General features: G+C 37.5%; 13 protein-coding genes and 2 long non-coding RNA genes across 21 annotated transcripts; 12 read left to right on the top strand and 3 right to left on the bottom strand.

The window, feature by feature from the left end:
* Positions 1-1,824: 1,824 nt before the first annotated feature.
* Positions 1,825-4,575, bottom strand: evx2 (even-skipped homeobox 2). The gene is made up of 3 exons (XM_043694570.2): positions 4,033-4,575; positions 2,744-2,991; positions 1,825-2,424 (listed from the first exon to the last, which is right to left on the bottom strand). The coding sequence occupies exons 1-3, from the start codon at positions 4,454-4,456 to the stop codon at positions 1,825-1,827; spliced, it is 1,272 nt and encodes a 423-aa protein (XP_043550505.1). The 5' UTR covers positions 4,457-4,575.
* Positions 4,576-8,686: 4,111 nt separating this feature from the next.
* On the top strand, positions 8,687-10,616 carry LOC122551528 (homeobox protein Hox-A13a-like). Its single transcript, XM_043693548.2, has 3 exons — positions 8,687-9,212; positions 9,985-10,166; positions 10,316-10,616. The coding sequence occupies exons 1-3, from the start codon at positions 8,687-8,689 to the stop codon at positions 10,406-10,408; spliced, it is 801 nt and encodes a 266-aa protein (XP_043549483.2). The 3' UTR covers positions 10,409-10,616.
* A 7,798-nt stretch (positions 10,617-18,414) lies between these two features.
* Positions 18,415-19,645, top strand: LOC122551526 (homeobox protein Hox-D13). The gene is made up of 2 exons (XM_043693543.2): positions 18,415-19,102; positions 19,395-19,645. The coding sequence occupies exons 1-2, from the start codon at positions 18,415-18,417 to the stop codon at positions 19,643-19,645; spliced, it is 939 nt and encodes a 312-aa protein (XP_043549478.1).
* A 5,447-nt stretch (positions 19,646-25,092) lies between these two features.
* On the top strand, positions 25,093-27,664 carry hoxd12a (homeobox D12a). Its single transcript, XM_043693550.2, has 2 exons — positions 25,093-25,672; positions 26,409-27,664. The coding sequence occupies exons 1-2, from the start codon at positions 25,093-25,095 to the stop codon at positions 26,645-26,647; spliced, it is 819 nt and encodes a 272-aa protein (XP_043549485.1). The 3' UTR covers positions 26,648-27,664.
* A 5,261-nt stretch (positions 27,665-32,925) lies between these two features.
* Positions 32,926-42,536, top strand: hoxd11a (homeobox D11a). Its single transcript, XM_087988998.1, has 3 exons — positions 32,926-33,756; positions 34,331-36,938; positions 42,489-42,536. Exons 1-2 carry the CDS (start codon positions 33,099-33,101, stop codon positions 34,561-34,563), a joined length of 891 nt encoding a protein of 296 aa, XP_087845124.1. The 5' UTR covers positions 32,926-33,098; the 3' UTR covers positions 34,564-36,938; positions 42,489-42,536.
* A 205-nt stretch (positions 42,537-42,741) lies between these two features.
* On the top strand, positions 42,742-45,682 carry hoxd10a (homeobox D10a). Its single transcript, XM_043693540.2, has 2 exons — positions 42,742-43,600; positions 44,803-45,682. Exons 1-2 carry the CDS (start codon positions 42,862-42,864, stop codon positions 45,072-45,074), a joined length of 1,011 nt encoding a protein of 336 aa, XP_043549475.2. The 5' UTR covers positions 42,742-42,861; the 3' UTR covers positions 45,075-45,682.
* A 3,471-nt stretch (positions 45,683-49,153) lies between these two features.
* hoxd9a (homeobox D9a) lies at positions 49,154-51,657 on the top strand. Its single transcript, XM_043693552.2, has 2 exons — positions 49,154-50,475; positions 51,027-51,657. Exons 1-2 carry the CDS (start codon positions 49,908-49,910, stop codon positions 51,266-51,268), a joined length of 810 nt encoding a protein of 269 aa, XP_043549487.1. The 5' UTR covers positions 49,154-49,907; the 3' UTR covers positions 51,269-51,657.
* Positions 51,658-57,427: 5,770 nt separating this feature from the next.
* On the top strand, positions 57,428-59,336 carry LOC122551532 (homeobox protein Hox-D8). Of its 2 annotated transcripts, none has more exons than XM_043693556.2 (2): positions 57,428-58,149; positions 58,380-59,336. In XM_043693556.2, exons 1-2 carry the CDS (start codon positions 57,723-57,725, stop codon positions 58,670-58,672), a joined length of 720 nt encoding a protein of 239 aa, XP_043549491.1. In that variant the 5' UTR covers positions 57,428-57,722; the 3' UTR covers positions 58,673-59,336. The 2 variants fall into 2 exon arrangements, with proteins under 2 accessions (XP_043549491.1, XP_043549490.1); XM_043693555.2 differs by having other exon boundaries at positions 57,456-58,149; positions 58,377-59,336.
* A 3,188-nt stretch (positions 59,337-62,524) lies between these two features.
* On the top strand, positions 62,525-99,432 carry hoxd3a (homeobox D3a). Of its 2 annotated transcripts, none has more exons than XM_043693537.2 (4): positions 62,525-62,661; positions 90,611-90,690; positions 95,406-95,942; positions 97,867-99,405. In XM_043693537.2, the coding sequence occupies exons 3-4, from the start codon at positions 95,459-95,461 to the stop codon at positions 98,613-98,615; spliced, it is 1,233 nt and encodes a 410-aa protein (XP_043549472.1). In that variant the 5' UTR covers positions 62,525-62,661; positions 90,611-90,690; positions 95,406-95,458; the 3' UTR covers positions 98,616-99,405. The 2 variants fall into 2 exon arrangements, with proteins under 2 accessions (XP_043549472.1, XP_087845123.1); XM_087988997.1 differs by lacking the exon at positions 62,525-62,661 and adding an exon at positions 83,606-83,628 and having other exon boundaries at positions 97,867-99,432.
* Positions 62,583-82,556, top strand: hoxd4a (homeobox D4a). 3 transcript variants are annotated; one of them, XM_043693558.2, is made up of 4 exons: positions 62,583-62,661; positions 72,824-72,850; positions 77,106-78,084; positions 78,503-82,556. In XM_043693558.2, exons 3-4 carry the CDS (start codon positions 77,673-77,675, stop codon positions 78,808-78,810), a joined length of 720 nt encoding a protein of 239 aa, XP_043549493.1. In that variant the 5' UTR covers positions 62,583-62,661; positions 72,824-72,850; positions 77,106-77,672; the 3' UTR covers positions 78,811-82,556. The 3 variants fall into 3 exon arrangements, with proteins under 3 accessions (XP_043549493.1, XP_043549492.1, XP_043549494.1); XM_043693557.2 differs by lacking the exon at positions 62,583-62,661 and adding an exon at positions 70,766-70,873; XM_043693559.2 differs by lacking the exons at positions 62,583-62,661; positions 72,824-72,850 and adding an exon at positions 74,487-74,849.
* On the bottom strand, positions 65,036-70,755 carry LOC122551534 (uncharacterized). Of its 3 annotated transcripts, none has more exons than XR_015757666.1 (4): positions 70,426-70,755; positions 67,971-68,174; positions 66,211-66,350; positions 65,036-65,237 (listed from the first exon to the last, which is right to left on the bottom strand). It is a non-coding gene; the product is annotated as an uncharacterized LOC122551534 (long non-coding RNA). The 3 variants fall into 3 exon arrangements; XR_015757667.1 differs by having other exon boundaries at positions 67,971-68,141; positions 70,426-70,752; XR_006312126.2 differs by lacking the exon at positions 67,971-68,174 and having other exon boundaries at positions 70,426-70,715.
* Positions 66,357-69,724, top strand: LOC122551531 (homeobox protein Hox-D5). Its single transcript, XM_043693553.2, has 2 exons — positions 66,357-68,466; positions 68,831-69,724. The coding sequence occupies exons 1-2, from the start codon at positions 67,959-67,961 to the stop codon at positions 69,079-69,081; spliced, it is 759 nt and encodes a 252-aa protein (XP_043549488.1). The 5' UTR covers positions 66,357-67,958; the 3' UTR covers positions 69,082-69,724.
* Positions 90,328-100,815, bottom strand: LOC122551536 (uncharacterized). Its single transcript, XR_015757668.1, has 3 exons — positions 100,038-100,815; positions 92,630-92,671; positions 90,328-90,538 (listed from the first exon to the last, which is right to left on the bottom strand). It is a non-coding gene; the product is annotated as an uncharacterized LOC122551536 (long non-coding RNA).
* A 699-nt stretch (positions 100,816-101,514) lies between these two features.
* Positions 101,515-103,216, top strand: LOC122551522 (homeobox protein Hox-A2-like). Its single transcript, XM_043693539.2, has 2 exons — positions 101,515-102,069; positions 102,466-103,216. The coding sequence occupies exons 1-2, from the start codon at positions 101,727-101,729 to the stop codon at positions 103,212-103,214; spliced, it is 1,092 nt and encodes a 363-aa protein (XP_043549474.1). The 5' UTR covers positions 101,515-101,726; the 3' UTR covers positions 103,215-103,216.
* Positions 103,217-109,996: 6,780 nt separating this feature from the next.
* Positions 109,997-112,290, top strand: LOC122551525 (homeobox protein Hox-A1-like). The gene is made up of 2 exons (XM_043693541.2): positions 109,997-110,754; positions 111,116-112,290. The coding sequence occupies exons 1-2, from the start codon at positions 110,118-110,120 to the stop codon at positions 111,487-111,489; spliced, it is 1,011 nt and encodes a 336-aa protein (XP_043549476.1). The 5' UTR covers positions 109,997-110,117; the 3' UTR covers positions 111,490-112,290.
* The last annotated feature ends 8,770 nt before the right edge of the window (positions 112,291-121,060 follow it).

The following is a 121,060-nucleotide window of genomic DNA, read 5'->3' as shown; positions in this document are numbered from 1 at the left end:
ACAGTAAAACATTTAGTTCCATTTTATTTAAAAACCTACATCCATATCAGTAGTTTTTTTAATATAAAGATCGAGAGATTTTGTCCATCCTTTCCTTTTGGAACGGGTTCTCTTAATGGGCGGCTCAGCGCGTTTTATTTCAATAAGCAACAGTACAAGGTTTCAGCAATCGCCAAAAATCTAACAGTCACAAGAATAAGTGTGGTAGTCAGCAATGCTGACGTGATTTTGGCGTGTTAATTCGTAGTTCTGCATTGCAAAACAAAAGGAAAACAGGACAATGATATTTTTAAATGATAATACAGGGATATGTTCCGTCTCTTTTAAGGTCACAATCAACACTTGTTTTCTGTGGGGTTTTTTTGCATTTTAACTGTGAAACCGTCAGATTGAGCGCCTTTACTTTCAATTGCAATCTGGTCCTGATTTAACATTTAATGCAGTCCAGTGTAAACAGTCACCAACATCCAGCACGCCTGCCACCCACAACTTGAATGCTACTTATACTACCCGCTTTAACCCGTTTTGGACACAGCAGCGTAACCTCCCCTGAATGACTATTGTACAACAATCACTGAAAGGGGGAACTAAAATGTTACATAATTTTATGAGTTAATTTGCAAGAAATTGACAAAAGACCCTGTGGGAAGTATGCACCATGAAAAAGAATGAGTTACTTTTTTTTCCTGAAGAATCCCATTAAGTGAAGAGTGAAGTGGCTCTATGGGGCGTATTATGGAAATTTCTAGGTTGATTTAATGAGGCTGTTCACATCAGTACCATACTGGTTACAAGGGAAAGTGGACGCAGAATGTCTACAATATAGGTTTCCAAAATTAAAATTGGCAGTGGGACAAAGAGGACGTAGGGTTTCTGCAAAATCACTTCAGATAACGAATACCACATTAAATCCAGTACATTCTATGCACCATGAACAATGTTTTATGTATCAAGTCTCTTATCTATCTCTTCTAATGACTTCCCTTAGCGGGTTGTTAGTATTTGACAGCAGGTCTCAGTGCAGGGAACTTTTTTCCAATTCTACATTCAAAGGAGGTCCATCAAGGTACATGATTGGCAATTTTCGTCATAATCTGCACATTATTAGCATCGGAATTGACATGGCAATAACATTGGCGGTGTCTGATGTGTCTTCCTCGAACTTTACCAAGTCCTCGAGGAGTTGTTTCTGGCAGCGAACAATTGTCAGATACCCGGTGGTGGCACTCCTGGGCCAAAACAGTAGGCATGACCGTACCCAATTTCACAGAAAAGGGTCTTCTTATAAAGAAGGCGAATAGAATAAATGGAATTGCGTGCTTCCCAAAGTGACCTTCATTTGTCAGCTTTAAAGAGACAGTAACCCGTTGTAGTTGGTATTTGTTCTTGGTGAAAATTGCTTTAAAGCAGTATTACATTTCTTGAATTTAGCCTCAACTGTCTTATCAAATGTTAATATCCCCAGCAATATCAGCTGAAAAGGCGATAATGCTTTGAAAGTTCACAGTTTTTTTTGTAGATTCTAGTACAATTAAAAAGACAATTAAAATAACTTTTCAAGAATCCACGGGGATCTTTTCAAACTATTACAACTGGATTAAATGAATTCTGGAAAAGGTGATCATCAATGAAACTGGGTCGTGTCGTCCATGCTAAAAGATAGCATACCTCTTTAAAACGGGCGTTGATGGAACATTGTCCATGTTTGCGCCAAAGCAGTGATTACAAAGGGGTGCAACCTTTGACAAAGTAAAAAGCAATGCGTCTTAGCCATTTGCCATTTAGGTTTTGGTTGGCCTTGGTGAGAACCACCGCCAGGGTAAGTTATCTGGTCAGAGAGGACTCCTCCCGCTGGTCAGGCGGCGATACCGCCGCTGATTTGCTGAGCACTGCGGCTGAGTATGGGAGAAAGCTGCTCTCCGACCTCTGCGCAGTCGCGGTGCACGTGAAGTCGGAACTCGCGCTCCTGGGCCCCAGCGCGCCGCTCTGGTTGCTGTGGCAACTCAGGCAAGAGCACGGAGCGGCGCCCGCCGGCGTCGAGGCGGCTGCAGCCGCTGCGGCCGCCGCTGCTGTGGCTGCACTACTGTTCAGGCCGTGGGGGGACTGGTAAAGGCCCGGGTGGCGGAAACTGCAGAGCAGTTCGGGCCGCGAGTAAGGGTGGGAGAGGGCACGGAAGGTGTCGAGCGGGCGGATGGAGGTGGGGAAGGGCGTGGCACCTGTGGCGGCAGCGGCGGCTGCAGCGGCTGTGACGCCAACGTGAGGGTAGTAGTGCAGGGGAACGTGAGAGTGGAAAGGGTAAGGCAAGCTTCCAGTGGCCGCTGCGTGGGTCATCATGTAGGTGTAAAAACTTGGGTCAGCCGGGTGGGGCCATGACATGGCTAGTCGCTGCCTTTTATCTTTCATCCGCCGGTTCTGAAACCAAACCTGGATTAAGAAAGAAAATGTACAGCGTCAATACATACACCGAACCACATTTTTTCTATTTCTTTCTCAGTGTGTTGTACACTCCAATTAAAAATAAATGGTTTGCAAATAACATTGCTAGTGTAATTAAAACAATAGTCTATATTCTGTGAAATGCTAAACAATTCTCCAATCTGCATCAATGTAACATATTTACACCAATTAATCGGAATAGTAATGAATCCGAACGTAGTAATTTTAACACCAATATACGTACATTAAATCAAAATAAACGATATATATGCAAGAGTGAATATAAGACACGAGTTGATCAATGCACCTTGATAGTAGTTTCGGGTAGATTTAAGGCTGCCGCCAGCTCACATCGTCTGGGTCTGGATACATAGTTTTCTCTGTAAAACTCCTTCTCTAATCTACCGATTTGTTCTCGGGTGAACGCTGTTCGATACCGTCTCACCTGGTCAGGACCAGAACCCGAGTTGCCTATTGAACCGGAGTTGCCGTTCAAATTCGTAATATTAGACCCATTCGATGAAGTATTGGTTGAACTACCATTGTCAGAATACACTAGGAAGAAAAGAAACAAAAACGTTTAAGATCGGTAAACCATGAGTGCAAATTAATAAGGCAACTTTGATGCCACATAATTAATGCTGGCTGTCATTATTACAAATGGGAACAGTTATTAGAGTCAATAAAGTTCTATGAATCCCTACATAGCCAAATATATGTACTTAATTTGTGTAAGTTTCGTAATTAAATATAGATAAAGATTCTGAGCTATACATCCATTAGGCATCTGAACTAACACTGAATGAATAACCTCCAAGCACTTCTTATTCATTTTGCTTTATCCATAGAGCCGTTTTTGAATACTTAACAATATTTTGAACCCTAAGCTAAGCGCACGACTGAACTGGGAAGTTTTGTTTAGTACGCTCTTTTTCAGCACAAGCTGAAAGCTCCTTTTGAATGTTCTCTGAAATTCTGTAGCTTTCAGTACAAAACAAAGTCTAATGCAATTGTATTCATTGTCTATTTAGTAGTTCAGCTTTGATTTTCACAATGCACAATTTCGATGAATGGTAGAAACGAATAGTCTCAGCATATTGTCGTGTAAATCATATTAAATTCAGAGATGCGTACCTTAACAAAGGAAACGTAGATGATGTAAAAATAAAGGTTTTGCACAATTTGGAGATAGGACTTTTTCACAGTTATTTATTTAAGTAAAATACTATTTTCCTAGCGCCTTTTATATTAATGTTATTGTTATTGTTTCAGTGCAAATGTATCTCAGAATACAACTTTCAAAGGCAAATGTATGTTTTGCTGGGCTGTGGTACTTTATTGGAAAATGTAATACTTATCAGTAATAAAAAGGGTTATTCGGAAATTTGCACTTTTGTTTTTATTTTCAGTTTATGTACATTCAATGCATCAGCTTTGTTTTCTGTATTGTCAAAGCATCAGTGAAATGCATTCCGAATCTTTGATGAATCACAACAGAACCCTCTTCAAAATGACTTTTTATCTGCACATGCATTATACCTTTGTGAGATGAAAGCTGTTTAATTTTCGAGAAACGTTTAACAAATAAATATTTACCTTTGTTTGTATTTTCTTTCAGCTGCGTTGTACTGACGCCGGCTGGAGAGCGGAGTGTCGAACAGCCCACATCAACATCACTGTTCATATCTGCTTCTTTCTCCCGACTAGCAAGTTCTGAGTAAAGGGAGAATTTTTTCCTTGTTTCCGAGGACGAAATTTCAGACGAGGACGTGCTATCACTTGAATGTTGATGATGGAATAAATGGTCTATCTCAAATTTGCCGTTTGTTGTGGTGTCCCCAATAGTGTTGTGAAGGGAGGCGGAAGTGGGTCTGGGGCTGAGCCGACCACTGTGATGAGAATTTTCAAGGGCCTCCTCCACTGCATTTCCAGCTGAGTCTGACAAATTCGAAACCTTTTTGCCAGCAGGACTATGCAGCCCCCGTTCCATCAGAATTATTTCTTTCCTTATTCTTTCCATCCCGAAGCTGAGAGCAGGTTGCAGGCTGATACTACACTAATGATGATCTTGCAGCTGTGGCCAATTCACATCCAGCCCGCAAGTGTCTCGAAATTTATCTTTTTGGTGCAAAGAAAAAGTGTTATGTCAATGCGAGGGAACGACTGGTCAAAATGACCCGTGCTTCCTTTCTCCCGATGTGTCATTCATCAAACTAGTGCTCGTCATTAAGGTACGAATGACGCTGTTCGAATAATCATTTATTGTAACAGGTTTATAAGCAAATAAATACAAGCGTCTGTCAGTGGATGATGAAGGCGGCCTAGCGACAGGCGAATACATCCAGGTAGAGAAGAATCAGAGGACAGCCCCTGTCCTCCGCCGATGATCGTATGCCCGGATGCACTGGGCTTTGGCCTCTGGGGTGAAATTGACAGTCTGATTAATAAAATGAACATTACAGCATTTCCCTGTACATTTAGTCAGATCATTATGTTCTGATTTTGCTTTGCTGTTCTTATCGGGTTCTGATAATAGCATCTTTTTCATCACACTTTTGGGTGAACGTGAGCGAGCCTTGTAGGTAAATAGAAGTACTAAGTTTAATGTTTTGTATCTTCAGTCAGATAATTACATTTGGTGTATTTAGTTAGTTTGGGATAGAAATGCCATGATGTGTTTTCTTAACAATGTGAAGGTAGATTTTTTTTTGCAATCGCACTGTAATATTCTGACTTTTCCGGTTCTTATTCGTGTTTTCTCTTTATTAGCTACCTTCTCCCTCAGCTTCTCGCCTTATCATTGCTTATTTTATCTCGCTTTCCATACACCGATACAGACAACTGGCCGTGTCTTATTCAGTGGTTGTTTTAATCTATCTTTCACGTATATAAAATCTGCACAATTTTCGAGTAACTTGTATGGGGTTTCTTTGGTATACCACTCTTCAGTTTATTTTAGTGAATATTTCAGATGTTTAAACACCGAAATGAATCCTGATAACGTGCATCATAAGAACTCGAGCAAAGGACAATGACGTCCTCGCTGAAATGCGTTGTATACCTGAATAAAGTTTTAGTTGCTTTTAAACAAAATGTCGAAACTTTTTTCACCCATTGAGTGATAGCCTTTATGGGATCGTACTTCATTTTAGGGAAAAAGGACTTGCTATGATTTTGAGATAGCTCTCCCTCTTGTCCAAGTCTGGCACACATTTATACGATCGATTTAATTTCACGTGAAGTATCATATTTATATTTATGTTATGCGAGATATTAGAGCAAGTTGCTTCAATCAGAAAATTTGGAAACGTTCCCTTCGTGGTATTTTCCTTGAAAACCAAACTACTGTCATGTATTTCTCAAATTAATTGCTGAGATTATTTTAACTTCAATCCGAACTCTGCACAACAAGCATTTCGCTCAAAAAAGAGATTGCTGAAGGTGAATCCGTTACCTGTAGCTATTAGTAATTCACCCTAAGTCCATGGTCAGATATAACGGAGCCTAAGCAACATTTGAGGCTGGAAATTTAATATCCAAAGAGGGTTTGAAAGATGGAGAATCTGTGTGGACCAGCTACTCTCGGTGTTAATAGTAGTAGTAATGATGACGCTGATAGCGATGATGATAATGATGATGAATTTGTTGTTGTTGTCATCATCGCCGTCGTTACTTTGGTTTTCGAAATCAATGTTTACCGACAAGAAGCGAAAGCTATTATCTAAGTTGCGAAATGCACGCTTGAAATGTTAAATTAAAGATTAACTGATCTTCAGTGTGAATGTCACAGAACAGTTTCTATCGAGAACCCCTTATGGGAAATGACAATGTAGCAAAAGCGCTCGAGATGCATAATTAATATTAAATAATGCATAAACGGAAACTATATCATTGCTGCTAAATGTTTTAATTAGTACTGTGTCCCATATGCCATAGAAATAACGTCCTGTCATATATATGCATATGCTGGTAAATACATTTCCTTGTATTTTACGCCAGTTAATAATCTGCAATAAATATTGATATTCACGCCCTTGTAATTCGCATGTACGCTAATTTCTGCATTTAGGCGATACACAAATGAGAATAAACGTCGAAATCAACGGCAGTGGAAAAAATATTGTTACGATTTAAGGGAAACATAAGTGACAAATGTTAATTATGGTGAATAAATTGCATTAAAAGACTATATTAAAAGTTACGTTGTGAAAATTATATATTCTTCCAAAGGATCTCGTACAACAACAGAGGGTTCTGGAAAGTGCTGGGGGCCACTATTTTCACGTTAGCGTTTTCTGACGTTAGAAAATACAAATAGAAAGCTACCGTAAATAGCTCGTTAAAATTGTTGGCGAAGGGTTCAAAGACTTTTCCACTGTTTAAAATAGTATGACATTGCAAGTTAGCAAATATGCTGTATAGTTAGCAAGCATAAAACAAATTTGGTTTCTTTACACAGCTCAGATGTTCGGACCATTTTTTTTTTGAGGAAACGCTCGTATAGATTTACAGAATACAGTACACTATGCCTGAGAAGAAAGATTTTTGAGATTGATGTTATTTCTTATTCATACTTCAGTTTGAGTCTTGTTTAATAATATTATCCGTAATCTACCAATCAAAGTGAATGAATGTTACAATAAATTAATTGTGAAGCGGTATTCTTTGAGTGGAGTTGAGATAAACAAGGATGAATGGACTCGGAATGAAATGCGTTCTCTCGAAATATCTGTCCTCTGGCGCCCTCATCCGTTTTCTTTGATTTTCACAGCCAGATGACTGCCACGATGGTTCAGTAAGTTAGTTTCTCTGAGATTTTGAAAATTCTGTACAGTAGATACCAACTAAAATTGAAACTTTATTATTTATGAGTTAGCTTTTGTATTAATCAGTTATTTTGTACAAACGTCACATGCAGATACTTCAAGAATAATACATTACGAGGTAAGTAAATGTATGTATTGAGATTTTTTTTTAAAATAAAACTAACCTCCGGAATTTTGCATTCCTATTTTATGAGAGAGAGAAGTTAGATACAAAGCTAATATTTTTTTTTTGGGGGGGGGGGGGAACATTGTCAGCCGACGTGTGCATGGGTGTTCTCAAATATTCATTATCAAGAACAAACGCGGAAAAATACTGGAATTTTTTAAACATTTATTTCATAGCTTTCAGTGTGGCGAAATTTCATTTCAATATTGAATTGAACGCAAAATCTGATTAGTGTTTCATTAGCGATAGGTTGGGAAATTGTAGGATTAAAGCAATTCTCGTTAACATTGGCATAATATTGATAAATGAAACTGAGCAAGAGTGTTAAACGTAATGCAAAAAAAAATTGCAATGGCATTCAACTGGAAAATTAGTTTTGTTTTTATCTAAATCCATGATCTACATCATTTATATTTTAATTAGCTTTAATACTTTTGAAGGGAAAGTTTGAAACTGTTCGCAAAGTCACGAAGCTAGTTAAAAGATGATATGTAGACAGATCGGACCACATTTCTGTATAGTTTACTTTACAGAGAGCTCAAGGGAGCTTTACAGCAATGGGCCAAATATTTGTTTGATCGTCTAAAGCAGGTAGAGCTAGGTGTAATTCTATTGCGGTAAGGGTTATAGCAGGCAATAAAATGCACTAAAATGCTTTTTGTCTGACGTAAGTTACAATGCCGTGAAAAAGGTTTTTTCCAGGTTACAGTGCACGGCTTTGCTAAATTGTTGCTCCATTCTGCTGCTTGGGTTCAAAACAAAATGCACGTTTATAAGTCAAGATACATTGCAATCAAATACTGTGAACAAGAATTACCGGGGAAAAGTCAGAGAATGAAAAACTGAAACAATAAGCCGAAACAAAATGATCATTAAACTCCACATTGACCTTGAGTCAAAGTACGATAACTACAGTACAAGTGTGTCATTCTGTAATGCAGCATTGTCCTTGACGTTTGCGCACAAAGTTTAATTTGCAAAGAGTCCACACTGCGTTTTATTTACCAACTGTAGCTGTGTTACAGCAATAAAAAGATCAGGTAGCTTGATCCAGGGTGTAGTTTGTGCACCTAATGGAGAGCTGGGTTTCATTTCTGGGAGGCAGACATCAAAGTGTTTGCTCAGTACTTGTCACGCTATCATTCTCAGCATTTAGAAGGGACAGGAGCTTAAACTTGCAAGTCAGGACAAAAATTTAACAAGAGGATTGTATTTGCAAGTGGCTGGAATGAACCCAATCATTCAGTTTAGTTATAAGATGGATTCGACTTCTCTGCGGTACGAACTGACGCTAGAGACATCTAGTGATAAAACAGGATTAAGGGAAGATGAAGTGCGACCTACAGAAATGGTGCCAGTATTTTCCACAAACTTTGGAACTTCTGCCTTATCCTCATCGCCTTTGAAAACGACTTCAAGTGGAAGACACCAAGATTTGTGTTCCGAAGACATTTCGACTTGTGGATCGCATGGAAGCGCAGGTCAGGAGATTGTCGCTATGTCACCTGGGGCAGTGCAAATCCCTGCAAACCAACTGCAAAATGACTGTCATATGTCTCCGTTTATTAGCTACCGGCACAACTTCTGTACCAGAGGTGAATACCCGACAAACCCCTCACTTTATCAGCATTGGCCACTAGAATATCCCCAAGTTGCACCTGTTCAAACGCAGGCAAATCCCAACAATCAGAGTACGCCTGCCTTTTACCATTCTCAATACTCTGGAACATCATTTGAAGCAGGAACACTCAATAATGCAATGCCCGGTGTCCCAAGGCCTTTAGGTCAGTCTGATAATACATTCTTATGCACGACATATCCATGATTGATTGATTAAGAATTGATTACGATTGATTAGATTGATTAAGAGTTGTAATGCGCTTTCTTTGATATCATGCAACAGGTGAGTTTTCTGGTTGTGTCTTACAGCAATGCCCAGGTGATTTGCATTTTAGTTTCGATATGAGCATGCTGGTTGATCAGTGAATGATGGGCAGTTTCATTTTACGTGCTATTTTAGCAAAAAACATTGTTTGCCATAGTTTGGGAAAGCTAAGATAGTTCGCTTTTCTTGAGGATGGTTATATGTTTTAAACGCATATTTAAAGCGAAAACTGATAATAGTTGGTGATTTTTATGTAATCGCTTCATATGTAGTTTTAATGAAACGTTTTAGAGATCACAATATGTATTTCGTATACAAAATGCATGCAACAAAACATTGCATATTTCAACTTATAAAAGTGAATAACATTTATCATAACATTTGGATTACAAAGAGGAGGGGAGGTGGGAACACACGTTTGTAAACAATTGCAACTAATTGCTATTTTGTCTATCAATTCTCGTCCCTCAACAATGATAATTTCTGAAGGATAAATTAACCAACATCGATTAAAATGAACGACAATCAACGAAACTGACAGCTGTTCAGTTAACACAGCGTTTGCGCAAATATGAACGCAACATAAATATATAAAATGCACATTTCTCGGAATTTCACTGATTGTGTTCCTAATGACTTAACCTACTGATAGGATATTTATGTTCCTTCAGCATTGGGACTAGCATCGCACTGGTCAACATCGCAGAATCCTACACACAGACAAAGAAAGAAGCGAATCCCCTACAGCAAACAACAAATCGCTGAACTGGAAAGGGCTTTTGAAAACAATCGATTCCTCACCCCTGAGGTCCGATTAAACATCTCTTTTAGGTTAGGTTTAACAGAAAGACAGGTAAGAGGCGTTCGTTCCACTTTCTACGCAAGAAAATATTAAGTACCTGTCCCTCTTCATTGTCAACAGGTGGGCTCATTGTATTTCACTAAACATTAAACCAAGTCCGCTTTTATTAGTCACGTATACAAAGAATCTGTATTTTTCAGGTGAAGACATGGTTCCAAAACCAGCGACAGAAAGAGAAAAGACTTCTTCGTGTGCAGCAGCAATTGATAAAGCCAAGTTGTCCTGGACTGTGAAATATAATAACTTTCCTCATTTGGACAATTGCTTTTTAAGAGTCACGAGAACGTGCATACCGATTTACAATAGCAAAGTCGCCTCTCTTTAATTATACAGCCACAGAAGATTATTGGGCCTTTTCGTTTTTAATTATTTTGAAGTTGGAATAGCTCATTAGTCTTTATCTTGCATTACGAGAAGCTCCAATTTGATGTGCTAAACGCAATAAAGAATGTTGATTCCACTAAAGTTGGTGAACAAGAAATATTGATATTAAATGGAATATTTAACTTGATTTTCCAAAAGGCTAAGTACTCGTTTACCATTCATTACATGTGTGAGTAAATATAATTGGACACAAATTAAAGTCTATCTGTGATGTTTAAAGAATAATAACATATTATAGGTTGCAAAATAAATTGTTTCGTGAATAGTATACACAGCTGTTCGGGTTTGAAATGATTGGAACACATAATTATTCAAAGTAAGGGCGTGCTATAGTTGAGGAGAAAGTGAGGTCTGCAGATGCTGGAGATCAAAGTTGAAACTTTATTGTTGGAACAGCACAGCAGGTCAGGCAGCATCCAGGGAACAGGAGATTCGACGTTTCGGGCACAGGCCCTTCTTCAGTGCTATAGTTGAATACATTTCTCAAATGTATGAAGTCTTTACTTGCACAAAATTGAATTCAAATGTGCATTCGCAGTATTTTATTACCTTTCTTCAGAACAAATCGTTATTAATTCGCAAATTTTAGTCAAACAATAGCTGGAAAATGTTAAACTTTATTGATTTGAGACAGTGTTGTGCTGATTTAAAACTTCAAAGCTGTGATATTCAAAATAACTTCTATATTTGCATATAGATCATGCAGTTTCTTCCACACTTCATTGTGTACCTGCTCTGCTCCTCTTGTAGGCGGTTTTAAACATTATTCAGTTCAATAGTTATGCAATTCCCTGGATTTTCTAAAATAAAAACAACACAAGCTGACGTTTCATTGCGGGGTTCAGCTCAGGGCAATGCGGTAGTTTTGCTATGGAAAACGTAGCTCACGAGAATGAAATAGCTCCTGAATGTTGTACATGAAATACTGCAGCAAGTTATAATGGAACAAAATGCATTATGTTTTGTACGGGCAACTAGAACATTGGTCAGCCATGTTGCTCAAGTGCAAAATATAAACATCTGTGGACTCGTTGGGCTGAATGGTCTGTTTCCGCACGGTAGGGATTCTATGGATTCTATATTCTAACATCAAATTTATTCTCAATTGCCTCTGCATATTCATCTGTCCAATATATGTTCATTTAAAAAATATAATTGCTGCTTGTGGTCTTGGAATAAACACTGAAGGAGAAAAGAAACTTGGTTCTCGTTAACTCGTATCCATTGGCACCCACCCGTCTGATACTGTGATTTTATCTAGTTATAAAAGTCATTTGTTAAAGTTACGTTTCTGAAATTGGAAAGTGCGAAATGAAGTGCTAGCTTTTGTCCATTGTCCATATAAGCAACTTAAAGAGACAGTTACAGGTGTCTGAAAGATAAAGAAAGCATCAAACGCAGACCTGAGATTCTCCACGATAGGAAATGAAATCATGTTGCCAGCATATTTCTGGGTAGAAATTCCCCAAATGATTTGGAAAGTTATAAAAAATAAACATATTATCAGTAAATTTCTGTTAAAATTTCTAGGAAGTGTCAAGGATTATATGGCAATATCTGCTCTACATGTCCAAATATCTTCTTTTAAATGTAGCAAACTTCATATAAATTTGAACGATTTTCAGTAAATAATTATTTACAATTAAAGTAGAGGAATAGTCATTTCTTAGATATTAGGTTCTCAAGTGCATGACTGAATGCGAAAAGCCAGGATTAATATAGTGCGATATCAGGTCCTAAAAATTGGTAACATGCAATGAATGTCAACAACAGCTAATTTGGGGATAGCAAGATCCTACAGAATGCAAATAAATAAATGGTCAGCTAATCGATATTTGTGGCTGTTGGTTGAGGAGGGAACGATGACGAGAACACCTAGCGACAAGTACAATAAAGATCCGCAGATGATGGAAATCTGAAACAAAAACAGAATGTCCTACAGAAACTCTGAGGGTCTGTCAATAGCTATGACAAGAACACCACAGTTAACGTTTCGAGCCCAGTGATCCTTTATCAGAACTAAAGGTAGCACTGCGTTTGACTCTTTAGATGCTGCAGGACGTGCTGAGTTTCTCCAGCAACTTCTGTTCTTTGTTCGTGAAATATTTGCTTTATTCAAATAGTACATTATTTTCTTATTTTAAGTCTCTTGATTACAATTATTTGGAGGACCACAATTGAAACAGAAATCGTTCAGTCATTCATCAACAACATATGAGATATAAATTCCCGTAATAAATAATTAATCCCATTATATGCTGCACCACTGTCATACGTGCAGAAACAGACTTTTCGGTCCAACCAGTTTTTGCCGAACATAATCCCAAACTAAAGTAGTCCCACCTGCCTGATCCTGGTCCATATCCCTCTAAGCATTTCTTATTCATGTAGTCGTAATAAATCTCGGAGAAATAACAATTGAAGATTATATATTAAAGATCTTACCTCTGTGGTCTTTTTCTGTCAACTTTTCCGTTATAAATCACAATGTCGACCTCTATAATAGAAAATGCCACTGTAAACTGGCCGTATCGGAATCATTCTTTCCCCAGTTGGACAGAGAGCGCCACCATTGGTAGAAAGTGGAGATGGTAGCGTGACAAATTGATGCCTTTCGTTTACATTACTAACGAATAGATGAGAATTTTAAAATTAGTAACCTTCAAAGGAAAACTGAACACGATGCCTGTCCATGTTATCCGCTGTCCGTTAATGACATTGTTCTTGATGACTTCATTCGTTCTAGACTCCTGCTGTACAACAAGGATTATAACTTTATTCAGAAGTGCATATATTTTTGCTATATTTTGTACACCAGCATTGTTTATTGTGGTAAAATTGCCATTCCAAGTCGTGAATGATTTAACAGATGCAGAAACAGAAAACAAATGTGTTTTCACATTTAGGTAAAGGTTTAAATAAAAAGGACCTCAGAATGGTGACAATTAATTTCACAAGCCAAGCAGTCGAATTCGTTTATTTTCTACATCATCTTGAATGAAGCAGAGCAGTGAGCTGAGAGTCTCATGAATGCCTTCTTTTATATTGCTGTTCAGGTCATGCTGCCTGCTTTTTGCTTGACAAAATTCTGGAATTTGCTGGAATGCATTGTAGTAGCATAATTGCGTAACAGCATTTATTCACTAGCAGACGTGTACATTTTGCATTCGAACTGCATTTGAATCCAAATATTGTATCAGCAAACCGCTCCAGCCATTGATAGATTGTAGCCTTGAAAGTGAACTTCCTCTTATGTGGAATAGACTTGCGTCAATGCAGATAAATTGATTTCATCAAGAATACCAAGGAAATTTGCACCTATTGTCTGTCTCGAATAAATATTTTTTGCATTCTTATCGAAGAGCTGAATCGGAAGCTAGCAAAGTTTTGGAATATTTTTTACGTGTTGAAGTTTACCACTGCTTGTTGCTGTTTGTAATCTCAGTCCTCTTTCCTGGAGACAATGTGACATTCTTTTGCGTTTCTTACTGAAAGGAAAGTAACGCTATTTTAAGAACTGGTATAGCAACTGGTTATGAATGAAATACATGTTTTATTTATAAATATTGTTATGTTCTATTCATTATGAGGGACTGTAAAAATGCTAAAGTATATGTAATGCGTTCACAACAAGTTACCCAGGAACGTGAAATCTCTGTATAGTGTTGCAATGCAGCTTTCAACGCAATAAATTATTCTTAAAGAGTTCCAATTGGAACATAACGCTGAAAAGTGAGGTAGGAGACATTCACAACATCAAGTGATTAATTGGTTGCTAACAATGTCAGATGAAAGTATATTTCGTTCCCCTCTTAACTGCTGACAGGTTAAATCCATGTTACTTGTAGGTGCCTTTTACGTGCAGGGTGGAATAGCTCGGGATATTTGAAATATCACTTGTAAATTTCGATCTAGTTTTTGCAAGTATCTACAATTTATTTTCAAATATGGTAAGTAATGTGTTTGGTTGGAACTTGGACAGATGGGGTTTTACAGCATTTTTTTTCTCCTGGTAACAAAACAATTATAGCGAGCACTGGTTGGCATGTAATCTGCTTTTATTCGTGTAGTGTATTAATATCGGTCATTGTGTTGGAAAAATGTGTAATCAAATGGGGTCATACGAGCTGTAATATAGTCAGTCTCAATACAGTGAATGCTCTCACCTGGATATATATTTAATCAAATGATTTATCTAAAACGAAACACATGCATCTATTGTCAATAACTGTTTTGGTGTACTGATTTGGAGATGCCGGTGTTGGACTGGGGTGTACAAAGTTAAAAATCCACAACATCAGGTTATATAGTCCAACAGCATGAGCTTCCAATTAAACCTGTTGGACTATAACCTAGCGTTGTGTGATTTTTAACTTTGTTTTGGATTAAGTTATTTGAATTAAACAATTCCGAATTGTGAACATACATGTGTAGGAGTTTCATCGGGATGCTTTAGCAGCTTGAGTGGCCGACAAGTCTGCAAATTCATGCTGCAGATTATCCAATACTGGTCGCGTTTTCGAAAAGCTTCTAGTTATAATTAGAAAACAAAATATAATCGAAAATTATTTTGATGCTGTTGTTAAATATTGACGATTGTTAAACTTTGGCAAGTATAAAAATGGATTACGCTTTTAATCGGATAAGGCTTTCAATCGAAATTGCTACGTCTGCTACAGAGTTGCTTGTCACTTTATCAGAGAAACGTCAGAATGTCATCCTACAAATAACCGATGCTATTTTCAATAATTCAGATACCAATTTGAAAATACCAGGCAGAAAGTGCATGAACAAGAGAATTAAGGTCAACTGTAAGAAAGAAAGCAGAATAAAGGATTTTTTTTTAATGTTGCGGGAAATACCCAAATTCAGCAAGCGAATGAGAACTTAATGTTAAACTTCGCTGAGAATAAAGGACAATTGCTGTGAATCAAAATAACAAATAAATCCCTCTTTTTTTCAAAATAGAAATAGTCTAAACTTTCAATTTTATAAGCTAAGTCATATCAGTATATAAAAATAAATAACTTTGAAAAACAACAGCTTTTACTGTTGCCATTTTTAAATAAAGTCCGGCATGTCAATGCTTAAATTTACATTAATTGGGTCCCTGTTTTTGATGTGTTCTGCGGTGTTAGCGACAATGACCAAGTTACATTTCTTGCCCATCTCTCACTGCCTCACAAACTGTTTTGGGGTTTTCTACATTAGCTATAATGAATTTACAATTGCATTTGTAAAGCGGTTTCAGTTAGAAATTTAACAATTCAAATAGAAATTTTCGAAATTCAATTCATTTCTAAATTTAATATTACCACAAGCACTGGTGACATTGAAAAATGATCAACACAATTTAGCAATAGGAAGCGATTTTGCAAAGTTATGTTACAATTCACAGCTAGCTTCAATCTTTGAAATCTTCGCATAAGTCCAACAGAACTATTGAGTTGCTTTAAGCCGCTGTTTACCAGCTTATTTCTCTTCCCCTCCCTCCCTCTCTCTCCACCTTGACCTTGGACTTCATCTACTTCCGGAAAGAACCCCTTTGTCTGCATACCAGTGATGCGACCAACTTGAGACAGCGGCATACTTTTAATTCAGAATCTGTATTTGGTCGGAGTTCTAAATAAAAGTAGTCACTCGAAATATGACGTTAGCACGATTTTTTTCTTTGTCATTAAAAGTAGAAGTAGTTCAATTGTTATTTGTTTTCCTGAGAATATCTAGCATCCGCATGTTCCTAAACGTGCTGTGCTCATTCAACTCATATAGTCGAGTACAAAGATAAGCATTGAATTTGCTGTTTTGAAACACTTTTTTCTTCACGCTATCAATTAAAAAGCCGCTCTAACTGCTTCATTAAATACAGACCAATTTAGTTCAAAATGTACGGGTTCATTAATCTATCCATATTAGGGACGCTCGTAGATAGAATTCGACGTGTCTCTATGAAATAACGCCCAATGTCCCTTTGACGTGCTCAAAAAAATTAAGACAAGATTGAAAATGTCTTATATTAATATAACAACACTGAACTTTATTCGCGCACAGAATGATGTTTTTTTAATTATTTAGCGTTTTCAGTTATTGAGTGTCGAATACATTCTGATAAGTTTCTCCAAGTGTCAATATCGCTAACACATTTACGTATCCGGGAACTGCAAGCTCGGGAAGGTACCGACAATGAAAGAGTAAGATGGAGCTTCATTTTTCCACAATATCCGTCAATGCAAACCAAGTTACAGTATCTAACCACTTTTCATTATCCGTTTAACATTGAAAAATATGACTGCGGTTGTTGTTATCACAGCTAATGGCAGTGTATTACTTATGTCTAAAAAATCTCCCCTAAATGAAATTCTTTCGTTTTAATTAATCGGAAATTGCTATACAATATTTGTAGCGTATTAATTACGAGTTGCTTATTCTAAGGTAAGTTACAAAGTATTGTTTGATTTCTCTCACAAAAGGTGGCTTTACCAAATTTGAGAATGCGGGTATGGAAAATTAATGTTGATGGTTGAAGAAATACCTTTCCACATCATAAGTTATTGCTAAAGTAGACCTGACTGATCAAAATATGCCCTGTTTCCTACAGCGGGATTACATCAGCGAATATTTGTTTTCATATCATCGGGCCCTTTAGTTAATTCAATCATGCATTCTAATTATGCTGGAATTTACCCTCAAAGTACAAAATCTTCATATTTTACATAATTAAAGCAGGGCATAAAGAAAAGAAAAGGGCATTTCCTTTTTGTTGAAGGCGATCCCTTTCCAGAAATTAGATTTGTTTGATCTGTAGACGCGAATACTGCCACAGGTTTGTAGCAATTGAGAATAATGTAAATTGGTTTATGCGAAATGCAAACTACTGGCAATATGTGAACATCTTATGCTGAAGAGGCAATGGGATAACATACAATTAGGTTATTGCATGGAATAAAGTATAAAGCATGGAATATTGCATGAAGTATCAGACATCTGCAATATCCATAGCATGGAAACACATCAGTTGAAATTGAGGAATATCCTAAAGAAAATAGCCTTCATTTTAATAGATCGAATGTCTGAGCAAAAATAAAACATAGATCAGAAATATCTTCCCCGAATTTTCGAAAACTTAGCTAATATAAAATTCAAGGGGAAATCCGTATACGTCTGACCGTTTCATGAATTGGTGAAACAAGTAGTGATTCTTCCAATCTATTTCACAGTTGTGTGTAGAAGAGCGCAAACTGCAGTTTACAACAACGAATGGTTTATATGTTATCCTGAGCGATACATTTTTTACTAAACAGGTTGATGCCGATTTTATTCGTCACAATATGCAAACCTTCAAAAATTTCTACCAGTGTGTTTTTAAAATTAATTTCGTGTCAATGTGAAATTGTTATTTTGTAAAAGAAGTCTAAGCTTTATTTGAAGTGGAATTATTCGAAAAAGAATTCAATGGAATAGAAAAATCTACTCAAAGAGAATAATGTAGGCCGTACGTATGATGTGTTTATCCTACAGACTGTATTGTGCAAGATACCAAGAATATCAATTTCAGTGAAACACATCGTAAGGGTACTGCCGTGGAAAACACCGTCGCGTTTTCTAACTTCAATATTCAGCGGCTCCTGCAGTCAATTATGTTGAATGAATTAAGGAAAAATTAAAGTGTTTGAACATTGGGAAAGAAATGCAATGCCAGTTGAAGCTAGCTTCAGTCGCTGCGTGTCACGTGATCAGTGTCGACCTATCAGATTTCAGTTGGTCAGTGCACACACTAATCAGTGAAAATAAGCACCTCTTCTCACTGCCGAGGCTGCTTCTCTAAAGCAGTACTTAGTTTGCAGTGGGTCGTGATATGACAGCTTCTTTTCTTTCAGCCCCTTGGAGGACTGATACAATCAGGTACCTACACAACAGAAATAACACCACTAACTCGGAAATGGAAGGATTGGGAGGGAACGTCCCTTCTAATCAATGCAGGAATTTTCTGTCTCCCTCTGCATTTGGAGCTCATCATAATTCGTTATCTTCGGGTCCCGCTTACTCCGTCGGAGATCGAACGCATTCTGTCATTTCTGAATCTGCCAAGCAGTGCAGCCCCTGCCCAGCTCCCACAAGCCCTCCCAATCCAGCGATAAGTTACGGCTATCATTTTGGAAGCAGCTACTACAGTTGTCGAAATGTTGGCATTCAGCAAACTGGACTGAAATCCGGTGCCCATGCATCTCTGGCCGGTTATCCAGTGGACAAATACATGGACGTTTCGGGTTTGACTAACACGCCTGTCCCCACTGACGAGGTGTCATCCAGGGCAAAAGAATTTGCATTTTATCAGAGCTACCCCAATCCCTACCAACGGGTCTCTGGTTATTTGGACGTTCCAGTAGTCCCTACAATAAGCGGGCACGGAGAGCCAAGGCATGAAGCCTTAATTTCCATGGAGGGCTACCAGCCTTGGACATTTGCTAATGGCTGGAATGGTCAAGTATATTGTCCGAAAGATCAGACACAGACTCCACATTTCTGGAAATCTCCTCTGCCAGGTATTATGAAATGATTTTCACCGAAAAGAGTTGCTTTTTTTTAATGTATAAAATCACAAATTAACTAGTTGTTTAATTTGCTATATTTCAAAAGCTTAATACCTGAAAACACACACTAACCATGGGTTTGAAAAACGTTGAACTGAATTGACCATATGCCTAAAATTATGCTTAAAAGATGAAAAGATTGCGTGGTAATGCATTTTTTCCCAAAAACGCGTTAAACTGGTGCTGTTTGAAGTTGATGTTCTTATCAATTACATTTCCCCCCCACCCCCCACCCCTTCCCCAGGAGACGTGATGCACAATCAGACTGACATAAACATTTACAGACGAGGGAGGAAGAAAAGGGTTCCTTATACGAAAACTCAGCTCAAAGAACTGGAGCGAGAATACGCCACAAACAAATTCATAACTAAGGAAAAAAGACGAAGGATATCCACTGCCACCAATCTTACCGAAAGACAAGTCACCATCTGGTTTCAGAACAGAAGAGTCAAGGAGAAGAAAGTGGTTTCTAAAGTCAAAGAAAATATACCTTGATACCGCAGATATCAGGAACCGTGCTGGCGTATTGTGAATTACATGTGATGGTCTTCTCTTCAGAAAAGGAAACGAACTGAATGTGGAAGATTTTCGAGCCACAGCTTCGGATTTATAAACAAATCGTAAAATAACAATTTCCACAAAATGTTGTGCAAAACTTGCTAAAATACTTGATCTGACTTCATCACCACTTTCAAAGAAATAAGGCACTCTTCAGTATGTGAAAAGTCCCACATTCGAATACTTGTCTTGTGTTACCGTGCTGGATTATTTTCACGAGTGGCATTGCACATGCTGTCGCAAATAAATGCTTAGTTCAGTCTTAAGTCATATTTTCGAGGGTTCAGCTAAATTGCTGATGTTTGCAACACCCAGATAAAATGGCGACTACAACTGATTATACAATCAAACATAAAAATTGACATTAAGTGAAAAGTATTTATGACTTTCTTAATGCAAAGCATTTTTATTTAACATTTAGGTTTTCAGTCATGCTTTGCAAGGTGGCTGAGTTGCGAGTGGATTCAAATGCTAACAATATATATTAGCAACGAATCCATTCCGTTGTGAATAATTGAAAATATACTGCTAGGATACCATTTTAAATCTGTGCCAGGTAGAAATTGATTATAAATGAGATAGTTACAGATTAACTGCGGTACAATCTCGTAAGATATTTTATCATATTAATCGGCAGCGAACTTACAATCATTTTCATAATAAATTATTTAGCTTAGAAAGAACGTTCTGTTTACTCACTGCAGAAGGTTCTGTAGTAACATGTTGTCCTAAACAAATGTAAGCGTTAATCATAAATTCAATCTCAAACGAAATGCTTGTCAAAGTTAAGATGTCCTTAAAAGTTATGTTAAAGTATGAAAAGCTATGTTTCTGCATATAAGTCTTCTGTTCATTTCAAACTGTTATTTTCGAAAGAAGTGCTAATATATTTGAAAGCCCCATGATAGTTTTGAATGCGGTGCCTTTAATTGAAACTTTTACAGCTGTTTCCTAATTACTAACTTGTTGCGCTGTATACCTAAATTGTAATCACGTTAACTATAGGAGTAACATAGTGGAGAAGTTTGGCATTATTTCTATGTTTTATGTACAATTTTAAGTATTTGCTCATTTTGTCCATCATTTTCTTTATGCAGGACGAGTTAAATATGAACTCGGGAGGTTTTCTTACTTGATTATGCCGTGTAAAATATTAAAACAAATCACACTTTAACTGTCTTCAAGCTTTATATTTCTTGTAAATGGGTTCTTTTTTTTACTTTTCATATCGCCATATTTAGATTCAGCTTATCAGCATTTACACAAATGCTTTTCTAATTTATACATGTGCCTAAGTCACCTTAGTGCCTCCTTATTTTTGGGTGAAAATACAAACTCTTAAACACTAATAATTAAAAGAAAGACGGTGTTAAAATTAATCATTTTATAATATTTTACTAGTACCTTTTTGAACATATTCCCCGGAATTTGCTCGCTGCGTATAAATTAATAAATTCAAACTACGATATACTATAAAGAACTTGGGACATGCGCTGTTTCCAGGATGCAGTGTTTTAACACAAAAAAGGTTAAATTCAAATTTCTGCAGTAAGTCGGTCATGAAATGAGCAAAAGTCTTAATATTATTGGTACCAATAGAATATTAACGTCGGGTTAGAAAGGTCATGGGTTGAAGCCAGTGTCTCATTTTTCCTAGTGTCGGCTAATTCAATATAGGATCGTGCGTATTTCGCACAAATATCCCAATAATTTCAAAGGTTTGCCGCAAATAAACTGCCTGTTGCCAAGTGCCAGTTCGTTATTAGAACGCTCTGTGGAGAGGCACGATAAAATATAGACCATCGTGCATTTTTAAAAATTATTAAATACATTTAAACGTATAAACAATAAACCTAATGGTTTTCCTTTTGCCTTACGCTTAAATTAATCATTTGGCAGGCAACCTTATAATCGCGCCATAGTTTAAAGCAAATGACTATTGTGCCATCGTTGCCGGCGACGATGCATAAATGAAGCAAAACATGCTGATCTGGGTAATGTGTTCGGAACAGAATTAGTGCACTGTGAATTCGTAAGCAAAAGGAAATCATTGCAGAGACGAGGAAGTGAGGAAAGCTATCAGTTCCTATTTTCAACGTAGAAATATTAAGTGATGAAGTTTAGAATTAAGCTGAGTGCCATTGCTTCAATTTATATGAGCATGAACTTAGTAGGTGATAATGCTCCTGACCCTGCCATCTTTATTTACCAGCTGCTAACACTTTCTTTCCAAGTGTATTCCTGTGCATTGCGATAGGTTCTGCCTGTCAGTTTCAGAAGGAAATTGGGAAGAATTATGATCTTTTAAGTCACACTAAAATTCCATATTCTGTCATATTTAATACGCGCACACTGGCTAATTTACTTCCATTAAAATTGTCGGAGCCCGATTATATTAAGGTACATTTTTGGCAGGGCGTTTAGCGCCCTGACGTCAAATTTCTATTTACCATTGACCTTGACTATGGTTATAGTCTTTGACCTTGACTTTATTTAGCATCATGAATAATAAGGACTACCCTGATCGCAGAGCTAGTTCGCCATCTGCTGGGCAACCCTCGGTAAAACATGGGTCAACATTATCTTCCGTGCTATGGTAGCGCGGGCTACAAGATGGTCGTTCTTAATTTACGCTGCAAAGCAACATCTAAAATACAAATTAGGTCAATATTTTCTTCCTTTAAGATCTTTTTGAAAGATTGAATTAGCAAATTAAACAGCTGTATTGTGCGTTTTTTTTCAAGTAAATCGATAGTGTAAGTATTTCAATTCAAGATCTGTAAAGTTTGCGATTGCCGGTGCTCAACTTCTTTATAATCTATAATTTAATAGTTTACAACTTTTAACAATATTGTATTTTATAGAACTTATACATCAAGCTTTAATTCCTATATTAGTTTACTTCGCGTTCACTTTCCGGAAGCCAAGCGCAGCCCGGCTTTGGTTTTATATTGTAAACAAAAGAATATAGGTGAATTAACCTTAATACGAGTTTCTGTGATATATGCAGCATGCGTGTTATTCAATTGTAGCTTTGTTCGGTATACACATCTATACGTTACTGTCGAATTTCATAAGCAGCACAGAAATGAAACTCCTGATCGAATGAGAGTCTTGAGAAAACATCCGGTCCAATAAAGCAGCGTTGCTTATGGTAGGTGTAAAGTGAAGATCTTCATTCACTTTCTTTCTCTAGTCACAGTCTTTCCAATGAAACCCTCACTTGTGTCTGACGTGGTTTAAATTTTCAAACTGAGCTGACTTTCAATTCGAAAGCACATTTTGCACTGAAACGAAGTAAACGTCATTTCTTTTAAAAAATGGCGATTTGATCCTATTCGACATTGACCTTGAACTGAGTCTTTTTTTTAGTTATTTGTCGTTTTTGCAAAAATTGCTAGATGGAGACCCGCCTTGGGATAAAGTAGCCTTGTTTGCAATTACACTCGGATTTTAAAATCTTAAGAAAGAATCAGGCTCGGCATGTTTAGGGTTTCGTGGGATCATAAAAGAGACAGGGGACGAACAGTCGTTTTCCTTTCCGGTGAGGATGTGATGGCGGTATCTGCTTTGATTTTAGTGCACATGATATTTACTGAAAGCCAAATCGTGTCATATTGCGAATATATGAATTGGAAGACAAAGTAAATTGTTACCCTACGGACCAATAATTACCAATAGTATAAACAAAAAGAAAATAGAATATCGCATTTCTGTAGTTGCTACAATGCTAGACATGCATCGTATTGTTTCCTTAGCGGCTACGCATGAATTTTACTTATCGATTGTCGTATTTGGAGTCAGAATTGTTTGCAGAATACAATGAGATAGAATAAATATGTTTAGTACTTAATTCCATTTGACTTGCTGTCAATACACTTTAGCATAATTATTATTTTTGAATGTTAATTTGAAATGTTCGATTTATAACAGCCGTATTCATTTTTAATGATCAAAAAAATTCTATGGACATAACTGCAGATGTTGCTTAATATTTATTTCTAGGAATTCTAACGAGGACAGATATAAAAGAAAAGCGTGGTATTTACTCCAGCAATCTTCATTCAAAATTTTCTTTGACGTGTTCTAAATCGAGGGTTCGCGGTTCAAACGAAACGAGCAGCGTTCTAGGGAAGCCTCAATTTTGTACAGAAATGTAATACATCAAGGGAGATAATCAATAACCTACTGAATATTACTGAAATGTGCCTATTGTAAACACGGACGCGCAACCAAATTTAGCTTCAATATTTCCACTTGCAGAAGCACAAGTTAAGCACAATTCACATGTTAAGCTCGACACTATTCGAAACAAACGTGGAGACATTAAAAGGGGGTGTTTTGATTTCCAGTTCATAATGCGAACATACTTTAATACTTGCTGAAATTTTGTCAATAATGTCTTAAATAATGGAATCGAATAACACGAATTGGAATATCACCATTGCTTAATTTTACAGTAGACCCAACGTTCTTGTTCAGTTTTATAAATGCATTTGTTTTACAAAAATGCGCATTAGTCTTTTTGATGCATTAACAGATCTTTTCGATGTTTCAAACGTCCTGTACTTGGTTAGGTGCAAAATGTATTTTCTAGACGCCCCGGTAGATAGCTTGCACAAAATGCCCACGGTTAAAATTTTGAAACACTGTTACCGCGTACCTTCGTATGCGTCGTTACTTTTTTTGTTAAAATATTTAAAATAAGATAAAATATGCAGCATGTCTGAAATGAACATGGATATCCTTGCCACAGCGGTTGAAAGAAATATTGAATTATAATGAATACTAAAAGTAATCAAGTTAAAATATGAAAAGTAGAAGGTATTTTTAATTAACATTTCCTACTTTTCTTCTGCCTACAAATGTTACATAACACCAATTAAAATGATGCATGTCAGATAATATCGCAGATAATCTCATATCAATTTTATCAATAAATGTTAAGTAATTATGAAATGGACTGGAAAAAATCAAGGAACCGTAGGAGCGTATGAAACTTTATTTAAAGCATTTTATTTCAAGCTCTATGAATTAAAAAGCCACATTTTAATCCCTTCAGGAGTATGTGGGATCCTCGGATATCTATTGCAATGTATGTCATTATAACAAGTTAAAATACTTATTTTCTGAACTGCGTATGCATCCTGTTGAATTAAGCGAGTTATGTCGGGCTAACTGCCGTAGATTAGGGTGAAGGTGCATATGGACGTGTACTTGGACATTTCAGATGTGAGTTGCAGCGGGACGGAGGCGGTTCCAGAAAAAAAAGCTGTTTCCGTTTGTCTTGTGACCGTCAAAGAACCAATCAGCAAGCGTCTTTCGTTTATCTCTGTCTGGAAGCTAAATAGGGCACAGAGAGGATCTGATCGCGCTGCTCGGAAATGTGCGAGCACAATCTGCTAAATTCAGGCTATGTCGGCTCCCTGTTAAATTTTACCAGCCCGGAGCCCTTCTACTTCGCCAATCTGCGTCCGAATGGGACTCAACTAGCAACTCTGTCGCCAGCACTCTCCTATACCCGTCGGGAGGTGTGCTCGCTCCCGTGGACTTCGAGTCCATGCGCATCGCCGCCGCAGAGCCGCGCCTTTAGCGGCTACTCTCAGTCCTACCTCAGCAACTCAGTCTCCATCAGCATCAATAAGCATGGATCAGAGAAGGCAGCAGCCGGCGAAGAGCCGAACAAATACTACTTCCAAGACAGCAGCCGCAAACTGGAAGAGAGATGTAGACACAATCAGTCTTATCCAAGTGATTCCAGCATCCCTTCTTCAGTCAACATCAATGCTTCCAAGTATGAGTACCCAAACGTGGAAACATCTCTACATGGCTCGTCATTACATAACCAAGGCTTTGAATTGAATTCCAACTCTCCCACTGTAAATGATGGTATCAAGCAAAGTGTGAGCCTCAGTATGTCATTACAGTCACCAGTAACGCCAGTATGCAACAGATCCTCCGATGGTATAGTATCAATGCAATATTAAAACGATGATCATTTGAAAATTGAATTCTCCTTCCTTTCCAAAAGAACTACCTGCCACCTTCACGTGAAATTCATGTATTGAGCATCAAGCAGCGGTCCTGGAAACCTTGCTCTTATTACATTTAGAACAGCAGGAAAGTAACCCTGTAATTATAAAAATGACTTTAACGTGATAATAAAGTACTCTGAAACTAAAAACATAGCAGAGACCAATGGATGATAGATCAACTTGTTTAAAATTAAATTAATCACAACATTTAAATTACAATTAAATATTTCAGTGTAAATGCTAGCTAGCACTAACATAATGTAATCGTAATTGTGTACTGGATTTGTTACATTTTATTATCAACTTTCCATAATGTTTTTATTTTGGACTTTGTAATTGCGATTGAATTTTCTACTGAACATTAAGATACTTGAATGCCTAATATGAAGAATGTATCTGGGTCATTGATCTGATCATAGAAAAGTTTACCACGCGTCTGTCGTTATTTCTAAAGAACAGGTATCACAAAAAGTCGAAATTTTTATATTGTTTTGTCGAATTTTGAGCAACATTTCTGTAAACGGCATCAAATGAATCTTGCAACGTTAAAAAAAAAACTATCGTCTGAGATAATGTAACATACTGAAAAATGAAAACGCTTTGGAATGAAAGCTGGTGAAATGTTTCCATTGCTTCAACTTGTTTCTCTCTGTTTCCATCTGCAGGGCTGCCCTGGTGTCCAACCCAAGTGAGGTCAAGACGGAAACGTAAACCGTACACAAAACAGCAAATAGCTGAACTTGAAAATGAATTTCTGGCGAACGAGTTCATCAATCGACAGAAGAGGAAGGAATTGTCCGATAGACTGAATCTGAGCGACCAACAAGTAAAAATCTGGTTTCAAAACCGGCGTATGAAAAAGAAAAGGCTTGTAATGCGCGAACAAACACTCTCACTCTTTTAGGCCAAAGTAAAGTTCATGTGTGAGTTTCAAGGTCGCGATATGAACTTTTAATGCTAACTAAGCTTGCTTACAGAAAGCATGTAGATCAAGAATATCCATTGTTTTAATGGATAGGTGCTCCTTTGACGTGCTGTCATATAAAACAGCAATCTTTCATTACATTGCCACTGCCACTAGTCCAGGGCGTGTTGGTTTAGTTAAACATCAGCAACATACAGGGACTGAGATGCAAACTACGAATACCTCGTGAACATTTGCCATAGCAGGAAATTATCGTAAGGCACAAATTTGACTTGTTGTGGTCTGTACTTTGCTGTTCATGGATAAGGTGCCGGCCTCTTCTCATCGTCATTTTAGTTTCAAAGACATTTGTCATTGTTTTGATTCCTCCATTTGTTTAAATTTTCACATGACTCCGTTCGAGTAAAAAGCAGATATTCTGCATTTGAGAATGTAAGTACAACAGGTCATTAGAATGGAACGTTGGAATATAAATCTTAAATATGTAACTATTATGCATGCACTCTACCTATGTACATTTAGTTCTAATAAAATGAACGACGAAACATTTTTATCATTTGTATATACAGTTCATGTTTTGTAATCTTACTGTGAAGCTGGAGCTGGACAGTGGGTTAATTCTATTCTGATAAATACGCATACCAATAGGAGTGTCATATTTGATTTTCGAAAACTGTATTTCCACACTAGGCGATAACAGTGTGCGATGAATTTAATTAAATGAATCGAAATGTGCTGGTATTATTGATATTTTGTGATTGACCAATACCTTAGCGCCGAGTTGTTTTCAAAGCTCCAGCGACTTCGGTTTCATAATCCGAAGTCATTCTGCTGAAATTGCACATGAATCCTGTCCATAAAATAACATAAATGATCAACTGCGCCAGAAATGACAAATAAGAAATGAAAACACACGGGTGCGGAAACTGTTATGAAATTGTACTTTGCTTGAGTTCTTTAAAGGATCATATTGAACAAAATAAAAATAAAGAAACACACCTTACATTTTTCTGCGATTGATTTATTGCAGTGCATTCATTCCAGTAACACGTTAATTCGCCACCTAATTTGTGAATAAGTGCTAATATTTATATACTAGCGGTGAACGCATTGAAACACACCGTGCTTCGCTTAGAGCATTGGAAATTTAAATTACCATTTAAAAACATTTCAGAGGATGTAGTTTTGTAAGCAATAGCTATAAACGGTCACATCATTATTCAAATAATATTGTCTCAATATCGTGTACCCAACCACTGTTTGTCAATTTTCTATACGAGATATGCAAACTAGCAGTTTGCCGATCTAATTGGAATTTAGCTGTATAAAATCTCGAGTAACTGGAAATTCCAAGCTTGGAGAACAACAACATTTAAGGAGATTATACCTACACGAATTAAGACATTAAGTGCTTTAGGTTATGTTCTGGTATTAAAGCAAGGCCGCTGCAACAATAGAAAGCACACAGTGCAGAGACATCCTGGGGATAGCTATTTTTATTCAGTTGAAGTTTGATTTTGCAGCGTGTTATTTATCGCTAGCTTCAGCCCCGTTACTATTTTCACTTAGGGCTCACGTCTATTTTAATCGACAAGATATGTGCCCCGCCAGTTAAGGCGTTTCTATCAGTTTATAATAATTCAAATTCTTAATCGCCAGAGTGCAAAAGATTTAAGGCAGGCTTTCACAAACGGTTATGAAATGAAATAATCTCTTTGCTGTATTTGAATATGATTCCATACGGGTGCAGGTCGCCATGCATCTATTTCACTTAAAACGAGAATACGACTTCTTTCCTGTCACACAGATTGACTACGATTCAAATTGCGCCTTTTTTTTTCTCTCATGGAACAGTTCGAAACTTTGGCAATAGTGTTTGATTTTTCGAAAACGGAATCAAGGGCTATCAACCCCTTTCCATAAATATTATTACAACATTCCTTTCATGACAAAGCCGTGCTCGGGTCCTCCTAAGTTAATTTATTTTCTAATTTGACGGTTTCAAGTATGGTGAATGTTTAATTAATTCAAAAATCTTAAATTGTGTTTTGATATGAATATGTTCGTTTGTTAAAATGTAGTTTGATGGAGATGCACTTTACATTTGAGCTCGGCAGCTATGAGAAGATGTGACCGACAACGAATGAGTTGCAGTCATTTCGCGTCTCATTCGAGCAACTCAGGACGTGGGTGGGCAGGAACAGCCATTATTTCTAACCCCGCCATTTCTCCGGACTCCTATTAATTAAACATGCACTGTGCGATTTCATGAACCTCTTAAGACATTTTATTGAAATATATCAATGCAAATAAACGTTCTCTGATAAAATGTGGCTAGCTATTCAATTCTGGACGTATTACCAAGTACCTGCTTAGAATTAATCAGCAAAGTTTCATGGCCTTAAATATAACAGTTCATAACATCGGCCATTAGAGTTTGGGCGATGTTATGAAATTTAGAGACTTTTTTCAGGCAAGTTATTATGATGCGCTACAACAATACGCACATATTTTAATTATTGAGTAACATTAATTTGATTCGATTTTGACTTTCAATTATTTTCTAGTTTGAAAGCAACATTTCATCTCCCTTGTCTCTGGGCTTTGCGTTTGTTTCAAGTCAATGAAATGCATGTAAAGACGTGCAACTCAGATGCTTCCAACTATCATTTTTGCATAGTTAGAATTATGGTAACAGGGAGAAATATTACTATGATTGTCGAACCGTTTTACATTTCAAAAAGGCAGGTGCGACGTGAAAACCTTGAAACCAGATAACATTGAAGTGAATGAGCTTCCATTACAATTGGATGTAAAATATGGATTTCAATGATCAAAGGTTCGTTTCAATCGGCTTGTAAACTTTTACATGAGATTGCATGAATCTTTAGCAAAAATGTAAGGAAAAAACGATTGCATGAAGAAGTTTTCAATTTTAGAGAGTTGGATAGAATTAACGTAAATGTGTACTTCCAGCCCATTGAATTTGGGGAGCTTGCGGAGGCACTGCGACCTAATAAAACACTGCGTAGCTCTGCAGTATGGGCTAGTAAGTCTGAAGGAGTTTCTACCAAACACGAGAATGACACCCTCAAGCTCCACGTTAAAAACAATAATGCGAATCAAATGCAGTCATCAATTCGTCTGAAGTCAAGAATGCCCGCCCATTCTTGAGAAGGTCTTATGCATTTTTTGGACATTTGTCAATACGTAAGTTTTATTTCAAAATCTATAATGCCATGCACCCGTTAATATTGAAATTTTAGCGTTATCAGCGCGATTACATTTCTAACTCAGTTGTGAATTTAGAATATGCTGATAATCCAGCGTTTCGGCATTGTCAGTTGCCTTTCAAATTGAATAAGTAACGGACCAAGTTCAGAATCACTCTGTTCTTCCAACGGCTGCTGTTTTATTTTCGGATGATGAAATCTGAGCCTGGTGCTGAATTTCAGTTTTTTTACCCCTTACTAATTTTACGGCGAGTGCAAATAAATGTGGCACATCATTCCAGAGAGATATTTACATTAATTTGTTTGATAATTGTGAGTAAAAGTAATCACTCCAAAATTAAAATGTAACAAAGCGATCGTGTCCGCAGAAGTATGAGCCAGAGCTTTGGAAATTCGTCCGACATTACGTTGAAATCCTTCAGAATCTCTTTTTCATCTCACTTTTATGGGTCAGTCTGCCAGACGGTGTCTGTACATGTTCTCCAGATACTGGGGGCGCCATAACAAAGTTAAGGTCAAGTTAGTGTCTCTTTTTAGATTGCACAAGTCTAACATACCTACTGATCGTGGACTTTGCTTGACTAATGAGTTTTTTTCACATTCGAAATACTTAATGTTGCGTGCAGTTAGACAAAAACACAAAGAAGACGCTAATATTTTGCCTGGAACGTCAACGTGAAACAACAACTCGTCGACTTGAAGAATTGCGTAAGAGAAAAATACGCCTACCAAACTTTCCTCGAACATCGCCTTTTGTTCCATGTAAGAGAGTGACGATACTAATTTATAAACTGTAAACCTCTTAGCTTGGTATGCCAGACTCGCCTCTGGTTCTTTGTCGATGTTAAGCAGCTTGTTAGGTATTTGTCCTCATTTAGTATTCAATACAGGCCGAACTGGTCATCTGAACACGAGATGAGAACAAAGGACACTTTTAATTCCTTTTCTCTTTTACAGCTTTTGCCACAGTACTGAACCGGATCTTTTAACACGTTGACTAATGTTATTTAATTGGCCAGTTCGTACTAGTTTAGAAATGAGTTGGAGACCATTGCCGGCACATTTCATCTTTACAACCATTATATGGAACAATGAAAGTCAAATTATGACCGGAGCATACCTCAGCGAATTCCATGAAAACAACACACAACGATATTATTATTTTTTTGTACAAAGGGAATATACATTCAAGAAGACATTTCTTTAACATGTGTTAATACATAAGCATAGATGAATATATAAACTATGTGTTTCTCATTTCAAATCATTGTGTAGGAATGATACTCGGCAAGCGGCCCTCGTTTCAATGTAACTTCACTGCATGTTGCGGTCTAAGTGATCAGAGGGGACATGATAATCAACTCAGTCTAATTTAATATTAACTACTATCGTTATGTTCCAAGAAGCAAAGACAACAATGTGTTTTTCGACCTCAACGACTGATGCAATACGATTTCATATACTTTATATTAACAGCCACTGGATGTCGCATTTTATAAATGCGGCCGTAAGGTTAAAGCAAGAATAAACGAATCGAAGCTCAATGCATCTGTGGTTTCCAAATTTTAATTTGAATTAAAACTTTAGAAAAAAAATATTCTACTAAGCAATTATTCCGTTTAGAATCAATGATATTTACATTTTCATTGTATTTTCATTTGGGTTTATCCTCAGAGTACTCCAGTTGATTACAACAGAATTTCGAACTAATTGGCAAATAGATATAATATAAACCGTGTATTTGGAACTGACCAAAGGAAAAAGCGATTAGAGACATCCATCCTGCTTGGTCGTGCGCGATAAATGTTATGATAGATAATGACAAGTATTTAACGAGTTAATAAACGTAAATTAGAACATGAGTAGATATTCTCTCTAATTATTTTTCTCTCAGCGCACCTTTCCCTCTTTAAATCAATTCGCATTTAACAGTTACACTTAAGGATTCGCTTCGATGTCCTTCGCTTGACTGGCCTTCACTTAAAAGGACAGAAGACAATTTTCATTTGCAGATTCAAGCACTTTTCTTTCATCCAAGTCAACCTCTTGGTTGGTAGGTTGCATATACTAGGCTCTGTAAATGGGAAAGAATACGGATTAACCACACAAATTGCTAGTTTTAATTCCCGGCCTGCAAAAAGCCATCTCCAGCTTCTGCGTGCAACTTCCATCGGTGGGTTTTAACCACGAATATGATGAGTTGAAATTGCAGTAAAGATTTCACACAATGGTCAAGCCTGATGTTTTAGAAATGATCACAGTGTTGCGGCAAGGAATAATCTTAATATTATGGCGCAACCGTATTCTGAAATAATTATAAAGTGTTGCCGCAGTCCACAAGGCAACAAACTTCAAAATCTGATTCAGTTCACATATTTATGAATCATAGCTAACAAAACTCTAAAGTGATCGGGTCATTGGATGGTCATTTTGTGCGATATAAGCTACAGCATCTATAACCCCTATTCTAAATATCTGATAAATCTAGGCTCAACAGTAGATAACGATTTTATTATTTGTTAAACTCGATTTTACCCATGAAAAACACGCCTTTCGAAATAAAAATGAAAAAATGCCGGTATTGTCTGTCGCTATAATAGACATTTTTCACTTAATCTCTTACCATGAGACAAATGTCGAAAATTCTATTACCACGCCAACCTGATCACGCAGTTGAATTTAAACTGTGTATTGTGCTTTTGTGAACGGCCAAAATCCAGCTTGGAAATCTTCTTAGTTAGTTGTGACAGATTATTGTTTTTGCATTTTAAAAATATCAGAATCTGCATTGGCCCTATTTGGTAGAACGTGACCTCAACAGTTAATGAAACATCGTAGATGTTTTTGAAGTTTCCAAATATAGAAAGGTATCTGTGACAGACTGTGGTGTGTAAATTAAATTATTTTGTTACAGTGTTTGCTTTATCCTTAGTCACAAGGCAAATCTTTGGCACTATGAGTTAAACGAGCTACCTAGCCGACACTGAAAGCCGATAGGTTAATTTCGAGAGTAATACCTTCGAGTTGCAAAGGATGGATCTTAATGACCAAAACTGATCTATGGTAATTCCGACAGTGGATCACATGACTCGTTTGCCCTTAGAATCAATCAGGATGAATTGCACGTCAGCTTGCGTTTCCAATTTTTTTCTTTCGCGGACCCTGTTCGTCGGTTTTTAGCGGAGAATACATGGAGCATGTTTAACATCATCGATCCTGATCATTTGGGCTCGCAACTCCGAAAACAAAATATGACAGAGTTTGAAGACCGTGGTAGCTGCGCCTCCAGCATGTATTTGCCCAGCTGCACGTACTATGTTTCAGCCCCAGATTTCTCGTCAGTATCAACATTTTTACCGCAGAGCACTACTTGCCAAATGACATTTCCTTACTCCTCTAATTTAACACAAGTTCAACCTGTCCGAGAGGTGTCGTTCAGAGATTACGGGTTAGAACATTCAACTAAATGGCATTATAGGAGCAATTATGCCCCTTACTGTTCTGCAGAAGAAATAATGCATAGGGACTATATCCAACCACCGACCAGGACGGGAATGCTGTTTAAAAATGATCCTGTATACAGCCAGCGTGCAGGCTCAAATCCATCTTGCAATTTCTACACGGCGGTGGGGAGGAATGGAATACTTCCTCAAGGCTTTGATCAGTTTTTTGAGACAGCTTATGGGATTTCTGACTGCTCGAACTATGAACAGTTAAGCGAAAAGTCTGGGTCGATGCACAAGACCATCACAGCATCTGACAAATTTTCTTCCGGCCAGGAGAAAGAAAGTACAACCGGAAAAAACACCGTCGAGTCCTCCAGTAACATCGGGGCCGAGAAAAGCAGCCTATCTGGTAGGTGCCGTATGAACGCAGGGTTAGAATACAGGGCCAACACATTTTGTCTCACAGATTTTATGTGAAATTTTATAAGCAGACGAAGGATTTTATATACCCTATAAGATCTGTTTTAAAGTTGTAAAGATTGTTTACGACGGGAAATCGGTTTAGGTGGGCTTCGTGAATATGAAAAATCACCAATTGTCCATTTTACCATTATAAAACGATTTCGGTAATATCATTGCGATTTGACCAAAGAGTTTATTTCGCACTTCAATTGATTACTTGTGCATTTTTGTTCCATATTAACAAGGCGTGGTTGCATTTATGTGTCTCCTCCTGTTATTGCCGTTTTCAATGGAAATATAACGGAAATCAAACTTCAGAAAGTGGAAGCGTAATTAAGTGCATTCATTTAAAATAAATGTATCAGACAATAAATATTGAAATCAGGATATGCTGAATAGATATGCTGAACTATGAGCATTATGTACATCCTTTGGTATCGAATTTAAGTGCAAGAGTTTAAGAGCACGTCTGTTTGGATATGGTCGTTTGTAACGTTATATTTAAAACCTACTTCCATCAGGCCCCCTGCGATGCAGAAAGAAGAGATGCCCTTATACCAAATACCAAATCCGGGAACTTGAACGAGAATTTTTCTTCAACGTTTACATAAACAAAGAAAAACGCTTACAGTTATCGAGAATGTTAAATCTTACCGATCGACAAGTCAAAATTTGGTTCCAGAATCGAAGAATGAAAGAAAAGAAACTCAGCAGAGACCGGCTGCACTTTTTTACTGCCAATCCTTTATTGTGACTGTGATACAATTTACTCTGTGGATTATCTTCCAGCAATTCCCCTTTGCCTTAGTCAATATTTATTTACAGAAGGAGTGTCTGCAAGGATGAGAGGATAATTTTGTTGTTCTTACGCGGAGAAAAAAAAACTGTCCTTACTACGATCGATGTAACTATGGATCTAAGGTGACACGGTTGTGCGGGAACCATGACCGTAACGTGTTGTTAGAGAACATTCTTACCTCAGTATTTGGGTTATTCAGTTCCAACCGAAGAATTTAAACGATAAACCGGGGTAACAGAGGGCTGAAATGGAGCAATCTTTCGTTTTAAGCGATAGGTCAATCAGATAATATAGCATTTTTTATTTGCGTTATAGTCATTGTGCAGCTAGACTAACCATACTCGTTCAAGCTGTGTGTATCCTCATTTAAAAAAATCCATATTTATTAGTTTACTTTTTCCATTGTATTTCTTTAAGTAATTAAACAAAACTATAGCTAGAGATGTCTAACGCTGTTATAATGATAATTTTGTTTTAAGATTACATACTAATTGACATATCATGGTAAATGCATGTGTTAAAATGTGTTTTGTCTCAAATGAATAAAAGCCGTATAAAAAATCTTATCAATAAAGCTTTTTTAATGAATAGATGGCTAGAGTGTGCTAAACAGTCTGACCGTAGGCCTCAAGTTGTCCCAGGAAAAAAAGCAAATATTGTTTATCTCTGAAATGCAGTACAGTACAATTTGTTGCAAAGGCCAAAGTTATGCGGTTGTTGGCAATCTGAAATATACCAGATGGTGCCTGAAATGCTGGGCCTTTCCAGCATTCTTAATTGTTTATTTTGCAAATTAATGTCTGGCTCATAGATTGCGCCTTTCTGCGAATGGTTTTGTTTAAAATGAAAAGCAGAATATTTACTTTGTGTTTTGACTGTAAACATGATAGTTAATTACAAGTTTTGTATCCATAATTGGATTAAATGTGTTTTGGCCTGGGAATGAACTGACAAATTTCATTTTCTTGTACAGAACGTTAACAGCAAAGCATTTTTAAAAAGAAGCTGAATCCTAATTTGAGGTGCATTTAAATTTATAAACACATCAGTGTCTCAGTGACAAAGAAGTGAGCAAGACTTCTCAAAACTTTTACGTTTTCTTTCGAAAAGGACTTGCCAAGTTTCCGTGCCGCATGACATAGCATTGCTGTTTACAAAACCTTGAACTGTCTAGACAACATCGTAAAGTTGACCGCTCTAACCAGCTTAATGGCGACTTATTACACCTTCTACTCACGACATAGCAAACAAAAGAAAAGAAAGAAATCAAAGAAAATAGATTTAAAAAGAAGGAAAACACAAAAGCAATTGAGTTTATAACGTCCATCATATGAAAAAGTTTTTTTTTAAAGTTGGATCTCAGATAAGATCCATCAAACATATTGGTTGGACTTAATTCAGATTCGAATGAAACTGAAAAAGTCGCATCTGCTCGTGGGTATGTTGAAGTATGTTTCGAAAAGAGAATTCGTATAATGTTGCCTTTGAACTTCTATAATGTCAAGGTCGTCACCTTTAACCTTTTGGAAGACAGAGGCGCCTGGTGGCTGTTGGGTTGTTCTTACAGCTTCCCTCCTAAAGACAAAAGCTTCAACATGTTACTAAACCACGTTATACTAAAATGCGCATGCTGAAGGCTACAAAAAGATCAATGTGAAAAATCAGTTTTTCTTATCTCTATTGTAGATGAGTAGTTGTGCTTTCGAAAAGTTACATTCAATAATACACACTTAGGGCTTTTGTGCAACATTATTAAATACGAAGGTTCCTTTGTTCTTCTATGCTTAGCCGTTAAGAGCAGCATCTTTCCATATAGGCTATTCTCATGCAGGCTGAACTGGTCAAAAATCTTCATCATGCGTTTATACATTATACCAATCAGCCACGAGTGTTTCGGTTTCCATGGAAATGTGGGAGAATATAATTTACGTTTCAATAGAATTTCCGCAGCAATCATTGCCATTCTAATTTCTCTGTATCTATATAACACACGGTACTGTTCTAAGCATAATTTTACTATCTGAATATCTTACTTAAATTGCCATAGCATATATAACTTGATTAGGGTCATTAAAAAATGTCAAAACAGCGAGGCTAGTTTGCAATGATTGCCAGGACAGTTAATTCTGCAAATGGCCACACGGCGGCGCGCTGTAGCTCTACGGTTTAGTCCAGACCACCAATATATTGGTAACGGCTTTCGGGGATGAATAGGAAATTAACTGAAATAATGTCAGTATGCCAACTGATTAAGTTATCCTTGTTTCTGTCATATATCTGGAACATCGTGTCGAAGTTTGGGATTAAATGCAAATCGGTTCAGTGCAATCGTAAGTTTGCTTACTGTTGGCGTCAAAAATTAAGGCGTAACTTTTTACATCGTAGTGAGTCCCGAATAAATAAAACCAATTTGCCAATTGCATTATTTGGAAAGATTTATTAACTTTCACTCGGTATATTCGCTTAAGTTTGTTGATCGGAGTTATTGAGCGAAGTTACAATGTAATGGAACAGAGCCAAACGCAAACATGCAACATAAGGAATATATCCGAGTTGATACATTATTCTCTAAAAATCAAACCAACAAAGTGAATGCGGAAAAGAACGGAGAGGATAGAATGCCATTAGGTTGGGAAATTATGCGAAACCATGTAACAATAAGTGAAAATGATAAAATCAAACATCCAACGTTATGAAAATTACTAAATAGTTACGTTTACTTTCTGGCGATGTGGTCGATTTAAATGGCAGCACAGTATCTGAATCATCTCCTTCTCAATACCGCATTCCTCCTTGTAACGTCTGCACAATCCAGACAGTTTTAGCGGGGTTTTGAAATGAATAATGTTGGATAGTCAAGCAATATTTCAGGCAATACATTTCATCTCGATACTGACTTAGGGTTCACCACTGATTTCCAACTCTTAAAATGACAAAGGAATACTGTCTACATTCTTGCTGTCTGTTAAATTGCTACTTTCTTTTGTAGAAGCGAAAAATGGAATCTTTAAGGAGTGTCTACTTCAAGGAAAAAAAATCAATAACGACAGCATTTTCTCAGAGCTGGTAACAAGAAATATCTGGCGACAATTTTCTATGAACAATTAAAGTGGAATAAAAAAAAGTATCATTTCCCAGTCTAATGGTAGTGTATCCTCTCCTTTTGTTCCACATTCACAGTGATAGTTGAGTTGTTACAGAATACGTAATCAGCAGAATATTCATTTCTCTTATGATGAGCATTTTGCAATAATTCTATTGTGCGGCAGGAAATAATGCGTAATGTCCTGTAAAACAGACTGAATGCTTTCTAAATTGTCAAAGTGGTTGATCGCAGTACCCGTGATAGTCACTAATTCCCGTTCCAACGCTTTTAATGCTTGCTTAATCAATAAGTTATTTTGATTTACATGTCCTATTTGTCCAAAAGGAAGTTTCAGAAAAAGAGTTAACTCCCTGATTGTGGAAAGGCTAGTTTATTCACAGTTGGCCACTATATTCTCGTCAGTTCAGTACTTTAGCCAAATTGTGCGAGAAAAAATTGTTTTGCACTTATTTATGTAATGTATTTTTATGACTGAAAAGTGTTTTGAAAAGGAAATATTTACCTGTCCAGTTATTTTACACGATGGTGACATCATGTTAATTCGACTCAGATAAAACGCGTTGAATTTAAAACATGAGCATGCTAATATTCCGAGACGTTGAAATGTTTCTTGATACATATGGTAGTTACTCATAGTAGAAACGCAATAGTTTATTTAATGTGACAAGGAGTGAATTGATTTTAATATGTGGCACTCAGTTGCTAGTCGTTCGCAATTTGTAATCGGACATAATTAATGCGGCAATTGTATTCAATATAATTTAGCTTTCACTCACAATTTAACTGAAAACGCTCGTAACCAAAAATATTTCCGAAGTATTTACAAGTAACATGAGAAGGTTTTTTTAAAAAAATCAACAGTGTTGACAAACTAATATAGGACGAGGTAAGCTTCAGTACGCATTTTAGTTGGATATTTATGAACTATTTCGGCTAAAGAGTATAGCTTATTTCAATCTTTGTTACATTTATCTGTCAACCATAAACAAAAGCTCAAGCTGAAATTAATAGCAGGCGCGTCAAGCTAACAACCTTTCATTTTGAGTTCTGAGCGTGGCAAAACGGTCAAAAGATTCAAGGTGAAAGTGAAGGTACAAACGGCTGGCGGTTTCATGGTCACAAGACCATGCCAGTTTAAGCTAGTGGGAAGCCTGAAAGGAGAAATGTGAGCCTCCATCAAAGTACAGGGCCAACAGCTTGGTTAACGGTACGAGAAAAAACAGAAACAAATCGGTCAATCAAAACACCCGCACTGCAAAGATTTAAAAATTATACAGCCAACTTTTTTCGAACTAAACTGTTCTTTCCATGGTTTTGACAATAAAGTTGTTGTTGGCATGTGTCTGTACGGAAGGGAACTGTTGCTTTCTGCAATGTTGCAAGCAGTGCAAATGCAATAATGCAGCCTTCATGTTCCTGTTTAAATCTAGCATTCAATAAGCTTGCCTTGTACACAGTCCTTCCAGCAAATCACATACCACATTGGCGCTTTAATGCAAGACGAGGTTTTAATTAAGCTCCATCATTAGACTTAATTTAGGGAGGATTGTGTGTAACATTTCTCCCATAAACAGCTTATAACTACGTTATTAAACATTGAAGTATCGTTCGGAGACTAATCAGTCAATTCACTTTCTAGTTGCTATCAATATAATCTTTCCTACACTAAAACCCAGCTCTGCATGAGTTTAGTGTACTCTCATGATAACTGTATTTGATATTGTAATCTTTTCCCCTGCATACCAGGAAACTCTATAGTTCAAAGATTTCATAGCCGTTAATTCCTGCGTGTCTACAGTCGTAATATTTTATGAGTTTTTTTTATCATACTAGGGGTCTTATGATATAGGTTTACAAACTAATCATTTTATTTGAGTACATTGAAATGAACAATTATAGTGTATCATAGAGGACCGCTTGATACAATTAAATTATTTTGTTTACTTGACATGCAATCCTGGCAATTGCTGCAGTGTAATAGTAAGGCTTGGTTCATGATAACCAGCGATAATTGCTTTGCTTTATATAAGAATAGTAACACAACCAACAACAGACTATTGAGAATAAATAATATTGTAAATGTAGACGAAAATGTTAAAGTGGTTTTGCAGATTTAGCAATTTCCTGCTTAGCAATTTGATAAATGGACGCATAAATACAAACGCATTACGGCAAAGGCTTACGAAATAATATTACTAACTAATGTTGCTTTTAACATAGCCGGTATAATGCGACGGCAAATGTAAGGTGCCAATGAATGGACTGCTCAAGTTGCTGACACTGAGCTGAGGATACTGTAGTAAATGAAAAAAAGACTTCCTGGTGAAACACTTTGAGCTATGCGTTGCCCATTCAAATATAACACTATTTTCTGAATGCTATTCAGTTTTGAGATAATAATTTGGATATAAATACCAGTTCTGTATTGTGCAGGCCTCAGGATCCCGAGAATTCTCTCGTTCAAGGCTGCAAGAAATATTTGTCTGCATCGGGCCTTGTCTTTCTTACTTCCTAAGTCACCATCCCTAGATGTTTTACTTTTCGTCGCTTACAAAATCACAATTGGTTTGACTTTGTTCACCATGAATTCGAATCTTATTTATATTATGAGGAGGTGTATTGTAATAAAGGCACACTGTTGGCTCTTGTTCAACAATTCGTTGTATACATAAACAAACCATCCAGCTTAGCCTATTGCTCCCAGCAGTTGTTGAATCATCATATTACTCCAGATACAGTCGCTGTATGCATTATAAATAGTAAAACAATGACTGTGAAATATTATTTTACTTGGAGACAAACTGTATTCACGTTTACACTAATCAGGCGTTATGATTTTCCGTTATGATATTTGACGAGGGTAAATATAATGCCAAAATCAGTGCACCAAGCGTTTTTTTTTTCAGTTTACATATATTCAAGCATGTTACAAAATAATTCTAAAACACCCAAAACAACAACTGGTTTTCCCTTATCCCACTACTCCTGGCCTTGCCTAGAAGGTTAGTTTTGCTTCAATCCATACCAACTCCCATTTTTAATTCAGACGACGAATTAACTAATAAGAGCATTGTTACTGATGTCTCATTGATTCAAATGGATGCATTACCTGCCCTGTCTTATTGCTCGCCTCTTAAGTTATTCTTTCAGTTCTGCTGAATGATTTCATGCAGAAAAAATACAGTTGAAGAACATTCAAAGCCAAGTTGGTTGCCTTTTGCTCACACAAGATTAGGTGTTAAGAACAGGATTGTGATTTATTTGGAATGAATAAGATTCAGATAATTATGTATAACTTGAAATATTAATTGATTGCAATGATTTGTATGTGCGACGCAACATCAAGGCATAGTGTACGAAGTTATGGCTTAGAATCGGTGTTCGCTTCAACTGAGCCTAAAACTTAGCAGTGCACGGGCGCCTGAATGTTAACAGTACAGATTTGGATCACAAAACCTATCAAATCAAAAATACGTTGTACAAATAAAGAGCCACAAATAATCTACGGAAATGGTCTTATATTCTCTTCAGTATGACTTACAAGTCTCGCAGGTATTTATACGTCTTCTTGTTCATTTTGAATATCTGTAGAATTTTTGAAGTTTAATTTAGGCTAACATTCGCAAAATCCGATAACATTTTCAACAGTACATTTACATCCCAAAAGAAGTAAAGAGAGGAACCGTGACAGCCTTGACCCTGACACTGTCCCCTTTCCTGTTCGTCTTGCTGAGAAGAAAATCTCGTCGGCTTTGTGTGTACTTCCCATAGCTGCTCCATAGCTGATGCCCATCGTGGTTTACATTTTCTTGAACTCCAAAGGATTCTCCCAGTGACCGGAAGTAGGTATGTACTGTTAAACGGCAAATTTTCTCCAGTTGGAGCGTTCTGAAAAATAGCTGCAAGCGGTGTTAACACAGTTCTGCAACTCCATCCACAAGAGTGAATCCCGAAAATATCAAGCACTATCACTGCTGGCGCTGGGGAGAAAATACGGTGTGTGTCTTTCCGTTGCTTTTGGCGATGTTTTGGTTGTCGATTGTTGGAACATGTCCAACCTAGTTATCAACAGCTCAACATAAACGTGTGAGAGAATTAGAAAATTAAGATCTATTTTTAGGATAAGCTAGTCGAGACCAAACACCAGAAGCACCGACTAAATTTATATCCCCTAAACTAATAGCAAGGATTGCAAATCGTGTTTTTGCTCAGCCACAGTGTTGGAAGGTGCCTGTGCAAATGTTCAAATGCAATTACATTATTGAAGTGTTTGGCGTCAACATCTGAAAGCCTGCACTCTAGCTACCTTAATGGAAAGTACAGAGCGTAAGATGTTTTACGGAAATTCAAATGTGGACTCTTATCGCCGCTGGTAAAGGTCAATTTTCGGAACTTACATTAGTTTTATTATATATTGAAATGTTTTTCATGTTTTCCACTAATTATAATTGAATGCTATCAAGGAAAAAGTTGGACCAGTGAATGCAGATAAAAAAATACAAAAAAAAACAATTCTTACACTGATTTCACCAAATGTTTGGTTCACATCAGAGCAATGTGCACGGTCTCGAGGTTTATATACATCTAAAAGCCGTGTTATGCACTATGCAAGCAATTGATGCACCGCCGGCATCGCTGAAACTGCAAAAACAATCAGATCAGAAACCTGCTCTGTACACGTTTCATTTCGCCGACATTTTCAAACAAGGACTATGTTTTAATTTCCAAAGTCCAGAAATTACAGCGATTTTTTTCTTCTATCCTTTTCTTTCAGCTTATCGAAAACGAAATGATTGGATTTTAGCAGCACGATCATCACTGTTGTTTGAGGTAAGATTATACAGTATGAGGAATGGCTTTGATGAAATGTTTGAGTCCTGGTCGGTGTGGGGATTAAATGAGCTGGAGTGGGTGCCGCTTTTGAAATGCTGTTGTAGGTGTCGCTGTTGTCCACAGTTAAGCTCAAATTCAACCGGTTGTGGATCATGTGATGTACGGGGAGGTAGTGCTTCAAGGCCATTTTCAAATTCCATTGGCCCAGTAGTCATGTGATTCTACCGAGGCATCCACAATTACACAGGGAATGTTTTGTTAGAGATGTCAGCTTACAAAGGACATCATCTGCCTCCTTCAAATTACTCTTCAAAATGTCCTGCCCCAATAGCTCTCCCGCTACGAACTCGTTTTTAGTAGATTCCCTGATTAGTGCGTGTCGGGGTGACGGTTTCTATTCAAGCAGCTCTATGTACATGCCATCGAGCACGGATATGGGAACTTACGGAATGCAGACCTGTGGACTGCTCCCGACCATGACTAAACGAGGAGAGGTTAGCCATCAAAATATGAGCATCAGCGTTCATCCGTATATATCTCAGGTAGATGGCTGGCCTGACCATTCTAGACCATGCCGAATTGAACAACCTGTTACTCCACAGATGCCCACGTGCTCCTTCCCTGCTAGCATAAAGGAGGAAAGCACTTGCTGCATGTATAATTCAGATAAACGGGCGAAACTCAATCCGACCGCAATCTCTACCTATCCCAGACTGGTGTCCGAAAACTGTTCGATTGAAAATCCTGAGATTCCCATCCCGGGATATTTCAGACTCTGTCAGGCTTATCCATTGGAGAAAAGCCTGGATTATAGTCCAGCTGGGGAGATCCGTTCAAATGTAATGCCGCAGTCAAATCTAGGGCTTATCAGTAAACTCCAGGTATCCAACCAGTCACCAATGGAAGGGAAAATAAACGAGAAGCCAAATGCGCAGGAATCCATTAAGGGGATTTATGTGGAAACTCCTGAACCAAAGCCGAATTTAGTGGAGGCCAGTGTACCCGCTGAGGAAGCCGAATCTGGCTCGGAACTGTCGGATAACGAGACTAAAGGTGAGCATTTAAAACATTGAATGTGAACATGGTAACATCGTACAGCCGATCCAAAAGCTTACATAGTCACTGCAATGCATAACTTTGTTAGAGCAGTATATTTGACTGGTTTATGTGTATTTCTGATCACCCATAATTACAAACGAGAAACAAAGTCTGATAAATGTCGTATAAAAGGATAGCTTTATTTTATGACATGTTGGAAAATATGCTCCGTAATACTATTACATTGTTAATGACGTAGCAAAAGCCAACAAATCATTTACAGATGTCAGTCTAACCTTGATAATTTCATTTTAGTGTTGCCATGCGTCTCCTAATCCACTCCTAAGGTTTAACCCGAAAGTTTTAGCAATCATGAACTACAAATATTAAGAATACCTATTTCTATATTTAGGGCCACAGTGCAAGCTCTGTCTTACTCACTCTATTGTGAAAAGTAAGCTACTTCCACCATTTGCTGACTTGGAAAGATTCGATTGGAAAGTGCTAGTCGCAGTTAGAACGGTCGTTTTCCCTGGTATAGTTTATGTTGGATATGTAACATATCACAATGAACTATGATAGAAGTTTCATACTAAGAACGTGAAATATTGCTAGCACGTACAATCATAAATTCCAATTAACCTGTTCGATAAGTGGCAGCGATAGTATGTTTAATAGCCTAAGATTTACCTCAGGAATTATTGTCATAGCGACATAGGTTTGTACTGTCAGGATTTTGCAATCATTAAATTTACGTTATGAAGTTGAAAAACGACTTTTTGGTGAAAAGCCTGTCGGTGCAACTAACCTACGTCTTTACATTCCATTCACAAGTAATAGTATTGCCTACTAATCATACATCGTATCTGACGAATTGTCTGATTTCCGTGCATCTTTAATGCTCTGGAATATATTTTACAATTCGCAAAGAAAGCTACCCAAAAACCTGCGATATAATAGTCTTTGTCAATATCTAAAGTATTTTTAAGAAAGTTTCCTTGCGTTAATAAGAGATTCGATCTTTGGATTACCCCAAATTGTGTGTTTATTTGTTTTGACTATTTGGCAACAAGCGAAGAACGTGCAGAGGTTTGCTGCGCTGTGTATAACTTAAGATGTCAGGATTATGTTCAACCGTATTGTCTGGGTTTTGCTTGAATTATTATGTTAAAGACATGTTTGCTAAAATCTCATTTCTTATTTCTTACTTCTGCTAGAAGAGATCAAAACTCCAATAAGCAACTGGCTAACAGCAAAGAGTGGAAGGAAGAAGAGATGTCCTTATACAAAATATCAGACACTGGAATTAGAAAAAGAGTTTTTATTTAATATGTATCTGACTCGTGAGCGCCGTCTAGAGATAAGTAAGAGCGTGAATCTGACCGACAGACAAGTCAAGATCTGGTTTCAAAATCGCAGAATGAAGCTGAAGAAAATGAACCGGGAAACTCGAATTCGAGAACTGACCACGAATCTAACCTTCTCTTGAGTGTGAAATACGATTCCACTGCGATCCCAAACATTTAATATTGTAATGGTTTACTGGAGACTGGAATCCTTCTCTTTCTCCACTCTGGGATATTGTCAACTATTCTGATTTGACCATTTTAGTGTTATGGTTGTTTGAAAGTACAATAGCACGTTTACTTAACAAGAATATTTTCTAAGAAATTATTCTGTCTAACATGGGGCAAACTACTTACTTTGTTTAGTAAGTAGAACTTAAGTTATTTGACATGCTACAATTATTCGTGTAATTTGGAGAAAGTGTACTGTACATCAGAACATCACAGTTTACAAAATTAGGAAATACAGAAAAATGACATTTATTTAGTAATTACAAATCAGATGTGACAATATCGTGAAAAGTCGTATCAGACACAGACGATTGGAATTGTTTATTTTGAGGTTACTCTTAAGCAGTGGTCCCACAAAATACTGTGTTAAATTCATGAGGTCTCTGGAAGAAATTCTTAAATCCTTTTTTGGAGTATGTGATGGAGTCGTGATACAAATTTTCATGTCTATTTATATGCATGTGTCTGTTGCACGTATATATGTATATATATAAATATAAACAATAAATGCTAAATTAGATTTCAATTTCTTCAATCTATTTCACAACTTGAGAAACCTTTGTCCATGGCCTAGGCGAAATTGTTAAATTATTCTAGGATACTTCAACAAAATGATTTAACAACGTCAAGCATAGTGTTTCTTACAACAGGTAAAGGTTTAGTAAATGCAACGACGTGGTACAAATATTAATGGAGATGTTGATATAAGTGCCAATGCAGATATTAATTAATTACTATTTCCCAACACTACAGAGCATCACTTTACGTTTTCGTAATTAGTAGGAGACGCACCCTGAATTGCTAGATTCTAAATTAAACAACAAATTTACACTCTGCAGTGCGTCTAGTGTGGGACAAACCACAAAGCCTGCACGTGTAGATACCAATTTATCAAAACATGGTTTTATTCTGTCCTTATACGTCTATTTTAGTTTTATAAAAAATAATACACTGTAATTAGGAACTGGCCCAAAAAAAGGCAGACATTTATTTCATGAAAGGCTAAATACTGGGAATTTGAAATAAAACAGAAAATGCCAGAAAATGACTGAAACTTCAGCTCGATTACCCTCCGCGGATGCTGTCTGACCTGCTGAATATTTCTAATTTTTTCAGCATTTGTGTTTTGGTTACATATTTATTCATACTTTGTCTCTTGGGAGATATGTGTGTCAATAATAACCCATTCATTTCCTTTTATATGTTTGCAGCTAAATCTACGGTTGCGGCAGGAATAAGTGGTGTCTAACTTAATTTGAATCAATAACATTCACTGTTAAGGTTTTCTGAGGAAATATTTACGGGGAATAGTAACCCGCTTTATTCACAAATGCAAATCTGCTTGATCATTGATTTGAGTTGTACCTTAACCATCAGATCAAAACTATATTTTTTTAAGGCTGCTACCTTGGTATTAATAAATAGACACCTTGGACTAGTGATTCCCACGTGTTCCATGCAAACGATCATTTTCGTGCTGAAGGGTTATTTTATTCGGTACGAAATACTGAAGATATTTGGTTGCAGTAGGGGGGTCAAGCATTATGAATTCAATGTTCGGTCCTTCTAGGAAGCGCAGCTGTATCTTGTAACTGTCACCCGCGGCAATAAAAAAAAACTTTAGTAACATGGTTGGATCCTCGATATTTTTAGCGCGCAACGTGACGAGTTTCGCATACTTTCGTGACATTTCTTCAACGCCATTCTTTAATCCAAATTTCATAAATACAGAAACAAATCTAAGCGTTAGGAGAGGAGAGTAGACTGAATACAACGGCCAGTCAAAGTTTTAATTCGATACACTTATTTATAGAAAAGGCTCCATCCAATTAATAAAGAGCGTCAAAACTCAAGATAAATCTCCATTTACGCATGCACTTCTTTTCAAAGCCTACGGAAGTCCGACCCTTTATCAATAATTGTACATGACTATCTTTTAAGAAGAAGATAAAAAGGCACGAATATAATAGTAACAAGTACTCCACCCTTACTGTTATCTCAAAATGACAAGAAACTTCGATAACGTCATAAACATTATAACGTCGTTAAAGAAAATATATATTCCGTGTGTCTGTCGCAAATTCTTTTACACCGAAGGAACATCGTGACACATTTGGAATCGCAGAGTGTACAGGGGCATTAAGAAGACAGGTCAAACCGAATTAAGCATAACCATCAGCTCAATCAAGTCCAAGTTTGAAATAATGCATAGTTTTTACACAATCAAGAACACAAGCATTGCAGAAATCGTTTAGCATAATATTTGTTTTTAGCTATAGCCCCACGAATGCTTTTCTCTCTCTCTCTAATTCTGTAGATTAGTCTACAGGGGAAAACAGCTTGCCCGATTCATTTGAACAACGGTCTGTGTACTTGCAAAGCGAATTAACATGAGTGAGTCAATTTAAAGCTATAACTGATGAAAATATTTACTTCTCATTGAAAACAATTAAAAATAGAAAAAATCTTTCCCAATTGGATTTTAGTGGCATCCCGATCCATGCAAATGCTCATATTATTTAAACGCGACATTTTGGTTTTGTCTTCTGCATCACATGACAGGAAACTTATAAGAAAAGTAATCCTTTATCACTGGCGTACTATTCATCTGACCTTTCACTTGCAAAGAGTTCTCTCAACGCGAGTTAATTTGTGAAGGTGGGCGAATAGTTGATAATGCACCTTAACCACATTAACTCTGTAAAAGACAAAGTTTTAGTTGACTTGCTGTAAAATGGCAATCAACGAAAGGAGGTGCTTTCTGACGACATTCCTTATAAATCAGTCAACTTCATAAACAAAAGGTTGTAGAAATTTGAGTTTATTTATGCTTTACCGAAATAACCTTATCTGTAATAATATAAACCATGCTGTTGTGTCGGCCTAACAATCACAGCACCTAACTGCAGCCTGGATTTCTTCCATTATTCTTAATTTCCAGCGTGAAAGAAACTAACCGCTATATTTGTGAATGAAGTAAATCAATTGCCGTCAATGTGCTCCTGTCGCTTCAATTTCACAAAAACTGGCAACTTGCGAAATAAAAACCCGATCAGTAGGAAAGTGCTAACTAAAGCCAGCAAGATTGTTATTTATTTAACCTTAAATCTGATTTGGCAAATAAACTTGAAAATTAGGTCTTCAAAGATTGCAGATTGTTTAAAGAAAGTGACTTGAGTGCATTAAGGTAATGTGTAACAGTTCATATCAGAGCGAGGTTGAGTTGAACGGTTCATATTGTGCGTTATGTTTCAGCTATCCTAATCTCCCCGTTTTGACCATTCACTATGATCGGTCAAGTATGTTTTCTTCTTGTTCACCTTGAAGAAAATACAAATAATAACGTATCTGCCCATAAACAAGAAAGTAAACTGAAGTGATAAAAATAAAGTTTGTTTTAATAGGATGGAGTTTGTGAGTCGTCCGTGAGATGGACACAATTAATGACTATAATCTCGTCATGGTGAATGTCAAGATTACTGCGCAATTACTGACCATTTCTTAAGAAAAATATTCGATATGATCAAGAAAGATCAGTCTAAATGTATCTATACGAAAAACAACAAAATTTAAACTTTATTCCCTTTCTCACAAAGAAAGTTTGCCTGATTTGTATCAGGGTCGACGGTCAGTGAATGTGCTTTCTGAAGAAGAACGACATTTCTCTGTAGCTGGTTCGTGGGCATCATATTCTAAAACTCGGAAGCAATTCAAACTTCTCGACCTTTTCTTTCAAACTCAGTGAAGTTCTCTATTGTATGGACCAGCATTGAAACACCGCACTGGGGCTGGGATGCATTTAAGTCCCCAACTGTGGGTACATTCGCCTCTTTGGAATACCATGGTGCAGTGGTCTGCTGTAAACAGACCATGTACGGCAAACATATTTATAGACGGGAATACTCGCACCTTGTGGGAACATTTTGGCGTCCAGTTTTGGTTAAGTGTGCTTTACTCTGCCAAAAGAGGCTTGTTTTATTAAAGACACATTAATGTATAATCAAATGCACCTCATAAAATTTTTATTGATAGACATAAAAGCATTTATGATGGCTTCTGAGTACAGACTATAAAGGGGCGAGGAACCGTTTACTTCAAATGCAATGATGTTTAAAACAAAATAAAATACTAGCTAAAGAAAATTCGAAGTGAGGAAAATAAACTCAGCAATACTCCAGATTTTAAAACAAGCAGCTCAAATCCTTCATTTTACAACATGTCGTTTACTCCTTTTATGGGATAAAGCAATCAATGGTCTGTACAAGCTCTTTTCTAAATAGGGATACACAATATAGAAGCACCAACGTACCTCGAAGGTGTTTTCTTGCCGCTTTATTGCACTAAGCTAACAGATATCTGCTCTTGACATAGATCATGGACTACGCATTGCTGATTATAAAATGAGTGACAGACATTAATTAGCTGACGGGAAAGTAGTCCCCCTGTTTCTCCAGAGCTGGTTTAACTGCATTTGGAGAGGTTGCTCCTTTGGATCCAGCAGAATATTTTCAACAATCCTGATCAAGTGGTTTTGTTTTGTCCATTCATAGTGCATGGTTTTCAATTTGGTATAAAGCTGGACTAGGCCCCGTTGCGGTCAGGCTGATGGGCGGATTGATTTACTCTCTCTATTAGTAAATATAATCACGTGAGTCCCGCAACCAATAGCTGCAACTGTAGTCGGCAAAATACTATGATTGTTCTGAGTGAAGGTATCAGATACACTTTCCAGTGTAACCTTTTCTATGAAAGCGAGAGAGTCTAAAATGTCGACCGGTGGCACTATACACAATTATTATGTTGATTCTTTAATAGGGCAGGAGACAGAGGACTTATACGCGACTAGATATGCCCAAGGCACAGCTTCAAGGCCATCAGGTGTAGCAGACACTTCAGATTTCTCTTCCTGCAGTTTTACCCCCAAGTCAACCGCATTTTCAAATCCCTGGTCTCCCGTTCACCCTCAATCCTCTGCCGCCGTTGCAGGAATCTATCATCCTTACATGCATCAATCGCATCTTGCAGCTGGAGACAGCAGATATGTACGCTCGTGGTTAGAACCGATTTCCACTTCAGTCTCCTTCCCCGGATTCCATCCTAATGGCCGGCATTACGGGATCAAACCAGAAACTTTGTCAACCAAGAGGACTGAGTGCTCTTCCTATGAGCTGCAAACCCTCAGCCTACCGGACTTCACTTGCGGCTCTTACCCAGAGTGCAGGGAGAAGCTTCCCAAGGAGCTTGGCTGCACCAGCTCCGAGACTACGAGCAACAGTGAGCACAAGGAGGAGAAACAACAGCAACTTGACCCAAGTAAGTGCAAAAATTGCAGCTTGATTTACAACCCCAACCTGTAGACCCGAGTATGCAAAGCTGATGGTTTTACAAACCTATAAAAATGTCTAGACGCTTACCCAAGTCTGAAAAGCCACAGCCACAGTAAAGAGTTTATATTGTTTACAGGGAATTTTTACACACAAATTTGAGTCTGACATGACTTTAAAACGATCATGCATTCCTTCTCGTTGCACTTTACAGGGCAATTTGAAAGTCGAAAGTAGATTTTTTCCCCCAATTAAACTTTTGTAACTGTATTTTTCCATTATTTTCATCCAATATTATTTTCTGTTAAACAACAATCCATTTCAACACGACCCGAAATACGTTGAAATCAATGTCTCAACTTCTCAGTATATTAAATCTCACTGAACTTGTCAAGCACCCAGTGGGGGACAGTACTGCAGATTTAATCAACATTATTGTGATTGTGGGCATTCTTTAAGCTGTCTAAAATTCCGTTGAAAATATTCAGGAGATGTTCATGCTTAAGTTCTTGCTTCTTTTTCACCTCCCATTCCTTACAGATCATCCTGCAATAAATTGGATCCACGCGCGCTCTACCAGGAAGAAGCGTTGTCCTTACACCAAGTACCAGACGCTTGAGTTAGAAAAAGAGTTTTTATTTAATATGTATCTCACCAGAGACCGGCGTTATGAAGTTGCTAGAATTTTAAATCTTACTGAGAGGCAAGTAAAGATCTGGTTTCAGAACAGAAGGATGAAAATGAAAAAGATGAACAAGGTGAAAAATAACGAAGAGTCTTGAACGATCAGCTGCTTCTTAATTATAAGTCTGAAAATCCTACAGACGGTGTAAAAAGCGTTTTGTCTATCTAGTGGTGCCTAATCGAAGCACGGTTTATCTTTCCCAGTGTTGTCCTGCTCCAGAGCAACCTTGTATTTAAACAACTGACATTCACCCAGAGACTGTTCCTGATTTGCTGCTATTGGGATACATTAAACGGAACTTAAACTGAAGTCAGCACATTGCCTGTCGTATTTTAAAAACTTTGACATGATTACAATATACATGTTTTATATAAAAATAAAATATGCATATTTGAATATTTGTTTTGGTTGTGCAACTTGTAAAATGTATTTCCGTTGTACAGTTAGTGTATCATTTCGATATAAATATTAAAAAAGCAAACTCTTTGTCTTTCTGTTCCATTTTTTAAAATTCAAATACTTGGTCAAATATGATACAAATGTCACTGAGCACCATTCAGTTAGTTTCAAGTACAGTGACATAACCACGCTGTTGATAAAGTGTCGAGCCGATGTACTATTTATTTTAAATATTTCAAATGAAATTAACAGGCCATCACGGTCATGATGGGAAGGCACATTTTTCGAATAACCCTGAAGTGTCATTAATCTAGAGGCACTTTGACTAAGGAACACAAATAAATTGAAAGGTGTTTAAATGTTGTTTTAATTTTAAAATGGCATAGACATCTTTCTGTGCGTTTGGGACAATCTGAAGCAAGCTTATTTTAATAGCAAGTGAACATGATCTGCTTTAATTCTGTGTGTATTGCGTCACCTTCAGTAAAGATGTGCTTACTTGGATAAAATGCAATGTATTTAATGTAATGAAGATGTAAGAAAATATAGTAACACAGTAGCTTTTCGCTTACTCCCAGATCCTTTGCAGTATTCATTAGCTAACACTAGATGTGATAACAGATCTGATGCTGCACTGCAAACGTCAAAAGGCTAAGCAGAAAGTTCCATCCATGTCCATTGGTTTGTACCTCACGTTTTCTCGTCATGATAACAATAAAAAATTACAAAGATTTCAATTTTGCTGACTGTTTCAAAAGTCATTTATGATTCGATAAACTCTTTTGACTGTAAGCTCTTGGTCATTTAAACGCAGACTGCAAGGTCATATATTCCATCAGAAGCGCATTCTAATGCCCCCACTTCTGTCCGAAAAGCCGTATTGCTAAATGGATGTTGAGATTATGATGACCCAAAGGGGATTTTGCTTAAATGAGCTGATCAACAGTCTAGTATTGACCTCGTGAAGGAAGAAGACTCCTGGTTGGTATAAATTGTAAAAACAATTCCGGAATCCTGAATTTTAATAACTACCAATTATCATCCAAACGCATACTGTCACATGTAGTCCAATAGCAAATGCAACTCAAAAGTATTTTGTAAAATTAAGACATTTTTAATCAATAGACTTCGATTATTTTCTTAGTATGTGAGTTGGTATTTGCTCGAAGGAAGTTACTTTCGATCGGTTGTGTCGCAAAATGTCGATAGTTTATCGTCTGTTGTAGGAACAATAAGTTATTTATATTATTGTCGCGGTATCCGACACATAGCACGTTGGAATGATTCATAGTTGCAAATACACTAGGTGCTTTAGTTAAAGATATAAAAATAAACAACTAAGCACACATTGCTGGCAAAACCCTAGTGCGGGTTTATAATCATTATACACCTAAGTGGTCACAGAACACTTTATTTCATGCCACTATCTCATTAATGATTCAGACTGAAAACAATTGCGGGTCCTTGTAAAACTAGACCTTCATTCTTTTTGGAGAATCTTCTGAAAACTTTAGTGCTCAGAAGGTGTTGAATTACAACGCCATCTATTGCCACAATTCTACATACAGTACTTTAGAACCGGAAGGAACGGGGTACTATAAACCCCACAACTGGCTAGACGTCTGACCTAATGACTTTATAGTTTTCTTCATGTAATTGCAGACTTCTTTGAAATCAACCAATTCAGATGTTTTTGGCTGTTAATAACAAACAAAAACGCAGATACTGGTCAAAGGAGCGAAGACAATCAATTCGTCTTTGTTTCTTGAGTTTGGACAAACTTATCTATTCCCAAACATACATATAGGTAGTGCAGTGAAGTACACTTCACCATAAGGCAAACTTATATATCGATTAATCCGCATATCTAGTTCAATAACAATATCATCGACGGGGAAACCTATTGGCTTAGGTCATCAACTGAAAAAGAAAGCGACAGAAAAAAATGTACATGTTCCAAGCATTTTCTTGAAAGATACAAATGATTTATACGCTTATATGTATGTCCGGTTGTTAAATGACAGTGGAAGCTAAAGTGAACACCACGCCCGTTAATGAACTTATTAATTTTGTACGTCCAAATTAATGTTTCTGACCCTGCACACATGTGCATGTAAATTTATTCACAAATTTAAACAAAATCAATAGCATCACGTACAACATCCAAACGATATTTTCTCGGCCTTTGGGAAACAAATTTGAATCTTTCCAAATATTTAATATTAGTTAATAGTGTGGCCTCTGTTTATTTCTTTGTCTCTGTACACACGTGGAGTCACACATCTCTCTCACCACACTACCACCATCCCCAACCCCCAGTCACGGAGTTTCTTTTCTGATTATAAAATCTAATATATATTTTTCCACTTTAATATATCTGCAATCAATTTGATATAACTTACATTTGTTTTCGGAAACATTTCCAAAGAAATAAAATAGAATTGACCAACTGTTTTCTGTTCAATAGCAAAAGTGTAAAGTTTCAAACTATCATCTAACCTTTAAACGTGTAGATTCACTGGGAGAGCCATGGACGCTGAGATTTTTTTTACAAAGTGCACTACACATCAAGCAAACTTCAGTGACAGTACTGAATAATTATATGTAAAGCAACCTTTAGCATTTATTGAGATCTCACTGGAACTCCTTTTTGTGTTTCGTTTCTTTACAAGCATGTCAACTAGTTCTTGAATGATTCCGTGAAAAACCAAAGAAGTCTCAACGCGTTTTCACGTGTACTTCATTGGATGGTCCACTAGGCGGTGCTGTCGCTCCACTGTAACAATGTAAAAAACTGTAAATGAGAACAGATTCGCTGTAAATCGGTTATAAGAAAAGTCATAAGTTTTCATAGCCAGATCACATTTTGAAAACGTGAATAATAGTACTATCTGTAGCCTGACTTTTTGGACTAATTTCAAAGTACAAGCTTAACAATTATAATCTTAAATTTAAAAAAAACGCTCTAAATCAAACGGATGTAAGCATTTAATCAATTCAAAATAAACGATTCCATATAACATTTTAGAAATTTATTACAAAATAGAGGCAAAGTGGAACTTTCGACTTTAAACGACTTGCGTGAAGAATGTGAACGATTTTCTATTAAAATTCACATCGATTGCAACTATAACTTTCACAAGCACACACCATTTTGGCATCTGCATTCTCCTTTGTTGCAGTGATGCCCATTTCTCTAATCTGTAAAATATGATGTTTGGGCAATAGATTGATGTTGAATGCTACTATCATAGTCATCTACGTTTTGGAGTGGGGTTCCAGAAGAAGGATTTCAGAGTTTTTTTCTTTTTCATTGGTTAATACAAATCACTATTCGGTAACGAAAAGTGAAATTGTACAAGCGACTACAGAAATATCACTTCAAATGGATTGCATTCCCAGCTAATTTTACGAAAGCGTATAATTCTCGACCTTAACGGCGTAAGTTTCGATTCATTTTCTCGTGCATCCCAGTTTCAAAACAGCAACGAAAAGGGGATTCGGCCTACGTTTAAAAAAAACGCTGGCCATCAGTTTTACCAGTTTCCCCTTGCAACATTTCTTTTAAAATTATGTTCGAATCATTTTAATAAATTATGAGTAATTTGTACTATTTGCAATAGCTACAGATTTGAAACTACAATAAAATGATTTACACAGTACCCATTGTTAAACAATCTCCCGTATGTGTCCCGGAGTAAATTGGCTACATTTTAAAAAATATTTCACAGAGAAAGAAATGAGGAGGGTTGGCGCAAAGGCTAAATTTGTATCTAAGCAATGATGTATCTCCTCAACAAGAGAATATTTCCAGGATTTCGGTAAAAAAAACCTTGCTACCTTTTTTTGTTAACACGTGTACTTAGCTATTTTATATTAGGCTTGAACTCCGCTCTCCATTGCACTATTGCGAATAATGCTGTACGCATTCATTTGTCGTTGATGACTGTGGAATTATTTAGTTAACTCAACGTGGCGAACTCAGTTTTCGGATTTCTGAGGCATTTGTTGCAATTAGACAAGGCGTTTTGTAATCCCTTCAGATAAGCAAAAAGGATGTAACCTAAAGCTTAAAAAACACACACACTGAAATTAGCGATTGGTATATGTGGACATTCCAATTTATGTTTCAGAATCTTGTTCAACATGTAAATTAATTTGCATGCTTTCTACAAAAAAAAGGATAGTAAGGCGAGAGATTCTGCTCGTAACATTTATCCTTCCTGGTAAATGCGCTTAAATGAGGTGAGCATTTCGACAAGAAGGATGTGGCCGAAGAGTAAATTTCCATGTATAAGTACGTACACAATAACGTTAATATCCAATATATTTATCGCGTTACCGATTAATGAGAATATTCCGTTCATTAAAAAGTGCGGGTTTGTCGGAGATTTTAGTGATAAATACGATCAGAATCTGTAATTATCATGCAATTATAATAGGAAAACCTGAAGCTTTTAGTTGCAATTCACGGATAAATTCGTCAAATTAAATTGAAATTGTACAAATTGTGACTTTTTAGTTGGCTTTTTGATTTCAACAAATAAATGAAGAGCTGCTGGGAGGAATACAACTGCTACACGTTTTGGGCTCATTTTGAACGAACGTATTCTGAATTAATGGCAGTGCAAGGAGAATTTTTCTGTGCAGCAGCCAATAAGGATATTTCTGGTGCTATTTCCTGAAGCATTCTGGCGAGTTGAGACAGCCATCGATGCGTGAGGAACAAAGTTCACCGGTGAATACAAGTTTAGCAGATCAAGGACTCTTTTCGTTTAAACTTTAAACACAGTCGTTTAAAAGGGGAAAATGGAATTCTCTTTATTCATGAGCCATCAACAACTGAAGCTAACCAGTTCGGGCACTGCACGCCTAGAATCTCAGACTTGCTCTTCCTCCCGATGCTTAAGTTCTTGATCAACTATCAACCTCACACTGCAAACTTTGTATTTGCCTGGAGAACTAAGCTACTTTTCCTCGGCAATGACGTATGCCAGGGCTGAAATGATGGAAACTGTATTCATAGGCATGATTTTCATTAACCAGTAATTAACCTCGAAGTTTAAGTTAAGTGAACCCATATCTCTGAGGCAAGGGTAACTATTTCTCCACGTTCTTCGGAGAAGGGAGACTTCATAATCTGTATCAATGGCGCGAACATTTTTTAATAGCAAGGAACGCTTTGTTCAGCTGCTCCCAAATACCCCCATTAACATAAAGAATTATAGAAGGGTGATAACCGTTCATACGGAAATTACAGACACATCTGCTTTGCCAAGTATAAAGATATATCTATTGGCATAAAGGGATAACTGCATAAATGTAGGGATATATATAAGGATAAATATATATAGGTATGAATATAAATCTGCAAGTATAAATATGTATAAGTATGAATGTATATCTGTAAGTAGAAATATAAGTACAAATAAACATCTAAAAGTACAAGCCGGAGAGGGACAGATTGACAGATTGGTGTAGATCCAACAAGATTTACAGAAACAGCCAATAAAAATAATCCCTGATCTTAATTCTAACTTTAGCCTTTTAGCCCTCTGGCTTCCCCCGCCAAACCCCCGCCCACACATACCCCAAACACCAAGCCCCCAAACCACCTCCACCCCCTCATTTTTGACTATGTTTTGACCTTGAGACCAGTCTCACCTTGTTGTGCTCTAAAATCTAATTGCTGTGCTGTAACCAGGCCAGCTTCATTTCTCTTCAGTTGAGTGGCGCACGTATTTCATGTTTTCTGTGATGCGGCCCGCCTAATTGTAATGAGAGTGTGCTCAGTATATTAATCCGCATGTTATCTTTTTTTTCCGATCTCTATGCCCTCTACATTTTTTTGAGAAAAAATATCATTTCCCAGCACAGAGGTATTGCCCGCGAAAGCGGCAACTGTAAACGGCAGTCAACGATCTTCCCAGTTGGCTTAGAACTGATCTGCGGTTTCAAAGTGAAGCAGCCAAAGCAGTGAGGCAGTTGTGTACCTACAGTATTAGCGAGTATGTTCCACGGGGCATCAGTGCATACAGGACCTGCATTGCCATCATGAGCACTGTGTAGATCGGGGAACCCAATAACATCACTTCAGTATTGTTTAACATTTATTTTGTTGATATCCATTGGCCATTCTAGAGTCTGCACAGATGAGTTCATATTTTGTTAATCCATTCTACTCCAAGTACAAACCAGGAGAAGCTCTGAGTCCCACTTACTACGACTGCCGGTTTCCACAAGACGTGACCAGCAGACACGCTGTCGTCTATGGTCCCAGCAGCGGCGCAAGCTTCCAGCACCCAGCTCAAGTTCAAGATTTTTACCATCATGGGACATCTGCACTTCCTAATGCTGGCTTTCAACAGAATCCTTGTGGAATTACGTGTCATGGTGACCCCTCTAAATTTTACGGATACGATAACTTACAAAGACAGCAAATTTTTACGACACAGCAAGAGGCCGATCTGGTACAATATCCTGACTGTAAATCGTCTAGCAGTAATATTGGCGAAGAACCAGAACACTTAAATCAGAACTCGTCTCCTACTCAAATGTTTCCCTGGATGAGACCTCAAGGTTGGATATATTAGAATTAGCTTCCATCTCACGTTTTACTGCACAGTTATATCGCCAACGTGTTTTAACGCGGTCTGTAATAGTCTGTCTGCTTTTATAGCAACACTTTCTTTGTATGGCATTACCGTTCAAAACCAGGCTTGTTGTTCTTGTTGCTAGTCTGTAATGATTTGCTTGTGTGCAATTTTCCAATATTTACTGTCTCCTGTGATTCTCGTGTTGTTTAGCAGCGCCCGGCAGACGCAGAGGAAGACAAACTTACAGCCGATTCCAAACCCTGGAGCTGGAAAAGGAATTTCTGTTCAATCCGTATCTGACACGAAAGCGAAGGATCGAGGTTTCACATGCTCTGGGACTGACAGAGAGGCAGGTGAAGATTTGGTTTCAAAATAGGAGAATGAAGTGGAAAAAGGAAAACAACAAGGACAAATTTCCAAGCTCTCGGAACGACGACGAGGAGGAAGAGGTCAAAAAAGAACAGGAAGAGCCTGAGCAGGAGACAACAGAAAAAGAGACCAAGTAACTTTACCCCCTTTGGCCTCTAAGCAAAACGTCATTCAGTTTGCCCAAACTGCACTGTTAAACAGTGATGAACAGAATGAATCTCCGGCACATTGATGGCTAGGTTAATGTAAACTGTCCACCTGTTTTTTTTAAGTTCTTTAGAGCCTTAATTCGACATTATATCTCATGAATTCTCTGTGCATCATTTTAACCTTTTCAATCACACCTTGACAGATCAGCCATCATATAGAAATTTGCGGCTCCCCTTATTATAAGTGGCAAGTGGCAAAATCACAGAAGAAATCGCCATTTTGAATAAAGATTTTATTGCTTTTTAATACGTCGATAATATGAGATGGTATCGTGATTGATTTAGTTTGTTGATTTTATTTAGCATTTTGTGATTATACCCAACAACATGAACTGCCTAATAGAATGAATAATTCGGAATGTATTGCGAACACACTTAATGATAGAAAAAAATGTGCACTTACGATGTGTCTTAATTACTGTGCGTGTGAAATAATTGGTGGTGTATTGCGGCTGGAAATTCTCAACCATTACCTATCTCTGATACGCATATTATAAACACAAGCAAAAAAAATGTCAAGGTATTCCGCAGCAATAGTCACTTTTTAAGATGCTCGAATGTGATTAAATTAATAAATGTTGATTAAATTTAATTGTGTACTTGTTTCATTTTCCGCGAGTATTCCAAATGAACAAAAATGCTGTAAAGGAAAATCAATCTGGTCATTTCGAGACCATCAGCTGAGATCACTGGTTTACCCTCTTGCCAGTTTTCTGCGGCTGCTTCTAGGCTGCTACTTTCCAGAGAAATCAGATGCACTTTATTTTTGTTTCTGTGTCTCTGTAGCCACAAGGTTTAGGCCTGTCATACAGCCGCGCGGCTGTTACATGGACGGAAAAGCCTGAAGATGGCGTAATTCTTTATATGTAGTTATAAAAGTTAATGATATCGTCGATGATTAGAATATTAGTTTATTTATGCCCCAAGTTAAAAGTCTTTCCAGTGACTATTGGTTAATGAGATCACATGCCTGGCTTATGTGTGGCTAAGCCGACGCTGTAAAAGTTAGTGTTGGTGTTAAACTGCGGTCTACTGTACGCGTATATCAGCAAATCTCGTAAAACCGACAATAAAAGTTCTAACACTACAAATCACTCAACAAACTGTGGACTTCTGGCTCCATTTTATTTTTCTCTGGTTTGAAGGCTGGGGAAGAAAGCAACATCTTTGGTTGCCGAATAACCTTCCAACTTTTCTCGAATTCTTTTCTTTATCAGCGATTACGCCAATTTAAATTTTAATTACATCAGTGGGCACGTTGTTTATAAACTTCAACCATAAGAATCTGGAATTTCGAATCTTCACCTTTGCACAGGGAGAAGAACAGCATGGCCAATCTGAAACAATAAAGACAAATTGATAAGAACAAACAGGAAACAATTAGAGGGGAAAATGCAAACGTTGTGTTTCAAACGTGAACAAACAATTAAAAGACGTTGTTTATTTTTAAAACTAAAAATAGCACTCTGCATTTTGTGGCGAGTTCGAGAATCCACTGAGATAATACAAACATCTCTGATTTTCGAAACAACCTCAGCCTTGTAATTGAATGAAATTCTCTGTGTTAATAACTCAGAGTCATACGACCGCAATATCAGGTATAGTCAGATATGAAGCAACAATTAATTAATTGAAGATAGAGATTTGAGCAGTTGGGGAATCCCAGTTTTGGAGCTGTATATTGGTAATTTTAAACATTTTAATGTTAATTGCATTATGTTTTATTTTAACGCAAATAAAATTTGTATACTATTTTAAATAGCAAACTAGCTATCCGATTGCAATATAGAAATAATTTTACAGAATAAATCGACTCTAAATAAATTGGAACAGAATTATTTTTAATTGCATTTTCGAACAGGAGAGGGTCATATTTGTCCAAAATTAAGTATTTCATGACTGTCTTTCACATATTACCAGGATTATTTTAAATGTATGTATGATTGTTCTGCGATGTTCAATTTCATTTTAAAAAAACTTTTGAAGTTGAACAAATTAGTGTGAAACAGGATATATATGCATATTTTTAAATGCTATTCTGCATTTGCTCCCAATTGCAAATTGAATGATCAAATCCCCATACCAGCGATCAGGAAGGGATTGTACAATGACGGTAGAACGGGCCTTATCAAGTATTCAGATTAGCTAGGAAGAATCGCAAGTTTTCACTGAACGAATTGTGCACACAATGGCGACGTTTATGGGTGGAATTAATACTTTGAAACGGGCATTGCTTCTGAATTGTTGCATACAATTCCCAATCAATTTGGGTCTCGAATAAAATCGCTATCGAAATTCCTCCCCCATCCAGTCTCCAAGCCCAGAAATTTTTTTCCAGTTATCCTGTTGAAAGTTTTATTAATAATGCATGTTATTTTGATGTAACCTTGATAATAGTCTTATCATTTTCATAAATTAAAAATGAGAACTCGTCCCGATTCTGGTGATACCGTTTTGGATTTTCACGGTAAGATCTCTTCAAAACACCGCAGCAAAGACAGCCTAGTGCTAGCCCTTCTCTAGAGTTAAATCAGCGGTAAGTATGGGATAATGGAGAAACTTGGAAAGCAAATATCCAGCAGACATACTTCCCTCCTAATGCTCGAAGTTCCCATGCATGCAACACGGTGAAACCTAATTACCGAACCCGCTCACGGACATTGAAGGAAAAATACACCGAACCGACGAATTCAAATGCTTGCATTCACGCCTAATCTGTTAACGCAGCGCCGAAGCTGTTTTAGCCGATTAAGCCAAATCTTATGAAGCACTAGAATTTGTAATGCCCATTTTCTCCCGACAGTGGACACACGAGAACTTTAATGCCGTGCTCCATGTCATTCGGCACCTACATGTGCATATATTTACTGTTCTGTTTCTGACCTGTGCAAAATGTATCGTACAAAGCTTCGAATAAGATACAACTTTCCTTGAGATTTTGATTGTTATTGGAAGGAAGGACGGAAGGCGCCGCAGTTTTGTTGCGTATTTTGCAGACGCTTTTGCTTAGTTTATTTTGCTTTCTACTTTTAATTAGATCTTATTGAATGGAATGAGAAAGTCGGGAGGAAACGAAAATAAGTTTTCTAATACATAACTGGCAGCAGTAGATATTCTTGGTATTACCGCTTTATTATGGTTTTCACGAGATTTAATTTCAAAAATGCCCATGTCTTCACTTGATACATCTATAGGATGTATTAAAGAAGTAGCGATGAACAAACAAATTGTAACGATTTGTTTGCTGCACTATGGAATGCGCCCCGCATTGGTTGATATTCCACTTGCTGTTGTCGCGGTATTTCCGCTGATATAGTTAGTTAAGACGTTCGTTACAATACATATTATAACAAATAGCTGTAGCAAAGAACTCGTTAAAGGGAACATGGCGCTTGCTAGCTATACTTGTGAAATCCGCAAGGAATTGCTGCGAATTCCTTTTTGTTTGAAGAAAATTTACAACTTTGTAATGGACCTTTTACGACGGAGCCCGTGATCCTATTGGCTGACATTGGTCATGTGAATCTAGTAACTGCGTTCATGGCCTTTTCATGATTTCCCTTGTGAATATTTCACTGCATTCCGCTGCTAACTCGTCTCAAATCGTCTTTTCTGTCAGTATCTCCCCTTGCCTGCTTTTGTCGTTGGTATTTGACGCCAGCTGCTTGCAAAAAAGGAGACTTTCTGCTGTATTCGCAGTGTCCAGTCCTTTTCCCTACAACTGTGAGGAAGTCATTCGTCTCATGCTGGGATTCAGCAACCTAATCACTCTCACAGAGCTCTGACGTCTGTTTACAGTCTTCCATTTACCCTTCAATTTTCGCGTTACCTTTTTCAAGTTATTTTATTGATCGAAAAAGTAGAAATGGAATACAATATCAGGCTGGTTACTGTATTGGGGAAGCGCCCTAACCCGGGTAAGTGCTATGCTCTTTTAGCTCTGCTGTTGCAAATCATATTGCTGTAAATGGAAAGCAGGAAAAAGGCGTTTGTTTCATTCGCTGGATTCTGGGGAACTGTTTCTGAGGTTGTGCGCTATTGAGGCTAAATGACCCCAGCACGGGTTTGAAAACGGTCCGAACTAAGCAGGTCCAGGTGGTCACTTGAATTCATATGGCGGCTGTGGCGCAGATTAATTAAATATTTATTTCCCGCAATAGAACGGAGTGCTACGATTCGTGGCTGTCTTTGAAATGAAAGCTTCGCCACGGGCAGCTGATATGTTTTCATATGATCCATGAGTAGAGATGAATCAGAATGTGTAGCGTTGTAGTAGGATAATTAGTAGTGCTATTGCAAATTGCGCGACTTTGGTTGTTTTTTTTCTCAGGGAGCTAATGATTGACGGCTTCAGTTTGTTTCTGTCTGCTATTTTGCATACAAGGATATGAGTTGGACGTCATCTGTATTAAAAATTAGGTGCCGAGATGAATGATATGCATTGCCTTAATCCTAATAATTCCGTGCAGTAATCATAGAAGCGATCAGAATTTTGGAGATGTGTTTAGCCAACATTTTAAATGATGTCTGACCACGTGACGGAACTTTGCACAAATGAGTGGTACTCTTCCAATAAGTGCCCTGCAATAGATATCGGACTGTGCTCTCAATATACTTGTAATGAACAGGGGATCAGGAAAAAATTCTAACTGTGTCTATATTTGCATGTTTGAAATATTAGCAGCTCAACCATCTGATGATTAATTTCCCGCAAGTTGTCCCCAAATTGGATAGCACATTTTATAGAAACTGTGGGGTCTTCATGCGGGAAATGTTTTTAGTTCGGAACCAACAGCTCCAGTCCATGTTAAGTGAATTCACAATACAAAACAGAATGATCACCAAAAATCGTTGAATTCCTTTACTTTGTTGTGGAATTTTTTCTCATTATGAGCGATTTAACTGCAAAACCTTGCTGCAGACGTATGCCTAGAAAGTTGGAGGGGGGTGGTTGTGTGTGCGAGATACTGTCATCAGGAGATGAGCTGATCATGTATCATTCTGCAATATCCCAAGGCGTTTGTTTGTATGTATTTTTTCCAATTATTAAATATTCAGAGAGGATTGCTTAAATTGTTTTTGACAGTACATCAAAATTGCATTCATTTGAAATGTATGCTTATATTCAGAATTTGAAAATTGATTTGTCTTTCAATCTTCTTTTAGTGAAAACGGATTAAACGACTATAGTTTGACCATCCATTTTGTCCATAGTTATAGCGATCTTGATTTGTTGTGCATCTGTCACCTATTTGTTTTTGAAAATAGTATTAAACACCGAGCAAAATGTCTGTCTATCTGTCTAACGTATAGACCAACAGACATATTGTGAAAGTGAAAACGAGGCTGTTCAAAATGAAGCTAGAATCAAAGAGTGTGCATCGATAGCGTAACGTGCAATTTCATCATATTCTTTATAACGTTGTGAATGTTTCTATATTAAATATTGACTTTTTTAGTCAAAACTCACAAACAGCAATGTACGTACACTCGAATTCTATCAGTTTTGAAGAAGTAATGTTATTTTAACTATTGACAAAGCACTTGCAGATTTACCCTAATTTTCAGGCAACATTTGACATTAATTCTGTTCATAATACCTTTTGTTTAATTCTCAATGCATCGCCCATCTTCATTCCAATTTGTCAGGCAATTATTTTACAGACTTTGCAAATCAAGCATTATTTGCCTCCATTAAATAATTAAATGAGATAAAATTGTTCAAGTATAATTTTCGTTAAAATAAAGCTGATTTTTCGGAGTTATGTGACTATTACACGCTGCACTTTTTACAATATATGAAAAGTGATTTCGCAGATTTTTCTTAATAATCCGTAATTTAGCATGAACACATGGAAAAAGAAAACTGAGCAACAGTAATGTCATTGTAATTATAATCACCAGAAAGCGGATATTTGCTATTCAGTTCATTTTCTAGTTTTAGAATCGAATTATTTAATTTTTGTTATTATGCGTCATGTCGTCGTGGTTTTGCTAAACCGACTAAAGTACTCAACAGGCACCACTGTATCTGTCTCTGTGTGTATATCTATGTGTGTGTGAATATCTGCCTGTCTGTTTGCGTGTATGTATAATTCATACTAAGCGTCCAATTGTGCATTTAGAAACTTTACCCGAAAACGTTTTGGTCATATTACATCTTCGGTACCAACCATGCTCAAATATAATTTCCAAATAATTTCAGCGTAATAACAAAATATTACAATCAATAATTTCATGGAAACATGTTTCATTTAACTTCTGCAACAAAAGGTGGTCTGATTCCCAATACCAGTTTGCATTAAACCATTTATTGCACTGCTTTATATTGGCATCTCGTTGTGAAAGTAAGTAAATCTTAATGCAAACGCTTCGCACAGATTCGAGGGAAATGGTCTATTGCAATCTCAAAGACAATTCGATCATCGTAGTTTTGGCAAACCAACGAATTTCCAGAACGCGATCTTCTGAATTTTGTCATAAGGGAGACGCACTGGAAAATGACAATCAACAAAAATGAATTAGTATGTGATGCACGCAATAATTTCTACTTTCCATTGTCAGAACATAATCCACAATCGTGCCTGGTGAAAGTGTAAAATATTTGACTGTTGGGTATTCTATTTCAAAAGTTTCAAGAGTACAAATATTCGGTGAAGTAGAAAAAAAATAAAATCATTGTAGTCAGCAGCAAAAAACCATTCTATTCCATAACGAGTACTGTAAGAACGGCCTGATTTGTTAGTGCAGGACAAAGACAGTATTTCTGTTGCCGACTGTCACATGGCTGCCGCAGCCTTAGATTTACGAGCTTTAGACAGTCAGGTTGGACAGTGTCGCAACTGTGTTCTTCGAACAGAATTGCAAGGGTACACAAATCAAACTTCACAAAGGATAAATAAAACCATCCCTATAGTCTGGCATTTTATTTAAAATACACTTGTTAAAATGTTATATTTTAACTTCTTAAGCTATAAATTGTAATCCATGATTGATCTGGAATCAATGCACTTTTAATGAAGGCCTATGCAGTTCCACCTTGAAACCGGAGCCCAGAATACTTGGGGTCTTTGTGGGTTTATGTTGTATCCTGGCATGGATTGCACGGGCTGTGATTACAAACTACAATAATATTTCCATTGAAATGTGCTTAGACTTCAATTAATTGGTAATACTTTGGCCCTTCAATTCTTAAAAGCTTGGGTGATAGCGAGCAGAAAAATAAATAAAAGTAACTCAATTCTCCAGCGCTGCAAGGTGTCACGGTAAATGACATCTTAATGTTTCTGCGATAGAAAGGAAATCAAATTCTGTACGGTTTTGATTAAGAAACTAATATGTGTGGGTGGGGCGGTCAAAACATAAACCCGAAGAACCCTATTTTGTTGCTAACCGATGCATTGACTAATCTATAGGAACATCCTTTTTTTGCCAAGAAAAAGAAACAAAGCATAGATGTACTCCACCTGTTTGAAAGATTACTGCCATTCTGAGCGGATCTTTGTAAGAAGTCCTGCAAGGCCCGCATTATCACGGTCGATGCTTGACACGTTTGTCCTTCATTATCAACTCCTTTACAAATCGCAATCTAAAATTTATAAGCAGCCTATTCGTCAAACCGAAAAAGAAAAATCTTGATTACAAATATTGCATTTATTTCTTGGTTCGTTTCCTTGCCCTTCTGGCTGGTTCATATTGTTTGGATCTGCATGGCAGAGAACGATAACAGAGCAAAATTGGAGACTACACGATATGATTTGGAAATCTGTATATATTTGCCCGAAGGCTATCTTTGCACAATTAAATTTGTTTTAATTCCATCAGCACCTACACAGGAATATGCATCAGATATAAGAGTTTTATACAAATGCGTCCATCTAAATAAAACATAGATTGTACAAGGGACAACTGTAGTAACGTTCGCGAGGAATTCCGCGGCGAAAATAGAAATAAACCCTATACCACGCCCGCTTAGCTTCTCAGTCGATTCAGGTTGGTTTCAGGGTCGACTTAACCAGTCACAAAATAAATTACCATGTTGGTCTGGTTGTTTTAAAAAACAGATCCCCAATCATAACAGACAACACACAATTATCCAGAAACCGGAATTTCATGGGCAAATTGTGGGATTGCCTGGGAAAACTAATGGAAAACTTTGTGAATGCGCAGTGTATGTAGATATCAACGTAATGTGGAAATAGCTGTGCGCAGTGTTCTATGAAAACGACATTGTAATCGTTGTAGATGTTGAAACCCGGGCTGTGTGTGTAAGTGAGGGAAGGCTGCCTCTGTATCCTATATAGGGATAAGCTGTCTTTCAGGGAAACGAACTTTCCCTATGTTGTTGCCTACAAGGAAGAGAAGTTAAACATCCTAAACCTTGGAGTAAAAATCAGAGTCGGATATCGAGAAGATTTACTTGTTATTTATTTCCATTTATGCAGTTCGCCACAAGCAAATCATTCTTTTTCAACCAATATCAAACTAAAGGATTACATACATGATTAATACGAAATAAACGTTTTAAATTGAATTGAATTTAAAACGTTAATTGAGTTACAAAATATTTTGAATTATTAGGGTGTAATGCTGAATAACAAACGGATCAGATCAACGTTTGCAGCTTCTTAATAGTTGTACCTATCGTCAGCAGAAGCCAATTCCACAAATTACTTTACATATGCATTATACACAAACCTATGCACTTACAAACTTACTAAACAGGAATTTTTTACTCGCATACACATTTTGTGTCTGTGTTCCTGTATATGTCGTCAGTTAAATAAAATCGAATTTCAGGTAACAGAAATCAGCTTTCATACCCAAGGTTTAACAGGGTTTTAAGTGTGAACCATTTTATAAATAAACCTATATGGAAAATAGGTTGCAAAGTGTGAACGTCAGACCTTTCAGATTATGTTTTGCTGATGCGAATCTGGCTTTACTCATGTTTGCCAGCAGGGGGCGCTACAGGATCATGCTGGCTAAATCATAGCAAGTATTCTCACTGCATGAATTACCCCCAGGGTCAGGCACAAGAATTTACGACTGGTCAACAAAAGCACGTGATCTAAACTTGTGCCCCATATTTGGTTGCATACGTAGAAAGCAGAGAAATGACATGTGCCTTTTATTTCCATATTTCATTATATATCGCTCGGTCTAGTGCCGAATAAACGTCTAAGAACCACAAATCAAAACCCGTTAAAGGCAGATGAGTTCCTACTTTTTAAACTCCTTCTCAGGTCGCTACCAAAATGGCCACGATTATCAGTTGCCGAGTTATGGAAATACTGCTTCTGTCGGCGAGCATTTCAGGGAGTCGACGATGCTCTCCGCCAGGTATGGCTATGATTACACCGGGATAGACCTCAGCATGACTCGTTCGAACTCAAATCTGTGTGGTGACAATGAAAGGTCCACCAATTACCTGCAAACAGTCAATAACACCTTTCATAGTTCATCTGGGGTGAAAATGAAATCGCCTGAACCTGCCTTCTGTTCGGGATCTTTAATAAGCTCATCAGATAGTGCTATTAAGACGGGGGCTATTATTACAGAATCCAATCATTCATACCACGGTAACCAGGACACATCGCCGGTTAACGATGAACATCCTAAGGGGACGAACAGCCCCAAACCGGAAAGTGGGCAACTAGACAAGGATCCAGCACTGCAAATGCAGATATACCCATGGATGAAAAAGATGCACCTTAACCAAGGTACGCAGTTCGACCTTTTGACATGCCTTTTATTCTTGATCGAATTAATTGTTCAGACTGAGTAATTAAATAACAAGTATGAGCTAAATATATAATGATTAATCGTAAAAGGATGACAGTTTAGATCATATGGGAACATTAAGACTGTTGCTCCGAACTAGGACAGCAATTAGCCAGAAGTTGCACCATACCTTGCATCTTACCGACTGAAAATGCAAATATTTTATATTATTTTCACATAAACCATCCGAACAATTAACACTTTGTAATATAATGGACATAGGCACTAATCTATTTGTCTGAAATTGTATAAGTTCGTAAATTCCACTGCGTGTAGTAATGCATCTTTCAACTTTTTCTCAAGAAGGCTTAAGTGGGCTAGAAGGGAAACGAACGAGGACAGCATATACTCGGTACCAGACCCTGGAGCTGGAGAAGGAATTCCATTATAACAGATACCTTACACGACGCCGCCGGATAGAAATCGCTCACGCCCTGTGCCTGACTGAAAGACAAATTAAAATCTGGTTCCAAAACCGAAGAATGAAATGGAAAAAGGACAATAAATTGAAAAGTATAAATGTCAGCCCCCCAGGAGTAGGCTTTCAGCCATAGCTTGTTTCATCCTAATTCTGGCTATACAATATTACTGTCCAGATGATCTTTTAAGTTGCAATAGGAAAGGTTGTTTGGCCACATTAGGTGCTCCTCTATGAGATGCGTTTATTAATACGTTGTTCTCATATGGGTACAACGTCTTGCTATCAATTTACCAAGAAAAGAATACAATTTATCAGTTGTCACCAACAGATGTTAAATCATGTTTTTATACATTGATGGTAATAGCCATGCCTAAATTTAGATTATAAGACAGCGAGCGAGAGAGGGGTCAAACGACTTAATGTAGCCAAGCAAGCCATTTATCTCTTGAGAACAGAATGAAGTTGTGCTGAATATCTGGTTTCTGAACAAACGAATCCCATACCGGAATAGAGCTTCGCTAAGATTTTAAATTAATAATATTTTATAAACTTAGATGAATATTGTTCCTGTCATCTCTTTTTACATCAAACTTTCTTTTGTTTGATTTTGCCTTGGAATGTTTATGGCACAAGTGTTGCTGTGGTCCCAGGTATATATGTCTTGTATATTCTGTACAGATATAATGTCTGAATGTCTGACTTTGTCCTATGTACATGAAATAAGTGATTTTCATTTTGCCTACATTGAAATAAAGTCAGTTTTATCAATAAATATTTCACCTGGCGTTTGAACTCTAATGATGTGTAAAAAGACGAACAATTGGTTTCTTGTGAAAAGACAAAAAGCCATTCACTTTCTCACTTTACACCTATTGGGTTGACACCCAAGTTCTCCGAATATTAGCCCCAATGCTTCTGAACTCAAAAAAGTTCCTTGGATTGAACCGTCTTTCAATGTTTTTTCTGAATTAGAAAAAAAACATTATTGTTGGCAAGAACTGATGGTCGAGTTCATACTATTCCAATAACTTTATTTAATTAAAGAATATGACTCATACTTCAGAAACTCGGCAGCTCGACTACAAACACGTCAAATGTCCAAAGATAATTTCACAGATTTTACTGAATGGAAGAATAATTCGAGTTTGTCTTTATTAATGGATGTTGACATAAATACTTAGGAAAGTGATGCCGCAATTTATAGGACGTATTGCATAAATTATGTTACTTATAAGAAGGATTTGCAGCGGCATCCATTGCATAGAATAATTTTTCATGCTAACTTTTCTGAGAATATTTGTGTACCGAAAAGCAGAAGGAAATAATAAGCCGTCGTAGCGACAGAAATAGGGAAACAAAGTCATAGGTAGCAGCAACTGTAAAAAGACTTTTTTCTCCATTCTCAGTCGACCTATATCTATTTCACTGTAAGTTAGCAGCTATCAGTCACGTATATTTGTAGGGTATTTGCACTTACCAAGTCGACTAGATCCCCTTGGCTGCATAAGAACTACTGTCCATATTGCGTATTAAAGTAAGGGCATCTTATTCTCCAAGGCACGTTTCGTCTGTGTGCTCAGACGTTTAGCTTTATATTAGTGGGAGAGCTTTTCGATGAACCTGACTGTCTTTAGTGAATAAAAGTTTTAAAGTTTAAGGGTTATTTATAGGGACGCCACAGAGCAACGTCCTGACTGGCTACGGAGGGGCACGTGATGTCATTAAACTTTGTTTTATGGTTTGGGAGTTGACAAGCCAAAATATAATTCACATCATATATTAGGTTAAGAGCAGACAAGTGCAGATGGTTAGTGTTTTTGAGAGGGTCCGTGGAAAGTGACACCAAGAAGCAAGCTGTCCTGTTCCACGGTTATGACTTGGTAGTGTTCTCGTATCCTGGTACTTTCGCACTGGAAAAGTCGCAAGTAAGTTATTTCAAATCGGTAAAAGAGCAAGTGAACGCATGACACCTGATGTCATTCGGAGCTCTTGGGCGCATGCACAATTTCTTGGCCAGCCAAAAAAACCAAAATCACAACGCAACGTGAGTTCAGTTTCAACAACTAGCAGTTACACGATACATGTTCAATTAGGGAAATTATATCACAATATTCTTAACAAAATATACTTTATATATGTTCAAAAATTTCTAATTATAGTTTCAAATTTATAATCATAAACAATGTGTTTTATTATTCTGTTTAACTATTAATTGAAAAATGCAGAAATAAACTATAGATTTTACCTAACCCTTTAAGCAAGTATAAGTAGAATTCTTTATTTTTAGCAAAAAGACCTTGTGCTGCACGATCACGTCTGGTAGATATATAATTTTCTTAGGCCAGCTTTGGGAGTTCGCGTTGTTCCTGCATAATTGTACGAGATTAATTGAAAATCTGTTTGGGAAATGTAACCTGATGTGAGAAATAATTCTGCAAGTTTAAAGAAGAGTAAGACATTGTTTGCATATTCTTTGCCGATCTTCCTCTATATTAATTTGCTGAGATTGTACGACATTTTCAAAGCATTTGACCGGTTATAGATGCCGCAATTTCGTCCACAGTCCCGAAGATTTTCTAACTGGTCTGATTCCGAACAAATTAGACTAGAAATATAACACAATGGCTAACAATATACGGCTTAAAGTGCTTTTTAAAAAGTAATAAAGTTCTAATGTTTTTTTAAAAGTTGCAAATCAACTATTCAATATGAGAAGCGCTGTAATAAGAGCACACTGCAATCGGCGAGACCTTGTTCGAAATTCTCAGGGAACCCCTTTTTATGTCCCGCAGAAATGAGATAAGTCGCCATGAACCGGCCGTGTTAATTGTTTTTGTTATATGTCGACAATAGCTATGACCAAATGTTATTTGAAACATAGAATGACATTGCAAGGTTTAAAAGTGTTTGGGGGGGGGGGGGGGGGGGGAGCGGACTAGAAATTCAGAAGCAGTGGAAGACGGGATCTGAAATCTGAATTTTCACTCAAATAAAAATGAAAAAAAAAATTAAACATGACAGGGGGCTGGTTCTGCCCAAACAGCTGAGTCGAAGGATGTTTAGGTTGAAAAAATTAAATTGTGGGCAGTACAGCCAGAAGGAACTCGGATTTGTTTTGTTTTGAATGGTAGTTTCGCCCTTTTAACCTAGTTTAGTTGAATTGATCACTACGTAATTTAAAATAAAATAAAAATGAAGCTGTAGAAATTCTTCGAAGTTAGAGAAGTTGGAGTGGCAGCAGGAGTGAAAACAATTTCTGCTTTAAATGTTCAATAACACGGCAACTGACGAGGATACCAAACCGAACACTGAGAAAAGAGGCATGCCAAGATAGACGAGAAAATATTTGAGAATGGATTACTACCCACATAGGGCTTTTTTATTAATGTCGCTTTTCATTACAGATCGATATTTTAAGCTTACGGATGTATTATAAAAGTTCAATGAGTGGTCACGTTAACTTATGAACGGTTTAAATGTGCATTCTCAGATGCAATTAACAGCTACGACTACGTAAAGGCAATGTTGAAATTACAGTTTACCTAGAATACATGACAGTACATACCATTTTACGTGCTTAAGCAACTTCAAAAAACTGGTAATGTCAAGTTAATTAGTAGGCCAAAAACAAATTGTTTGAAATGCTGCATGTAAAAACGCAGATCTACTCTTGTAAAGATTTTTTATGGATCAAAATGAAAATATTTACCCTTGAAAATAATGTAATGAAGAACTCATGGCGGTTACAGTACTTCAGTTTATTTATGAGTAGCTTGGATAAGAAAGCCCACGTGTTTATATGTTGTATTGAACTCCATCTTTAATGTATGGTTCACTTAATATTAACTGTTGAATTTTTAAAAATTTTATTACAGATATGGCAGAATGGAGGAAGCTCTTTCGTAAGTAACTATTATCTCGTAAATCGTGACGAATAATTGGACGCGGTTAATTGTTTCGAATGTGGTTTGTATGGAAAATGATTTGGTCACATCATGTGTCTAAATGGGAGCAGTAACCTGGATTCTAAAATGGCCCTAGATACAACTGTGTGTAACTTAACGTTCTTTACGATTCTCTGTTTAATTTGTACAACGGCATAGAAGAACTGATGTTGCATTCAATTTTCCTGAAAGGAACAAGATTCTTATACATACAGAATAAATTCAGATAAAATATAATCGTGTTTAAGTCTTACTGTGATAGTGTCGATCCACAGCCAGATTTAGTTGGCTTGTTATTTTGAACTGGTGATGCTCAACACAGCGCCTCCCAGTGCAAGGCTGTATTTCCAAAAGGTCATTTGGAGGAAAATTATGGTTTCGGTTTTAATAACATCTGTAAAATCACTTTGTCGAGTGACGTGGCAGTAATTAAAGCAGATATTTAAAGTGTACTCCTTTAGAGCCAACAGAGGCGTGTAGACAACAGCAAATTCCAAACTCTTCAGATGTAATATCACAGCCACTATAAACATGTAGGTCAACAGCAAGACTTATGGCTGCCAGTTCATCAAATAAACTGTTCAGTTAACTAAACCAGGGCATTCCTTTTCGTGGACTATATCGGCTAGGCCTACGATTTCATATTGCTTTTTGTAATGGTTGACCAGTAAATAAAATAATAGTTTATTAAAAGTTCATATTACTCATTGTAACATTTTGCTACTTTTTAAATGAAGGTAGCTTTCAGTACTTCGTTGTTGTTTGGTTAGACATGAATGATTTAGTTAAGAAAATGGCTTATTAATATGTTCACAAATATAATGTGACGCTAATATTTTAAAACTGCATATTTAAAGAAAATCTGACAATTTCAAAGTAACCAAAACCGAGAACGCCCCATATCAAATTAGGCAGGTTAAAGACCCCTACTTTCAAATGGACAGTAAAACCTCTTCAGTCAAAATACAATTTAGCTATCAAAAGCCAGTAATGGAAATGTTTATATCCTGTCTCTTTCCACGTCAGGAACTGTCAATGTTTCTCTTCACCTTAGGTCTACTATTGCTTCGCCACCTTAACTAATTATAATCACTGCTAGGATATTAAATTCAGATTCCATCTTTACACATAATATCCGATACTATTTTCCCTCCAAGTAACGGCCTCAATAAGTCACGAGATAAACGTCAAACAAGGACTCACTTTAAATAGGTCCAGATAATGTTTAACCGGTATTCGTAAAGCAATGGGCCAGCGCAATGGATCCTTCGTTTCAGCACGAAGTTTTACAATGCGAATCTTTAGGCGTTGATAAGTAATCAACAGTAATTGCTACTGAAAAGCAAAACAGTCTTGCTTATGCTGCGCGGACCTCTGCAAGAAAATGACTTTCTGGGTCACCAGAAAGGTGAACTTTTTAAAAATCCAATTTGGTTTTTTTAAATTGTTGTACGTATACGTAGGAAGGCCTTTAGCAGACTCATGACAATAATAGCGTTCATTGAACCACTGAATCTATGAATAAATATAGGGTTCACTTCCCAAACACTTACTTTGCATTGACATTCTCTAGGTCAAAATCTGGAAGATCAAAAGTCGCAGCACTTGTGTGGGCAGTTAAAAAAAGAGGTGAATTTTAATCGGGTTTGTTCATCAATAACTCTTTGGCATTGACCTGTCTGAACGAGTCGAGCAGTAAGGTGAAATGCAGGTCACAGCGTCTAACAAATATTAAAATGCGTAGTACCAATCAGCTTCACAATGTGCGATAATTTGAACTGTAAAGGGAATTGGCTTTCGAAATATCGGCTGGTGTAACGATATCTGGGATTTTCCTTGCAAAAAGGCTTTTAAAAGCAGAATTCACTGCTGGTGCATTCGTTGGCGTCACTGGTTGTGGAAAACAGTTTAGCTCTTTTCTTTCCTAATGCACTGGGGTAAACGAAAAAAATCACAGGTAAATAAGATAAAACTTTTAGCGAGGTTATTTTTCTCTCTTGCAAAGGTAAAATAATCTAAACAGCAACTTATTTAAGGCTGAGGTATAAATTTGAACGTTTGCAGAGGGTCATTTTTGTTGTTCTACAATAAAACGTAGATAAACCGAGACCTTTGTTGTGCTCGATAGAAACAGCAGCTAAATAAGGAACTGAACATACCCATTTACTGTCAGAAAGTACAGTTTCAACGTTACTTTGTTAATCAGCGCATCTCAAAATATTTAGGTGTAATCTTTGTACTGTTGAATACACTTACTCTTTTTTTTCGTTGGCGCACGTTTATAATTATTCCCAGCCTGTTTCGCGAGTGCCCTTTTTTTTTTACAAAAAACACAGCAAGAATGTAAGAAGAGGATTACAGTAAACCTAGCTAAACAGTTAGTTCGGCAAGATTCACACACTTAGAAAAGGTCAGCGTGTGACACTCGCTAAAGTGAAAATAATAATGCAACTTTCCGATGTGTTTGTAAATGATTTCAGTCTGACCCCGTGCCCTTCAGCCTTTAACACACAACGCGGTGGCACTGCAGGGACATTGGGGAGAGCAAAGTAAGGAACCTACAATGCACTCGAGTTTAGAAACCACCTTAGACGTGTGAGGCAAAGGGAGTCCTGATTAGTTGGCAGATTAAATTATATTTTCTGTTCTTGCATATGGCGATCCAACTGACTTGTGTTAATTAGATGTGGAAGCATACTGCTGGTAGTATTATTTGATCCAGCTCCCAGGAAATGGTAGAGATTAGAATAGAACAAACAATCGTTATTTTCCTGGGCTGCTATCACTTTATGGAAGGAGCAATAAGTGGAAAACACTTCGAAATAAACCAATATTTGTGCTCCCATGTATAACTTGATTAGATTTAGGAATTGTTTAGGCCGGGCGATATTTGTTATAACATCCTGCGGTTTGTTAGTGGTGAGTTCAAATTATTAGCATCTGGAGCAATTATTGATTCACGCTGGGGCACTTAGTAATGTTAGCTGGAGCGGATCGGTACAAACTGTTTCCTATAAAATCTCTCTGAAATACGCAGGGTTCATAAACACAGTAACAAATAATAACTTCTGCCTTGTAGACTGTATACACAAGCCCGCTCTGCACGCTGATTCATATTGCTGCCACTGCCGAACATAGAAATGTTTACTACCACCTATTAAAAATAAAAGAACGACTTCTGTTATTTTTCAATGGCTAAACAGTTAAATAGTTTAACAAGCGCTTTGTCTGGAATTTGCTTGCTTAGCTATTGATAGTAGACCACAATTAACTCTTTGGAGTTCGCTTGTAAGTGCAGTCTTTTAAAGCACTTTCCCTTGTTGTAATTAGTCACCGAATTTGTTTGTAACCCGTCGTCTATATATACCCTGTAGAACCGAATTTGTGTGATGTTTCGGTCACAGATTCGTTTCTAGGGGAGTCTATGGTCGATGCCAACACTACGAAAATCAGCAATTTGCTCTTCGTGGGTTTTACTGCTTCGACTGATTTAGTTCTAAGTAGTACTGAGTAATTGGATTAAGAATGGCTTTTTTTTTTGGTTTTGAATCCAGTTTTCAATATTGAGTGAGCTTTTAGATCTCGCCGCTCAGTTTTGAATGGCTTATTTTGGCTCCCCTTCGCAATCGAACTGCGATGTTTAACGTGTTGATTTACTGATCATTAGTCGTTTCTAAACTTCCGGATTTACTCTCCGGAAATCTAAGATTACACAAACTTAAGTATTTCTTTCTCAATGCTGCCCGTTTCCATGGCGATGGCGATAAATTATCTACAAAGATTGGCCTATGGTTTCGTATTGCATTTGACTAACTTACGATGCTTTTGAATTAAATCGGATCAAAATACATTTAAGGTCAAAAGTTAAAATTCGAATTATACATATTACAAATTGAATAGTTAGTTGCTGCGTTAATTTAGAAAGATCAGAGATGTGCGTGAATGTCAGAGGAGGAAAACAAATTGTGAAGAAATTGGAGCGAAAACATTGGAGGCTATCAGATATAAAACTTATATCCTACTTTGCAGATTTTTAAACTTTCAGAGAAAAGAGCGTTGATCTTACAATGTCCTTAAGCAACATGTGCAAAGTGTTTTTCTGTGTTAAATGGAGCTTTGTTCTAATTTTATCGGAGTAGACTATGTTTGTCTTTGAATAACTTTGTCCAGAAGACTTCTTTGCATCGGTAATAGTTGTAATTATTTTCCTCAGCTCCGTTATTCTTTTTGTTGTCTAACGGGATGCTTCCTTTGTCACCCTGCGTACGCTGGATTGCCGGCCGTTTCTCCAAGTTCCCTCGCTATTGTCACGTTGTTCTCGGGAGAAAACAACAACAAAAAATACAAAGACGCCGAATGCATTCTCTATCCTTGATTTATTTGAAAAGCGGCAAGGAATGGTGGAAATTCTCTTTTGACAAAAGAACAAATTACCTGAGCAATATTCGGGCGCTCAGTGAGTGGTCATTATTCTCTCCAAATGGAAACCTCTATTGCATGCATTCTTCGGAATCTATTTCAAATACTTAGTGACTGCTGGAAAAAAAATCAAAGACGTTGCAGTTTATAATTTATTTTTAAATCAAGGCTTTCTGGATGAAGTTTGTAAAAAATTGTCATTAGCTGTTTCCTTATCCGGGAATCGGGCCCGACCTCGCCATTGGCTCGTACAGTCACATGGGTGACTAACTTTATTCAGTTGACAGCAAGTAGGAGGGCTTTATGGAACGGGAAAAAAGACAACTCGAGAAAAATTAGTATTTTCCACCTTCAGAAATTAATGACCATGAGTTCGTATTTGATGAACACTAAATATGTGGATCCCAAATTTCCTCCTTGCGAGGAATATTCGCAAAATAACTACATACCTGACCACTGCCCAGAGTATTACAGTCAATCGCAGGATTCTGATTTTCAGCACCAAGGAATCTATCCACGGTCAAACTACAGCGGCCAGTCGTACAGCTGCAGCAACGCTCGGGGCTCTCCAGTGCAGCAGAGGGGTCATGTGCAGGCACAGCCCGCTCCTCAGAGCCACCTCTCAGGGCAGGGGGAGCCAGTTGCACCGCTCCAAGTGTCCATAGGCCGGCCCTGCAGCCAGCAGCAACATAATTCAAAGAACCAAAACGGCGCAGCAACCAAACAGCCAGCAGTGGTTTATCCTTGGATGAAGAAAATCCACGTTAACACGGGTAAGGACCACTTTTTTTTTGGTTTTCGCTCCCCTGCTGCATCGCTTTCCCTGACAAATATTTGCGACCCATTGATATAGGTCTACCGTAAATAACTCCTTCAAGAGAGGATTTATGAGCGGTTTTAAAAAGACCGGCAATTACACCCATCATAAATTTTTATTGCTGAGGAAATAGGCCGCTGGCCATGTGGCTGACTCCATGTGAAAACTCGAGCCTGGGATTAACAGGGACATGTTAGATCTTCAATTCCGAAAGAACTTTAAAGTGATCCTTAATAACATATTTCAACTTCTTGCTAGAGGCACTGTTCCAGTGCAGTGTGGGTGCAGACACTGTATTTAGGACTGTATGGTGAAAGCATTTGAAAAACTTTAGGTCCAGCTTTGAATGGTTTTTGAATTGTTTTGTTTTTCAGTGAACCCTAATTATACAGGAGGAGAACCAAAACGTTCACGAACTGCCTACACAAGGCAGCAGGTTTTAGAACTCGAAAAGGAATTCCATTTTAACAGGTATCTGACAAGACGACGTCGTATTGAAATAGCCCACACTTTGTGTCTTTCCGAACGCCAGATCAAAATTTGGTTTCAAAACAGAAGAATGAAGTGGAAAAAAGATCACAAACTGCCTAATACAAAGACCAGGTCCTCTGGTTCTTCTACTTCCAATCAACAGTTACAAACTGTTTCCAAGGACCAACAAACAGACCTCACAAGTTTATAGAAGGACATCCTATAAATGGCTCCTTAAGTGTATATAATAAGACATTTCCAGGCAGAAATTGCATGTACCGATAACATGGCTTGTAGGTGCTTTCCTGCTGATTTTTAATGGCATTGAAGGGACTTTGTCTTGTGCCTCACTTTTGTTCTCAAATGTAGCAAATGAAACAAAAAGGAGAAAGTCACCCTAGCTGCAGCTGAAATCATTGCGACTCTAGTCAGTGGCTATTTTTATCACACAGCACACCTTAGTAACCTTAACAAGTGCGAGGCACTAAGTGGTGAAGACATGGTGAGGTGTACACTTCAGGAAGGTACATGTGTAGTCTGCTAGCATGAAAATGAAAGGCTGCGACGCTTGTTCATGGTCTTTTTTTTATTTTATAATGAAGGCCCAGTGATTTGTTGTGGTAATTTGTGGTTTCCACAACTATTTTTGCTTGTAATGTGTATTTTTGCGATTCCATCTCTTTGTGTATATTGTGTTGATATTCGAGATTTATAGTGATCAAGAATTAGACAGTGTTTTGTGGTTTCTTTATTTAAAATGAGAAAATGGTATTTGTAATTGTGCTGCTGGATGGATTATTGTTACAAGCCTACAATGCAAGATTGCGTACATTTTTATGTTCAAAAACGATACCAAAATTAGTTCGTGCTACTAAAATTCAAAAAAATAAATTTAGTAGTAATAAGCTGAATAGCGTGAGTAGTTTTCCTTTTTTGGTATCGGGACATGTTTTCTTATATATGAGAACAGCTTATGTTGCGAGGCAGACGTGAACAAATGTCATGAAAAGAGACCTTACATAAAAGAATACAGAATCCTAAAAAAAAACGAGGGATCTGCAATTCTGTGCCAAATATGTAAAGACACAAACCGATGTTTACTAGAGCAACATTTCTGAAAGAGAAACGGGCTTAGATAAATATTACAACAGTAGTGTTCAGGGTGCATGTTAAACTCTTTTCTCGGTTTGTTGGTTGATAAATGAGTAAGTTGGTTACACCAATCTGTGAACGTTTAGTATTACAAGTGGGAATGTGTTTCCTTTCGATTTTCTCCAGAACGGATGAGCGAACAACAATACGACAAGGTACATAGTTTAGAAACAGAAACGGTCGACACCGTGTGTATTTTGCTTTGTGAAAGCACTATTCGTTTTTCCAATCTATTAATCTGTAAAGACACACTGGTGGTTGATTTAGAGGGGCAAGGACAATAGCCGAGAGGCTCTTCAATTAGGCAATTTACACTAAACACAAATTACTGAAGATATTTTGATTCTAGCAGTTTTAAGGAAGCTAATGTTGTTACAACCAGACGAAACGAGTCAGAACTTCCTGAAATACAAGATTGCATGTGCTGTGCCAACATTCTCACGATATCAATCAGAGACACACTGGTATGTCATGGAGATTCAGCATTCAGTTCCTTTATACAATGTTTTAAAACGGTCAATCATTGCAGAGTATCCAGATGTTTAAACGCAATGAAGTGCTTGTTGAGTGTCACTAAGGAAGAGCTCATTTGATAGTCCAAGTGTAGTACTATTTCCATAATAAAATTACCCCCATAAGCTAAATAGGAAAATATATTCCAAATGCTCACGAAGTCAATGTTGGAACAGTTAATGTCAGGTTCCATGAGGGGCTGCCCAGCCTTTGGATGTATAGCTTCGTCAAAATAAAGCGCTTATTTTTTTCTCTAATTTCTGAGAGCATCAGAGCAAACAAGGGGAGCGATATTGTGTTTAAGCTTTATTGCAGTGCAAGGTTATCTCCTCACATATTAGTAGATTCTCAAACAATTTAAATGCTTTAGATTTAACCCATTTTATTTCTTATGTCTGTAAAATTGGAGGTTTCGAGGGGGAGAAAGATGGCTGGTATCCACAATATTACCTTAAAACCATTAAAGCCATTGGTAAAACGTATATGTAGAGGGAAGAAGTCCGGAGGGGTTCGGGCTAATGGCCTATCTAATCCGCTAAAAGGAAACCGAGCCAAAGCAATTCTCAGGAAATCATTATTCGCAATCATGCAGCAATTTAGAGGGCAATGCCAGGATTCCGTCAAAATGCATGAAGAAAATCTATTTCCTAGGAATTTCGATGCTCAACTCGATTTCGTAACATTCAGTAACAAAGAAAGTTGGCGGTGCAGCTCTTTTTCCTATTCCTTCACTGACCTGCAAGCTTGCAGCTGGCTTAGCTGGATATGGTCTGCTTGAAAAGGCGAATTCCATGATTCTTTGTTCTTTATAGGATAAGCCGTGTAGTTCTCAGACTTGCACATGACATTACTATAATATATCCACGTCTTGATATTATAAATGAGTGATATTCTCTATACCATTTAAATCATTGTCTCCAGTACAAAACGCTAAGGTTCACGCGTAGCAAGATGTCCTTTTCTGACGCCTTCATGTTGAGAAGCTGAAAAGGTATTTTACTGAAGTTCGGCTAAACTGTAGGAACAGGTTCACCAAAAGGACAAATTTTCTATTCGATTAGCTGTATTTCAGCCTGAAGGACTGACCTCTAAACCCTTGACCTTTTGGACTCATTCCTACCCTTCGCCTTTTCTATGTGTTTTAACACAGACAACATCTAGTTAAAGCCAGTTGAAATCGTTTCTCACGTATGAACTACTCCAATTTCTGCAGGGGCAAGTTTTGCGGCTATTCTTAGGCGATAATATAGTACTATGCTACTATGATGTCTCTAAACTCGATTTCTATTACACCCGTCCCCCCACCTTTACAGAAGCGACACTACAACCGTTGCCAGCATTTTATCTCAAATGTTGGAGCAAGGAATTTGTTGATTTGTTCAGCTTCAAACTTCGCTTAATTTTAGCACAGTATACTTTTGCTGTATTTTCCTTGCTGCACGAATAAAAACAGCATTCAAAAACACTCCCAGACATTCATCTTCCAACATTCCCATTCAATTTTTCTCCAAAATTCCACACAAACATATTTTGTCACATTTAGTGATATATTTTAAATACTCGAAATAATGTTGACATTTGTACTGAATAATGGTCTATGATGTTTGTCAAATCAGAATTGAATTCTGTTCATGCCAACTAAATTCTATGGCAACATGCAGAACAACAAAACAAATAAAAGTGAAACAAAAAATCAAGGTATTCAGTTGCAACTAATTCTGCTCTCAAACACTGTTTCATCATTTTTATGAGTAAAGGCTGCATTTTTTTTCATTATTCATTAAGTAAAGAAGGCACATTCTCAAACCAAATAGACACAGTTTCCTATCATATTTGTGTTTTGGTCTGACCTGTGTTAATGCTAAATTATAATTCATAATCATCCTTCTCCCTCAAAGAATCCGCAGTGTCTTCAATGAAAATTGGGTGGAACAGTTTTCTTTCTGTTTACAATACCCCAGGAAAAGAGAAACTAAAATAACTTCTTAATATTTTGCAATATTTAATAAAACTGCACTGATTGAATTTGAGATTCAGTATGTGAGAACAGCCAAAATAAGGAACAATTAATCAGCTGCGTATGTTGTCTTTTCCAAGGTACAAACTAAATTATCTGAATATATATATGCTCAAAGAGGCTGTAAGCAGTATATGACTTTGACTTTTGTATAACACCTATCTCCTTGAAAAGCAGTCGACTTTAAACCGCAGTTATCAACAAGGTCAATTGACAATGTCTCATATTCATGTAGCTATGTAATTTATCAATATTTAAACCAGCCAGCCACATGCATTAGTGTATGTACTGGTTACAAATTATAATTCAAATGTTTTAAATTCAGAAGCTTAATTATTTTCAAGTTTTTTCACTATATAATTTGTCACAAATATTGAGTACATAGATATGGGAAACATAGAACATAAAAGTCAACAACATCATGATTTCTGAACTGTTATATCATTCAAAATTCATAACGTCACATATAATATCAATCACAATCAATCAACGTGCATATTTATATCCATCGATGCACATCTCCCATGGCCACGTAAAACTCCTATATCCAACTATATGCTGTGTAAATGCATGTCTTTTATTCTTAGCATGCACATAATTTTATCAGTGTACATATATGCATATATGCCTGTGTGCATGTGCACATGCATGGATATTTTTGCATGTATATTTACATGCATGTATGAATGAATATGTCTATATGTTTGCGTGTGTTTGCGATAATGCACATGTGTATGTTCTTACGTCTATGCACATCTAAGAGCAACAGACATGCATTATTTGACTTTCTATAAAACAATTTTAATATTTAGTTTCATTGAAGAAATCCGAATGAACATAAACTCAAACGAGTAACACTCGCTGCATTTTTATTGTTGTCTATACCCCGCCTGGTTACTTCATTTCTTGTGTAGAAAGAGAAACGGCTGAATGGAAGGCAAAGAGTCAATGCGACCATGCCATAGGCTGGTCATTCAAAATGGGACAAAGCTGATGCAACCCAACGCTACTAAACAGCCATATTTGTTAGTCTTTCCTTTTAGAATTTTAAAATATATTTGCAAAGCTAATGTTTCTCAAATGATAAAGAATTTTGCATTTTAAGGTTATGTCCAGAGGAGGTGGTAGGATTTTATGTATCCTTTTATATTTGATTCGGCCACGTGATTTACTAAATAATTAATGCAGTACGTCCCGAAAGAAACACGGCGTCGTCATTAATCGGCCAAGCAAAGGACTCTATCACACTTGAAAAGTGAACAGATCCCAAGAATATTATATACAAATGGTCCGCTATTTCACTTTCCTGTTGTAGTTCGTTGCAAGAAACTGAAAAATGGAAGCTTGGTAGGTAAATAATTTTAGTTTTGTTTCTGCTAAGATAGCAAATGAATGTAACTGTCATATATATTTGATGAATAGCGCCCTTTGCTTCTTACTCTGTGCTACCAGGCGACAGTCATAAGTTGTAGTAGGCAGATATACTGACCTTCTATTCGGATTAGCTTTAACAATTTGGAGCAACTATGATAAACTTCAGATGCAGAAATGTGTAACGGCTGCATTTTGGAGTAAGGGGTAAATGTTAGTAAGACTGCGATGAGGTTATTATTAAGGCGTAGTTGAGTGTAATGAAATGGCGTAGATTTTACGGTTTACTTGTGCTTTATTGCAAACAATGCCGGCTGTCATGGCATCTGCTGCCTATTTGTACACAGCGAAATAGAGGCCTGAGCATTGTTGAATACCACGAGTCATATATTTTGTTTTCTTTGAGAGGTACTGGAAAGTCTGTAAAGGAGATTCCACTAGGACAATTGCAGGTATTCACGTCTACAGAAACTAGGTTGATGAGCGCTTTGTGTTTTTTTAGTCGATGTTTTGCTTCAAAAGATGAAACAAATGTCTTCTTTGAACTCACGAGTATTTCCAAATCCCCCCCAAAAACGAGTATTGCTTTCTTATAAGCTGTTAAATTATGATCCACAAAGCTAGAAGAACGTGCTTGACCCGTTTAAAGAATAAATGGTTATGATTTCCACCCAGATCAAGACCAAGTTATAATTTCACCATTAGTACATTTTATAATGTAACAAAGTGGCACAATGCTGATTTGTTCAATTGAGGTCAGTTCAGAACAGGGAGGTATATCTCACATACATGATATAGGTAATTGAAGACAATAAAGCCCAAGAATGATTTATCTTATTATTGTTGGCCGTTTCAGTAACGTGAAAAAGTTTTAGTTTTAGGGTAAAGACTGAAAATAAATCCTAAGTAAGCATTTGAAGTTGGAGCAATGAGCAGTGAGACTTTAACGTAAATTACAATATAGCGTTTTAGTGACAGATCTTGACAGCTCGGATCCTAAATCTTTTTCGATAGGTGTACTATAAGCTGCATAAATTACTCTGGTAAATAAAAATATATTTGAAAAAGGATTTGATCACTTTGTTTGGCGATATTTTACGATATGAACGTCGGCATTTATTGCTTCCGTTGCTTTTGTCACAAAACACTTCTGGAAATTGAATTTGTTTCGTTGTCACGTGTGTAAAGTCGACGTTCGTTTCCTTTTTTAATAAATTATGCATTAAAACAATAACCTATTAATTCAGTTATTCACCGATGACAAATGCAGCGCTGTTTTACTGATGACAAAGCTATGGTTGTGCCGCCAAGTTACTTTCTTTTCTACTCTCACGTCAACTCAATCTCGTCTACCGTTAAATTCTAATCCAGCAAAGAACTAGGCAGACAAAAATCAATGAACACACTTTAATTATAACTTTTTCATTAAATCGAAATAAAGTATTATGTTTTGTGGGGCGGGGGGGAGGGGGGTCAACAATTTTCCACTTTGTTATAAATCACTGCGAGGAATTCCTGAAAGGGTGAAACGCTGCCGAGACTAGACGAGGATTGTAAATCTCTCCCTTTTATTGCTTCATGAACATATGCTGCGGTGGAAGATGTCTTCAGATCCCCATTTGATTATATTCCCCGTAAAGTTGGGTTCCCACAGTGACAAGCATTAGCACATAGTTGCTTCATCTTAGTCTCCTCGTAAAATTATCAGAGAAGGTATAACTTGCCATAATAAAATGGTCTATTTACACTTTTGGGATCAACAATACCAGAACAGAAATTACTTCAAAGTCACAAACATGGATAATTTGAACGATATAAAAGATTTATCTTCTTTACGAGATCCCACAAAAATCTGTGTTACGAAAAATGTCAGAAGACAAAGATTCAAAATTACTCAACATCGGTTTGGGGCGAAAGCGATGCTTTAGCTAAACAGTGAGTTGTAACTCTTATTTTCTTTTAAATAATTTATAATGCAGTAATTGCAAAGCAATATTTTTATAACGACCATACAAGCCACAGAGGGTAAAGTAATTTAGATAAATGTTGCGTTAAGCCAGCGCTAGGTGCAATAAGGTCATGCATTACTGTCAATAGAAATGTTTTTTATTGCTATTAAATTACAGGCAAATGTTTCAGATATTAAGAACAGTTGGAGGTAACATTTAACAGAAACATTCAGCAACTCGATAGAATTTCACTAAAAATTAATTTTCGCTAACCAAAAAATTATATTTCAACAAAAGATTTGCGAAAGAAAAGTACAAAATAAACACGGAGGCATCATTCAACAATTTTCAAACGCCGCTTTGGTGAAAAACATTCTCTAACCAGACAATTGGCTCTGGTAATTTAAGTTGCTTCTCCTGAAAGGAAGAAGGAAAATATCACGTTAATTCCCAGTCCACAGACATCACATTTATTGCATAAAACTGCAGTTCCAAACGATGATTAATTTGCCCTTCTAGAAAAGAAACAGATTCAGTTTCACAGAACTAGTATCTATTGCAGAATTTCATTTCTTTAACGGCTTCTATCAACTAATTCAAATTCTAAGCAGGATAAATGTAACGTCCTGCTCCTTCGACGGTTTTACTGAGCTCACCCCCAAAACCTAAGTATAACCTCAGTATATGTTGGTGTAATTTCGATATATATTTTATCATTTTGTTCTAAGTTTTTGTGTTGGTTTTGAAAACCATTGATGTAACTTCTGTTTTTAAAACTCTAAACGATATTAAATGCTTTTATACGTACGTTGTCTGAGATATATGTATTCACTAATTCCGATTCTATCAAACTAATACTTCTTTTGATTAAATGAATGAGTGCAATAATCAACACAATATACCAGAAGGCATGCTTAGCAACAGACAGCATATAGGCAATGAAATGGCAAAAAAATACAAATCTATTGTTCAGTTTAGCGAACGTAGCGCTATTCTGAAAAAAAAAGACACTGCCTCACGATGTGTTTTATTCAAGTAAAGAATACTGAATTTTCACTCAGCTCCTCATTGGTGTTAATGTAAGAAGTGACTCGAAACACCGTTCAATCCATATTAAATAGATGTTAGTGAGGTAGCGCTGGATCAACTTACTGGCTCAATCAGAACAATCTGGTAACACAGATCACGTGAACAAATATGCCTGTATCTTAAGGCAGTGCCTATATTTTCTGATTATAAAAGGTATCCGTTGCACTATAAAATTCATAAATTGCAACTTTTTAAAGGAATATCTACCGGTTTATAAATACCAATTGTTCGTTGGATGTTCGATTATAAAGTCTCGGTTTAGATTTAAAAGCTAAAGCATTACTGGATACCGTTTTTATTGGTAGTTGTCCCTCAGACTGAAGCCATTTCTATCGGGAATAGCGTCTGCATTTGGTATCGAAATGTCTGTAAAACCGCAAGATCTGGTTTAAGGCAGCATTGACTCCAGACAAACGGCAGAGGATATTATTCGCAGCTGCAAGCTAAGAAATTGAGTTTGAGAAGCATAGATTTATGATAAATTGACACACAGGTAAGCAATGGTACGGTAAAATGCAGCCTTTAGCAGAAGGTTTGGATAATGCCTTCAGCAAGAGGGCATATTATTCATGCCAAATTATACGAAATTCTGATACAAACTAGTGTATTCTTTCTATTTCCGTGGAACAACCACAAACTGGTTTTGGAGCAAAGTATGACGATTTATAGAGAGAAAAAAATATTGTTCTTCCACGAAAGTGCGCAATTTGAGAAAGGTTAGATCGGACAAACTAAAGCAGTCCCAGATTTGTCTTGTGGCTGTGTTTTAGCTGATTCTGCGGTTTTATGTAAAAGGAAAACGAAATAAAAAGGCATAGAAACCCAGGGAACTTTTCAAACTGTCACTAGCAAACTTAGATCGTAAATCACATTAATTTGTTGTCTCTAGCTTATCGTCAGGCTGCAGTCCTCTTTGATTTATGCGTTTCAGAAATATATTGCAGGCTAAAGTTATTGCGGCAGCCCGTATAAATTATTTCTCAATTAATGTTATTTTCTTTCATGGAAAACAATTTGTGATTTTCTAGGAAGTAAGTATATCCGTATTTTTAAATACATTAAATATCGAATATTACATTCATAACAAACGTGTCAGGAGATCATCTCTAATGGCTCAGGTTCAATATTTTTGCAGTTATCTACTTCGCCGTTAACCACGTTAGGTAAATCCTGTTAAACGAAATCGTCTCCTTTACTCCCAACTCCTGGTGTCTAGGCGACCGTTTTAGTGGAATCTTAACGTTAATAGTTAACTTCTTTTTTCTCCTCCAGTTCTAAAAACGCTTTAAATAATTCTTCATTAATTGCACCAAACAGAGTAACTGCATTATTTTCCAAATTAAAAACATTAAAATTCTCATTTTATGTATATTTCAGCGTTATTACTGTAACGCTTTGGTCTGACTGTTGTCTGTGTGATCGGCAGTGGGATTAAAGTTGTTTCTTTATGAAATTGCCTTAAAGTTAGTATAACAAGACTACCATTCGCTGTAATTTTAATGACCATAATTGAGGAATTCTCATTTATTTTTCAATGAAAATATGTATGTATAACTTGTCCAAATTCACGAGTGTTTCTTGCAGATTTGGACATTTTATCAGTATGTCCACAGGTATAAAAATAGTTTTGCAATGTGCATATGTGCTTTGCTCGGTCCAAAAAAAAACTTTTGAGGAGAGCATTTTTCATTACTGTATGCCTCGAAGCTGCTGGGCTGCCATGTTAGTCAGCTGAATCCAATTACTCTGAGTAGCATTTCATTTTGCTCGATGGGGCCACTCACTTATAAATTCACCTAAAATTTCAATAAACCTCCCTGCAACTCCCATCATGGTATCTATTAACATTTATTTATAGTGTGGCTTTAGAATATTTACCCCCTGAAAGAAAAGTCCAAACTTTTCAGGCACCATATACAGTAATCATCTTGGGCTCACAGACGGAGTGTCCTCCACAATAGTTTGGCAGACAATAAAAGTAGTAAGCGCGAATCCATTCCAAACTTTTTCTACCTAAACTAGTTTGGTAGTTTAGGAACATGGCAAAATAAAAGTTTTCAAAACTTTTCGACGTAGCCACTCTGTCAACAAGGTTTACATGGGTAGCTTACTTATACTCAGGGACGGAGTGTGAGAGGTCTCTTCCAACGCTGCGAAATTAATAAGATGTTTAAAAACTTACCATCCAGGTCATTGCTGAGCAGACCTGAGTTATCACTGACTGTTTGAAAGCAACCAAGTGTTTAAAGCTTGTCGACTGCCTTCGCTTTCCTTGGAAAATGGCGAGTTTGCTCTGCAAATTCTTAACTTAATTCCAGTCATTACAAAGAAATAAAAGATTTTAACTTGACGTATGGCCACGTGAATACATTACAAACATTCTGGTGGGAGGCATCAGACCGAGGACGCGATGTCTTGCCGACTGTGATTTGGATCCTCTTCTAACTTCAAATTATATCGACACAAGTTGGTGAGACTAGTTTGTAAAGTGCTGTGTCTTAGTGGGCTTAAAGACGGATAGAAAGGCCATGGTGAAATTGTGTGATGGGTTGTATTGTGAGGTAGTAGAGGCGCTTCCGTTGGTTGTTCATTAAGTGGTGAGTTATTGCTGTACAAGCCAAAGGTCATTTCAAAGGCTTATGATTCTTATATATTGTCAGCTAATGACGGGAATTTCTTTGTCCATCTGATCTGCCGCAGTTGCTGTTTTACTTAAATGCATTTACAAATTTAAGCATGTGCTTTGAATAGGCATAACGTTGACAAAAACGCAGTTTCTGTCTGACTTCAGCTTCCCTTCACCTTCCATCTGTTTCTTGCACATTGATTTGGAGTTTGGAGCCTGTCTGGAGATGCCAGCGGGGCTGTATTATTGAATTTTAGCCCCCTTTTGCATAACCAAGCTCTTTATTGCGAACATTATGATCAAGTTTGATCGATATAAAATATTACATGATGTTTGGTATCCCAATGACAAAGCATAACCGCCTGTCAATATAATACATTATTCATGAGTTTCATATATGGCGCCAGGGCTTTTCTTCCAAACCTCCATATTTGTATTGTTATGTGAGTTTGCTATAAAATATTCGGCAGAGGTGATGGTTTGTCTTTAAAGGCATGTATTTAAACGGCATCAAGAAAATAAAGAATTACTTATTTTATATTGTGAAGGTTGTTGATGTTAGTTTTTGCAGTCATTTCGAAGAAACCAAAAGTCTGAATGCATGATATAATATTGTGGTTCTTATTTAATACTCCGTTCGGGCCCAGGTTCCATTAAAAGGCCACTGCAGAACGATCTATTTTCTTACCAAGTACAGTAGGCCTCAAAATATCATGTTCATTGGGTAATAAGGCCACCCTTGAGGCACATTTCTGGTCTTCTAAATGGAAGTTCCTATTCCAAATGCTCGTTGCTATTAATAGATTTATGCTTCCGCAATAACAATTTGAGTTATGAAAATCGCTTCAAATAAATGATTTGTTGTGTTCAAATTCTCGGGAGGCATTCTTCGCGAAATCCTGATTTTTACTGATTTTAAATACATTTCATCCCTTCTTCTTTCCCTTATTTCATTTTAATTTCACTTGATAATGCAACTCACTTCGTTAAGCATAGAACCCTGCTATTTAATACCATTGATCTTCTAATTTCTGAGGCATTGAAAGTGATTTTTTTTTAAATCACGAAGTCATTAGATTAAAACTCACGAGGAAACAATGTTTTTTCTGACATTTTAATGTAAATAATAAAACAAATACATTTTGGGCAGAACATGGATGGATCTGCACGGCCTGTTCAAAGTTCCTTTCCTTTCTTTGTTTGATAGGAGCCAAAAAACGACCTAAAATATACAGGATATAGAGAAATAGCATTAGTGAATGAGAAAATATTTAATTACATTTTCTGTTTTCAGAACAAAGCCAGTGCCTTCTGGTCAATCTGGACAGATTCCAAGCCCAAGCCAAGCAAAAGCACACAGAAAATTTCTGTGCGGTGAGTTTTTATACTTTCCATTTTTTGAAGCTGTTGGACTTACTATGGTCAATAAGTAACTGAGATTCGTTCAAGTTTTCATATTTTAAAGACCGGAACACATATACCAAAACTGAAACACAGTTCTCGAATGTGATCCATGGTTTCTTCTGTTGCGCCTATTCCCGTGCTAGCCGCCCGTGAGTTTGTCTCTACCCTGTGCTAGGACCAAGGCTTTTGTAAAGTAGCCCGTAATTCCGGCAATTTGGTCGGCATCTGATTGCAGAACAGAGGCCTTCAACGGAATCGATGCTATTGAAAACGGGAGGGAATTAAATGTTAGTTAAACTAATCGCTTTATGGACAGTCTTCATGCACTCTTCAAAAAGGCATGTTTGTAAATATGTGTAACTGTGTGAGATTCGTTCAAACAAGAAGTCGGTAATATTTTTAGAGTATTAAACATTATTCGTTTGAGCCTGTGATATTCCGCCAACTGCTCCTATTTCAGTTCTTTCAAAATCGTTTTTCAATCCAGCTGAGTTTCAGCTTATAAACTGTATTTGTTTCCATTCCTTTTCCTTTTCTAACTCGTACCAAACTTCACCAAGAGATCGACACAATTGTTCTGACCAAATATCTAGTTTGTAAGTTAATTGTTCATACACTTGTGTTACATTTCTGTGTAAATCACAAGATGAAATGTGATTTGAGGCAGGAATCGCACAACTCATGCAACTTTTATAATCGACAGTAAACGTGTTTATCCCATTTTGGAAGGAATAAAATAACGTTGAAAGTAAGTTAGCAGCTGAAACCTGGTGATCATTAATTTAATGATGGGATCCTGTTGCCTTTCTTGTAATCCTGGACTAATTTTTCCAGTGACTCCAGGAAATTGCAGCAGAAGGCAAATCATTCCAAGTTAAAGCAAAGTTTCCAATGCCTATGGTTTAGGAACTAACCGCAAACCTAGAAGATATTGAATCATCCAAGTTGCAATCTGAACAGATGTGGATATCCAACCAGAAATCTGAGCCAGAACTGATCCTCTAAGTTTAAACATAATCAGCATCGCGACGTCCCCACAATATTCTACTTCTTCTCGTGAGCTATAGCCGAAGATAATATACATTGCAGGAGGGTTTTTAACGACACATATATAATCAAGCAAGTTAATCAAGTATTTGTAGACTTAGAAAATAGCTGAAATAGTTATCACTAATAACTTTAAATTGGACACTCCGGCCAGACACCAAGCCGGAAGAGAAAACGGTTTTCTCCCCCTTTCCCTCAGCTTCATACCTGAAATCAAATCTTTGATTTCAAATTTGACTCCCAGCTAATGTTTATCCAAGGCAATTCTCAGTTCTTCCCGCTCGAGCCATGTGCTTCTGCTGAATGTGAGAAGCTTCTGGTCTGGTCCGTAATTCAAAATCCCTGGCAACTTTCAATGGTTTATATAAAATCCTGCAAGTGCTGGCGAAACGCCTTGTTGATAAGAAACTTGCCGAGTATGGACATTCTTTTTCAGGACTTTCCTCCTACGCTGTAGCTGTTTTACACTTCTGAAGATAGCAAGTCTTTGGAAAGTGTTTTTCTTTTCATTCTGTAGTGAAGCGTTTACGACCGTAGCACTAGCAGTCATAAATTTTGCGCAGCCCACAATGACAGGTGCATTGATATTCACTGTGAGGGCTCTAGCTTCTTGCTAACGAACTGCCCACCTTTAGAGATGCTTTCTAAATTGTTAGGCTACTTAATATTAAAGTGAAAAATAAACAAATAAATGAATGATTTGACTAACAGTTAAAAAGACAGTAACCATTTCTCAGTGGTCTGGCCTCGGACAAATAAAACAGGACAAATGGCATAGCATTGTGAGCCATTACATGGAGTGGGGGTGGGGAGAGACATAACAATCCATATAGATATGCCTGCCTTTTTAAAAGCAATTTACCTTTTCTAACGCCTTTTGTAGACGATCTTAAAATCTGCGACACTGAAAAACAGAATTATAATACATTGATTTCAATCCTTTCATGGTGCATGCGGTACCAATATCCTGTTCGTAATAGCAGTTTTCGTCATTAAGATTTGTCATTGATGTTGCTCAAAAGTACTTAATAATTTGCTTTTTTTCGCCATGTGTCCCGTGATTTTGGATAATATATTTGGAAATACCAAAGTGGGGATGATGGTCCATAACAAGGTGTTACTTATCAAATCTTTGTAATACGTCTCGCACCCTTGCATTTAGAAAACATGTAAGGTAAGAAAGATCTGAAAGATGAACGCAGAAACAGTTGACCATTGTCCAAATGATTTATGGCCCATGGCTGCGATTTAAGTTCAAGCAGAGTTCACAAGCAGTTGGAGTTTCTGAACCAGATCTGCCGCTTCACCACAACCTTTCCACAATGCTTTCATATTAATGTTAGTTTTGATATTCTGAAGATAGCGCCTTCAAATCCATTGCAAGCTGGGAGGCTGGCTGCAATGGCGGAGGTTCAGATCCCATGGCAGTAAATAATACTGAGTTACTCTCTTATCTCTTACATATAGCACAGATTAGATGGGCGGGGGGGGGGGGGGGGGGGGGCTGGGGGGAGGTGGGGGGAACAGAGATGTAATTAAAATTCAGATAACTAAGCAAAGGACTGCAATGTACTAACAATTGAATAAAACGGCGAAATGGATGGAAATGAATTCAGGATAACAGAAGAAAACAAAATATACGAAACACAAAGAGAACAAAACAGTTAGAACAGAAAAGAAAAACATTGACTTGTTTCTAAAAGGAACAGCTGAAATGTGCACGTGTGCCTGACTGCAACTTTGGAGGCCGCAGATCATAAACCTCATATTTCATTAGAATGTCAAGTCTTGTATGGCTGAAGGCTTTTTCTAAATGAATAGAAAATCTATTTGTGACGTGATATAGTATCTAGATAAGTCACACGTCCAATGGCTATGATGGTTTCTACAGTAATATGTGTTATTTAAATAATGTTGCAGTTTAAATATTACATATAGAACACTGACCAACCATTTTCTTGTAAATTTCAAGTATATTTCACAGTAGGTTGTTTTAATACACCTTTTGATCATTTAATTACAGACACAAATAATTTCCGACTTTAAGATATATCTTAGGGAACCTAATTTGGACTGCAAGATACCATGCCACAATCAAAAAGTCTTGGCTTTTTTTGGCGGGACCCCCCACCTCATGCAGACGTGGACTTGTTGGGAACGCTACTCGCAATGTTAATGCGAACTTGTAAAAGTTTTTGATGAGAGATTGATTGAAGTAAAATGCAATTTTTGTCATAATAAAGTCACAAATGAATAAGGAATATTTAGGAAGTTGGTATTAGGGTCTCAAAATAAATAAATCTAATCAGAAATAAATTAGAAAATATGAACATTTAAACAGTTTGTGTGCTATCACGTATTTGAACAGCTGTTGCCACAGCTAAAGAGCTTGATCTGCGTTGTTTCAAAACAATTGTAATATTATGAACGTTTATTGACGTTAAGAGAGGTTCGGTTAGCAAAGGCTAAACCTGCACTCATTCACTGCTTTTTTTGGATTCAGTTTAGGTTAGTTTGACTTTTTTTCTGTCATACATGTTCCAAAAAGATCATCACATCCAGTTACATGTGCTATTTTGTTGCAGACTGGTGCCTAAACAAAAGCCGATATAAGCAGCAGAATGGAGATGTAAAATGCTGACTTGCTCATTTCTCTGTTTTAATTCGAACAAAAAGATTGAATAGGTGCTAGTTATATTTTAACTACTCTGCCTGCCCGCTGTCATAAAACAGAAAGATATAGCAGAAAGCATCAGATTCGCTTCACACAAACCTCTCTTACGTTGAAGAGAAAGAAGGCAACAATGGCGAGGGAACACTTCGTTGGTTTTTCACCTTTTGGAACTGGTCCGATCCATCATGTCCTGTGTAACACTGTCTAGATCACAGAATAAAACGGTCTGTACCCACAGCAAATGCTGTAGGCAAATAAGCCGCCTGTGACTATGGTATTTTCGTTCTTTTTAAGAAGGGTCTTTTTGTTTCTCATCATTATATAAGTGGCCTCAACCAGTGAAGCCATCTGGAATAGCACTGTCTGTCCCACCAGTGTTGACTTCCAGTGTTGTAGAATAGTAAAACTATAGTGGTAAAGCTGATTGTTATCTATATGCTGTGAAATATTTCAGATGATGGAGACATTTTATTTCACGCCTGGTATGCAATTACTTATTGTCAAACATCAAAACTAGCGTATTTATGAAGAAAGAATTCCATCTGGTAGGCATTAATCGATTAGTAATGTATTATGTATTTAAATATTAGTAAACTCCAATGAAGTGTAATGAAAGAGCAAGAAGTGGAACTATAAATGTTTCCAACAATTTGTTTTCAATAATCACTTCAAGACTGCATTCACAATTTGAAATTAATTTCTCGGAATTCAAGAAAGCATCAAAATGTAAAATAAGTTGTATTATAAAAGTCTTCCAGAAGTTGTTCAATAATTTGTTCTGAATTTCAGTAACTTATTAATAGTCCCGTAAGATCAATCACAGATTTGCAGAAGGAGGGGAAACCTATGCTTCTAACAACGTATAATGGGGACTTTATGGATTGGATGCGACTTTTATGTTGTACACTCTGAATTAGGAGTTCCTAATGTTTTATATTATTGTCTTTTGCTTCGTTAACTAAAGGACTGCTGCAGACTTGTGATTGGTGGAATAGTGTCACGTGATCGAAAGTGTCAATGCTCTTCGATAAGGGTGTCAAGACCCTATCATTTCGAAATAGCGAGATGCAAAAAGCGACTTACTACGACAACTCCGGAATATTCGCCGGTTACTCCTACCAAAAGACTAATGCATACAGCTACAGTTCTAGCCACCAGGCCTACCCGCCAACTTCCGTTGAAAATGATTATCAAAGCTCGACGTGCCCCATTCAGACATCTAGTGTCAGAGTCCCAAACCATAAACCCACCGATATTAATGGCAACTGTATGAGAACAAGCGGCAGCCAGGGCACTGCCCAGCCCCCAAGCATGAATGAGCCACAGCAGCCACCTCCTTTACCACCCTCACCCAATGCAAGCAACACCTCAACACAGAAAAGAACCAAGTCTTTGTCAAATTCTTCCACTAGCCCAGCTGCTACTCTCACGAAGCAAATCTTTCCATGGATGAAAGAATCTCGTCAAAATGCCAAGCAGAAAAACAACTGCACAGTTGCAGGTATCCTTCAGCCCTTCGCGTTTTAGATTTTGAATCACGTATTTTGATAATTAAGCAGGAAGGTTACCAAAACAGTGCACTTAAGTAAGAGCATTGCCACCAGTCTGCACAATTTGGGACCGCACTGTGACTCTGTAATTAGCACTGCTGCCTCATAGTGCCAGCGACCCGCGTTCGACTCCATCTACATGACTGTGTAAAGTTTGCACATTCTCGCCATGTTTGCGTGGGTTTCCTCTGGGTGCTCCACTTTCCTCTCACAGTCCAAAGATGTGCGGTTTAGTTGGATTGGCCATGTTAAATTGCACCTTGTGTCCAGGGATGTTCAGGCTAGGTGAATTATTCATTGGGAATACAGGATTGCAGGGAGATAAAATCTGGATAAGTCTGGGCGGATGCCCTTCGGGCAAAGGGGGGTGTCGATGCAGACTCGATGGGTTGAATGGCCTGCTTCCACACTGTAGAGAATTCTATGATTTATTGCCGTCCATAAGATTGTTGGAGAGAGTTAAGGATCATGACATTTTCAGGGCATCTTCAAAACATTTTGGTGATAATTTATGAGACATTGAATACTAAGTTACTGCTCTGGGAAGAAAGCGAATATCTGAAATATTCGGTTGACTCATCTCTTTCATACTTAAATATCATGCAACTAAATTGTAAAAGATGTAATTCTTGCATTTAACCAAATTAGCTTACTTTTTTCACACTGGACTTTGTTATCAACAGAGTAGAGACTAAGAAAATAGAGTTATTTCAAAACTTTGTTGGTATCTCACTTAAATATAATTAATTTAGTTGTTCTGATCTCAGTTTATTCTCTCCCTCAGTTACATTTCCTGCAAGTACAGAACTTCGAGCACCAATGACCTTCAACCTCAGTTTTAAGGTGAAAACAACAAATACTGGAAATCACAACGGGTCAGACAGCATCCATGGAGAGAGAGCAGGCTAACGTTTCGAGTCTAGATGACACTTCGTCAGAGCTCACTTCCGCTGTGATCTCCAGCATTTGTTGCTTTCAGTACAGATTCCAGCATCTGCAGTATTTTGTTCCTCCAGTTCCAAGGTAGAGAACCTCACAAATTAGACTAAATACAAAGTCATATAGTCATGCAGCACGGGAACAGACCTTTTGGTCCAACTCGTCCGCGTCGCCACATATCTAATCCCATTTGCTAGTATTTAGCCATGTCCCTCTAAGTCCTTCGTACTCATGTACCCATCCAGATTCCCTTTAAATGTTGTAATAACGTTCACCTCCCCAGGCAGCTCGTTCCATACACGCACCACGCTCTGCGTGAAAAGTCTGCCTCTCAGGTTCTTTCTAAATCGTTCTCCGTTCACCTTAAACCTAAGTACTCTAGTTTTGGACTACCCTACCCTGGGAAAAAAGATCTTGGCTATCCATTCTATCCTTACCACTCATGATGTTATGAACCTCTATGGTTGTTTTTCATTTAAATAGATTCAGGTGAAATGCTTGTTTTATGATGTTAGTGAAACTTCCAGTGGAATCTCCGAAAAAGCAGTCCATAAATAAACGTTCATGAATTAGGAAAGAGCACTAACAGCCAATACCAAAAGAAAATAAATAACGTGCGTGAACGAGCGCCTTTCGAGAGTCTAGGACGGCGTAAAAAGAACTTGCCAATGATGTAATTAAGAAGTGTCGTCAAATGCTTATTTGAGTGTTATTGTAGTTGTAGCACATTTCTGTCTGCCATCGGCATGTTACCCTTCAGATGGTAACCTATGTCTTTATATTCAAATAGCCCGGGGAAAGCAAAATAGTCACAGAATCCCTTTGCAGTTATTTCACGAGTTCAGTGTCAAGATAATATGCAGTGGGGTTTCTAGGCTGGGCGTGCTTGTTTCCAGGTTTATTTATCGGAACCAACATACTGTTTTCATTTTGTAGGTGACAATTGTGAGGATAAAAGTCCACCAGGTCCATCTTCCAAGAGAGTCCGTACTGCCTACACCAGCGCACAACTCGTGGAACTGGAAAAGGAATTCCATTTTAATCGTTACTTGTGCCGTCCTCGGAGAGTTGAAATGGCAAATTTATTAAACCTGACTGAACGCCAGATTAAAATCTGGTTCCAGAACAGAAGAATGAAATATAAAAAAGACCAAAAATCCAAAGGGATCATGCATTCTCCTGTTGGACAGTCTCCAGAGAGAAGTCCGCTTTTGAACGCGCAAAATAATATTGGATTCTCAAGTCAGCTCCCTACTGTCAACAGTCTGAGTTACGAAGCTCCTTCGCCAACATCATTCACCAAATCCCAACAAAATATGTATGGTTTGGCTGCATACACTGCGCCACATAGTAGCTGCCTACCCCAGCAAAAAAGGTACCCAGGCACAGAGTACGATCATCACACTCTGCAGGGCAATGGTAGTTTTACCAATCATAACTTGCAGGGCAGCCCTGTATATGTTGGAGGGAACTTTGTTGATTCAATGCCAGCTTCTGGTCCCATGTTCAACCTTAGCCATCTTCCTCATCCTTCATCAGCTACTGTGGACTATAGCTGCGCTGCTCAAATACCAGGCAATCATCATCATGGACCTTGTGATCCCCATCCTACATACACAGATCTGACTCCTCATCACACATCTCAGGGAAGAATTCAAGAAGCGCCCAAACTAACACATCTGTAATGGGCTAGAACGGTTTGCCAAGCGATGTCACTTCGCTTTTTTATTACCTCATTTGTATCAAATATTCTCCTGCTATCAGACTGCCACAGTATTTGTCCACCATTCACTTTCTACCTATTACATTGCTTTCCTGTATTCATTTAAGGGTCTACACGTCGACCATGCCTTTCGTTAAGATCCTAACGTAATGCAGAATGCAAATAGAGGAAGAATTGCTTGAAATAGGTGCTCTTGAAGGTAAGACATAATGAAGTCAGTCTTCAGCAACCCTTCTTAATGTGGAATTTAAAAGACTGGTAATTCTAAACTCCACTTTGGTGGATTCTGACCGTAACTGGTCTAACTACCCAGAACTTCAGCTCTGGACTTCTCAGTAATGAACGAACTGAATTGAGCATCAATAATATGTATTTATTATTTTAAGTCGAAAAGAAAAGAAGATTTTTCTATTACTTATTTATCCTCGTCTTAATGTATTTATGTGAGATTTATAGATCTTATACAATCTGACTTTAACCTGTTTGATCCATGTCTGTTACAATCATATTTCTTCCCTTTAGTAAACCTGGGTTGAAACTAGATGAGAGGATAGTTTTTTTGAGCAGTTGTATCAGTGGCTGGTGTTTTTAGATTATATAAGGGTTATCTCTGAAAGCAAATTGTAAGTTATGATTGTAGTACATCAGAAAATATGTGACACTACACAATAGACGACACATTTCTATAAGAATACTTTATTTCAATTGTCTGGTACTATTCCAAAAGATATTTAGAATAAAAATGTGTTCTTTGAATAAACCCGGAGCCTTTATTTATAAATGCATATGCACCATTCCAGCTGTATGCTTCGCCATCTTGTCTCCTCACTTCTCATTAATACAAGACAAGCTGACTCCAGCCAATGACTGGTGATGTTCGGCAGAGCTGTGGTCTGATTAAATATATATTATATATATGCAAAACAATATATTGCATTTTCCAATGATATGTTGAAATAATATGAAAAACGATTGCGACGCTTTTGTGTTGTGCTCACCATTGTCTCATAAGACATAAAACGTAAAGAATCAGGCATATAGAATAATGAAAAGGAAAAGGTTGAGCGGGGGGGAGCAATTGTGTAAGTTAGATCGCGATGAAATGTAGTCAACTAGCAAGAGATAAATAAAACAGAGCAAACTAGGATGCAAGTATGTACATTTTAACTGATATTATCCATTATTACTTCGTTTGTTTTTTTTTCCGAATTTAACAGTCGTTGGAATGTAATATCTCCATTGATAGACATTGAAGGAAAAAGTTAACAGCGTTTGTTTTCAAAATACACGAAGAGCAATCAATCCAATAAAAAGAGTGAACATTGCCATAGCAGTTATCTGATAAACACAGGAATAAATCCAAAAATAAATCCCAATCTGTTACCGTTATCTTATGAAGGCGTCAACACTATTATGTAGAAAACCGTGTTCCGAAGTGCCCCATGTCAGGTGCCTGCGACAGGGAGCCTAGTCCCAGACATTAGTTGCTGTCTCTCTCCACAGCAGCAGCCCGCAACCCCGACACATGCGGCGCCATTTTGTTTGACAAATAAAGCTGGGGCGCTGAAAGCCTTCTGGCAACAAACAAAGATATCTCCAAGCCGTCGAAAGTAATGTCATTATTTGAAATAAGGAAGTGGGCCTGAAGGTATCTGAAAACCTCAACAGCTTGACGAAGACCACAATCTAAGGTTTTGTTGACGGTTTTAGAGCTTGAAGTCAGCGTACCACTTATAATTTCTCCTCAGTGTCAACTCCTGATTTACTAAAAATTCCTGACCATAAGCAAATGCTAAATATGAACGTAGAATTGTTCGAATGCCCCGCACACAGCTCCTTTGATTGTTGCTATTTTAAAGATGCCTATTATGAACGCCAACGCCGCAAAGTGGAACAGAACCTTGTTTTGTTAGTACACCACCCACTCGTCAAGGAATGCAAAATGTTGTCTTTCCAATCAGACAGAAGGAGAAAAAGTCTAACGCATCAATTTTATGTAAGCCACAGACCAACTGGCTAGTATTACAAAAAGAAATATAATGATGCATTTTAACTGGGGTTTAATGTTTGTTAATCGCAAACATTTTGTATTATGTGAGCAGAGCAAAATAGCAAATATTGCGTTTACTAATTTGCCAATAACAGATTACAGAAAGAGCAGCCTTTAGGTTTTAAACGTCAAATAACTCACAGTCGATGCTCTAAAATGCGGAAAGTTCATAAGTCACAACAGCTGTGCTCAAGGAGAATCCGCGAGATGTTACTTCGCAAATATTTAAATCATTGGCTTGTGGGTGTTTATGAAGTCAACAAATAACATATGAACAGGGAGTCATTTGTAAACAGGGCGTGCTGATCCAGATGGAGAAAGTGAGATGCTACTTGTTCAGAGTGCAAAAAATACACTCTAAGCCATTTCTGAGGGGGTGGAGTTGTAAAAAGTTTACAATATCTTTTAATATTCATGTTAAAATCCAGGGACCGTCTGAAAATGATCCTGTTCTACTTGGCAGTGGGCCTCGCTGCCAGCTCCTACTGTCCAGGGTGCTGCTCTGACCACAGCTTGTATTCATTCTTCCACACCGTAGAACCTTGCGATGAATGTCACAGCTCCGAAGATTAATTGATTTGTCGTTTATTACTCCACGCTACACATATGTAGGCAGAAATCTAGACTTGAGTGTTCTTTTCTTCTCAGGGCTAAAACCACCCACCAAGTGATGCAGGATGCTTTGTAATAGTACTGTACACTTGCTATCTTGTAGAAATGATTTTGTACTACTTCACAGTATAAACATGGCCTGGAGACCACAGGGAAATGCTGCCTACACCTTTATATATTTTATTTCAGAATCATTCAGAAAGCCAGTCTTATTTTCCACCCTTGTCATTGGTTAATGCGATCATGTGACGATAAAATCAGCCTCATCTCAACATCGTGTCTGTGTATTCAATAGACATAGTTTAATAATAGCACGGTCCCTTAGCGTTAGTAATCAGTATATTATATAAATATACATTTTCAAAGAAACTATCTAATAAGCAATTTTCTACCGATTCTGCCTGGGCAGAAATGAACGAGTTTGAGAGAGAGGTTGGTTTTATCAATAGTGAACCATCGCTTGCCGAGTGCCTGACATCCTTTCCTCCTGTTGGCGAGACATTTCAAAGTTCATCAATCAAGAACTCGACGCTTTCACATTCGACACTGATTCCTCCTCCTTTTGAGCAGAGCTTCAGAAGCTTGGACCATGGTAACACAAACCAAAATGAGAAAACGCACACTTCAAAAAGCATTGGTCGGGCCACGTTAAGGGACAAACCTCTGGAATATCCGTGGATGAGAGAAAAGAAAAGCCACAAGAAAAAAACTGTCCAAGCAACGGGATCATTCTCATCTTGTTCTTCTAATGAAGGTCAGGTCCATCATATATTTCATTACTTTTTTTTAGGGGGGGAACGGAGGTTGTGGTCATATTTGGTGAGCAGAGAATATTTTTATAAAGGATTACATTTTGAAGCTGTAATAAATGTTTCATTGACTGAAAGATGTCAGACCTGAAAAACGCACATACCCAACTATATTCAAAATGTAAACAGTGCTTACTCGAGCCTACAGAACTCCTGGTATTCTGTGAGTATCAATGACCTGCACATAAGCAAATTCCAGACATCTGTATCTGTTTTCAGTTGCCCTGCTGGGCCATTTTCTGCTGGAAGCCTTTTGTGTCTAGGAGGCGGCCATTTTATGTTGCAGGATTATTCGCAAAGATTTGTGATAACTTATCGAAACTTTCCCCTCCCTACTGCAGAAAACGAAGAGGTTAATGAGCCGGACAATGGGAGCCCTTTTGACAGCTCCAGGAGACTACGAACCACTTACACAAACACTCAGTTGTTGGAGCTGGAAAAGGAGTTTCATTATAATCGCTACCTTTGCAGACCACGGAGGGTAGAAATCGCAGCTCTTCTCGATCTAACAGAAAGGCAAGTCAAAGTCTGGTTTCAGAACAGACGCATGAAACACAAGAGACAAACTCGATTCAAACAAAGCCAAAACGCCGATTCAAAACGCCATTTTGCTAACAGTGTTAATCAGAATGGGTTTTCCACAAGAGGCTTTGCTGAGACACCTGTAAATAAAACTTTGAATTCTTTAGAGAGCGACAAAAATGCTGAGCAAGATATTAGCGATTCTGCTCATCAAGATACATTAAGTGATATCAGCAGTGACCTGCTCACTGTTATTGGCACTTCTCTGATCTGCACCGAGGAAACCCATTGTCATTATTTCCCCCAGAGCTCAGATGAAACTGACTCCCTGCTACCTATGCTGAAAAACTGCTCGGCTGGAACAAGTCCTAGCAGTCCTGAGAGTTTCAGCATCCCATCTCTGGAGGATTTAGATAAAATTACAATCGAACCAAATCTAAATCTGATAGACGAATTACCTCAACTATCTTTGTTGGAAAACGAGGACACACTAGTTATTCCATCCAACGTGTTTGACTTTATAAGTGACAATTTTAACTCCACCGATTTTCAGCAATTGCAGTTTTAGATCGACATCCAATTCACGCGCACATAAACACTGTTGATATTCTTTAACAGTGATAATTCCAAGAACTATATTACTAAATGGAAAGTCATAGCATTTGTTACATGCCTACTGATCCTAGACTTTAAGGATCTCCTGCTCATGTGGTCATTCTGCTATGAATCAAATGAAACGAGTCCTGAGAAATTTCATGAAGTGCAAAAAATAAAGTATTTTCAGTATTTTATTTTAAATAAGGTGAATATTTCAAATATTTACAGATTTTCAAAAATTAAATACACATCTTTAAAATACAATTTATAAAATAGCTTTGTGTAAAAATATGAATTAGCGTGAAAATATGCAAGGAAAGGTAAATATCCAGACACTGCTGATTGCATTCAATTCAATAGTTGAATTGCCTTCGTCCAAAGTTCCAATCAGCAATATTCCTAGAAAATAAAAGAAAAGATAATCAGCAACCAAACAGGACAAGTGATAATAATACCAAGTGAATAAAAACGATTGCTTATGTCAAAATGTAATTATTTACAGGGAGATATTGGTTGTCATGGAAAGTGTATTAAATTGTAGATCATCTTCCACGATTTTCCAATAATGCCTGTAAACTATTTAATGCTTTAAGAAAATATGGTTTTGATAAACAATAAGACTGGATTTCTCAAACTACGCCAAGGGTTTTACTTAAGTTTAAATACTAAAATAATTTCAAATATTTAATTAGCTGACATGGAAATTGGAAAGGGAGGCCAACAGGACTGACTATTCACACCCAGAAAAATCAAATTGATCGTTTTTCAGAAACTCCGTCATTACAGAAATGGAAAAACTGGTACTAATCACAAGCACACGATGGATGTCATAATTCGGCTGAGGCATAAACCCATAAAAGACGCCATTTTGTTCAGTCGAATCAAATCCGGGAGCTGAATAGATCAATGCATTTATATCCTATTTAGAGGAGTTGGATGAAGAAAATATCTCTACCTATAGCGTTCGAACAAGGACGCGGTGGTGAGACCTGTGATGTTATAACTACATCATAAAATATATCAGATCGAGTAATGATGGCTGCTTGAAACACGTATAGTTACAATTTTATTCTCCTTGGATTTTATTTAGAAATTCACAATAGGTTATCACTAGTTGTGAAATATTAAGACCCAAAACAATTCGACTAGATTTAGATAGGATATCTGTGCAAAATTTTCAGCTGCCGAAAGATGTTTAAAATCAAGCTCATGCTGGTGGAAAATTTATTGATATTTAGTTTATATTTACCAGATGACATGTACTTCATCATGAAAAAAAATTCCGAATAAGTAAATAACTAACTGTAGCAACTGAATAGAGTTAAATGTAATCTGTTGCATAAGATCTATCCTGCTAAACAATTGGCTGCAATTTGATCTAAAAGTTCTTGTATTTTAAGCCACTTAGCAATTGGATTCACGATGTGGTGAAATCTATTGAGCATGTTATTGCCTATAAATGGCATATAGAAGAGAAATAAAATGCATCACAATCTAACCCAGAAATTCACGAGTTACTTCGAAGGCAAGATGCAATTTATCTTTCTGTTTCATTAAGGGGAAAACATTTACTTAAGTCTGCTTGAAGCGTCATCAAACAAAGAATAACACTCTATTTTGAAAGAAGTACCTCAATTTCCCTTACACACCCACGCGAATTCTGTTAGCAGACTTTTTTATTGTGTTAAACAAAGATATGTTTCAAAGCGCCCAAGTTTCACGTTTGTAATGCCCAATAAATATTTAATTTTTGAATTTTTTATTTTATGTACTTCATTTGCAGGGAAAATAGCGTAGTGTGAACATTCTAAACGTAACTGTCTGCTTTGTTAACATGAGACAAGACAGTGCACTTTATGTGCAAAGGCTAGAGGAGTCCTTGCTTTGTCCTTTCGCATTTCAAGATTAAGTGCTGTAATATTAAAGTTCCAAAGTTTGTATTAGATTTAGTTATTTACATGGCGATCTTAAAGCACTTTAGTTCGCATATTCGCTCGGATAATACTATTGGAATTATAAGTTCAGAACATTTTGGTTTAAATCTGTGCAAGAAAAATCCAGGTCTCGTTTTGAATGCTATACCGAATATAAGGAACAAATTTCTGTATAGTTATTTATACTAGTCGGCCTCCTTGCCGCTTTATTTTTGCATTCTGAGGCCTGTCGAATAAGTTAAAAGTTCATGTAGTTCTTTCTGCAATTTCATGTGTTGTATTATGGTGCTGCTATGGTGAGGTCATGCCTTCACAATTCAATCATAATAACAAGTGACATTTTGACCTTGCATAAATTATGACGTTTATACTATTTCTATTAATACAAAATATTGCACGTTTTCCAAATATTTGAAGCATTCAGCCCTAAAGGAAGGGTAGGTTTTGTGTTTGTTGTTCCTAGTAATAACCAGCAGCTCTCCAGGAACACTTGAGTAAAGGATCACGTGGTAGCAAGATCAGTCATCATATTTCATGTTTATGTGAGCAACCACCTGATATATTTACAGCCAATATTTCCGTTCATTTTGCAAAAGTGATGGCTGCAAAAGTGCAATTGTAAATGAAAAGGAAAGCTCATTTGGAATTTGAAACAACGCACCAACAAACAGGGAGTTTTGCTGAAAGACTTGCAGCTCTGTCTGGATGCATAGCTGTCAGTGGGGTATTGTTAAGAGTTCATCAATCATGAAATCTGCACTTTTCCCTCGACAGCAGTTCCTCCCTCTTTAAGGCATGCCAAGGCCAGCTGGGATCCCTCCAGCAACCGCTGCCAAGGCGGACAAATGCAAAAGCGAATCACGCACCAGTCTAATCACACCACAGACGATACCTCCTGTATGACTAACCTTCGAGAAATCTGGAGTCTAACTGCGATCCCTCGTTACTGCTCGTTAAAGAGGGTAAAACGTTTCAAGGGCACCAGAAATCTTGGCTCAGCTGAGAATGCTATGTGTGCTTAAATTATTGTCATGTATGACTGCATTTGTGGTATTGGGTCATTTACGTTAACCTTTTAAAACATGTCACTAATAGATGTGTTTTCAGGAATCCCTAACGTATAAAACCTCGTACATTATATTTTATTTACAACCCACTTTTGCTCTGGTCGATCCACAGACCAGTTAATGGTGAGCTAATCTAGTTGCTTGCACAGTTGGTTCAGTGCAATCTCTATATTTTTTGAATGCACTTCCGTGCTGTTGCTCGACAAAGGTTCAGCTCTATTTGCGAATGTAGAACGGCTAATGGCAACTCGCACCAAAACAAAATGCAGAAAACGCGCAGTCAGTTCAAAACAAACCTGAGACTGGTGACAACTTTCAAAAAGTGCAAAACAGTCCTGGTACTTTTCTCGATAATTGATTTTGAGTCCTACCCTGTCACGTTCAGAGATTGAAGGCCATCGTCATCACCACCATCACTGACCCCCACTACTCCCGTTCCACCATCCCCAACCGCTCCATACATCCCGGTCAACATATTACAAGGCTAAGATGGAAGCTAACCTTATGAAAAGCCAGGTTCTAAGCAGGACACTGTGTAAAATCTCAGATATAGATCGTGCACAAGTTACAGCATGAAATAGTCCTAAGAAACCATAGATTAATCCTGACGTTTATTTGGAAGACGCTTGCCACAGAATCTTTGGCTCGGTGCTGCTAGGACAGCCAGGTCCGGTTTGCTCAAGATTCTTGATGATCCAACATGCAAATCGATAAGGTTTTACTGAAGTGAACATATGAAACTACCGTGCCGTATAAATGCAGAAACACGTTCCGATTTGGAAATGGTTCCGCACTCTACTTCAATGACTCCACACATTCGACTAAAACAAGTCTGCAGTATTCTTCTGACCGTTTACACGAGGCTACCTTCAATCATATGCCCCTGAACAGTTTAAACCACATCATCTACTTTCAGAGCTGATTGCACTTCGAAGAATAGTCGAGTGCTGACAAAAGTTACCAAATATACGAGTCAGAAACTGTCCATCCTTAACAAAAAACATAGTTAAGTGTGATGAACTTAAATGACTAAATAATCAGTTAAATTGCACGGAAGTATTGCGTGCAACTGTCAAAAGAAAACAATATTCCAATCAAATTCTTTCATTATTTCAAAATGGAACCCATGAACTTCAGAAGAAATTGTGGAAACTGAAATGTGTTGATTTTGTATTTATAAACTCCACGTAAACAAACACAATGATAATTCATAAAGCTTTGTAATGTTCTAATTAGAAACCATAACGTGTTATTATACAAGTTCGCATATGGAAAGCTTACTATATTCATTTAGTAATTTTGTGTTCTATGTTTAGGCCAATGTTTAGATTGTGATATCAGCGAAATGAACAGGTATTTCATTTACATTACTATTCCAGGCAGTAGCTCATCTAATCTGTCACTAATGATTGATATTGCATTTGAAAGAAGTGGATTATATACCATATAGCTATAACAAAGTTTGGTACTTTGTACCAATTTCTAATTTTAAGAAATCTGGTAAATAGGACTCAATATTAGTACATTGTAATTAAACAGAAACATAATTTGTGCAATGACCGATTATTTTAAAATATTGCTGTTAACATGTTATTCGAAAAAAGTTATGCCATATATATGATTTAGCATATATCTTTTAAAGTAAAAACTGCAAAGATATGTTAACAAAATAAGACAATTATGAAGTCAATAGGAAGGCCCGATGCATATGCTGATTTGCAAATTTAGTCATTTGCAAATCCCGCGGCAACTGTACGCTTTCAAAGCCTTTAAACTCACTTCCCCCTGAATTATACATAACATAGCTTTTCAAGATCAGATTAAAACTGCTGACCGCAAAACGAACGAGGCAGGTTTTTATATGATGTAACACAATAATTCGAGCAACAGAAAAGCAACTGGAATGTCATTACTGAAACCCTCTCTCATATTGATGCTTACTTAAAAATAAGGTACAATGAGAAGTATTCACTTGTAGATACACAGACAGACAGAAAGTGCTAATCAAAAAGATGGGCAAAATAGACACGTTGTGCTGTAGGGAGATGGGTTTTAGATTCCGAATGTGAAATACCGAATATATATTCCCTGCTCTTTATATGAATGGAGAAACTTCGTTCAAACGACTCTAATTCTATGTTTTACCAAATGCATGAGTTAATGACACGGCACCTAACAAGCTGCTGATATGAATTTGACTGCACACTGCCCCTGGCGATTAAACAGAGCAAGTCGTCTTGTGCTATACACACTCACATCAACTGACTTTGAGTTAGAGCTCCGTTACTGATGTTCTGACAGGTAAATGACTCTGAGTCAACCGTTATCACGGAAATAGACCAGGGGAAAATATTCAGAAACCTAATAGCCAAACGATTCAAATACTTCGATTTACTTATAAATTTCCCGTAGCACTTGTAATTGTTCAGTTCGAGATTTCATTTATCAGACTTTGCATTTTGGCCTTAACAAAAGTGATACGTTGCAGTTCGTATGGTCACACCATTTAACTTTATTCTGTAGCATGACATAGAGGGATGTACAAACCAGGACAAATTACTTGAGAATGGGTGGTGAAATAAACAAGGTAAAAACAATGACTGCAGATGCTGGAAACCAGATTCTGATCAGTGGTGCTGGAAGAGCACAGCAGTTCAGGCAGCATCCGACGAGCAGCAAAATCGACGTTTCGGGCAAAAGCCCTTCATCAGGTGAAATAAACAACCCAGTCATTAACGCGTTTACCTTTTGTGTCAGCCATTTGTGTTAAAAAGTTAGTTGAAACATGTTGATTCCTGATGTAAGCATATTTCTGGTATTATACAACGTCCGGTGTTATTAACGAAAGTTGACAGGTTGCCGATTATAAAGGAAGGAAGCTCTATATTCTTTATATCCCTGGTAAGGGGACGGTCAGCCTTCTCTAGTTGTTTAAAGAGGGTTCAACGGGTCTGATGGTAGGATTTCTAAAGTCACAAGTACACCGGCCAGGCAATTGTACTTTGGACGTTTATTAAACACTTCGAAATTTTAACGATGTCATAAACATATCACTTAATGTAACTATTTACTTCATGGACCTGGTTATTATGCCAGTTAGTATGATTTTACAGAAAAATAGCACATAACTGTTCTGGGAAGGGTCACCGGGCCCGAAACGTTAACTCTGATTTCTCTTCACAGATGCTGCCAAACCTGCTGAGTTTTTTCCAGCAACTTATATTTTTGTTTCCGATTTACTGTATCCGCAGTTCCTTCGGTTTTTTTTTTAAAGAAGCAAGGCTGTTTGCTGGCGGTGCTTTCCAAACTGTACACGAAGGGATAGAGGTTGTGCCATGCCATAAACTCAACTTCAGAGACCATTTGCTCTGTTATTTCACGCTGTGTTCATTCTAGATTTCCTGGTGCTGTAATTATTGTAACTAATTCAGTGGAGCTTGTCACGATTGTACTCCTCCCACCCATCCCCCTTTCGTGATCGTTTTAACGTAAACTAACCAAGTCTACTGACAGAAGACTGCGTGCTTTACTGTAAGTGCCACTATCACACAACTCAAGTCTCACATTTTTCCGCAGCGGTTACACTCCGCCCACACTCAAAGCGACTATCTTACCTTAGGACGGGCTATCGGAGGATCGTCCGCTGTATGAGTAAGGTTAGTGAATGCCTCTGCGGGATGTGCTGATGATGTGATCTCAGTGGAAGGTGAGCATTGGAAGAGTCCACTCCTCTCCGTGGATCAGCAAGGAACTCCGGACGCCATGGCATCGCGCTGGCGACAGCCGCTCTGATTGGGTGGCTGGAGCCACGTGCCTGCCTTGGTCTATATTAGGAATATTTACTTCCTTTGCGAAGGAAGTGAAAAATCTGCTATGGTGATCAGAGATAGACAGCAATCAACTAAAGCAACGCATCTTATTCTGCTGCAGCCCGTCATTGGAAGAATGAACTCTTACTTAGAATACATTCCTAGCACAGACATTCTGACGTTTACGCCTAAGTTCTGTCACAGTAATCCTCCAGCAGTCTCCCTGCAGCAGTGCTTCGGACAAGGTCGGTATGTTTCAGCTGAGCCAGTAGATGATCCATCTCCCACCCCACATCACCTTCATCAGTCGGCGCCTGCTACTCTCGAACTTTCCTATGACTCCTCTCCATCTGCAGATATGCACTTCTTACCCCAGAGCAACGTCGGCTGTGACTTTCCTTATGCTGCTAACCAGGAGCAGGATGACACAGGGGAACTGCTCCCATACATCACCTCTGTTTACTCAGGAAGCGCGTCTTTTCCGCTCACTGCGCGCCAACACGAATACAACAATGTCTTTGTTGAGCAGGAACAACACCAAACCTATGGCAAGGAGTTCCCAAACTTTTACCCTGGGCATTATCAGAGTCTGTCGACGTCTCAGAGCAGCTACCAAAGGTCGGAGTCTCATACAGGACAGAAAATCGCTGCAGCAAATACCTTTGAGTGGATGAAAGTGAAGCGAAATCCTCCAAAAACAGGTCAGTATATTATCTCGGAAACCTGGAGCAAAACTAAATCCATACGCCTTTTAAAGTTCTCCAAAACAGTTTTTTTTTAAATTAACCCTTTCATAGACAGAGCCTCATTATGTTAATAGTGCCCTGCAAGTTTAAACTACTGTTTGAATAATTTCACCTAACGTCTTTCCATTCCCAGTCACATGATCCCTATTATGTATATTTGGGCAATATCATGGATAATTGAATCATATTTGATGCCGCTTTCGGAGTGTGTTGGTGGGAGTGGGGTGGGATAGTAATACTGTGAGAGGGATGAGCGAACCAACTTTTCTGCACTCCATCAGAATACAGTGCCTAACTATTGTGTGCCTTTTTGTAGCTAAAGCAACTGACTATGGGATCCCCAGCCCACCCAGCACAGCTCGTACAAACTTTACTACCAAACAGTTGACGGAACTGGAGAAGGAATTTCATTTTAATAAATACTTGACACGAGCCAGACGGGTGGAAATAGCGAACGTACTACAACTCAGTGAAACCCAGGTGAAGATTTGGTTCCAGAACAGGAGGATGAAACAAAAGAAAAGGGAGAGAGAAGGTTTTCTTGCCAATTTGGCTGCTGTGAACTCTACTCAGGATTCACCTTCTACAGAAAGTTCGGATAAATCGGACACTGCCTCACCTTTGCCTTCCCCATCAACAAAAAAATCATCAGAAAATCTAAACTTTGTTGAGTCGAAGCAAATGCTTTGAGGGATTGGGCCTTAACTTTCATCAAATTTTTGACCGAAAATGCTGGAATCATTTAGCACCTGACCAAAGTTTCACCTTTATTACAATGCTGGCACGTGATGCAAACTCGGTTGTTTGTATATATTGGTTTGAGGTGACTAAGTTCTGTAAAAATATTAATCAAGACTCAATTGTTTGGCCAAAGTTTCCACTTTGACCTGCAATGTGTATCAACACAAATGGAATTGACAGTTACTTGCAAAGGCGGAACACAATCTCACTCAACTAGTGTGAAAAGACTTTCTTTTCTTAATACGTTTGCACAAGCATTAGGCAGCCTTTATAAAGTCTCAACAACAGCAAGCTTCCACAATGTGGAGCAGGTTTTTCCTCTATATACTGCCTTGCTGAGACTTCTACTTGCGCAAAGGAAATTGTTTACATGTACTGTATTTTTTAATTGATTTATGTGTGATGACATTGACGAATGTAATGTAGCATGTTCGACATAGCTCCGCAATGAGTGGAGTTTGCACAATTATGCCTCAGGTTGAAAGGTTGTGGTTGCTGCAATGTAACACTGTGCCTATCTAGCATTCTTTCACTGGTAAATATGTTACTTGGCTACTCTACCTCTGTGTTAATTACCATTGTGTATTCAAGACTAGTCATGCCGCATTCAGCTGTGTAATGAAATAATTTAAATCTTTTAATTTAATCTTATGATCAGAAACGTTTGTCAGCTTCAGTAATTCCGATTGTTCGACATAAAGTCCAATGGTAATAATGTATAAATGCCGTGGAATAAAATATATCAGAATACATCAATCACTTGAAAATCTCTCGAATTTTCTGTAAGTGCACTGAATTGGGTTCAAGAGTTTGGTCAGGACATTTGCTTTGATCTTGAAAGTGCATCAAGAAAACTTTTTATCCGTGCAGTGCAAATGTGGTTGAGTCAACCAGTGTAAAATCAATTTCATAGACTGGTGCAGAAAACAAGCAAGAAGGTCACTTTCTGTTTTCAACTAACTCTTGATCATTCTCTATCATTTTAGTTCAATCAGCAGTAATTCTATGATTCTTGATTTTATAATCTATGTTATCAAAATATAGTTGATTGTCTGAAGTTGAAATGAGGGACTTTAACTTTTTTTTCTTTTATTGTCATTTTTGTTACCACAGTTACATCAATAATAATGTTTGAAGAATATGCTTACTGTCAGCTCTCCTCTGAAGCCAGGAAGAATGGGCCTTTGCATTATTAACAAGTTATAATGAGTCCATTTGGAATACACATCTTTACTCAGCAACTTTCTACCTAATGATCGATACAAAAGAGGGAATACATTCATTCAGCTTCCTAATCAATTGAACCAAAGATGTTCGTATTTCAGAGGCGTGTGCTCAATATTGAATTGTTTTGCAACTATACGCGAGCGAGCTAAATGGATCTGATATATATCGCGTATCTTTATACATAAACATAAAGTATCTCTCATTGGCATTGGACAAGGGAGTGAGTCACACAGTGATGGTGCTGTAAAAAAAAGAATCTACATCATTCCATAAAGACACAAAATGCCCAGACAGCTGCTCAATCAGAAACATTATGGCTGTCTAATTTGTCAATCGCAATATCAGTTAAAAATGACTTCCCATATTTAACCTCTGATCATTCCCTCTAGCGACTTGCAATGTTGCACTAATGTTAGCTAGTTTACAAGCTAACTGCAGAGCTGAACGTGATGCTTTTTTGTACTGATTTAAGGCTTGAGTAACGTTAAATTTAATACAACGATTTAATCAGCCAAATGAATTTTTGTTTCATATCACCTTGGTAGTTTAATTCGTGTTTATAATAATAAAATAATAACTTCAAGCAACCACTTACTGATTTAATGGCTGTGAAAAGAAATGGCAAAAGACCATATTTGTAAAGTATTATGAGCTCGGGATTCCTCTTACCGCTCTGCAGTTATGAGCGCAGAACAAAAACGCAAAATGCTGCACAAAAAAGTCAGTATGCTTTAAAATATGCAGATTATGTTAAAACGTGCTTTGCGAAGCATCGTTATGAACAATACAAATAAAATATATGCAAACCCCTATCTTTAGGCTACTCGTTGTTTACAAAATTGTTAATTTTTGTAAGGCAAGGAAAGCGTACCATTAACGATAGAAGACGAACCGCTTCAATCTTGATAATCTCTTGGTATTGGGTGTTTGCTTTCTTGCTTTTGTGTATCACCACAAACTGGAGAATCACCACTCAGAATGTCAGTACATATTCCAGATCAACTCCAGGTTGTCAAATTCAACAAAGGGGAGCAACACAAATGAGCATGCTGATATTTTTCTCTCAAACGTTTGGGCCATTTGGTCCTAACAACTTAGTGTTAATTACTGTCCGGCTAAAACAACACACAATAATGGCCGAGAAGCGGTATTTCAAAGAATTGCTGGTCGTAAAATTTACTATGGTCTCCTTGGGAATCAGCTCGGAGATCTTTGATATGGAATCCACAATTCTTTGATGATGGCGCGCAGTGGACAAACGTACTGCGCCGTGCCCAGAGAGAGAAAGAAACGTTTTATCTGAAACCTGATTGCACATGATGTTTATTTTGTTTTTCGATAGTGACACATACTTCTTGTAAGCCAGGAGACCAGTTTAAAAATTGGACATTTTCAACAGTATGAATAAGTAATGCTAGGTTACGCCTCGGGAAATGGCACATCCTGGTGCGATTGCATGTTATAAACTTGCAGGTCTTTTGTCTTGTCCCGAGCTGTTGGGCGCCTATTGTTCGCTTTTATGTTATCATACCTCTGATCCCAGTAGTGATTATTCCCCAAAGCCCCTGAAGACGTAGGGGGATGCCAGGGATTTTATTATTACAATACAAAAACTGTTCGTAACTGTGACTGTATTGTAAGGGTCACAATAGTCGTTTGCACTTGTTTGATATTCAGTTTTACTTCTGCCCTGAGCGGAAGGACTATTCAATATTTACTCTGTCTGAAAGGGGTTGTGGAAGGGTGAACCGTAACAGGCATCCCACCGATCCCACCCCCAAGCACCAGGTTCACTGAAAGTTCATGAGAGAACCAAAACGATCTAGATCGATCCCTAGGCGTCTGCCATTTCTTTTGCGATCAATGTATTAGTAAAGATGTTTCAATATCAGACGTGAAATATCTGTATGAGCTTTTCCCACCAACTTGCTTTACATGTTTGAAGGCATAAATTAAGGCAAGCTTGTCTTCATATATTATTAAAGTTCAAAGCTCATTGTAGCACGGAATGTATGAATATTTAACGTCACTTTATGACTGACGAACAATTAATATACCAGCAAAACCTAATGGCAAATAATAAGAACGTACCGCTGATGGGTATTCGCTGTTACCCGTTATGCAGTTTTATTTGTTCGCTGTAGCATTTTTCTCTAAAACTTGCATATTTAAAGATTAACTAGGCTGTTAGATTAATAGATCAACTTCTGAGTTTCGTTTTTGTAATAAAAAAAATCATACACATATGTGGTAAGCGTTTTGGAGCAGGAAAAACATCCTTTTTGTTTGTCTCCAGTGACATTTTTACCCAGTGTCACATAGAAAGCATGCTGCAGGAAGTAAAGTTCTATGCTCCAAGACTGTAAAAGCAATCATAAAACCATTCGAAAGCAGAACTATCCGTTTTGTTTAAAATGCACCGGTTTACCCGAGAAATGTCTAACGAATATCACCATTAGCTGGGCATTTTCGGGTGCGAGCAGAACAGCCAGAAAAACTGTTCGAATAAGCCAGTGATGATGTAGAGTCATGATTTGGAGATGCCGGTGTTGGACTGGGGTGTACAAAGTTAAAAATCACACACCAGGTTATAGTCCAACAGGTTTAATTGGAAGCACACTAGCTTTCGGAGCGACGCTCCTTCATCAGATGATGACGCTCCGAAAGCTAGTGCTTCCAATTAAACCTGTTGGACTATAACCTGGTGTTGTGTGATTTTTAATTATGTAGAGTGGTAACATTTCATTGGCTCTTCCCTATTATAACACGCGGATTATTCAGATAATGAATGTTGACAAATAACGTTTGTCTCCTGTTTATTTTGGTATTTATTTACATTGTAGCTGTCACCGGATTAAGGCACTCTTTGAGCAATTAGTTATTTCATCGGGCTGTCCAGTGAGAATTTTGACGTACATTACGTAAATTCAGGAGGCCGGAAATTCAACTTGTTGACACAACATCAAATCGTAACTAAATAAATGTTTGAGAAATTATACAACTAAATATGTTAAAAGTTGTTTGACATATACACTTTGCATCCTTCTAGCAAACTGAAGTATTTCAATCCCACCAATTCCGCGCTACCTATCGCACCAATCTGTAGTTTACAGCCGATAGCAAGACTGAATGAAAGCATTTCATTATCTTGCCTTCCATCATACAGATGTATAGCATCGTAGTGCCGACACTACGGTTTTAGTTCATGGTTACACAATGTAATCCGATGTAAAGAGAATTGCTCCTGATACGACTCTTGATATTTCCGACCATTCCCTTTTACAGCACAGTAGTCACCTTGTGTGTATAATAGGATTGACAATGGAATTTACATATTGACACCTGCTACATGTGGTGGTTGGCGTATTTATTCGTTATACAGTGAATAGATTGGCAGCTATCCAATTTCAATGTTGTGTGACCATTTCAGTTAATTTAACAATTTGCTTTCGACTTGCAACTCTGTCTTTGGTATCGCTTTCTTAAATAAAAATAAGTCAACCACAAGGAAACAAGGAGTCAATCTTCGTCAATTAGCGCGACATCAATTAGCTTCTAATGACGTTGTGTCAGATTATAGCCAATTAGATTTTTGAAACATAGAGTCTGCAAACAGAACGTGCGCTGAGTTTAAATTTGGTCAGCAGGACCAGCAAGTCGAAATTGCACATTGTCACATCAACTCTGTTCCATGTGATAACAACTCTGTGCATGTGTTTCGTTAAGTCGCTTCATTTCACCCTTTGAAACATGTATTCATTTGCATGGGCCTTACTAGTGGCAAGAAACACCCCTTGACATTATGTATATTTTGGGTTAAGAATTGACTTATAAGTGGACTACTATACTCTGCTCATCCTGCAAATGTTCAACATTTGCATCTCCGGCATCTCCAAATCATCCTGCAAATGGGTTGCTTAAAGAAATCCATCGCCATTCCTTCTTGTCGGCTGTTAAATTTTAGATTTGTTCTGCAGACATTAACCACTAAGAAAGTGACTAGTTAATCTGTCAGGATTGTGACAAGCTTCATTTGTTATCGGCAGGTTGCATTGTAGCAACTCAGTAGCAAGAGTTAATTGCAGTATCCTCTGCTGCTGGGATTAGTTAAAATGTGGTTCAGTATGAACAGAAACAGCACAATAAAGATGAACATCTTTGCATTAAAATTCAAAGTAATTCAACTTGAAAGCGTGCACTAACAAACAGTTCTGATTTAGCAGAATTTGTTAGCTCTGGTGAAAGACTGATGCCAATGATAGACTAAATGAGTCATTGTGTCAAATCAGCATATTTAATAATTAATTAAATTCGATAAATCTGAAGAACGTAGAACATAAAGTACAGGGTAGAAAAACGGATTAGTATTCTAAACGTGATGAAATTGGTAAGTAAAGTTTGGCAGTGTAGTTATATTCAGTGTAAACATTTTCTATAGGAAGTGCTTGGATTTTATATAGGAAAGGAATGATAATTTGAATCAAGTACATTCCGATCAGTGTGGATTAATCCAAACATGACCTGCATCAATAAGTGCACCGTAACTATGTTGCTCCCGGCAATCAGCGAAATGCCTGCTAAACAAAAATGATAAGCTTCACATTCCCATTCTCCTTTTGTAGAAAGGAATGCGTTGAAGTTCGATTTGCCAGGGGTTAGGTGGCACAAACCTCCTGATCAATATGTTTTACAAAGTCATCAGAAAATCACTGCGTGCCTTGTATATGCCGCTCCGATACAAACTTTCAAAGCTCTATTTAACAGTCATAAGCGTAGATTACAAAGCTTCTGCGTGATCCCAGCACGTATTTTAAAAATAATGAAATAATAGCAATTTCTTATGTGATCCGACCTATTCGAACCACAGAGAAATTCTTCAATGTTGGAAGAGACACTACCCTTCCTCTAATCTCTGGCCTGTTATGAGTTCTACCAAAATACCCCAGCGCACCGTTAAAGTATAAGAAGATTTCGGAAACAATAGTTTCACAATTTCAGGAGCGAAATGAATGTTTAGGGTCGAAAATAAAATCATTTTTGGAGTAAAGGAGGCGAACTATTTGACATTTCTTGCGCAGTTTTAAGCCATCTCTCTTGTCTCCTTTCAGAGCAAGTAATTGTGAACGTCTGCTTATTTGAATAATCATAATACAATTCACTTCCAAATTGACAGACATGAAACAATTACTCGTATTTATTTTACTCAACGATTCCCATTTGGGGTCTACAAATTATTTTGAATTATGCACGTAGTATTGAATGAGGTGTTACCCCCAACTACAATACAAGCAGACTATAATTCTCCCCACTGCCACCGGCCTTTCGTTTCTGGATATATTAAACTAAAATAATCAGGATGCACCAACTTGTCAATTCATATTCTAAACATCTTATTTGCCTTGAAACCTGGAAAGTTCGGTGGGGTGGGTAGATTCAGTTGATTAGGCACTGACCTCTGGCATCTAAACTCAAATCCAATGTTGTCAGATGAATGGGTTTGTAGGGGCCCTTCCTAAAGACAGTTTGGGCAGGCTGCATTTATATTAGATTACTTACGGTGTGGAAACAGGCCCTTCGGCCCAACAAGTCCACACCGACCCTCCGAAGAGCAACCCACCCAGACCCATTCCCCTACATTTACCCCTTCATCTAACACTACAGGCAATTTAGCATGGCCAATTCACCTAACCTGCACATTTTTGGACTGTCGGAGGAAACCCACGCAGACACGGGGAGAATGTGCAAACTCCACACAGACAGTTGAGGCGGAAATTGAACCCGGGTCTCTGGCGCTGTGAGGCAGCAGTGCTAACCACTGTGCCACCCACGAATTTAATATGCAGTTGTCACTAATCTGCTGCACCAAACTGATTCTAATTCGACACTTGCTGGCAGCTCACTAAGAGCGGCCATGTACTTCGTATGGAAAGTGGAGAAACGTGTAACAGAGCATCATTTCGAGATCAAATAAAGCGAAGCTTTCTATCCGACCTGGAAGTATTTGAAAATAGCACCGGGGATGCCTAAAAATGGAAACAATGTAATCCCCAAATATTTTTTTAAAAATACGTAGTTGTGTCGGATTCAGCTTTATATATTACTGTTAATTGCTATTATAAAGGTAAATATGCCGTAGCTGAATGCAATTTTGGTATTCATAAATACTTTTGCAGTTTCTTGCAATTTATTGGTCACAGAAAAACAGACAGAATACACAACAGAACACAAGGAGCAAGAGGAGGCCATTCTGCCCATTGTATCCGCCCGGCTTTCCGAATGAGACCACTAACAGTATTCCAACGCGAATCAGCGTTTTGAACAATGTTTGCACCGAGGGTTCAAACGTTCGTTTCCATGTGTATGTCATAATTTGGATCGAAGATAATTTAGCTAACCCGCATTCTTGCGGAAGAAAGGTCACTGGAGAATTCTGGCTAAGTTTCCATTTATATCCACAATGAGCTGGTTTTTATTTAAGAAACTTTACAATAATTGAGAAGATTCATTTTTAAACACGTGAAGCCTGTTTTAAGGTGCTTATTGCGAAATGACAGAATCGACAAAAAAAGGTTCAGTTACAGAATTGTGCGGCTGCTAGGTTTCTGTTATATTAAACAAGGCACCAATATGCAATTAGTTAATGCCACATTAAATCACATTCTTACACCAGGATTCAGCAGTGACTGGCTGCGATGATTCTCGGGTATTCTTGCAGTTAGAGGAAGGCTCAGATATATGTGACGAAGGGGCCCATAGGATTACAATGATGGAATTGGATGAAGGTAGGTTGGGTCACTGCTCAGCCGAAAGCTCTCGCGATTGTATCTCTCTAATGTTCAATTGTGTCTATGTATTCATGTGCTTACTCATTCGTTAAAACACGATCCGTCCAAATACTTTGTTCGACGTTTAAACATTATGTTACTGTTATCAAATAAATTATACATTTAATTCAGTCTTAGAGACAGAAGAATTAGGGTTTAAAACTCGCTGCAGGACTTCTGAGCATATAACGAACATGAGAATTAGACCGAAATATTCAACCAAATGTTATCTGCCCTTTCAGGTATACCCAAAACATCCCACGGCACAATTCATGGAAGAGTTGGGGAGTGTTCCAGTATTGGCTAATACTTATCTATCAACCAGCAGCACTAAAAATGACCTGTGGAGGCGGAACAGAAATCCACATGATCTGACGGTTCTTCCTGGGATCTTACCGTGCGCCAATTTACTGCTGACTTTCCCAACATCACAACAGTGACTACACGTCATTTAGCTGCAAAGCACTTTGAGACGCCCTGAGCTCAGGACGGTTGAATAAATGCACGTTATTTTTTTCTTATAAAGACAATTGGAGCGTAAAATGGTTATAGTATATAAACATCTTAACTTAATAGCAATAACTGCTTCAATTCCCTTCGTTATACGATAAAACTGATCAGCAGTGCAATTTATCCTAAACAAGTCTGAAGGAATAAACTATCTTACCCTGTCGACTTAAATTCAAGAACCATGTGTATAACCAGTATCCAATGATTCTACAGAAAGTCTGTTCATGTGTTTGCTTTACACATTTTGATTCGCAGATAGTAATCGAGCGTCTTTCGAAGAAACAAATTCATTCATATGTGTTCCTATAGAATGACTAACTTTTGACTGCCCACATCTGCAATAATTAACATAAATAAAAACCGAAAGAACTGCGCATGCTGTATGTAAATCACAAACAAAAACAGAAGTTTCTGGAAAAGCTCAGCAGGTCAGACAGCATCTGTGGAGAGAAATCAAATTTAACATTTTGGGTCTGGTGACCCTTCCACAGAATAATTAACATGACTGGTTCCATCAATTTCCTATACACACAGAAAGTACAGACTTCTTTTCTATATAATAATGTAAGTTTAAATTTCACACGGCGACGGAACTGGCGCGAGGTATTATTTATGTTTATTTAGCCTTGCGATAAAAAAAGATTCAATTTATGAATCAATTAAGTCTTCAAAATATTAACGTCATGTATTTTAATGATTATATTTCAATAACGAGCATGAGCTAAACTACTATTTGTATAATCAGTAGAGTTATATAAAAAAAATTAGCGGATCCCCAATTGTGTGTTATACTTCACAAAGTTCTCCAATTCTGAAATTACTTAGGGAACTACAGCCAACGCCGTCCCAGTGGTCCAAGTGTAAAGCAAAACTGGACTCCATTCAACTGCTACTAGCCATGTTTTTGTTTAAACACACAACTGAAAGGTACCATGTCTTCAACAGGTATCTTGACAGGG

Source organism: Chiloscyllium plagiosum, unplaced genomic scaffold, assembly GCF_037043375.1.
Source record: "Chiloscyllium plagiosum isolate Xiang-an unplaced genomic scaffold, Cpla_swu_hap1 HiC_scaffold_7, whole genome shotgun sequence".
In the NCBI taxonomy this organism is placed as follows: domain Eukaryota; kingdom Metazoa; phylum Chordata; class Chondrichthyes; order Orectolobiformes; family Hemiscylliidae; genus Chiloscyllium; species Chiloscyllium plagiosum.
The sequence above is the reverse complement of the archived record's forward strand: the minus strand, read 5'-3'. Positions and strand labels throughout refer to the sequence as shown.

Excerpts from the sequence above, each read along its gene's own strand:
- evx2 (XM_043694570.2), bottom strand. The coding sequence starts at position 4,456 with ATGGAAAGAATAAGGAAAGAAATAATTCTGATGGAACGGGGGCTGCAT. Across the intron at positions 2,992-4,032 it reads GAAAGAAAATACAAACAAAG|TGTATTCTGACAATGGTAGT; the intron begins GTAAATATTTAT and ends TTTTCTTCCTAG. Across the intron at positions 2,425-2,743 it reads TACCCGAAACTACTATCAAG|GTTTGGTTTCAGAACCGGCG; the intron begins GTGCATTGATCA and ends TTCTTAATCCAG.
- LOC122551528 (XM_043693548.2), top strand. The coding sequence starts at position 8,687 with ATGGATTCGACTTCTCTGCGGTACGAACTGACGCTAGAGACATCTAGT. Across the intron at positions 9,213-9,984 it reads CGGTGTCCCAAGGCCTTTAG|CATTGGGACTAGCATCGCAC; the intron begins GTCAGTCTGATA and ends ATGTTCCTTCAG. Across the intron at positions 10,167-10,315 it reads TAGGTTTAACAGAAAGACAG|GTGAAGACATGGTTCCAAAA; the intron begins GTAAGAGGCGTT and ends TGTATTTTTCAG.
- LOC122551526 (XM_043693543.2), top strand. The coding sequence starts at position 18,415 with ATGACAGCTTCTTTTCTTTCAGCCCCTTGGAGGACTGATACAATCAGG. Across the intron at positions 19,103-19,394 it reads CTGGAAATCTCCTCTGCCAG|GAGACGTGATGCACAATCAG; the intron begins GTATTATGAAAT and ends CCCCTTCCCCAG.
- hoxd12a (XM_043693550.2), top strand. The coding sequence starts at position 25,093 with ATGTGCGAGCACAATCTGCTAAATTCAGGCTATGTCGGCTCCCTGTTA. Across the intron at positions 25,673-26,408 it reads ATGCAACAGATCCTCCGATG|GGCTGCCCTGGTGTCCAACC; the intron begins GTATAGTATCAA and ends TTCCATCTGCAG.
- hoxd11a (XM_087988998.1), top strand. The coding sequence starts at position 33,099 with ATGTTTAACATCATCGATCCTGATCATTTGGGCTCGCAACTCCGAAAA. Across the intron at positions 33,757-34,330 it reads CGAGAAAAGCAGCCTATCTG|GCCCCCTGCGATGCAGAAAG; the intron begins GTAGGTGCCGTA and ends TACTTCCATCAG.
- hoxd10a (XM_043693540.2), top strand. The coding sequence starts at position 42,862 with ATGTCCTGCCCCAATAGCTCTCCCGCTACGAACTCGTTTTTAGTAGAT. Across the intron at positions 43,601-44,802 it reads GTCGGATAACGAGACTAAAG|AAGAGATCAAAACTCCAATA; the intron begins GTGAGCATTTAA and ends TACTTCTGCTAG.
- hoxd9a (XM_043693552.2), top strand. The coding sequence starts at position 49,908 with ATGAAAGCGAGAGAGTCTAAAATGTCGACCGGTGGCACTATACACAAT. Across the intron at positions 50,476-51,026 it reads ACAACAGCAACTTGACCCAA|ATCATCCTGCAATAAATTGG; the intron begins GTAAGTGCAAAA and ends CATTCCTTACAG.
- LOC122551532 (XM_043693555.2), top strand. The coding sequence starts at position 57,723 with ATGAGTTCATATTTTGTTAATCCATTCTACTCCAAGTACAAACCAGGA. Across the intron at positions 58,150-58,376 it reads TCCCTGGATGAGACCTCAAG|CAGCGCCCGGCAGACGCAGA; the intron begins GTTGGATATATT and ends CGTGTTGTTTAG.
- LOC122551531 (XM_043693553.2), top strand. The coding sequence starts at position 67,959 with ATGAGTTCCTACTTTTTAAACTCCTTCTCAGGTCGCTACCAAAATGGC. Across the intron at positions 68,467-68,830 it reads AAAGATGCACCTTAACCAAG|AAGGCTTAAGTGGGCTAGAA; the intron begins GTACGCAGTTCG and ends CTTTTTCTCAAG.
- hoxd4a (XM_043693558.2), top strand. The coding sequence starts at position 77,673 with ATGACCATGAGTTCGTATTTGATGAACACTAAATATGTGGATCCCAAA. Across the intron at positions 78,085-78,502 it reads GAAAATCCACGTTAACACGG|TGAACCCTAATTATACAGGA; the intron begins GTAAGGACCACT and ends TTTGTTTTTCAG.
- hoxd3a (XM_087988997.1), top strand. The coding sequence starts at position 95,459 with ATGCTCTTCGATAAGGGTGTCAAGACCCTATCATTTCGAAATAGCGAG. Across the intron at positions 95,943-97,866 it reads AAACAACTGCACAGTTGCAG|GTGACAATTGTGAGGATAAA; the intron begins GTATCCTTCAGC and ends TTCATTTTGTAG.
- LOC122551522 (XM_043693539.2), top strand. The coding sequence starts at position 101,727 with ATGAACGAGTTTGAGAGAGAGGTTGGTTTTATCAATAGTGAACCATCG. Across the intron at positions 102,070-102,465 it reads ATCTTGTTCTTCTAATGAAG|AAAACGAAGAGGTTAATGAG; the intron begins GTCAGGTCCATC and ends TCCCTACTGCAG.
- LOC122551525 (XM_043693541.2), top strand. The coding sequence starts at position 110,118 with ATGGTGATCAGAGATAGACAGCAATCAACTAAAGCAACGCATCTTATT. Across the intron at positions 110,755-111,115 it reads GCGAAATCCTCCAAAAACAG|CTAAAGCAACTGACTATGGG; the intron begins GTCAGTATATTA and ends GCCTTTTTGTAG.